Source organism: Callorhinchus milii, unplaced genomic scaffold (assembly GCF_018977255.1).
Source record: "Callorhinchus milii isolate IMCB2004 unplaced genomic scaffold, IMCB_Cmil_1.0 Scaffold4, whole genome shotgun sequence".
Lineage (NCBI taxonomy): Eukaryota > Metazoa > Chordata > Chondrichthyes > Chimaeriformes > Callorhinchidae > Callorhinchus > Callorhinchus milii.
The window spans coordinates 35,435,744-35,579,922 of NW_024704745.1; the positions used below are offsets into that span (position 1 = coordinate 35,435,744).

The following is a 144,179-nucleotide window of genomic DNA, read 5'->3' on the forward strand; positions in this document are numbered from 1 at the left end:
AATCTTTCCCTTGCAACCCCTAGTTTCCACAGATTGATCATTACACGAGCTCTACTCTGACTAAACATCACCTTGTTTAGCCAAACAGAACACTTTAAGCAGCATAGGGGTTGCATTCCTACGTCCCCTGGAATGCAAATCTCCTGTGCTTAAACAAATCATGCTGAATTTCCAGAACTACAGATGGAGATTAGAGTACAATTTATTTTGGTCCAGTTCTCTCCAGGCTTCAGTACCTTTCCATATGCTGTTGACCTTTGTTATGGTCAGCTGGTTGTCTGACACATCCAGAAACCCATCACCATGCTTCAATTATATCCAAACCAAACAGAGTTCCATGCATCCCAATTATACATGGAATTTCCAGATATTTTTATTGGAATAGAATATACACTCTCTCTCTGGAGGGACATATCCTGCTTACCTAATTCTGGATTAGGTAAGTATTAGGTGCAGGTTGGCAAGAGCCAAGGGATGGAAACCCCAGAGTGTGTTGGGGGTGCTGCTGGAGTCTAACCAACTAAAACTGCATAGCTTGCCATTGAGAGCACCCGTTAGGGCTTTGGCTTGCGGAGTTAACAAAAGCTGAGTGGTAAGAGTCTATACTCCAGTGACAGTCCTGCCCTCCCAAGTTCTATCAATGAGCGAGGCTGGCTGTGTTGTCATCAGCAGCGTTCTGGAGTCCTGCAGACCCACCTGGCTCAGGAACTGGACTACTGAGACTGGACTAACGAAACCACAGAGTGTGGGCTCGATTTTAATGTTCTGTTGCCAAAAATGTCACCTCAAAGGCAATTCAGCAAAAGACTTCACAGGTGTTTGAAGGAAATGACTTAATTAAAGAGATGGTTGGGTCTCTTTGCCATTTAGGTACACCACTTAGTATTGGTATAGTTTGGTATTAAATGCAAGCGATTTGTGCTAGCTATATTTTGAAAGCTATGTTCTGTGGCTGAACAGTTTGCATCTATGCAAATCTTCCCATAGGTCTACTATGCATCGGAAAACATATGGAAACACACATCTGTGAACAAGGTGTATTTGAAAGAGAAAATTCACTCAGCTGTGCTGAAACTTTATCTATCTGCTAGGGACACTACAGCCCTCTGGCCTCAATATCGATTTCAGCCACTTCAGCCACTTTGTCCCCTCCCACTCTTTCTGTTACCAGAAGAGTTATCTTCTATTATCATTACAATCATCACCCCAGACACTCTTTGTCTCTCTCTGGTGTGTTGCCTGTTCTGCACTATTAACACCTCTTCTCCCCAGTTTTGTTTCAACCCAACCCCCCCTTTTGTTTTACGCCACTATTACCTCTTTAACCTTTCAACTAACACATTCTCTCCTTTGTCTTCTTTTTTGTCTTCCTTGTCCTGCCCCCCCCATCTCAACTTATCCTTAAAAACCTCTCCCTTCCAACATGCCCCAGTTCTGACGAAGGGTCGTAGATGCAAAACGTTGACTCACTTTCCTTTCTCCATAGATGCTGCCTGACCTGCTGAGTTTTCCCAGCTCTCTCCCTTTTTGTTTCAAATTTCCAGCATCTGCAGTATTTTGTGTTTTGTTAAAGTCTAGCTGGAATCTACTACATTTAACATGCTAATTCTGAATTCTAACAGGCAATGATACTAAGTAGGAATGGACTTAAAAAAGGCCATTTCTAGATCACTGGTGACGAGTAAACTTAAGTAAACTGCACAGACACAGTAAACTTCTGCAAGATTTTTTGATTTGTAATAGTAGGATGAATGGTGCAAGTTTACTGAGCTAAAACAATTGTCTTTTGATGCATTTCCACTCGTGCTCTTTTACCTGAAGAATCTGAATCTCTTAAAGATAAGATCACACCCTGCTGACAGCTGAGAATGTCAAGTGAAGTCACATTCCAGTTCTCAGTGGGCTCAAGTCCACAGCATAAAATTGCCAATAAATTTGCTACCCAAATAGGAAATCATACTAAAAGAAACCATAAAGATAAAGTATAGGAAATGAAATGTCATGCCAGTACCATGCAGGAATCTCTCCTGAGATGCATTGTCAAGACAAAGTAGACAATGTCTGCCTTGGATATGCTCCATGTCAGACTGAACATTGAACAAATATGATGTTTTCGCAGAGTTCAATCTGGGAAAGTATTCAATTTCCCAGTTTAGAGTTTCCTGAAATAAAACATTTGCATACAAACCAATATGAAACAAATAAACTCAGAAGTCCCATGAAACAGCAATGAGAGACATCAAATTAACAAGACTTTAAAAACACAGCTACAAACACTGTGAAAAAATTGAGATAACTGAAAATATATTCCAATTTTTTGGATTAATAACCATTAGGAATGAATCTTATGCAATTCCAAAGTATAAGTGACCCAGAGGTCAAGCTGTCTAAGACCCATTTAGCCCTATTAAATTCTACGAAGGTTACAATGAACATAAAGGCAACAGGAACAATATCTTCATGCTGTCAACTGCAAGAGAGCCAAATTTGCACTTAATGTCCAGTAAAACACAAAATTACTTTCAGAATCTTTATAGAACTAACCACATTCACTTCATACTTAAATATTTGCTGCTCTGGTTTCTGAGGGATGCTGCTGTATTCTGGAACAATTTCACATATGTCAGTGGACTTTTATGGAATTTAATTCAGCTGAATTTAGCTGTTTGCAACTATCTATGTGCTAGATAGCATGGTGCTGCCTCATTTATTACAACCAGAAATATGAAGTTGTTTACAATTTTATATATTAAATGTAATCAATTAGAATATTTTCTGATCATGGCTCAATATAAGCATTACAGTGATATACAAAAACATTAGTGTGAGCTGTGTCCTGCTGACATTTTGTTTTGCTGTGAATCAGCACCACAAAACCTCTGAATTTGTTCTCACAAAGCTTCACTTTACCACAAACATTTTAAGCCTGTTTGTGGGCAATTTTCTAATGCTAAAAGGTTGTAATTTCCTAGCTACATTTGCTACAAAACATGCCAACGGTAATGGAGAATTGCTTTAATGTTATATACTGCTGCACATGGTTAGTTTATTTTGTTGTCTGTATCCTGAGGCAGTTGATGTAACAGATACATGTCTCAGCTGGCTCCAGAGTAAGGGGGGAAAAATATGGTTAGCACTAATGACCACCTTGTTTACAACATCTTTTAATGCACGATGAAAGGAAATATGGTTACACACCATTATATCGGTCTGAAAGCTTCTGTCATCCATAGAGTGTAAGGATACTACTTTCCTGCTGAGAGGGAAGATCATGAATTTGTATGCTAAGAAATAAATAACGACTGGTCATTATTCAAACCAAAGTTGATGTATTCGCTGTAACAGCTACAGACAGGTAGACTTCAGGCCGTTGTCAGCAAGCGAAATGCACAGGTTTTTGCTGCTAGCACAAAGTTGGATGCACCGGCATCTCTGTGGGTCCCGTCATTAGTTTGTTTTAAACAAATGACTGCAACAGACCTTGAGAATTTTAACTTTGAAATAGAATGTATTGCTTATTTTAGTCAATGATCTGGATTGGGAATCCACTGCAGAACATTCAACTAAATTTAACACTGAAATCTTTACAAGGAAGCTCTTTGAATACAATCATGTGATATGATAGGCAGCTCCAAAAATAAAGCTAATAAATCACAAGGGAGTTACAATTAATCTACAGTAGTTTTTTTTCATCGTGTGAATAAATAATAATAATCCTTGCATTTGATATAGCGCTTTTCACATCTTCTAGAAGTCTCAAAGAGCTTCACAATTTGTGGGTGAAATGTCTAGACATGCCTGGACATCTCATATTGTAATTATAATGCTAGCAGGCGTTTAGGTGGAATTTGTTTTCAACAAATCTATTTTTTTCCTTCTTCAAATACAACAACAAAACATCAAAACCAACATCACCTAAAATAGGGCAGTTATTCAGATTGGAATATTGTAAAGCACATAGCAAATATTCACTATACACAATAAACAACATCAAGAGTATTTCAATATACCAAAGCAGGCAATAAAATTAAGCCCAAGTTGAAAGTCTATAAAAATACATAATCACTACATGTCACAATAAATCCTGTGAAGGACTTTGAGTTGTCTTTCTGATGCGAAAGATGCCACATCAAATGCAAGGATTATTAAAGCAGAACCTCATACTGACAATATTCTGTACTAAATAGAACTAAAGGCAGGGGAGACTAAGATCTTCAATGGGCCAGAGGTAGGGGAAGCGGGTTAAGAAGTGAATAATATTTGTATCTAATATGAATGATATTTATCAGCTTCATACTTGTCTTCTCCAATGTTTTGTTCACAGACCTCTCCAGTTCTACCTTCCTTAAACTCCAGGTCATTAGAAAGTCCACACCCCAACATGTTCTCTTACTTGATCCCTTTGAAAACTCATCTAATAAAGTGCATATTCAAGCTACAAAAAGGAGATACATGATAGATGAAATTATATTTCAACTAGTGACTGTAGTTCAACTTGTGATTAATATGCACGACAGAGGAGAGGGAATGAATCACAAAATCAGTGATAGCTTGATCTCTGTCAGGTTCTTGAGCCAACTTGTCCATAGTTTCTTCATTATTGAGGTGGAAATTCAGGATTTCAGTTGTGTAATCATGCGGATGTGTGGCAAGTTCTATGTAAATCATTTCTATTGTTCTGGCAAATTATTGCTGCTTCCAATTTTGGATCAGCCAACAAGATTGCTTCTCATTTCTCATCCGTTTATTCAGCATTGTGTTTTAAGGTTCACGTCCCATGGAATGCCTGGAATGAGCTCTTCCACTCCATACAAAATAATATTGAATAAATAAATTCCCACTCTCTCCTGAGAAATAATAATCTTAACTTTAATAGGTTTTCTTTATTTTTGTTAAAAATAATCTGCTGAAGCTGTTTTGTAATTATGATTATTTCTGTGTTAATTTTTCGTCTCCACTGGTATTTTCACGACATTCTTGTTATAAACATTAATGAAAAGATATTGGGCTCATGTTCAGTAGATAAAGTACTGATGAATAAGACAGTTTAATTAAATTAGGATCTCACACGATTATTCTTCTAAATAATACCTTTAGGTCTCTTAACTTCCCCCTTGGTAATTTTTATACCATCCATTGAATAAATGTACATTGTGGATTCCTGTAACGCAGTAGTTAGAGCAATTGGCTCGCAAGCAAGAGGACCTGGGTTTGATTCCCGGGCAGGTTGAAGCCTTGGGCAAGTTTCCTTACTCCACACACCTCGATTCACCTGGCAGTAAATAGGAACCTTAGTCGATTGATGGATCGCTTTTCCAGAGATAATATTCCCTTCAATTTAAAAAAATAAATAAATTAGTAACTCAATCTACGACTGTTTATGGGACACTGCGGTGCGCATTTGGCTGCCGCATTTCGTCCACAAAATATGCAGTCAATTCACTTTACAGTATATTCTGTGAAGCACTTTGAGACACCTCAAAGACATGATAAGGCGCTATATCAAATGCAAGGATTATTATTATTATCCTCTTTTGCTTCATACTTGCATTCATTCGTATTGAACAGCATTTTGCTTGGTTCAGCCCATTTGTATCACATGTGGAGGTCTCTATCACCACAGATTCCAGTTTCTCCCCCTGGCTTCGAGTACAAACCTGCAAATGCAGGTAATCGCTCCTGAGGCATCTCACTCAATTGTTCCGTCCTCACTTTTCAACAAGCTATGCTTCCAAATTCTGTTTTTTTCACTTTAGCCAGTTACAAAGCCCCAACCAGGTCTTACCCTTGTAACCCAGTGACTGTTCATCAAGGCATCTCTCTTGTGTTATGTTTTGAAAGCCTAAGTGCATGGTGTCAATCATGTAACTTCTCACTGTCAACTGATGAACAAGCTTGTCAGAAACTAAAGACAGACAGATTTACAGAGGGTGTGTTTGGTTTTCTGTCAGATTTTCTGTCTGACTGTAAGTGACCAGCAGACCATGCAAATGATCAGTTGGCACGTAAAAGTAAACGTGTCCATGGCATTGAAATAACAGATCTATTCTCCTCTTGCACGACAGTTTCAGCAACGCAATAATGGGATCAATTTTAAATAATTTAAAAGAAATCCCGAAGGGAACTCCTTCTGGAAGTAGGTCATGCAGACTTGAGAGAACCCTGCTCCGAAAATAGACGGTAGAGTGGCATTCTCATATCTATCTCAACTACATTCTGATTTCTTAAATTCCATCAAGAAATACTACAAGAATTCACCTCAATGTATGCACAGTGATTGTCATTTGGATACAGAGCTTTGTATTTGTATTTTCCACCTTGGATTTGAATGTTAAATTATTTAAAATACTGATTTGTCTAGAATGTTACATTTGAGAAGCATCCCTCATTCTAACACTTTAGAGAAGCAAATAAAATAACACCCCCTTGTAAAGAATTTAAAAAAAATCAATTCCACAACATTTACTAAGGTTCAATCTGCATCAAAGTAAATAGAAAGCCCAGTTGAATGCTCAAAAGACTCCTGTAGTAGAAGAATGGTTGGACCCAGATTGCTCACCCCAATCAGAAGGGGACAGAACAGTTTTGGAGCAGTTTCTTCATATTTGTTGACAGCTTACTTAAATATTTTTAGGTCTGAATGCAACACTGTCAGTGGAGTCCTGTAGCTCAGTGGTTAGAGCACTCGCTTTGCAAGCGAAAGACCTGAGTTCAATTCCAGGCAGGGCGAAACCTTGGGCAAGTTTCCTTATTCCACACGCCTAATAATAATCCCTCCAAAACCAAAATCAATAATAAATTGGTCATTTTCAATCCACGACTGTTTGTGGGACATTGCTGTGCGCAATTGACTGCCGAGTTCGCCCACAAATATACAGTCAATTCACCTTACAGTGTGTTCTGTGAGGCGCTTTGGGACGTCCTCCTGACGTGAAAAGCGCTATATCAAATGTAAGGATTATTATATTATTATTATTAGGTTCTGTTAGCTTTAATTACATGTGAGAAAGCACTTCTTGTTCACACTAATGTTCATCAAATCTAAAAAAACTTAACTGAATTGTATTACACATGTAAATGTCACATAAGTGAGCCACGTTTAGTGGTACATAGTATGTTGTGTCAAGTCCTTCATGTCTCTCAGGTAAGACAAGTACTAATTGGTGATTAGCATCAAAATTCTAATCCACTGCCTCTTATTTCAGGAATACTTAAATGGCCTCAGTGCCCAAATCATAATTTCACCTTAAAATAATAAACTCTAGACAAATCAGTATTGGTTTCAGTTCTGAATGTTATAAGCCAGTGCTCAACTGTGACAATGCAGTGATTTTCTACAATAATATTTGCACTGTTAAAACATATTTATAGATTGTAAGCCCAGAAAGTTCTCCACAGTGTATGCATACAAAGGGATGTCTGGCTGTGAATTACAGAATTCTGACTCGGAGTTCAGCGAAGGAACCACCCAGGCTCTCTCCTGTGATTTGTGAAATCACCTGAACTTCTTGATTGGGTTACTCTCTTCCAAATCACTGATAAATATCCAATATTCTATGTGTAATCGATAGACTTACCTGTAGAACAATCCTCACCCCACCCCCAGACACACACATACCCAACAACAACTTCACGTTGGTAAGATGTCCCAGGGCGCTGGACAATCACGGGTTTTGGACCTGAGCTGGGAGTTGCTGGGTGAGTGGCTGGTAACCCAGCAGTTTATGGCAATTTGTAAGGCAGGTTGCCCCAGATTCAGAGCGTATTCACAGGCTCCTGGGAAGGTAAAAAATGCCCTTCAAAGAGAATACTATTTTGTACTCTGAAAATGGGTTATACGGTTAGATTTAAAAAAAGCAGCTTTTATTCAACTTGACCTTCTGAACACATTACAAAAATCACACAACGAGGAGCAAACCATTGGCCCCACTGAACCACAAACTGAGGCTAATAATTTCTTAAACTGACCACAATGGCTCATTAGTTTCGGGAGGTGGGGGATCAGTCGGATGTCTCACACATATGGAAACCCACTGCTATGGCATCTGAATTAGAGAGTGAGCGAATATGTAATTTAGGCACCTTTAGCTTCAACTATTGTTGCATGTGTAAAGGCAAGATAGTGTTGAATCTTGACACACCACTCACCGTCAAACTTCTTATGTCTTGAAACAAATGTTGTGCGCAGAAAATGACTAGTTTCTTCCACCATATTTTCAAACTCCAGCTTGCTCTGCTGGCTCAACTTGTCCTCCATTTCTGAGCTGCAGCACGTGTACCCTTGTGTGCATATTCGCAGATGTTCCCCTGTAAATATATAGAGGACGAGAGTTAGTACACCTATGTGGGTATCCATAAGACCAGCCTTCCAGTTATAATGCATTTGGCTTAGGTAAAGATAGAGCTTTGTATTGGGAATTGCATCTGTTAGTTTCGTTGGTGTGGATCGATCTACGTTGTATCCATCTCCCAGAGAACGTTCAATGTTTTAAAAATAAAAAGCAGCAACAATGGTTTCCCTTCAAGCTCACAATTAAACAGATTTCTGGTTCTGGAGGAAATGCAAGTATTAAAGGACACGTGAGCACCTTCTTTCCAAACTGAATATAGACAGCATGATTGAAAGAGATTACTAAATATCAGGTTTGGTTTTGCAGTCAAGTCTATTTTCTGCTAAAACAGTGTGAAGTACCCCAAAATATTCCAATAGTTCTCATTGAATCACCCTTGTTTGCATAATCTAAAATAAAACACAAACCATTTTCACGCAATAATGTTATTATTTTTTAAAATGCTAGAATCATCAGCCGTACTGGCAAACATTCTAGTTTAATTTAAATGTTGTATTTTATCTGATCTTTGAATTTGGTGAATATTTAATTGATGCAGGAGAGACATTAAGATGCTTTTTGAAAATGACAGATCCAACAGGAATGCCTAAGAAAACATCCTTTCAGCCTGCACTAGAAGGTCATTCAACAACAAACTGAACACAAACTAGATTGCCTGAAAATCCATTTTTCAGTTTGCTTGAATATGCATGTATGATACAAAAGACTGAACCAATAATGGTTGGGGTTAAAAGTAAACCTATATAATAAAACTGAGATTACATGCTGGAGAGAGAAATAACTAATGTTAAAAATAACTTTCAGTTCTGAATAAATGAGAACAATGGCATTGTGTCCAGTCTAGTAAAATCAAGAGTGTTCCAGGAAACTAACTAGCTTAACTATTGCCCTGTGTGATGTTCAAATCAATTTTCAGTTGAAATTATGCTGCACAATCATATCCAGTGCTAGTTCAGTACTCACACTGTTTTTTTATCATGAATATTTATTTTGAACACGCTATGAAACTCCAAGACAGGAGGAGAGAAGAGAAAAGTGTACATCTCCTTTGGATATCCATGCATTTCTCAATATTGGAGTTTTCTCAAATATACCACCTTTTTACTTTTCAAAGTCCCCAAAATATTCCTCGGAAATTTCCTTGTGCTTCAAAATACAATTTTTCATCACCCTTCCCCCATCCTCATGGTGTTCAAATCAAATGGTAGTTATTGAAAACTATTAGAAGTGGCAACAAAACCAACCTTTTCTCCGAAGTTGTGAAGCTTAGAAAGAACTGAAATGAGGAAATAGCAAGATCACCTAAAAAGTGGTCAAAGAAAGAAAACACCATTGGGTCAAAAATACAGCATTTCTGAATAATAATAATCCTTGCATTTGATATAGTGCTTTTCACTTTTCTAGTCATCTCAAAGCACTTCACAGAATATACTGTAAAGCGAATTGACTGTATATTTGTGGGCAAAACACGGCAGCCAATTGCGCACAGCAGTGTCCCACAAACAATTGTGGATTGAAGTGACAAATTTATTATTTTTTTTATTGAGGGATTATTACTAGCTGTGTGGAGTAAGGAAACTTGCCCAAGGTTTTGCCCTGCTGGGAATCGAACTCAGGTCTCTCACTTGCGAGGCGAGTGCTCTAACCACTGAGCTACAGGACTCTAGTGGGATTGTTTAATAAGGAATCAATTAGAAATTCTCAATGACCCATAAAAACTGTGCTCCAAAGGTAAATAGGGTCAGAATGGAGTTCCCACTGGTTGGCGTGATCTACGCTCAGTCACCATAAACAATAAACATTTGAAATTCCTTATTAAGGACTCCTGTTCAAATCACAAGCATTTTAGAGCCCTATGCATTTCATGGTCACTGCACAAGTAAAGCATTTTCAAGAAAATCCAGTTTAGCATTTCAGACAATTAAGCTACCTTAGCATGCCTCATCCTCAAACTTCTCACCAATTGTACAGTTTATACCCGAATGCAACCACAGAGTTAGCCCACAATAAAACAGCACAGATCTACAACTCTTAATTTCAGCTTCATTGAACACCGCATGAATAGTACATAACTAATGAACTACTCCAGGGCTTTGAAATCCACCTTGAGTGGTATGCAGAGAGGTAAGCAGCTGCTGTTTAAGCTCCAAACCTCCAACTACTCATCATTCACTGAATAGGAATTTGTGTCCAAGTGGTAACCAGGAGGATGGTGACAATGCTTTTATGCATTTCCTGTTATGTTGTGCTACCAACCAAGAGATTCACAAAGAGCACCTGGCACTTGCTATTCATGCAAGGACCTACTACACTGCTTGTCAGATGTCACCAACAACCACTGCTGTCCTGACAGCATGTCTGTCAGACATCGAGTCCTGGATGAGAGCTAACTTTCTTCAGTTGAACGTCAACAAAACCAAGGCTCTCCTGATTGGCTCCCGTCAGCGCCTCCACACCTCAGGCTCTGACAGCATCACCATCCGTGGTTGCACACTCCACCTTACTAAGCCAGTCCGGAACCTTGGGGTCTTGTTTGACCCTCAACTATCCTTTCTACCCCACATCTATACCATCACCCGCTCTGCCTTCCCCCAACTCCGCAACATCTCCCAGCTCCTCTATTGTCTCACACCACAGGCCGCCGAAACCCTCATACACGCTTTCATAACATTGAGGCTTGACTGTGCAAACTCCTTGCTTGTCGGCCTCCCCACCTCCTCCCTCCATAGGCTGCAGATCATCCAGAACTCAGCAGCCGGTGTCCTCTCCCGCACCAGGCTTGGTGCCCTATCACTCCATCCTCGCACGACTGTACTGGCTTCCCATCACACAGAGGATACAGTTCAAGATCCTGGTCCTCACCTTCAGAGACCTCCATGGCCTTGCTCTCCCCAAACTATGTGACCGCCTAACTCTCTACCATCCTGCCCACTCCCTCCACTCAGCGGGCTCCGGCCTGCTTCATGTCCCCTGCCTCGCAGGCCCCACCATAGGCGGGCGGGCCTTCTGCCACTCTGCCCCCACCCTCTGGAACTCCATCCTGCAGTCCTTCCACCTCGCCCCCTCCCTTGCCACCAAAACTCATCCCAAGACCCACCTTTTCGACCGGGCTTTCAATCACACTGGATCCACCCCGCCCTCCACCCTCCCCAATCTTGACCCCCAGCTCTGGTCCGAAGCACTGACGGTCCAGCGCCTTCGGACGTCCTCCCAACATAAAAGCTACGACACAAATGTAATTTTGTTGTTGTCAAATGACGAATTAGCGTTAATCTTCTGGGTCGGGTGGGGGTGCTGAAGAAGTGGGATCTTCTTGGGTTTTTGCTGGGCAACAGAACGTCAAAATCAGGCAGACCATCTGTTGTAGTCTCAGTAGTCTCGTTCCTGAGCTAGGTGGGTCTGCAATATTCCAAGGCATTTTGATTAGATCAGTCAGTTTGGCTAATTGGCAGGATTTGGAAAGACCAGTCAATGATGCAGGGATTCTTCCCACTCAGCTACTGCTAACCCTGCAAGGCAAATGGCCAACGGGTAATCCTATCAATAAGCAGCAGGAAGCTTACCAGACAGCGAGCAAAATGGCAAGCTTTTTGCAGTTTTGAAATATTGACAATTTAATAAGGCACTATATCAAATTCAAAGATTATTTACGTTTATACAAATGTCTTTTTTGGTATATTGAGTAGTCCAACTTAACCGCTTTAAGATCTCATGCTTGTACTTCTGCATGTTGGTATCACTCACAGTAAAAATAGCCTGCCTCCATCTGTAATGCAAATGTACCTCTACTGTCATGTACAGTGTAAGAATTAATAAAAAACAATTACTGAGAAAATTGAGAATCCGTATAATTCAGGAACCCACATCCCTTTCGTATGTAGGATGTTCCTTGCACATGGTTTTATTATTTTATTGAGAATCAAGGTGAATGACCAACGCCTGTAATGCAAGACATCACCATGGATGAAATCGTAGGAGAGAAAATGAAACTTTTATATTCTTTTTAAGATTCTTTAATGTAATCTAATATGCACAGAAACTCTTTTCTACATTAGTTTCCTGTTTCAACTGCTCAGATATCTTTTTGCTAGGTCTGGGTCAATATGCCTCTCTTGTTTACGTTCATAGATCACAGGTGCTATTGAAGAGGCAAAGTATTTGGGTTTTCAAACACAGATAATGCTGGAATTGAACTAACTAAAATCAAGTAATTCACCAAAATACAAGTTTCCTGCTGCCTCTTCAACTTGCACCACTCTAAATTTTACAGCATTGGTTCAAAGTTATTAGGAGCTGAGCGGAAGAATCCCATCCCAGGTTTATCCCTCCAAGTCCCATGGTGAGACTGGTCAGCAGTTCAATAATGTGTTGGCTTACTGCAGATCACCATGGCTCAGATTATAAAATGGAAAATTAAGAAGTGAACATTGCAAAACAATACAATGAGCTTACTGCAGTGAGGAGGAAGTTCAGAGGAAGAATAATCATGCCAGTATTAAAAATAGAGAAAGACAGAAAAGGTTGCAACAGAATGAAAACGTATATGCCCTACTGCTTGATTTTATTTTTAAAAATCAAAAGATTTATCAATAGTTAACATTTCAAAGTACTTTGGGGAAAATAGTGGCAAACTGCTTTGTCAACTTTAGAAATGGGTAAAGCATCAAAAAGCTGCTTTGACATGCCAACATTTGATTCTACAAACTTTCAAGCAAAGAGCAGCTTGAGGGGCAAAATAAATCTCAGCAGAACCACAATATCCCATGTAGAAGGTGTTACACACAGCGTGAATTGAAGTGTAGAGAAAAAATATGAAATATATTAAATAAAATTCTGACAAAAATTGTTATGTGCAAACAAATGCATGTATGGATTGAATACAAGGGATTAAGAATCCTATCAATGTCAAATTAGGTTTATAGATTTTTTCATTCAGGAAAAGGAGAAATCTAGCAGTGGTGGTTTGGGTGGAATGTATGTCAGGATCCTAGCAAAGATTCTGCAAGACTTGATGCAAACATTTAAGTTGAAGCTTTCTAATTTACCCAGGACTATTTTTCAGAACAGTTAATGGAAACCTGTGCAATGTTGCAATTATAAACCAATGATACTGAATAATATGAAGCTAGAAATGTACACATATGCAAACTTAAACATGGATACTGAACAGTTTATCCAACATGGCACTGACAACAGGTGCAATAAAATCCAAACTGGTCAGATAATTAACAAAAGTTTCTTAGATGTAATACCAAAAACTGTCACCCTTATCCTGCTATCCTCTACCGCTGCACAGAGTAGATAGTGTATCAGCATTTCATCCGATTAATTACCATAGTAAGAAGCTCAATGCACGCATAATAAATATTTCTACTGATGTTATAGCCTGGTTTAGTTAGTAAAATCATGAATAAATCATATTGATGAAGTCAGATGCAAGTCCAGGACATGTGAGCCTCACCATTCTAAGAAAGTTGAGTGAATCAGGAAAGGATACAAATTGGAAATTTGAACTACATGCAGTAACACCAAAGATGATTAATATAAAGTAGGGTAATCCACTGTAATGCAATGTTTTGGGTCAACACGTTTATGCACCATATTAAATTCATGAGATTTTCAAATTAAGAATGAATTTGAGAATTTCACAATTATGTATGATCTAAAATTTAACTGCAAAAATTATGTTAAGAAGGAAAACTTTGGTGTAATTTCAGTCCTCAGCTTTGTTCAAATAAGACACATCCACACTTATCTCTCTCTGAAGAACAGTTTTCCAGTCAAACAACTTTTATCCACAGTTTAATCGAATGCAACATGCAAACAACAAATTAATCAACTGGAAAATGTCTTATTAAAATCAAAATTAAGCTAGCACAATCAAGTTTCATGTTGAATATAAGTACAACACTTCAGCAACATTTGACAGGTTTTCCAAATGAAATAATTGGTAATTTTCAATGGTTGGGAAAAGCAAATCATAAGTTCAGTAAGTATGCACTTCCCACCCTCGGGTGTTCAGTCAGTATCCACTCCATCCCCAGGTAACCCATCTAAAACTAGGAATAAGTAGAATGCAAAGAGGAGCATCGGTCGACAGTGGATTGGGAGAGGCCAGGCACTGGACAAATTTTTAAAAAGCAGCTGATACTTTTTTGTGGGGCTGGGAGAGAGATTCTGGAAGCCTGAGTTTGGATGGGCCTTCTTCATCCAAACCAATCTTGTGATCTTAAGACTGTCCTTCTACAGTTTCCACATTTGCTCAGGTCACATGCTCTTTGTGGGCAAAAATGGGCAAAACTCTTTAATATTTAGTGAATTCTAGTGAGCTTTAATATAAATTGTAATAAACCTTTAAAAGTGTGCTTTGCTTTGTCCAATCATTATTTGAAGAATAGGCCCTTGTAACCATTAAAATGGGAAATCATATTCAGACCTTTTCAACAAAGTGCGGTTGAGTTTATACTGTTTTGCTATTAATTACATGCTAGTTTCAACAAATGGAACAGTTCTCCTCCAGTGCAATAAGCATTTCCCACATTGAATTCCTCAGCAAAACAAACGAGAAGAACATATTCCAAGTACTCCTGCTTCAGGCAATTACAAATATTTAAAGAGAATGATACTCAAGAGAGTAGATGTTTTTCAGATTTGGTTAACAATGGTAAATAAGTTTTAATTTTTTTTAAATTTTGGTATGAATAATTCTTTTCTCTAATTTTCTCCGCACTTGACATATGCCTCTCTGCTCCTTGTCTGGCCTCTTCCTTCTGGGGTATGGTTCCACGAGCCGGTAGAGGTTGCTGTGGAGGGACCAGAAACAAGAACCTTTACTTGTTTCCCTCTCCCTAATCCTGCGAAGGTCAGGGTTGAGTTGGCCTTTCCATTTAGCCCCAGCTGAGAACAGCAAACTCAATATGGACTGGAATTCAAACAGCATTCCCCTCGTCCATAAACTTCAGCTCTATTGACTACATCATTGGGGCAGCTTTAGTTTGAAATCGTATCCTTAATAATCTTACCAATCCCTTTAGATTCAGAAGGCCACAGTCACTTTCATCCATGAAGAGTAAAATTAAGAATACAAACAAATCTTGACACACACACATTTTCCCTCCATTAGCGTTGGTTCCTAGAGGGACAGAAGACATTTCATGTAAATCATTTGCCACCTAGGTTGTCCTATAAAAACAAGCCAAAGGCAAAAATTAAAGTAATAATTCATCCTGTCCGTCCTTGGTATAAATCATCATACTGAAGCGTCTTTTGTTCCCGATGCTTTCAGATCAAATAAAAAATGAATGCAATCTAAATACACTGATAATTGGTTAACAGTCTCTTCATTAAATGCTCCTATGGGAACATTCATTTACAGCAAGCCTCGACCTTGGTTTCCTTGGTAGGACTAACATAATAAGATACAGAATCAGAAGCAACCCTGAGCTCACAAGATCTGTGCAGCTGCTAAAGGAGAAAGCCTCTGGAGATAGTCTTAATGAGACGACTGAAAGGCTCTTCATTTCTGTGTAGCAGAGCTCAGCTCTATTTTTGCATCTCCATAATACTGAACAATAATACATTTCCACAATACTATGTGTGGGATGAAACCAGACATGACTGCCAGTCTCCCACCATGATAAGAGGCATTTTTATTTTATGGCACCTGGCACGGCATTTGGGGAGGCAAGAACATAATATTTATGTTTTAGGTTTTGTTAAAGTAACTGTCTATTTTAACTGAAATTTTAAAAAGGAAATATTTACCCTTTCCATTTATCTCTAAATGCTTCCTACAACTGAGACTTCAATTGGTGGTGTTTAAAGATCCATAGTAAGGGTAATGAACTGCTGTGATATGTCTAAAGATTGGATCCTTAGTCACTGGTGAAAAATAATAACTTGTATGACAGGCATGAACACACTGGTGCAAATAGGAACACAATTCTTATTAAGATTGCTAGATAGCTGTGAGACAAGTATTTCATGTCGCTTTTATTGACCTCAAAACTGTAATGCCCCTACATTAATGTCTATAACATGGAAGTTCAGAATTAAGATGTACATTCCTAATGTGATGCTGTCAGTTCACACCTCAGCGATCTAATTATTTTGCAGAAATACAATCAACATAAAGCATTAAATTAAGGTGTCGCGCTCAGAACAAGGGAAAAATCTCAAACAAAAAGAATCAGAAATGATCCCCATAATCTGCAATGATAAACCAACAGTTTCTATGACATTTGATTGTGACCATATATTTATAAAGGTCTATCTATATATCCTTGTGCATCATTGTGTTAGATATTTAAGAAATAGATAGGTAATGACCAATTATTTTCAAGAATAGTAGCAAATCTGCCACATGACTAGGTCTGCTATTTTAAGTGTGGGCTTGCTAAGCAGTTTGCAGCTGTGCATTTCTGCCTACCTGCTGCCTAAACCCTACCCACATGATAAAGTAACAAATATTATCTTTTCCTGTGGTGTCAGTCACTCAAACTAACCTGCAGGGAAATGAAACCAGCTGGGTTCGATCCCTCCAATCCCCATCAGATTATAAACATAAAAACAATAGTTTTTTAAAAATCTATATAATAAGCAAATATCAAACAAGGAGTAAAATTCGATATGACTGTTTTACAAATCAATCAGCCATGGATTATCACTTGAAAATCTTTTGGTGATTACATCTTAACCATATATCCTTCACTGCACGTCATCAGCAACATGGATAACTATTCCTCCAAATATAACAGCAGAAACATGGGCATGATTTTTAACCTGAAATTTAATGTCAGCATTTAGAAGCTCACTTTGCAATAATTTATACTGGCACCCAAGTCATTTGATGCAATTGCTGCCTTGTAATTATTTCCAGACATCCATTTATCTCTGTCAAAATTGCATCCATCAAAAGTAATATTTCTAATACAATCTATTTTAATCATGTTGTGTGACTTTCAACAACCATCTTCTGCAATGTTTGAGACCTCATAACCCCAAATCCCCACTCTGATAGGTTTGTGGGTTATTAAGGATTAATCCAGGGAATTATGCAAGCGACACCATATCAATTGGATTTTTCTGCAAAGCAGAAATGTTTGCTGTAATGGTAAAATACGAGCTCTCTAACTCATGCAATATTTCTGATGAAACCAATATATGTTAATATTGCAAATGACACATTATTTTTGAAATTTTGACGTACGAGTTAAGTATCTAAGACAGGGGAAGATATCAAGGACAAATTCTAGATATTTCCAGAAAAAAAATGAATTTAATGAGTCCTTTTCAAAGGACCCTCATTGGTACTTTGAATTCATAGTCTAGGCTGACACTCCAGTGGAGTGCTGGGGGAGTGATACATTGTCTGAGGTGCCGACCTTCAGATGAAAGATCTATAAAAACCTTTTATCAGTTACACTAAGCTTCAGTCTGTCTGTTCAACTAGACTTGAAATATCCCGACATAATTCAAATAGATCAGGGAGGTTCTCCTGATGTCCTGGCCAATAATCCCACAGTTAAATTTCAGTGCCTTGGGACAGCCTCCCAACGTGAAAGGCGCTATACAAATGTAATCTTGTTGATGTTGTTGGTTCCTCATGGTTGCTTGTGAGACATTACTGCACGCAAAATGTGCTGCTGATTTTGTATATATAAAACAGTTAATGCCTCTTACAGTGAATCATGTGAAGCATCAAATGCAAGGATTATTATCCATAGTGATCAGAAATATAGGTGGGTCACGTAAACTTTGACAAACACGAGTTATCCAATATTTTTGGCCAATATTCTTTCCTCATCCAAATTCACCAAAACAAACATTAAAATTTGTTACGCATTTCAATTGTTTTAAGCAGCTAGCAATCATGTGCCATGAAAGAGTTCAACAACAAGTCATTATTTTTTTCCTAATAGGAGCCTTGTATGAGGTGATAAGAGGGTGCACAACTAGCCGATTGAGAATTAGAGCTGGATTTATTATGTGCTAATACAATGAGGTTGTTCAAAATCTATTCAAAAAACCATGCAAGCTATATTTGTTCAAGGCAATTACAACCACTAATTCTGTGATGAATTAGTCGCAGTAGAGCCTAAAAAGTTTGCCTATAAATTAGGAACCTTGTGTAAACAGTTCACTGAACCAACATTTTTCCAATAATATGTACAGAGAAGTAATTGTGTTGAAGCAATTGTTGCCTTTCACCAACTGTTCTTAATAGACTGTTCATAGTAATACTTTAGATGGTTTAAATGTGACACAATCACATTGGAGCATCTCTGTCTTGACTGCACTTATTAGCTGTTTAGAAACACTGCTGAAAGACTGAGAAAGATTCAGTTTAATGCCATCTTCAGTACCTCCAGTTGGATTGTGCATTAACATGAGGCATTGATGATTTTCATGAAACCACTGAAGTTTCAGGAACTATAAGAACCACAGCTACCCATCTATTTATGATTTTATAAAGCCTCAACAATTTGTAGCAAAATTCTTTTCAGTAAGTTAAATTTTAATCAAAATAAAGTACTTCACCCCTTCCCCCGATTTCCTCTCTTTTAGGTGGATATTAGTACCCATTTCCTACTTCAGGCGTTCCAATGAACGGTTTGCTAATCTTCCAAATGTAGACATGAGCAAGTAGAGGTGAAATGTTGAGGCTAATTATCCATATTTAAGACTACTCTGAGCAATTCTTTAGAAAGCAGACCCCAAAAAAGGAAACAAATGCGAGGATTCTTTTTTAAAAATCAGTTTATGTCATTTTGTTGGTCAGCTTGAATAAAGAAATCCCTGCCTCGTTTGAGTCTCCAGTTCCAGACACAGATGTCTAGAAAACGTGAAAAGCGCTATATCAAATGCAAGGATTATTAACTTATAAAAATAGCATTTCTGATTGTCAATCGTGCAAAGCAGGCAGCATCCCTGGAGAAGAGAACTCACACCACAATTGACAATGCTCAAATAACACAAGGCTTACAAGGGCGAAAGCGTAAGGGAAGTTATGGATAAATAATCTATAGAGTCGCACAGGCATGCAGGGGCTTATTGGTTCCACATTACCAGTAGTTAAGGTTGGCAAAAATTTCATTTTTCATTCCCTGGGTCCCTTCCAGTCATACCCAATTGAAAGGTAACTAGTCTTATTATCATAATAATAATCCTTGCATTTGAAGGAGCATCTTATGTTGTCCAGATATCTTGATGCACTTCACAGGATATACTGTAAAGTGGTTTGACTGTATTTTGTAGGCAAAACACAACAGACAGTTGGGCTCAGCAGTGTCCCACAAACAGCCATAGAGTGAGTGACCAATACACTTATTTGTTTTTTGGGGGCCAGAAACACACTTCTCTTTTTGTGCGATGGGATCTTTAAAGTCCACTTGAATAGGCAGACGGGACTCTTCAAATGTATTTTAACAGGTCCCCTTTTAATGTCTCATCTGAATGACAGCATTTCTGATAATGCAACACCCCCCCAGCACTGCATTGATCAAGTGATCATCTATTCCCCCTAAACTCCTCACTGCGGGACGTGTCTCACCTTTATTTAGCAACTAACAAGAGGCAAATAATTAAAATCAGGAGCATTGGGGGCTCCAGACAGGTTATTACAACATTCCTGAAAACAGCCTTCCAGTATCTGCTTGCCATTTTGGCCTTTCACAACATAGAGTAACGCTGCTCTATGTAATCAAAATAAAACACAGGCTGATCAGTTAGTTCTTGAGATTTATTCGCAATATATTAGACATGGATGTGAAATTAACAGTATTGTTTAATTCCTAGTAGTGAAATTAATTTTCTTAAGCAATTCTGAATCTTACCTGCTGACTTCACAAGCATTCTGAACACCGTCATAACCAGCATATTGGAATCGGGCTTTGTACTGCTCCACACAATAAAGATGCCTTTTCAGCATCCCTTCACTCTGATAGACGTTTAGAATGAAACCTTACTTTTCTTATTAATTTCATGACTTAATATATTTTAGATTGCCCTTTTATACAACTCTTGAAATAGAGGAATGAAGCCACCTGCCTCCATTGGCATAACTGGCAGTAATCTTTCTGTGAAATGCTACCACCCCAAATTGCCAATTAAAACGACCAACAGGACTGCTTAGTAGAGTTTTGCTTCAAATCAATGTAGCATTCCTAGAAGGATCTGCACTTCAAACTCAATGAATTGAACATGCAATTTCCCCATCTACCAGCAGTGGAACTGACTTCAGTTTACTCAATCACTCCAGCTGATCACCGTTTCTTTTTATAGTTAACTGAAAATTGTTTGTGTTATGTAATAGAATGAGGGAACACCATGCTCAGTAAATATGAATCCCTTTTTATAGTGTAACTGAAGCAGTTTTATCATTTTTAAAGCATGTTTACATTTGACACTAACCAGACATGCAGGATGCAGAAGCAAATCCTTCTTCCGTCAATCCCCAAACAATGGCCAGAATATAGCAGAAGTCATCAGAGGATAGAAGCTGATACAGGATAGAGGCAGTAGATTTGAGATGAAGAACATGCTTCCACATACTTTGCATGTACAACAACAACAACAAGATTCCATTTATAGAGCGCCTTTCACGTCAGGAGGACGTCCCAAGGCGCTGTACAGTTGGGTCAGGACCCAAGCAACGGGGAAATGGTCAGGGTGAGGGAAGGGAACGAGGAGGGGGTAGAGAGTCGAGAGGGGAGCTGAAGGCACGTTCAAAGAGAAAGGTCTTGAGACCGGCCTTGAAGGAGGAAAGGGAGGAAGCAAGGCGAAGGCACTGGGGGATAGAGTTCCAGAGCCTAGGGGCTGAGAGGCTGAAGGCCCGGCCACCGATGGTAGGGCGATTGGGGCGGGGGATGTGGAGCAGACCGGAGCCAGAGGAACGGAGGGCACGGGCGGGTAGGTAGGGGGATAGTAGGTCAGAGAGGTAGGAGGGAGCAAGGCCGTGAATGGCCTTGTAGGTGAGAATGAGGATCTTGAAATCAATCCTCTGGGGGATGGGGAGCCAGTGGGTGGGAGTGATGTGGGAGCATGAGGTAGTGCCGTAGTCTGGTGATATTCCAGAGGTGATGGAAGTTGGTGCCAGTTGTGGTGCGGATATGAGGGTGAAAGGACAGCTCAGGGTCGAACAGAACACCGAGGTTCCTGACTGGCTTTAAGAGGTGGAGAGTGCAGCCTTGGATGCTGATGGTGTCAGCGCCTGATGTACTAAATGTAAACATATGTTTTGAAGTTCAAATGTAAACCTGGCACAAACAGAAATCCAAGGATGGTCAATCTGTGCTATTGAACGACTGGATAATCCAGGGCACCAGTGGTTCATGTGTCAATTTGCATATTCCTAAATTTGACTGATTTTGGCTGCAGAGATATGCATTCACCAGGAAAAGGAGCAGTACAAGCTCAGTTTCTCCCTCTCCCCACTCCATGCATTCACACAGCTAAGGTCAGTAATTATACTGACCAGTGGCAAAACAAGAAGAAAATCACTGGAACCTGCACGTGTTTGGGCATAGAATGAGGATAGGATCACACTCTGCAGCTGAATTGCTTGCCAACAAACCCACATTGGAAGAGACATCACAGGGTACAGAGTACCCAGGTAACAGTTCCCAACTAGAAATAATTTGGTAGAGAAATAAAGGCATCACACACACATTGATCTTTTCTTTACTTCCATAAAACAATCCAAAACCATTCTGCGATTTTTTTTGCTGATACCAGGAGTGTCTTCAAGGGCAGATATTTGAAAATACCAGCCTGAAATAATGCCACTGCGCCAAAGAGAAGCTTCCGTGGGGAAACAGTTTAAATATACAAGATTTATCTTCAGCTCCCCACAGCTCCTCACCCTTTAGATGTGCTATCTCTGAAAATCATTGTCAATAGATTATTACCTGCTTAGACAGCCGTCTTCACATAACCCTCACCTGAATTTAAGCAAATGCAATCCATTTACTATGGGCGACAGCTGGGGCTTCATAACTGTCATTTGTACAATCCCAGAGCACCTTACCCTTCAACAAGATAATCCTGGAATGTCATTTCAGCGTCAATTATTCAGTATAAAGCAGGTGCATTAAAAATGTATATGGACCACTTGTGAATTATTGTGAATTGTGAACACATGAAACATTACACTCACATTCTGAAAAGAATGGTATATGCATGCAAAATCCACATTGAAATCCCTCTTTGGTATTTGCTACTTTAATATACATTGAAAATTTTGCTTGGTGAAGTTATTCCGATTTGCTCAGATTGTGCATTCACAGCACTTATTCATTGTGGACAAGGACCATCAGTCTGTTCCTCATCCTTGACAGTAACACTTGTGGATACACAACAGTAACATCATAAGTGTGGCATGATGAGAAATTTTTCAATCGAGAACAATGAAAATTGTTGGACGTATTTGATACTGGTATAGACCACTTGGTTAAATATTCTATATGAAAAAGGGCGATTTGAAAAAGTCTTTGCATATAGTTTAAAAGTACAAATTGAAATTGCATCAAAAGTTTGCCTACAAAATATAGTCACTACAGTTTGCACTGACTACTATGAAACTCTTTGAGACATCCTCCTGATTTGAAAGGTACTATATCAATGTGTATTTTGGAAGGATGATATCAAATGCACCAAAGGACATTTTTAATCCACAATGATCTTGTAATCTTATGGCACTTCAAAGCAAATATTTCAAGAACAAATTTAAATTTGAACAGGTAACAGTTTGCCGAGCCCAGGTTGTTATGAAACAAAATTCAAATGCACATTTCTATTTCATGAAATCTAATATTCCAAATTATACTTTTGTCCTTGATTCCCCAATTCTAATGCCAGCTGGGCTTATTGATAGCACTCTCACTTCAGAGCCAGAAAGTTGTGAGTACAAGGCCCACAATTTGGAGTTAAGATCGACAAGACATACCACGGATAAACATTTCATCCGAAATGTCATCATAAAGCATCACTCACGTATTGGAGCTCAAAAATCCCAATGTGGGGCTTGAACACGCAACCTTCTGATTCAGAGGTGATACCAGTTGAGCCACACAGGCCTATTATGCCCTCATACCAATAAAGGTAGATAACAACTTGCAGAGTGGAGGGTTTGAAGAAAGCAAAGGAAGCTTTAGAATAAGTGAGCAAATGGTCTTGGTAAGAGCAAACTGTTCCAAGTCTCTGTACAAAGCTTCAGGACTCATGCTGCGTGCTCCTCGAAAATCTCCAGCAGTACTACTTCAACAGAGTGATGAAGTGTGATAGAGTCACTAATACAACAAACTCCAAAGAGAATTCTGTGCTTGGTTGGTGCGAAAAATACATTCAGCAGCACTTTTCCAATTTGTAAAGCAGGAAAGCGGGGTAGGGGGAGGGGTGAGAGTGAAATTGCCCCCAATGCATATTGAGGATTGTATGCATTTTACCTTTATGATTTGCACATGTATGCAAACAGGCATTTTGTTTAGTATTTCCCATTCACCAAAGATTTCTGTGTCATCAGACTTCAGGTTAGAAAGACACTTCAGTTTCTTTAACTTGAAAATGTTTTTTAAAAGCACATTTTAGAATGTGACTCAAATGAAATTAAACAGGATACGCGGGGCATCGGATTCAAAAATAAACTGATGCGTGACAATAGGTGCAAAAAGTATCCACAAGTTCAAATGGATTTCCTAGTGTCATTATAAGATTGTGTTTCAGTTCCTAATCACTGCCATGTGTTTATACTCAATGTAATATGGTTAATCATGCATTTTCACAGCAAGCAAATGCTACTAAAAAAACAATTGGCACTTACCACCACATTATGCTGAGCAAGACAGTCACATAATGGACAGAGTGGAATATTGCCTTTTTAAAAAAAACTGAATCAAAGAGAAGGATTGTGGTGTGAAACTTGCAATGTATATCATGTTAACCTATGGTGCTTTGTTCTTCCAAATCACTGATTGTGGCAATGAACTTAAGGTCATCAGGATCACAACCTTAACTAAACAGGAGCTGTGTGTCAGCCTGGCTCAGTTGTTAGCACTCTTGCCTCAGAGTCAGAAGATTGTGGGTTCAAGCCCCACATTTGGACCAAGAACCCATATAGTCTATGCCGATATTCCAATGTGGTGCTGCGAGTGTGCTACAATGTTGGAGGTGCCTTCCTTTGAATTAAATGTTCAAATTATATCTGCCTGTTCAGGTGGTAAAGTGGTTCATTCCACTATCTGGATATCAAATAAAGTGCTTTGAGAATCCTACAGAAATGTATGGTGCTGCATCAGATGTAAATAAACAAGCAAAGGAAGAGTAACACTGATATCCTACTAATCGGCACTCCCATGCCACATTGGGGAAGTCTAATGCATATGACAACCAGCTTCCAAGATGCAACTATTGACAAGTGTGCCAGCCCCTTATTTATCCTTACAGTTAACTTTTTTTAAAAAGATTGTGCATGCATAAAAATTTCAGTCTTTCAAAAAGCTCTATTTTAACAATTGAATGCTTAGCAGGTTACATTTTATGATTAACTGTAAAACAACAATGATGTACATGTTGAAATGCATCAAAACAGAAGGGCTCAACAGAATTGCAATTGTTTATGATGAGCCCTTCTTCACTCCAGCTTTGTTTTCTATTTGAGAGATTTCCTTGAAAAATCTTAGTAATTTCCTGCAGGGTTTTTCTGTGCAGCCTGTTTGCCAACACAACTTGGGATTTGGGGAGTATAATTAGCCACAGCTGGTGAGCTTCTTTTGGCGGCAGACATCCTATCAGCTAATAAATTTATCTTTGTCACTGCCTCACCTCAGGGAATGACCAACACTGAACCTCTGAGTAGCTCACTGGGTGTTGCCAGAAAGGTTACTGCACACATGTGCGTCCCATTAGTCATGGGACTACGTGCAATTCTATGGCAAGATGATAGCTCGTCACATGATGCCTATTCTGTACAGCCAGCCTGAGAGAGTCATCGTCCTGCACAAGGCCTCTGCTGGACATGTTCCATACTGACTGTAGATTAAACAAAATTCACGCCACTGCGAGATCTGTAACGTTAAGCCATCTGGTCAACTCCAGCAGTTACAGAGTATTCGGAAACTGGTTAGTGTAAACAAACTGTTCAGCAGTCACTCAACCCGCAGCCTGAACTCCTGAGGATGGCTTTCAAAAACAACATGAAATAAACAGACACACAGAAAATAATTGATCCAAAAATAATTCAAATAAAGGCACAATTCCTCTTGTCTGCAATGACAATAATTGTCTATTGGCTCAGAATGACCCCAATGGACAATTGTCATCTGAATGAGGAAAGAAAAAATTGCATTTAGATATTACAGCAGCAGACTGACAGCACACATGCACAAATTATTTATTTTTAAAAACTGAACTGAGCAAAGCTTCTGTATTCTTTGGTACACTGTAAATGGCAGCATCAGTTTTGGCTCAATCAGTAATACTCTCGCCTGGAGGTCAAAAAGATTGCTGGTTCAAGCACACCAGGAGTTGAGCCAATAATCAAGGCTGAAAAGCCAGTGCTACATTGTTCTCATCTTTTTTCTTTGGATGAGATATTAAACTGAGATCCATCGGTTTCTTCTTGTGGATGTCACAATTCCACAGTCACTAGTTCAAAGAACAGCAGGAAATTTTCCAGGTGTCCTGCTCAATATTCCTCCCTGCTTCAAATTGATAAATAAAACCAAAATAACACATTCATCTCATTATTGCTTGTGGATGTTGCTAGCATGGATAAACTGCCTTGTTTGCCTACACAACGTTCACAACACTTAAAAGTAATATGAAGTTTTTTATAGAAGTTTCAACATGCCTAATTTTTTTTAATAATTAACTTTGCATCAGATACAACGCCTTTCACATCAGGATGACACCTCAAGGCGCTTCAGATGTACTGTAAAATGTAGTGACTATTTTGTTGAATGCAGAAGGTAGAGGGAAGAGATTCTCTTAGAAGCAGGCTGGATAATTTTTTAAAAAAAACTCTTCCCCATCTATGCACAACTCATCTCCATTATAATGCAATGATCTGGATCTGACATCTCACATCCTTAAAGCAAAGCCAAAACATAGGTCTGAGTAGGGCTGTGAAGTTATCATTGAGGTTAACTCCTGAGGGTTGTGCATGTGCAGGAAGTGCCACTGATGGCACTTTCTTTGCAAAGTGATATCAGTGGCATTTTTGGCTGATGCACAACACAGAAGAAATCATGTGAGGGTTGATCCAACGACCCGGAAGTGACCTATTCTTAGCGTGAAAGCCAGTTTTAGTGTCAGAAGCCAGGTGTACTTCAGCTCTGGTATAACGCGAGCCCACAATAGACCCATACTAAAAGCAAAGCCGAACTCAACCAAGACCATTCTAACAGAATTGCTCTGTATCTGTTACAATGTTACAATTATTTCTTAAAACAGATATTCTGGGAGTATCATTTGAGCAATTACCTAGACAGAAGGCTTGTTATTTGGAGAATAACCACACAAGAGGAGATTACCTTGAAAATAAATACAAGGCATTTCGCATTTAATATGAATGAAATTCAAGTAATTTATGTGCATTATTGAATTACTGCCATAAAAATCACCTGAGATTTTAAAAAATGAATTCTCTGGAGTAATTTTATTCAGTGTTGAGTGTTTGTTAATATTGATAGGAGATGTCCAAGCAGATGACAATAGTCAGCATGCTTTACATGAGTTGTGCATCCTGTTCTTGGTTAGGAATTCACGACTGGGGCAAAAAACAATACTAAAATGGAAAAACAAAACTTCCCAAATATACATTTGCAAAACCACATTCTGTTCACATTCTATCCACTCCATTGATTGCTTATTAATGTCTATTTTCTTTCAATTCACCTTCTAATGATTTTACAATTCACAATTCTCATTTTAGTGAGATTGAAAATTGAAGATGCCAAAATAAAAAGCTAAAGTGTGTGAACAACAACAGAAATAAAAATTTAAAAGAGAAAGGGAAAAGGCATAAAAACAAAACAGAGCTAATGGGAAAGATGAAATGTGTAATAGTGGGATTACAAACAGATTAAATGTGAAGTCATTGAACAAATGTTGCAACAAGAAAGCAAAGGAAAAACAGTATCCAACTGAACTCATTCACCTTCTATGTGGTTTCAATATTATTGGCTGTACTGCCACAATTTTATCCACATGTTCCCATTGTGCAGATTTTTCAGACAATTCCTCCCCCCACCCACACTTCCATCCGACTTCAAAGCTTGCATGATGGGATAAAAAATGAAACTCAGACATTAATTCAATTTCAGATGAATCCATTGCTGTAACTCAATGCTGATGCAAAGGTACTGATCATGTACCCTGTCCGAAAACCAGAAAAGAGAAGCTTCTCCAAGCCTTGGTCGTGCAATGTTTTCAAGTCAGACTCTTGCTTGTGTCCATTGATAAAATGTTATTCCATGAAATGCTTCTGGTGTACAACGGTGGTAGTTAGTTTCTGGTAAATCACAAATCTTTCAAGGTTTCTAACTAAATCTCACAGAGTACAAGTAATAGCATACTCTCACCATGCTGAGAAATAAATTAGCTGGAGCCTACTTAAGTACAGCTCAACTAATTTTCCCAGCTCAATCATGCGTTCTAATATTCACGTGGCTATAATAAACTTAATATGTCTTTATTGTGGGAACTCAGGCAGGCTCACATGTTCAATGTCTTCCTGCTGGTGCAGTTCTAGTACACATTTTTGGATGCTAATCACCACATACCTTTCTCTCTTCTGATCCTGAGAGACCAACTCATTCCCTTTTTATTGGTATTGATTTGATAAAATTCAAAACTGTAATACGCCAACATCTATGTGAATTGTGAATATGAGAATACTCGTTAATCAAGCAACCGGACCCTGCATGAATGCATGTAACTTAATGTTCTATCCTCCAGCACTGAATGAAATGAAGGAGAGCAAAACCTATGAAGTTTGGTTCAAGTCTGCTGAAAACACTTCTAAAATTACAGATTATCGACAAGTAACACCCAGGGGGAAAAAAAAAATCTTCTGCTCGGTACCCATATTCCTGTATTACCAACTTCCCTGCTGAGCAGAAAAGCCTGAGACCATTTGTTCATGTTTCTTTTGGCAGCTCGCATGAAGCAGGAGGATTCCTGTATTCACTTTCCCTCTCCTCTTCTGAGTGATGCTTGACGCGACCAAGGTCAGGACCTGCATCTTTCTACTTGATGGGAATCAAAGCTCCAATGACCATCCTTAAAGTACAGCTTACTCCATTGAACTCCTTACAAGGATAATATTGCACACTGGAATGTCCATTGGACAGGAAGAATGAAGACATTGTTGGGGAAAAGCTTTGTGTGACTGCTCCATGCTTAGATGCATAAGGCAGAGTAAAATTTCCCCTAAACACCTAGAAACAACCATAACTGATATCATGATATAAAAGTGGGGAAGGACCGGATGAGAAAAAAACAAGTTTGCATTTATGTAGCATCCTTCACACAAGGTAGTGCTTTGGAGTGAGAGTACTATTTGTGCCTTTATGGCTTTGATGTTAGTGTGACTCAGGCGGTAGCGTTCTCACCTCTGAGACAGAAGGCTGTTGGTTGAAGTCCCAGGTCAGAGCTTTGAACTCACAGTCTAGGCTGACACTTCAATACAGTGCTGGAAGAGCACTGTATTACTGGAGATGCCATCCTTCAGATGAGACATTACACCAAGATCCCGTAAGCCCGTTTAGGTGGACATGAAAGATCTTATGGTAGTATTCAAAAAGAGAAGGGAGTTTCTCCCAATGTCCTTGCCAAGAATCCTTCAGATAAAATGGGTCATTTACTCTGTGGCTGCTTGTGGAACATTGCTGTGTGCAAATAGGCAGCCACCTGCAAAACATAATCATTAGCCTTCACAATGAATACTGTGAAGTGCTTTGAGGTATTACTCCTGACATGTAAAGCACTAATCAAATGCAAGGATTATTAATATTACCTTAGGAATTGTGGGGAAGTTGAAGAGGGTAGTTGGTCCTCACTTTTCGCAGAAATAAAAACTGAATCTGACTTTTGTATAACTATAATGCATTCAGCTGTATATATGAAAAATATATCCATTGTGCCTGTTCCATCAAAGGAAAAGGTCCTCTTAATCAGGAATCAGAGTTGGAACACTTTCAGTAATAAGTGCATCAAAGCTAATAGCACATAGACATTTTCCAGGGGTAATAATTTCTTCAAAAAAAATAACAAATTGGTCACTCGATCTTTGACTGTTTGTGGGACACCGCTGTGTGCAATTGGTTGCGCATTTCCCCCACAAAATACAGTCAATTCATTTTACAGTATATTCTGTGAAGCGCTTTGAGACGTCTCAAAGATGTGATAAGGCACTAAATCAAATGCAATAATTATTATTATTATTATCACACATCTTTCATGTGAAATATCGAAACTATAGTGAGGCAAACAGTTTGCCTGAATTCAACAAATACTCCAATGAAGTGCATCACATTATCAGAAGTGTCATCATTCAGATGAGACATTAAAAGTGATTCCACCTGCCTGTTCAACAACAACAAAATTACATTTATAGAGCGCCTTTCATGTCGGGAGGACGTCCCAAAGCGCTGAACAGTCAGATGTCAGGGCCCGAGCATGGGGGAGGATTGGTGTAGGGAAGGCAGAGAGGTGGGAGGGAGACCAAAGGTATGGTCGAAGAGAAGGATCTTGAGACCGGCCTTGAAGGAGGCAAGGGAGGAAGCGAGGCGAAGGGACCGTGGGATGGAGTTCCAGAGTATGGTGGCAGAGAGGCTGAAAGCCCGGCCTCCGATGGTAGGGCGGGTCTGGCGGGAGACATGGAGCAGGCCAGAGCCCGCTGAGCAGAGGGAGAGGGCAGGTTGGTAGGGACACTGTTAGTTCAGGTGAACATCAAAGATCCCATGGCATTATCAGTAACAGAAGGGGGTTTCTCCTGGCCAACAATTCTCCAAATAAAATTTATCATTCCATTCGTGGCTATGGTGGGACATTGCTGTGCACAAATTGTCTGCTGCGTTCATCTGCAACTATAATGACTGAAAAGTATACAAACTGAAGTGCTTTTTCATGTTAGACACCATATTGAATGCAGGGATTTTTTTTAATGACAAATGCAACTCCTAGCTGCAGAGCAGAACCTTATATTCAATTATGTCTTGGATATTCAAATCAAAAGGAATGAAGCACGTTTCAAGGCACTTCACAAGTTTGCACTATACCTGGGAAAATCCAATCATTAACAAATCTGAACACAGCACTGAAAAGCATTGTGGCCTTAGAGATATGACCTCAGGACAAATTGTTGAAACATTCAGCATGGAGCTCTGTTGAAGGGCTTTCAGAACAAGCTACTCCTCCAATTTTAAAGAATTTGGCATGTCTAAATCTTTGAAATACAGTGCCTGGATCAATAAGAGCTTGCATCTATATAGTGCCTTTTACATAAGAAGAACATTTTAAAGCACTTGACAAGTGTAGTAATGGTGCACACCAACCAAAAACAAATAACAGACTAAAGATGCTGGCCAAAAGTATGACCAAAAAATGTTTTGAAATCAGGCAGAGAGGAACAAGGCAAAATGGTTTTAGAAGACAGATCCAGAGTATAAGGGCATAATAATAAAGGCTGAAAGCTCAATCATTGATGGTGGAGTGAAGTGAAAGAAGCTAAACAAGAGGCACAGAAGGGTGAAGGCTACCGGCTGGAAGGTAGGATTAGACAAATTTACCAAATCAATAATAAATAATAGTAATTGCTGTCATACAATGACATTTTGTAGGCAAATGTGGCAGCCAATTTATAGCAAGTTCTCACTAAAGGTAATTAAGTTAATTGATTCAATTAAGTCCAATTCATCGAGAATTATTGACTTGGTCACTGGGAGGAACTCAAATCTCTTTTTGAATAGTGTCACGCGATGTTTATGGCTCCCTGAAAAGGCAGATGGCAATTAAATTTAACATTTCATCAAGAGGACAAGTTTTCTGATAATGCATTCTTCCCCCGGTATTGCACTGGAGTGTTAACCTCATCTGTGACCTCAAAGTCCTGAAGTAGAACTTCAACCCACAACCTGATGACCCAGGTCAGGGTGAAACAATTAAGGGATCTGTAAGACCAGAACAAAAAATTTGTTTTCTGAAGTTTAAGGGACCTAAAGAAGTTTGCCAAGAATGGGGGCCAAATGAGTGTTAAAGCTTTGCGTACATCTGCCTAAAACAATACAAAAAGAGTAAAGATATAAAGGAATAATGAAAAGAAAACTGGATTCAGTAGACCGTTCCAGTTGGAGGTCAGTCACTACACAGCACTTTGGACCAAAAGGCCTAGTTCTGTGTTGAAAATTTTAGGATTCTCTTCGATATGAGTGATTAAAACATAAGCACAAGGCAATAAGAAACCAAAGGATGAGTCAGAAAGACAGAAAGAAAAATGTGAAAATTTGTACCTGTTGTTCCCCAAATGAATCAGTAACCTATGCTGGATAAACTATGAAACTAACTCTAATACGCTTGATAATCCAATCTGTTGAGCATAGTCCTACTTCCCCCAAGATAGCAACGAAGATTTAACCTCCAACACAAAAGGTCTTCTGGCTTTCATCCTGCTGGAACTGCAATAGAGGAGGATTAGCACCTCGGGCTGGGTAGATCCTTAATGATTTGAATGCAGCAGGAAATGCTCAATGGGGATTTTTCTACTGTCCTCTCAACATGTTGTCTTTCAAGATACAAACCTCTTGCTGATCTTCACAAATGAAAATAATCCCTTGGCAGCTATTCCTAAAAGAGTTGGATGCACTTGTTATTTAAACCTGAATAGGCAGATAGTTGGCAAATTAAATTTAACATAAAGATATGTGAAGTGATTTACTTTGGTAACTAACCATATCTTGGATATTAGTAACTCAAGGGGGTCCAGTAATGTTGGTTTCGTGCTATAACATTCCTTCTAATTCTCTGTAAAATATTACCTTTTCAGTGTGAATAACTAGTCTTGTATCTGGTGTTCAGGATGAGTGTAAAGTATTTTCTAAATCTGAATATTCAATGATGAAAATAACTAGGGTTTGAACATCCTCTCCCAATACAAACTATTCCAATTTCTCTGCAGCACTCCTTCCAAAAACTGAAGATCACTTTTGAAATAGCAAGACAAAAACTGCATACCGTACTCCAGATGTATTCTTTTTAATATTTAATTAGCACTTTCAGCTGAAACCTTGCAAGCTTTGCAATAGATCTAAACCGAACAAACATAAACTTAAAAAGCATAGTGTGTGTGATTTTTGAAGAATCTTATTCCATACCTTGAATGCTAAATAACAAAAACAACTTGCATTTATATAGCACCCTTCATCCGGGGTAGCATCCCAGAGTGCTTTAAACAACAAAATTAACATGAGGAATATACTAGTGTTGGCATTTTCTTTGATTAATTCTTGGAATACTGTAACATTTTTAGCTGGAAAACTGAAAAAAAAATCTGCAATGGCCAGGTAGAATATCTTAATAAAACTAGACGATTGGGTCATCAATTTTGCAGCAAATTCAAATGAGGAAGACATGGCTTCCTTGTACAGAACAGGTCTGGCTTTGAACTCTACGCCAAACACCAAGACAGATTCACCCGTGTTCTTATAACTGACTACAGAACTCCCTGCAGGGAAGTGGAGAAAACAACAGATATTCGCTGGCATGCCACTGGATATAAAATTTATCAGGCAGAGGAATGAACTGAAAACATTAATGCCATAGCCTGCTTCTGTGCAAAAAAAGCTGCCTGTCTGTCAGCTTGTTTTATGGATTATGTTTACACCATAAAGGTAGGTATGAAAGCCTTCTTAATTCTGTAACAATTTTAAGCTAGTTGGTGCTATTGGAAGCCAGAAGCATTTTTCTATATAATGGTGCTCCAGAGGGCTATTTGTCATTTAATCCGAGAGTAAAGGTAGAAGAGCAGGCAGTGTCCTTGGATTTGAATTCATTGTTCAGATTTGCAGTTCTGTGACCTACTGGCACTCTTTGGAAGATAAGACAAATGTCAATGTACTGCTGCCTTACTGTTGATACGTGTCAATTTCTGCTTTATAGCTAACTACCACCGACAGCTTTCTTTCTGAACTGTGTCCAACCTTCTCATTATATTTCTTTAAATACATTCAGTGCCAGAGTTAAAGCTTGAACCTAATCCAGTGACATATTGTTACAATATACACTTTTCAAAGCTTTGCCTGAGGTATCTGTGAACTATAACAAAATAGTTACTCTTTCTGCAGCTGGATAAATTATTTAACATGAAATTGTTAAACAACATAAATGTATTCAAAGGTCTTTATCTCCTAACAAGTGTAATAAAAAAGAGAAAAAAGGGCTGTTCGTTGCCTCGGGTAAAGTCAGGCAACCACACTAAATCTATTTCTATAATCATAAATCAAGGAAATAGCAGTTTGCAAGAGGGAGAAAGGGCTTGCATCCCTGTTCCATTAAGGAAACATTGCCATATTTTGAGATCTTACCACCAATCTCCTTTCAAAATGAAGAGTGACAGGGAGAATATTTAAATTATTGACACTTTTGTGAGACAATCTAAAAAACCCGCCACTTAATGGTGATCTCCATTCAAATCATTTTTTTTCTTAATCTCTGCATCTCCTTCTTCCATTATGGGAGCATTAGTGAAGACAGTATGCCAGTAAAATATTGAATGTAATTATTCCCTGAACCGTCCAGGCTGACAGGCAAGTAGAGGCTCATACATAACATACATAAAGAATTCATGCAAATTTTTTCACCAGTTGCCATTCCTACATAAACAAACTCAAGCATAACTGAAATTCCTCATTATTAAATTTGTTTAGCATTTTGCAACACTAAAGATCAATTCCATCATTTAACCTTCAAACCATGCGCCACTGTACTAAAGTGGTTGTACTCTCCCTCTAAACCCATATACAATGTTTAAGACACTGCTACTGTTTCTTTTTGTGAGGCTTGCGATAATAACGCTTAACACGTATCCAACATGTGGCTAGCACTGCTTATACCTGCATTATTGTATGCTGCAAATGTACAGCAGAAGCATTGGTCCATAAGCACAGCACATGCTGACAACTTTACTGCTGGCTGAGGAAGTAACATGGAAGTTATGCTGAATGCTACCAGTTCTAACTCCAAATAAGGAGTGTAAAAACTGATCAATTCCATGGAGATCTCAATGTTATATTCTTTGTTTGAAGTTAGAACTGGCATTCCCATGGTCTCAATCAGCAAACAGAATTCAATATTCTCACCAGACTATTAGCAGCTGATCTGGAGAAGTGAACAGTATAGGATGAAGGACACATTGGTTAAAGGAGGTAAGTGAGGGAAGACAACTCCAGATCTCAAAAGATATAAATTAATACGAGGAACACGACAAATTGTAACCCAGTATTTCTGGTTACATTAAGTGAATTCTCTCAACATCAATCATTGAGAATCATATTGAGCTCAGAGCAAATGAGGATGGGAGCAGCAACTGGACCTCATCTATGGAAAAATGTTTGGGGAAGGAAGCTCTCAACTCAGTGGTTCCGTTTTTCCTTTCTGCCATTTCTGTGAGTGCAGAATTCTGCTCCACAGCAATTATTTTACAGTGAAAAGCATAAATCCTACTTCTCAAATGGCACAGTATCTAGAATGCAGTGTCTTAATACCAGCAGCATAGGCAGGGGTATAGGGAATGAAGTGTTTTGACCAGTACTAATTTGTTAATCAAAGTTTCTAAGATTTGCAATTAGTCTTCATTTTATCATCTTTCCATTTTCGCTAGCTATGAAATGGATCAGGGAGTTGAATCTGTCAATTAACCTGTCACAGCAAAACCTGACAAATGACAAGTGAAGAATGACACCAGTGATGATGGGAGGTCATGTCCATTCATCAAATACAAAGAACTGATCAATGAACGATGGGATTGCCTAGTCTGCACCATCAGTGTACAAGAGGAAAACCAGAGGAAATTAATAAGGACTGACTTGCAAGCTAATGCCATTTGTCACAGCTCAGCTAACTCTAAAGACTGAAAATATTGAAATCCTTAAGCAACAGGCCTGAAATCTTTAAGTTGCTGCAGTGAAGCTTCATAGGCAGCTACAAGATTGACAGGCAATTATTAAAGCACAAGTTCATAGCATTGTCCCATGTAAGACAAAAGTACATAGAGCTCTACTCGCATACAAAATTTGAGGGTTAAAGATTAAAGTAAGCAGTGCACAAAAGGCAACAATGCTGAGAAAACATAATAATATTGCACTTTAGGTTCAGATATGCTTTTTTAGTTTAATTGTTCCTTCCCCTCAATCATTTACTGTGTTACTTTGATTTCTGGGTCAGACGTCTTTTGAGGAAACAAATATACAATACACAAATTGATACGATGCAACAGTTGATTTTGTGAGCAGCTATGATGTTCAGCAACTCTCCTCTCTCTTAGAACTACCAGAGGGGAGGTTGGGGGGGTGGGATGCTGCAAAGAATATATCCTTCCTTTGAGTAAACAATTTTCTAATTCTTTTTCATTTTCTTTTTTCCTGGCCTAAAAGGCACTTAAAAACCCACCAAGTCTAGTCTCATCAGAAAAAAAAATATGCCACTGAAGTCTGATGGCTTCATCGCAAGTCAGCTTTCATCCAGCTGTATTGGACATTTTCCACGTGTGCCAAATGGTGTGGGAGTTCTATGTGTGCTGGTAACAATATTGACCCAGCCCCTTTCATGTTGTGTTCCAGCTGTTCTTTTGGAGCCAATAAAATGCAAAATTGCTTATTAGATTCTTCACTTTGGAGGATATGAAAGTAAAATTTCTGAAGATTCAATCAGATTAGTAGTTTGGTTCTCGACTTGTGCTCTGATCAGTACCAACTGATGTCAGGCCGACAGTAACCGCGGCCGACAGGAACCGGAACACAAGTTCATTTCATTTACAGTGAAATTAGTAATGACTTTGAATAAATCAAATTAGTCACTCTTTACTCTTTCCTTATTTCCCCCTCCACAACAGCCCCATTCCAGCAATTGAGTTCGAATGCAACTGCTGTACAATGGGGCATGCTGTAATGTTTTGTAATACACTGCATCATGTCATGAATTGAGGTGTATCATGGATTTCCAATTCTTCGTAGTTTTTAGGTTGTCTGGAATTATTGTAATAGGAAATGGAAAAATATGGTTTAAATTACAATGGTTCTGATGACCGATCATCTGACCTGCAAAGAAATGCTACAATAAGTAGAATTTAATTTGTCAGCACAGTAGATCTCTATTTTTAAACCTGTGGTACCAGTTTTATAGGTATAAGAGTATGTAAAATTCTGCCACTCTGAAAAAACCTCTCTTTCACAGGGAAATAAACTCAAAATGTGAATAGTAAATAGATTACCAGTGGTCATAAACATAAGAAGCTTTTCCCAAGACACCGAGCCAGAATAATTCCAGGGGGATGTTCTTCAGATGTCAAGATCCTAAAACCTCACTTGAAATCAATCCAAAAGAGATGACATGATCAGCCATTTCCTACCATGTGTTACAGTTCCCAAGGGTGAAAAAAAGAGGTTGCAGCAAATAAAATAACCTCCAGGGATAACATTTGAGTCACTGCCCTTTCGGATGTCTTTTAACCATCATCATTTAAATAATTACTTTCATCAGATTCTATTGATAAAAAGAAGCAGTTCTGGGCCAGATATTGTCCAATTCAACATCTGGCTCCTGATCGAGCTTCATAGTACATGATCTAAAAAACTAATTGAAAGATGAACTGCAATCAAGTTAAGGAGAAAAGTAAGCCTCAAAGATAGGAAACTTAGAAGATCGGCAGCAAATTTCGAGAAAAAGTAATAGAAGATTTATTACATTTGTTAAATTATATTCCTGCACACTGAAACCACAAATAAATCAAAGGTTCTATGCATTGGCAGGAGCTAATGAAGTCTGCCCATGAGAAATTGCTACACCAACCATGGTGCCGATGTGCAAGGCATATTGCTAAGATCAGTAATATTCACTTCATGCTCACAAATGCTCTCAGTGGCTTGGCATGTATTGAGAGAATACATAGTAATTAATACCCTCGACTGGTGAATTGATAAAGGGGAATAAATTCAGGAATTGTCACTGGAGCAAAGGTTAACATAGAGAGTTACAGAAACTTAAACTGCTTTTCGACAAATGGGTTTTGAAGATAAGACAATATTTAACGGGGATTTGGATAAGTATTTGAGGACAAAGCATTGATCAAAAAGGGTGTTGGGAAAGAGCAGATAATTGGAATGCATAGCTCCAATGGAGGAGTTAGCACCAGCATAGGTTCAATGACTTCTTCCATTTCTATAAATTTCTATCGGTCTAAACTACTGAGATACATAATCGTTGGCCGCTCATAAAGACAATCAAATTCTCTTTTAATGCTGTTCTATTCTCTGCCTCAAGAGGTATTTGTGACAAAGCATTCCATGTTCTGACAATCCTTTGCACTTAATTCTTCTACTCTTCCAATGACAATTCCAAGTTTTTTCCCTTTGTTATGATCTACCAAACAGAAAAAAACATTCAAAACCTTTGAGACTTTTGAAAATCTATATCAAGTTTCCCTCTTAACCCTCAGTTGCAATAAAAATACTCAATTTCTTAGCTCATCTTCAGCATCAATATAATCCCTTATGCCTGATATCATCAATTTGAACCTATGTCATACATTTTGCTTCCCTCCTCAACTTGCTCAACCTAGTGCATTGCATACTTTTGTATTCATTGCTGCTATTTATGGAACCCTGAATCTCATTTGGCTTTTCATAAGAATTTAAAAATAGACTCCCAACTTTATATACATCTATACTTCTAGATCCCTTAACTCTAAGACATTGTTAAGAATCTTATCAGTTAAGGAATATTTAAAAATTTGCTGCATCACATTTCACAAAATTAAATTGTATCGGTCACCCATCTCTCCACTCAGAGTCTTATTAATTCCTTTTGTTTATTACGTCTTTCCTCAAAGTTTTCCATACCACCAATTAGGCAAACTAAGAAAGCATTCTACTGTCTAATGCTAAAATAAATAACATTTAAATGGAAAACCATAAGGGATCTTTACACATACCTGGAAATTACTTGTTACAGGCTATGCATTGCTCATATCTTTATTTTTGTAATCCAGAGACCTTTGCTTCAAACTCCCGCACAAATTATTTGAGGACTGAGATTCAATGCAACAATTAACCACTTTCAAACATTTTATTAGGCGATGCTAAACATATGACTGCCTTTTAGTGCCTTTACCAATCAACAACAAAATACATTTGTATTGTGCCTTTCATATCAGGAGGCCGTCCCAAGGCATTGGACAGTCAGAGATCCACACCCGAACTGGTGGTTGGGATCAGGAGGGGTGGAGGGCGAGGAGGATAGGAGGGTGAAGGAAAGCACAGTCTAAGAGACTGGTCTTGAAGGAGGCGAGGGAGTGGGTGAAGAGGAGGGACTGTGGGATGGAGTTCCAGAGGGCGGGGGCACAGAGGCTGAAGGTCCGCCCGCCAATGCTGAGGTGGGCAAAGCGGATCAGTAGCATTTTGGTAACTTAAAATGATTTGATTTGACGTGAACAACCCTGGACACTGATTAAATCACTGTCTATATATTTATAAAATAGCTATATTGTGGCACAATCAAGCACTGAAAAAATAAATGTTTCAGAGCTGCAAAAGGCATTATTCAGTTGTTAAAAGTTGCTTCCCAGACAGTCTTATAGCAAGACATTAAACTACCATGCTAATGATGCTAACTTAACAGGCGTTCTTTCAAAGCAAGAGCCAACTCCTTAAATTAAAACAAGATGTTCTTCAGTGGCAAAAACCCAGTCTAATATGTTTTGAATTAGGTTCGACACTGCTCACAGCAGATAAGCTGACATTTTCATCGGCAGAACACTATTCTATGAATTTTCACGTGCAATGAGAGAAATATGAGCTGACTGGAGATCACCTCGCCGAACAAAATGCATAAATTTGTGTTGATGGAAGCCAATAACTATCCACACACTGGTAAAATAGACTTGAGAGACTGTACAAGACCACCAAAGAAACAAGCACCAAGAATTCTAGCCACAGAAAGTTACTCTATATTTCAATCGCAGCAAATATGATTAGTCAGACAGACGCAAGACATAGACACTTGAGATAAGCAGATTGAGAGATTGGAGCAAAAATACTCCAGGACAATGTAAGTATGCAATGCACTTTGTGCAACAATCTGCCCATTTTGTACAAGTATTGCAATGTTAAACAAGTGCAGCATTTCTAGGTGAAGGTACACAGGAACCAGATGCTGTCTAATCAGACTCTTGGTAATCTAGGCCTGGGATTCTTCTGATAATCAAATAAATTACAGCACAGGAGGAGGTCATTCGCTCCATTGAAACTATGTTGTTGTTCAACTGGAGCCAACTACTCTAATCTCAATTCTGTTCCCTCTCCATATTCTTTTTGTTGTTTGGTGATAGGTAACCAAGGTTTCTTGTGTAAATTTCAATCGATTGTAACAGCAACCAGCAGTTAAATCATTTTTTTCTAATTGCTCTTAATAATAATAATCCTTGCATTTGATATAGCCCCTAATCACATCTCTGAGACATCTCAAAGCACTTCTCAGAATATACTGTAAAATGAATTGACTGTATATTTTGTGGGCAAAACCTTACTATTAGATGAGCAGATGGAGTGGAGTACAATGGCATGACTGACAGTGCAACAATTGACATTATTAGACAAAATCTGCATTGCTAATATTGTAGAAAAATGACACCAAGATAGAATGCATGCTGACACAGGAACCCAGTGGTGTGATTTCAGAGAAGGGTACTCTTGGCTCTGGATGCGACTGAGCCCGATTCAAATCTCCCTCACTGAAGCAATTTAAGGAACATTTTGAATAAATTGGTGATTTAATATAAGTCAGAAATACTGTGAATGTAAATGGTTGTTAAACTGCACAAAACACCCTTTGTATCATCTGATTCTTAAAGTTCATGCCCCAATGCAGCAATTTTCTGGTTTATTTCAATTGCATACATTCAGTTCCATTGATTATAAACAGCACATGACTGCTGCAGCTGACTCGACCCAATTTAGGAGCTGATCTGAGTCAGTGGAACAGTAGACGGTTACACAAACCTTTCAAATCGCAGGAGCTCTTTACACTGTGCAACTTCATATTCATTCGAACTAATGGGACAAACATTAAGAAAAGCCAAACCATAATGATTATCCCCAAAACCATTCAGCTCTTTATTTCAATAGCTTTTAATTTCTCTCTCACTTTCCCTACTTACAGATGCTCATCCACCCTCTAAAAAGGAGAGCAGATGAATGGACTGGATTTATTTTTCTAGTTCCTCTTCCAATCCATTTCTGTCCATTAGGCAGGATGCAAGGATCCATGGGGACAGTGTTTTTTTTTGATGCATGTTCTCATTTTGTTACAGGGGCGATCGAGGCAGGAGGAATACTAAGGAAAGAGATCTGCCACGATTGCCACTCCTGATACACTGCCCAATGAGTCATGCTGTGAATTGAACGTGGATATATGTCAAGTGAGAACAGGATCAGCTGTGATACTACACAGCTGCCAACACTGTCCAAGATCATAGGTGAATGATAACTTGAATAAGGTACCACAAGGTGGACAACATCATTTGAACTGCACCCCACTGCTCACTGCAGATGAATTAATTAAGTGATAGAATTGTTTTTAAATAATTAATATTAACTTGTAATTAAATATCCTGCATTACTTCTAAAACTTCAAATCGCGTTAAGAATTTGAAACTGAGAAGGTAACCAGTGATTATATTAAAAATGGATGTGGTACATCAAATACAGGGAGATTTGATATTAAACAGATTGTGCCTGGGTCTTAAGCTGCAGATTCTATTTTTGTGAATATTTCAGTCTGAGAATCATGTTAACGTCAGATAAAAATTAAGTTGGCCTTTGCCAATGCTTTCTCAGCAGATTCACATATGGAGAGAAATTCCACCACACTTTACATTAACTATTTATGTAGGAATTTTAGGGCATTGAGTATTTGGCAAACAGCCCTAATTTTGAAACTGATTTTCGGTAAAACAGAAGGAAAAATCTGACAAAACCAATAGCATTTATATAGGGCCTATCATGTTGTAAGGACATCCCAAGAAACTGGACAGTCGAAGGTTTGCACCCAAGCTGGGGGTTGGATTCAGGAGGGGCGGGGGCCAAGAGGGTGGGGGTGGAATAGGAACATGACCAAATTGGGTATTATCTGTATTCACATGGAAAATAACCACATTCCTGTGGATGACATTGCTAAGAGGAAATATATAGATATCAAAAAGAGGACTGACTATAAAGCCCTGAGTAATGCCGCTCGTGATGGTGTGGGGCAGGAAGAGAGGCCGTTGGGAGATGAAAGCCACATGTCAGATATGAACTATTTGATCTCAACCTTTAATGAACTTAAATTCAGTACATTTCTTTCATCTTAAAAAAAATGTTTAGAAATGTAGCCTTAGGTCTTTCAATATAAAATCTTCTGAACACCCACCTGTTTTTCCTCTGTTCTTTGATAATTTCCAATGTCTACAATGCAAGCATTATATCACCCATCTTGTAAATGCCAGTGCAGTGTCAATTACTCTTGCTTGAACAACAGTCTCCATGACAGGATTAACAAACACTTTCAGTGCTGTTAACTGATTCTTGGTGAATTCTACAAGGTTTTGCTCTGATATTGTAGGCAGAATATCGATTTTTTTAAAGCAATAAACTCTCATAGAAGATCCACTTTTCAGTATTAGTTCATCAGAAAAAGATGTAAAACATATTTAAAGTGAAACAATGGATGAAAATGGAATAGTTTTTATTACTCAATCAAATCAGTTATGAAAAATCATATTTTTAACCTAATTTTCTTCATGTAGGAATCAATAAACAAATATTTCAAATTACACAAAGGCTTTGTTCTAGGTTGATAGAAGAGATAACAATTGAATTCAGATACATATACACTTGCTAAGAAGTGCGACACTCACATAATATTGTGAACTGAAAGTAAGAGCTCTAAGATATTGTACTGTTTCAACCAAATGCCTCGGAGGGGGTGTTGGGATCAAGGAGGGTGGAGAGCGGGGAGGGTTGGGTAGGAGGGTGGCCGAAGAGGAGGATTCTTGAGACATGCCTTGAAGGAGGCAAGGGAGGGGGTGAAGCAAAGGCAATGTGGGATGGAGTTCCAGAGGGTGGGGACTGAGAGGCTGAAGGCCTGACCACCGATGGTGGGGCGGGCCAGGTGGGGGACATGGAGCAGACCAGAGCCTGCTGAGCAGAGAGAACGGACAGGTCAATAAGAGGTTAGCACGTTGGAGAGATAGGAGGGGGCAAGGCCATAAAGGGCCTTGAACGTGAGGATGAGAATTTTGAACCTGATCCTCTGAGGGATGGAGAGCCAGCGGAGCCAGGCGAGGGCGGGTGTGATTGGGTCATGGAGCCGGGTGTGGGAGAGGACACAAGCTGCAGAGTTCTGGATGATCTGCAGATTGTGGAGGGAAAAGTTGGGAAGGCGGATAAGCATAGTTGGCATAGTCAAGCCCAAATCCTCAGATCAAAGATTTAATGGTAGGAATTCGGGGGAAAAAAAATGGTAGGAATTGGGAAAAACAGACAATTGTTTTCCGATTGCAGCACCATCCTATAATTCTATTGTCCCCATTGTAAATTCACATCATGCAAGTCACTCATGGCAAGATATACCCTCATGATTGTGCTCACCACATAGCATTAAATACATTCTTTCAATTACAACATTTTGATATAACGCCTTTCACTTCAGAACGCAGTCTCGAAGCATTGAAATGTTATTCCCTTTATAAAAAGGGGCAAAAGGATAAACCCGGGAACTACAGACCAGTCAGTCTAATGTAAGTAGTGGGGAAAATTCTAGAGACTATAATCCGGGACAAAATAAATTTTCACTTAGAAAAATATGGGTTTAATAAAGGACAGCCAACACAGGTTTGTTAAAGGCAAATCATGTCTAACAAACCTGATAGAGTTTTTTGATGAAGTAACGGAGAGAGTGGATTAAGGTAGTGCAGTTGATGTAGTATATATGAATTTTCAAAAGGTGTTTGATAAAGTACCGCATAAGAAACTTGTAAGGAAAAAGAAGCCCACAGTGTTAAAGGGACAGTGGTAGCAAGGATACAGAACTGGATGGGAGACAGAAAGCAGAGAGTGGTGGTGAACGGTTGTTTTTCTGACTGGAGGGAAGTGTGAGTGGTGTCCCCCAGGGGTCGGTATTGGGACCACTGCTGTTCTTGATCTATATAAATGACCTGGATTTGGGTATAGGGAGTACAATTTCCAAGTTTGCAGATGATACTAAGCTGGGAAAATTAGTAAACAGTGAGGAGGATAGTAACAGACTGCAAGAGGACATAGATAGACTGGTGAAATGGGCAGACATGTGGCAGATGAAGTTTAATGTGGATAAATGCGAAGTGATGCACTTTGGGAGGAAGAATGAGGAGAGGCAATATAAGCTGATGGTACAATCTTAAAGGGCATGAAGGAACAGAGAGACCTTGGGTTCATATAAGTAAATCTTTGAAGGTGGCAGGACACGTATATAAAGCTGTTTAAGAAAAAACATACGGGATATTAGGATACTTTATAAACAGGGGTATAGAATACAAAACTCAGGAAGTTATAATGAACATTTATAAAACACTGGTTAGGCCTCAGCTCGAGTACTGTGTTCAGTTCTGGGCCCCACACTTTAGGAAGAAGTGAAGGCATTGGAGAGGGTGCAAAGGAGAGTTACCAGGATGGTACCAGGAATGAGGGACTTCAGTTATCAGGAGAGGCTAGAGAAGCTAGGATTATTCTCCTTGGAGGAGAGATGGTTAAGATGAGACTTAATAGAAGTTATGAGGGGATTCAATAGGGTGAAGGAGAAACTATTTCCACTGGTGGGTGGGTCAGTAATCCGAGGACACTGACTTAGTTGTATAGCGCCATTCACATCCGGAGGATGTCCCAAGGCACTGGACAGTGTACAGCATTCCAGACCCGAGCAGGGTTTGGTGGGGGGTGACCGATGGCATGGTCAAAGAGGAGGGTTTTGAGGTGGGACTTGAAGGAGGCTAAGGAGGGGGCGAGGCGGAGTGACTGGGAAATGGAATTCCAGAGGTTGGGGGCAGAGTGGCTGAAGGCTCTCCTGCCAATGGTTGGGTAGGTGGGTCGGGGGACGTAGAGCAGGCCGGAGCCGGCTGAGCGGAGGGAGCAGGCGGGTCGGTAGGGGGTTAGGAGGTCGCAGAGATAGAGTGGGGTGAGGCCATGGAGGACTTTGTAGGTGAGGACCAGGATCTTGAACTGGATCCTCTGAAGGATAGGGAACCAATGGACTCGAGTGAGAATGGGGTCACAAAGTTTGGTGCGGGAGAGGACATGGGCTGCAGAGTTCAAACAGTGAGTTGTTTGGATCTGGAATGCATTGCCTGAAAGGGTGGTGAAAACCAATTCGATAACAACTTTTAAGAGAGAAGTAGATAATTATTTGGGGGAGGACAAGTTTGCAGGACTATGGGGAGAGAGCGGGGGAGTGGGATTGAATTTGATAGCTCTTTTTAAAAAGCCAGCACAGACACAATGGGCCGAATGGCTTCCTTCTGTGCTATATAATTCTATACATTAGAATATATAGCACAGAAACATGCCATTCAGCCCAACTGGTCTATACCGGTGTTTATGCTCCACATGAGCCTCCTCCTGCCCTTCCTCAACTTAGCATTCAAGCATAACCTTCTATTCCTTTCTCCCTCATGTACCTATTTAGCTTCCCCTTGAATACATCTTTGCTATTTGCCTCAACAATTCCTTGTGGTAGCATGTTCCACATATACACTACCTTTTTATGACTCTATGAAGCACTTCACAGTATTTACTGTGGAGTGTGGCAATTATTTTGTAGGTGAATAATTACACATGATCACATGCATTCCATAAATTATAACCATTATAAGTACAAGCCAAAGCTCTATGGGTAGGGTGTTCATTGCTGGACAAGCAGCAGGAAAGCTTGCCAGGCAGTGCTCAATTTCAAATTATGCCATGCTGGTTAGACTTCAGTAGTACCCAATTTACACTCTGGGGTCCCCAAACTTTGGCTTTTGCCAACCTACACTTAACAATTTCCAGAATTAAGTAAGTAGGATGCATCCCTCTAGGGAGAGAGTGCACATTCCATTTCAATGAACATCTCTAATTTCCATGTGTAGTTGGGATACATCAAACTGTTTGGTTTTGATACTCTTAAGCATGGTGATGGTTTTCCCCATGCATCAGACAGCTCCGGAGCCAAAAAATACACAACATTTTCATGCTTGTATCAGACTTATGCATTACTCAGAGTTGGCATTCTGCACAATGGAATAGAGCAGAAAATCACCAGGTCTTAATTTGACTGCTCTTGTTTGCACCATCACTTTCTTGGAAGAACTGGTTGACTTTCATCTGATAAGCATGTCGTGTAACGTTGTTTAAAGAACACAATTATCACACAGGTGGAGAATAGACCAGTTTGGTAAAAACTAAGACAAGAATCATCGAAACACAAGGTGATTATGGTTACAAAGAGGAAAAAAAAGTGGGGACAAACATAATATCCCACAAGTGTTTATGGTTTTGAAACCCAGTGAGAACCATGCACCCGGAAAGAACTTCCCATCCTGTAATCTTTACACACTGTTGCAATATATATATATATATATAACAATATTTGCAGCCTGCTATTCTGGGCTGATTGTTGCCATCTATTAAAATATTTCTAACTTCCCCTCAGTTCTTGCAGGGACAATCCCTAGTTTCTGCTCTTTCAGTGTAATGGAATGCTGTCATTGCATGACGTATTTATGATACGGTAGAATGGTGTATGATGCTGTGAAACACTTAAAATCCCTGTTGAGAGGATCTTTTTTCACCCACAAAATACAGTCCATTCACTTTACAGTATGTTTTGTGAAGTGCTTTGAAACATCTCGAAGACGTGATAAATCAAATGCAAGGATGATTAGTTATACAGAGGGCGATTAGAATTTGTGGAAGTATTTTTACAGTCACTTTAATGAGGCCCAATTTCCATTCCCACAGTTGGCATGACACACTGGCAGCCAGTTACCAGCAGGCATCACCAATTGTGACTAAATCACCACTTGAATCAGATCAAAAATATACTGCCAAATTTTCAAAAGCAGCATTTGTTACATGTAGTTATCAGTAAAAAGACCAGATTTTACGAAATGATGGAACTTCAACTCGTGCAAACTCCATGCTGAGTGAAAAGGTTTAGCCCAAAGCAAAGCAGCATTCTTCTTCATTTAACAACGTAGCACAGAGTGTCCTTCAGCTAATCTGAGATTTCCTCAGCCAGTCAGTAAATATTCCAAAGTCCTTGCAAGGGATCTCCGACACAAATCTATTACTGGAAAGTCAATGCAAATTGCTGAAGAAAAGAGATTTGTATGGGGAATTTAAATCTAGACTCAAAAATTGAGATCGATTGGCCTTTAGATTTACATCTTGGGAGCTCGGTGATGCATTTGAAGTGGTATCAGTCTGGCTTAGTTCGTTGCACTCACCTCCAATCCCAAAAGTTGTAGTTTCAATCTAGTTGTGAATTTTGAACTGAGTCTTTACTGGAACGCCAGTGTCCTTGCATGAAACATTAAACCAAGGCCTCGTCTGCCTGTTCAGACATATGTTAAAGACCCTATTCAAAAAGAAAATAGTGAGTTTCTCCTAGTGTTCAAACCAACAATTCCCCAGATTGGTCATTCAATGCAAGGCTGTTCGAAGGACACACTTGTGCACAATTTGGTTGTTGCATTCACTTACAAAGTAGTCACTAAACTTTACAGTACGATCCTGTGAAGTGCTTTGAGATGTATTCAGTGGCATGATAAAGTACTATAAAGCACTCAAATTTGAATGTATTTATGATGAATAATAAGCTTTTTACTCAGCTGTCAGCAAGACATTAAAGAAAACATTTCACATCAGACATTGTAATGAAACAGCAAATTTAGATATTGAAATAAAATGATCTTTTGATTTCTTTGCTGCCCACTCACCAACCTTTCAATTAACATATCATTACACTGTGTTAGGGGAAGGAGGTAGAAACCAACATGCAGCACCATTTATTAATACTGAGGAGTACCACATGTAATAAAAGTAAAGCTTTTGCCAAAGTAACTTGATTTTTAAGTGTGAATTTGAGTTAATGACTCTTCAAATGTTTAATAATAAATGTTTCATCCAAAAAATACAATCAAACATATACAATAGTGTATTCTGTGAAATGGTTTGAGACATTGACGACATGATAAGGGGCTCTATCAAATGCAAGGATTATTATTATGAACAGATGTAGTAAGGTCACATGGATTTGAATTTGGTACAGTTACAATCTCCAAGCTCCGGAACAGAAGCAGTTTTTGTATGGGAAGAAGGCCAGAGGATAATAATCCTTGCGTTTGATATAGCACTTTTCATGTCTTCTAGACGTCTCAAAGTACTTCACAGAATATACTGTAAAGTGAATTGACTGTATTTGTGGGTGAAACAAGATCCTCTCAAAAGGGAGGTTAAGTGCCTCACAGCATCATTATAACATTTTCATATATTGACTCTGAAATTAAAGAGAGATGCCATGGAAACAAGCTGCTGTCTGTTTTCCAGTGAATGTTCCAAATGCTTCTCTACTCATTGACAGTATTAACTGAGATCTAAAATGGAGGATTCCTCGGCTCTGGAACTCCATCCCCCAGTGCCTTCGCCTTGCTTCCTCCCTTTCCTCCTTCAAGGCCGGTCTCATGATCTTTCTCTTTGACCGTGCCTTCAGCTCCCCTCTCGACTCTCTACCCCCTCCTCGCTCCCTCCCTCCCCTCACCCTGACCATTTCCCCCCTGCTCGGGTCCTGACCCAACTGTACAGCGTCTTGGGACATCCTCCTGACGTGAAAGGCGCTCTATAAATGGAATCTTGTTGTTGTTGATCTCTGGAAAATTAACAGTACTATCATTTTTTTTCAAGCCAAGACAGATTTCCACTAAATTAAGGTTTATGTTTAGAGTTGAACTACAGAAAATGCCCAGTAGGCATAACTGATCAAATCTTTCATTTGTACCAAAATAAATTTTCATGGGTCTTAATAACAAATTCTAAGCTCAACTAAAACTGATGAAAATAAAATATCCATGAAACTGGTCTATTGTTGGAATCAAATGAATGCACAAGCTTGCCAAGAAATATTATGCTCGATTTAAGATTGCTAGCAACATAAATTCTATTAGCCAGTAATACAGAATGGCTTGTCCCATATCCCAGATATGTGCAGTGGCCTTACTGTACAGCACATGGTATAGTTTGATTGCTAGTCTTATAGCAAGTTAGCTGATTTCAGCTGAGACAGAGCTTGGACATTACATGCGCTATGTGGTGGAGGGGACAGGGAGGAAAAGGAGAGAAAACATTTTGATGGAATGATCTTCTGGGTAAATGACAGGCAAGGCCAGAACTGTGTTCACCAAAGACACACTGCATGTTTGAACAACAATCTAAATTCAGTCTAAATTAATTTCGGGGAAAAATACGCAGCTAGAGGAAACAAAAACATTTGATCATCACTTGAAAATCCAAGATAGTTATAGACCAGATTGGAAATTGGCACATGGGAAGTTCTAAACCTGACTGCCGTTGATACTAGGGCGATGTGTGTGTAGAAGTGCCATCATTGACTTTCACTGTAACCTGACCCGTTGGCCAGTGACCATATTTGTGATCAATGCAGGCAGTTCTCTGTGGCATAATTAAATGCTTTAACTCCTGGCCCAGGCAAAGTATTTCCACTTACAAGATGTATTCTCAGTCTTGGGTCAGTTTAGCAAGAAGCAACAATATGTGCATTTCATCAGTGGAACCAGAATCTTACTCCACAATCGCAAACATATGTTCTGGAACCCGTGTCCCAGAATACATCACCAAACCATCGGGTCTTTACATTTTGAACTGATTTTAAGAGATTCTGCTTCTGGTACAAAATCAACATTGTTGGTTTCTGGATTTTCCTGAAAAGATCCCTGTGAGATAGGATACAATGTTATTCGCTTTTATTGATCTGTTAAAAGATCAAGAGCAATCAAAAATATTTATACTGGACAACAAACCTTTGAGAGATCAAATTACATTATTCATCGGATCAGAGACTTTTAACCGTGCAGTCCAACTGATTAAAGGATCCTTTCTTACAACAACAAGATTACATTTGTATAGTGCCTTTCACGTCGGGAGGACGTCCCAAGGCGCTGGATAATGTTTCTTACTGCCCTGATAAATATTTTTCATGCAGTTTTCTTTCTTCGGTGAGCGAGAGTTAGGTGATTTTACAAATACCTGTTATTCAATATTATATTCAAAGTCTATCTTCATCCTATTGCAATCAAATTTATAATAATCAGTAGAAATCAATATGAGCTACCAGTTACCTAAATATCCTGTAGCTCAGTGGTTAGAGCACTCGCTTTGCAAGCGAGAGATCTGAGTTCAATTCCAGGCAGGGCAAAACCTTGGGCAAGTTTCCTTACTCCACACACCTAATAATAATCCCTCCAAAACCAAAAACAATAATAAATTGGTCATTTTCAATCTACGACTGTTTATGGGACATTGCTGTGCGCAATTGGCTGGTGCGTTCGCCCACAAATATACAGTCAATTCACTTTACAGTGTGTTCTGTGAAGCGCTTAGGGACGTCCTCCTGACGTGAAAAGCGCTATATCAAATGCAAGGATTATTATTATCCTCTGACTGCAATAATTCACAATACGATATACATTTTCCAATTCAGAAGATGTACAAAAGTCCGAGTCCAAGAGCTCTGTTATAGCCACTAACCATGCTCGACCAACAAACCAGAACTTCCAATTCCAAGGAAGCTGATGTAGATACAGCAGGACAAAATTAAAAGGCAAGTTATTCTTTCTAAAAACATTAGTAACGAACAGCATTCAGGCAAGCTGCATAGGAGCTTGCAACAAAGCATAATGCTCTGAGGAATCCAACATAATGCTCCTAGCAGGTGTAAAAGTACCAGAAGTGAATAAAACATGAAATATCTAAATAAAACATTGTGATTCTTCTTAAGTAAGGAATTACTGCTGAAAGAAGATGCTCAAAAGGATATTGAGATTGCATGCCTTTGAAGATTGAACTCGCTATGTGGATAACAAGGATCTGCTGGTAAATTAATCATGTAGAAAGCTAGATGGTAGCAGCTGGCAGGATTGGCCAGAACACAGGGATAAGCTTCAGGCCTCAGCTAATAATTTTGATTCTCGTTCTAATTTCTGTCTTTCTTTATGAGTACTTAGTTATTTATTCAGATACCTAATCAAGCAGCTCATTTCTGTGGTAGTCAGCAGGCAATTAATGTCAAGGACAGGAAGAGCCTAGGCCAAAGACTCTATAACATACAATTCAACAAAAAATTACTGCTACTTCCCCCAAAATTACATACCATTCAACAATTTAATAAGAAAATAAGCCTAGCTCAGTTGGTAGCACTCATCTCAAAGAGAAAATAGTACATTCAAGCCTCACACTGAGACTATGAACTCAGTCTAAATTGATACTCCAGAACAGAACTGGAGGAGCATTGCACACCTGGAGGTGCCATCCTGAGGATGAGACGTTAAGTACAAATCTACCTGCCTGCTCGGGTTGATATTAAAGATGGCATGGCACCAGTCAACAAGAGAAAATTACTTTCAGAGTCCTGGCGAACAATCCCTCAGATAAAATTGATCATTCACTGTTTGTGGGACATTGCTGTGCACAAATTGGCTGTCATGTTCACCTATAAAATACAGTCACCACACTTCACAGTACGTCCTGTGAAGAGCTTCGAGATATCCTCCTAATGTGAACGACTATATCAAATGATTATTAAAACAAAAATGTTCATCTTTATTGCAGATATTTACATCATTTAACAGATGGAAACAAAGTCACTGTATCTTGACAACAACAGCCAATGCTATTTTCATTTTGAGTGAAATTTGTGCAACAAAACAAAAAAAATCCATTGCACAGAGAAGACAAAAGATTGCATTATATAGGTATCAGAGGAAAGCCCAACTTGTTTGCACAAAAGGAGTGATGTTCAGCTGCATGAAAGCATCCATGCAAAAAAAAATGTCTGTTGATGCATAAGATCATACGTTTAAATTGACATGATACAATACAAAATTACATTTGTATTGCGCCTTTCATGTCAGGAGGACGACCCAAACCACTGGATGTGGTATATTAGACTGGTAACAGTGCATTACTGATATTCACAAGTGTGAAAGAGCACCAATGATGTAAGAAAGAACAAACTTGTAATTTTATTGTGTTGTATATCCCCAAACCTTCTCAAAGCAGCAATTATAATAATAATCCTTGCATTTGATATAATGCTTTTCACGTCTTCTAGACTTCTCAAAGCGCTTCACAGAATATACTGTAAAGTGAATTGACTGTATATTTGTGGGCGAAACACCGTAGCCAATTGCGAAGGACTCTAGAATCACATGCAGCAACAGCCTTTAATGTTTTGTTATTTCATTCAGAATTGGACAGAACAGTTGAATTTTTAATATTTTTGCCAATGGAAGGATTCCCATTTCTAAACTTCATGGGAGTATATTGCAATAATGTGTATTAAATACTTCACACATTCTAAATAATTAAAAAAAACATCTTATGTCTTTTTTATCCCTCACATTTTCTTTTTACCTTTGTGTTCTCCTCTACTTTCTTTCTATGTATGTTTCCCCTTGTATCCACAATTCATATTTGAGATGAGCCCCACTTGAAGAATACTTTTAACACTCAAAGATTACTTGACTGGATTTTTCCTGAAAACGCTAAAAATTCTCCAGCCAAATGAAAGCCTGGACTCCCATGGTCCAAGATGGCTGTGCATCCAAAGTAGCATCAGCCTTGCCCCAATTCATATCTCAACAGGGTTAACCCTGGACAGAATCAAATATCCAATATGAAAATATTCAGGAAAAAGTTCACTGATTGAATATTTTCCAATCCTTCTCAGACAAGACTATTCCATATCCTATTAATCTTTGATGTCCTCTCTGATTATAACAGCACTGGAATGAGTGAAGTAAGATTATCAAGTTCAGCTCCCTGATCCCCGAAACGGATCGATTTCAAAATCCTCACAATAGTTTTCAAATCCCTTCATGCCCTGGCATCTCCATACATCTCTGACCTGCTTACTCTCCAACCCACTACTCACTACCTCCAGCCTCCTTAATGCCTCTCGAAAACTCTGGAACACTCTTCCTGTATCTCTCCACCATGCTCTATCCTTATCTTCAGATCGAAGCTGAAGATCTTGCTCTTTGACCAGGCCGATGGTCAACGCCCCCTTCCCCAAGCTTCATGCTCTGCCACTGTCATGCACTCTAAGACACTACCCTGCATGAGAAGTGCTATATAAATAGACTTTAGGACATGATACTAGAAGTAACCCAGAAGGAAGTCTGATAAAGCTTGGTTGCCACCGGATTGGAATAATGTATAGTTATCATAAAGGGAAACAATGGTTTGTATCCTCTTCTACATCCAAAATGGGAGGAGCATTTTCGATTTCTACTTTTTAACTATAATTAATTCTATCTGAAGTGTGGTTTGCACATCAGATGATGAAAAACGAAAATGTTTTTTTAAAATTCATTATCCATTAGAATATGTTCAGTAGTTGAATTTTGTCAAATTATATCCTGTGCAACAAACGTCAGGTTACTGGTCAAAATGCTCTCAATGTACAGCACAATAAGGTTTCAAGATCTATCAGTTTGTTATATACTTGCAGACAAGTGGTTCAGCATCATGTATATATATATAATGAATTAGACACATTGACAGGTTGTGAAATGATCACCTTCCAGATCTAAAGAAAAAAATGTGCAATTGAAGATTTTTGGAAAAGATATGCAATACAATGCTTGTAGCATACAGGATAGAGTTGGTCACTTTTAGATTTAGATATGGATGTGTTTCACATTCGTATGCTTAACTGATTCTATGGGGGAGAAATTTACAGTATTTTTCAGTTAAGAATTGATCCCTATGATTGCTGCCCTGTTTTGCAAGATGATACAGACTATGGTTTTATACATATATTTCCATGTACAGTTGGAGCACAAAAACAGAGGGAATTTATATTCAGAGTTGGTAGCTTTTACACTCATTGATCGCTACATGGAACACAGATTTAATGTTGATTTATATTGCATAAATACATATCAAGGAGAATGGAATAGATGGGTTTGGGAGAGCGGATCAGGAGAGAAGAAAGCTCATGTGGAGTATACAATGAAATAAAAATTTACTTAAATAGTGCCTTCACACCAGGAGAACTCACAAGAAGTAATAGTACTTGCTTGCATTAACAAAAGCATAGACTAGTTGGACTGGGTGGCTGTTTCGATAATGTAATATTCTACAATTCAATTAAAACAATTATCTAGTGGTAGTGATGGTGGTGGGGGGAGGAGAGCAGAAAAAAAAAAAGGCAAGAAGGGCCGCCTTAAAACTAAGCTGGTTCCAAGGGGATATGCGTGACAACGGAAAGTCCAAATTGAGTCAATCATCTTCTGTGGTCTTGGAAGTCCAGTTCCTGAGCCAGGCGAGACTGCTAACCTCCAGGACACAGCCTGATGGTAACAGGTTTTGGTGAGGTAGACTGGTCAGTAAGAGTAGTGAAAGATGCTTCCCACTCAGCTCCTGTTAACCCTGCAAGCCAAAGCCCCATGGAGATGGTGATCCTATTTCTGTATGGGCCTACTGGCTTTCTGCCCCCAGCAACTGAAAATACTCTTACTAAATTTTAAATGAACAAAGTTCTATTCTTAATCCATGTTCAAAGCTTTGCCCATGTTATTGCATTTTCTTTCTTTCAATTTGCTCTTCTATTTAATTCAAGCCTTATATAAAATAAATCCATTTATCTTTAAAGGAACAGACATGCACAATTGATTTTCAGATTCACAAAATCAGTCTGACATCTAGCTATTTAAAATTGACAGAAATTTTATTTGGGAAGGAACACATTATTTCCAAGATGTAACCAGCGCAAATCAAACTGGTGTCTGACACATGCAGAAAGCCATCCCCAAATCAGAGTTCCATGCAGCATAACTATATATGGAAATTCTTGAGATATTTATTGGACTGGAATGCACAAACAAAAAAGTTAAAATTTAGAACAATTGAAAACAAAAATAGGTAAACTGGAAATGGGTAAATAGGAACAGGAATAGGGTGAATAGGAACAGGAGAAGGCCATTCAGTTGGGATGCATCAAAAGATCAGGAGCAAGCTGAAATAGTGGGGTAATCCTGCCACTGTATAAATCATTGGTGAGATGATACTTTGAGTACTGTGTACAGTTCTGGTTGCCGCAAAAAGGATATCAGAGAAATCGAGAAGGTACAGAAGAAAACAACCAAAATGATTGAAGGAATGGAAGGCCTGGATTATGAGGAGCAAGTGAATTGGCATGTTCATGCTGGAAAAGAGAAGATTGAGAGGCAACATGATTGCTATTTGTAAGATTCTAAATGGGGCAAGACAGTATAGATCAGGACAGGCTGCTTCAACTTGTTCAGAATAGTAAAACCAGAGAACACAGCCTGTGATTGAAGGGGGGTAAATTCAGAACTAATTTGTGCAAACAAGATTTCAGTGAGCGAATAGTGAACCTGTGGAACAGGCTCCCCAGGAGGATGGTTGAAGCAGTAAGTGTTGATTCTTTCAAACACAGATTAGATAGTTCACTTTTAGGGAATAACATTATGGGATATAATGCATAGGTAATTTGGGACACATGTGCATGCAACCACCAGGAAGATGGAAGGCAAACTAGATGGACCTTGGTCTTTTTTCATCTGGCATTTCTTATATTCAGTCCTTTGAACCTGTTCCACCAGTTTATTGGATTTGGTCAGATTTTTTAATCCCAATGAGCCAATCTTTTGCCTTATCTCTTCACAACTCTAACACCTAAAGTATCTGTTCATCTTCCTTTTAAACAACTTTATTGATTTGACTCCTACAGATTACTGAGGCAGAGCATTCACAATCCTCTGTATGAAGAAATGCTTCCTTGTCTTATAAAAATAATTCTTGCATTTGTTCAGATGTCTTGAAGCACTTCACAGGATATATTATCGTGGAGTCCTGTAGCTCAGTGGTTAGAGCACTCGCTTTGGAAGCGAGAGACCCGAGTTCAATTCCAGGCAGGGCGAAACCTTGGGCAAGTTTCCTTACTCCACACGCCTAATAATAATCCCTCCAAAAAACCCAAAAAAACAATAATAAATTGGTCATTTTCAATCTACGACTGTTTGTGGGACATTGCTGTGCGCAATTGGCTGCCGCGTTCGCCCACAAATATACAGTCAATTCACTTTACAGTATATTCTGTGAAGCGCTTTGGGACGTCCTCCCGACGTGAAAAGCAAGGATTAATTAATTAATTAATATTGTAAAGTGGATTGATTATTTTTATGGGCAAGCACGGCAGTCAATTTGCAGATAGCAATGTACCACTTACAGCCATGCAGTGAGTGACCAATTTTATTTGGGGGATTGTTGACCAGGACACCAAGAGAAACTCCCTTCTCTTTTTAAATAGTGCCATGGGATTTTTAATGTCCACCTGAACAGGAAGATGGTACCTCAGTTTAATGTTGCCTCCAAAATGAAACACACCTCCAGCACTGCATTGGAATGTCATCTTAGGTTATGTGATTACAAGTTCTGATGTAGGCCTTGAACTACAGCCTTCTGATTCGGAGGTGAAAGAGCTACCACTGGACCAGGCTGACACATCTTAGTTTTAATAGTCTTGCATCTTTGTGACAATAAAGTTAGCAGGGTTCATCTAATAGGATCACTTATACCTGACGAGTGATCCTCCTAATACCATTCTTGTACTTACAGAATAAATAATCTCACTGGTAAACTCAGTCTTTCTCTCTCTCTCTCTCTTGGCTTTTGAGCCTATTTTATCAACATGACTGTGGCCTTTGCTCAACAAATTTCCTTCCCATTTTCTCACAAGCATCAAATATCATTCTGCAAACTCATCACTGGGTTGGTCAAAATTCAGTTGTCTGTTCAATCTACGATCCATTTTCAAGTCATTGACATGTATCTAAGAGTTAATATTTACAGCAAACCACTTTGTAAAACTTTGATTTTATATGTATTTATCTCCAAGTCTTTCTGGGTACTTCTGTCTTTTTTGAAGAAGTATTCGATAAAAATATATTGATGTAATCTGCAAAATCCTAATTCCTATGGACCCATCATTCATCCACACATGCACTGGAACAAAAACAGCTGGAAATCTTCTCACACTGATAATTAATAAGCTTCAGGATCTAAAAAGATCCTTTGTTATGAAGTAGCAAACATGAATGATGCAGCCTCATACAATATATGACAACTTTCTGTCCTAAGACTCCTACTGGTGGAACATATTTATTGTTGCCAGTGATGACAGACCAAAGATTTTATGAAAGGAAATGTCAAAGGATTGAAAGGAACATTTAGAAATAGCGAGTCTTGATTGTTGGGAGAAAAATGCTTTGCTTCAGTTCCTACCACTTCACAATGCCCTTATGCAACAGATCTACCAAATCCATATCAGCAAGATGATGCAATGTGAACCAATTTATTTTGCTCAAGTACAGACTCATTATCTTTGCTATTGTGGAATTTAATTAATCCCAATCAATTGAGTTACAAGAGTCTGAAAATAGCAAAAAGCGTATTTGTTTGGGCACTCTTAATCTTCTATCTTCTCACAGAATCTGTTACCTTGATATGGTAGACTATTTTCAGGTCAGGCACTCAAGCAAAACAACTCTAAAAAGTGAGTCATTCGATACAAAACTATTTGAATTTACCTCAGAAAAGGCTGTATCCTGAAAATGCTTGGTGCGACTCCAGAGAATTTGGGTCAAGTGTTTTGGACCTGGACATCTTTGCCAACAATCAACTCCAACCTTTGACTTAAAACCCAGTTCAGGTCAAACACATTTGACTTTTGATCTAAGACAATTTAAGAAAATAGTTAATGTGAGTTCCTACATGCATTGCAAATTAAATCAATATCTTGGTTCCAGAAGGCCCTTGCAGAGGACATCTGCTTTGGAAGACATTTTGCGAAAAGATCAGAAGATGTGCCATGCATAGAAGAGTAAAATTTCCATTGACATCTCTTTGCAGTCTGGAATACGAATGTCTCTCAGGCTGCTTGCCTTCAAGTATGAGACTGCATCATTCATATGATTCTACAGTTAAAAAGATCAACAGCAAGAACAAGTAGACTAAAAATTCAGACCAGTTTGGTATGTGCACTTCCGGATTCAAATTGGATTCTGACAAACTGCAGGTCTTCTTTACCCTATTGAGTCCCTGTGAAGTGCTAAGAGTCTGTTCGAGGTTTGAATGGGTGTGAAGGAAGAATTAGAGAACTGATGCAAGAGGGGAAAAAAATCATTTAAATATCTAACAGCTAGCGTTATTCAGGGTCAAATTCACAACTTCCACTACTGAAATATTCTTGAAGTAATCTATAGTGCCACTCACACACAAAAAAAATTAAGGAATTTCTCTAATGAACATCAAGCACTTCAATGTTTGCGCACATGTGCAAAGCACAAATTAGATTGTGTACATATAGGATATTAGAGAAATCAAGAAGATACAGAAGAAAACAACCAAAATGATTGAAGGAATGGAAGGCCTGGATTATGAGGAGCAAGTGAATTGGCATGTTCATGCTGGAAAAGAGAAGATTGAGAGGCAACATGATTGCTATCTGTAAGATTCTAAATGGGGCAAGACAATATAGATCAGGACAGGCTGCTTCAACTTGTTCAGAATAGTAAAACCAGAGAACACAGCCTGTGATTGAAGGGGGGTAAATTCAGAACTAATTTATGCAAATTATATTTAAGAGCTCAGCAGAGAACAAATGATTGTCATGTCAATTAATGTGCCTGTGTGGGCCTAATTTGTCAAATTTAATAAAATCACATCCCCAGTTGTATTGTGGGGATAGAAAAGCATCTTTACTATTATTCTCAGTGATGCTTTGAGATTCTCTGGCAGCCGGGTCTCCCTGCATTGAGGCAAGATAACCAGGGATTAGCAATCAGTGGAATTCTCAATCTGAAACAAACCCAAATAGAGCAGATTAAGATTCAGACAAAGGTTAACCTAAATAGGAAATACATATACCTCCAAAGATGGGAAGGAATTTGCCAAGGGGAAGCTGAAAGAGATCTACAACAATAACTTGCACTTATATAGCGCCCTCCACCCAGGGTAGCATCTCAGAGTGCTCAACAGTGGCGGAACTTGACTCCGAACTGGGAGGAGGTGGGAAGGTGACTATAAGCATGGTCGAAGAGGAAAGTTTTCAATCGGGACTTGAAAGAGGGGAGAGAAGATGCAAGGTGGAGGGATTGAGGGAGTGTGTTCCAGAGTTTTGGGGCATAGTGGCTGAAAGCATGACATCCGACGGTGGGGTGGAGGGTGCGATAGACTATGCCACATTGACTGAAGTTTCCATGTGCTCAAATCTCAAGATTTCTAACAGAACTGTTTGAAAGAAAGTGAATCAAGGCAGCTCACCCTTAAAAATGGCAAGTATTCCTCCCCACCCTCCTCCATCCACTTCAGTAGAGCAACTTTTGCACCAACTATTTGGACTCTTTTGAAAGGGATGTTGCATCAAGACATTTCCTCATACAAGCATGCCAAACATTGCCACATGGTCTTGCGATCAAGTGAGGAAATCCTAGGCCTTGATTTCCTGGACAAGTGGGTGGGAGACAAACGACAAGGCCTTATTTTAAAAGACATACAATATTGAAAACAGATACTAAAAAGTGCTATTTTGAAAGCTAATACTCCCTATGGTGTAAAAATGTCAGAAAAAAATGACCTACACATCTGGTGAACTAGTTGAAAGCAGCACTTACAACTAAGATAAATCCATAAAAATAATAAATTCTAACTCCTTAACTATTTCCTATCGCCCCCATGAACCATAATCCACAAGAAACAAATCGCAGTTTTAGCTACAAATAATTTCTTGCTTGATTACTCAATGATCAAACAAATTAAAAAGGATTAAAAAAAATATTGTCCCAGGGTGAAATAAAGCAGTCAACAGCGAATTCAATATTGTCAAGTGCTATCACGTTCTCCACGGTTTGTTGTGCAGAAAATATTTGAACTATATGGGAGCTCCGTGCAATCATTTGTGAATAATTCCAACTGTTCTGTTAATAATACAAGGAATGAGAAGAAGGGATAGTTAGTCTCCGAGAGACAGCTTTGATTTTATCAACTTCTTCCACCACACAATTTCCAGGTTTGTTTCCACTTAATAATAATAATAATCCTTGCATTTGATGTAGCGCTTTTCACGTCGGGAGGACGTCCCAAAGCGCTTCACAGAATATACTGTAAAGTGAATTGACTGTATATTTGTGGGCGAACATGGCAGCCAATTGCGCACAGCAATGTCCCACAAACAGTCGTAGATTGAAAATGACCAATTTATTATTGTTTTGGGTTTTGGAGGGATTATTATTAGGCGTGTGGAGTAAATTTAACTTAACACGTTAAAGCGCATAACTATTGCAGACATCTAGCCACTACAACACTAATATGCCCAATTATAACATGTGACTAGCTGGTGAAGCCATAACTAAATACTCTTATGCTTTTAGTCTGAAAAAGAAAGTATTCCATTGATAAAAGCGCAGAATTAAAGCTTACTTATATATCCTTTGTGCTCAGTCAATTGCTGATGGCTTTCTCCCCAATACTACATTCGCAGAGGGCACAATTCTCCATCCACTCCTTAAACTTACTCTCACTGGGGAAATACTAGTCTGAGCCACTGCCTCCAATCAAGGAAACCATTTTAGATGAGTAGCAGACAACTGCAATGTGTTTCTTTCCCAACTGAACGAGTGAGAAAGTGGTAAAGAAATATTTACATAAAATGTAATTTGTTATTTTATGAGAAACGATAGGAGTCACAGCTCACGAAATGTCAAGCTGCAAGTTTGAATTATGAAAAGTCTCAACGATAATTTCTGAAGAAATAAAATGTCAGAACCCTTTAGCAGAAGAGGTACAAGCACAGGATTAAAATTGGATTTGCACCAAATTAATTAAAGGAAATGTCTTGCCTGAAGAGGCCCTTCAAGATTTAATGAATGTTACTCATTGGAGTGAATGTTGTAATGTGCAACACCAGATGTGGAGTGGCCTAAATTAGACTCCTGCTCTGTCCTGACAATGTGTGCAGCATTCTTCCAACACTTTGGTACTTGTACTAAAGTACTCAATAACCTTATTGCCCCCAAACCATTAAATACCACAATACTCAAATTGTAGTTTGTAACAGTGCAGAAAAGTGTAAATTATTTTTCCTTGAATTTCATGAAACTATTGTCTAAAATAATCTGACCTATATTAAGAAACTTTACTGTGAACATCAAGTATGTAAGTAGCCAAAAAGGTCAAAGCAAGTATTCCTTAAAAATCTTCAAGTAAGAAGCATAAACCATTGATTAAATTGTATTAACTAATTAAATGATACAGGTTTGTTCGCACATTATAATATGAACAGAGGCACATTTGTTAATTTGGCATTCGTGGTACACATTAAAATTGATTTATTTGTGATAAGATTGATAGTCAATTCATAATAATAATCCTTGCATTTGATGTAGCAACTTTTCACATCGAGACATCTCAAAGCGCTTCAGATTATGCTGTCAAGTGAATTGACTGTATCTTTTGTATTGGCGAAACTCAGCAGCCAATTGCCCACAACAGTGTAGTGAGCCGCTACGTTAAACAAAAAGGACCATTGTGAGGAAGCTGAACACTGAAATCAAGCTTCAGCTATTTAAAATAGTTTTTTCCTCAGATTGAAGTAATCAACCATCAAGTCTCACTTCTCATGCCACCCCTATGAAGCTGCTGCTATTTAGCCTCTGTAGCAGTGATCAACATCAGTGACACATAAGCAGTAAATCAGCAATCTTTTATAACATCACTCTGAACATATTACAAAATGCCCACAGGACTTGGAAAAAGATATCCTTAAAACAGTGGGTGTATGAACAATTTTGCCCACAGGAAAATCATACTCAAGGAGATTTAATTGTGGAAGACTCCTTTTGAAAAACAAGGAGATCATTACCCCATCTTGAAGCATCATCCTGCCAACCAAAGCACAGGAGAACAGTGATAAAATTACATTCGCCAAGACATTAAATCAGAGCTGCCTCCAGGGAGTTATGAAAGTAAACATGGTATACAAAGTGCTCAAGACAATTTGCTTCAGATTTTAGTCCTAAATACAGCTAGAAATAATGCAAGGAGTAAAATGTAGGCCATTCCATCATATATGCCATAAACTAGACCCAGAATGGAACACTCAGACTGTCAAATGGATTTGTTTGCCTCTTGCCCCTTCCCCCTGAGCAAATACAATAACCAATATCTCACTATGGTATTGAGACCAAGTTCCCATGATACAGACAAACCACTCTTTCACACGCACTTCACACAGGGATGTGGAGATAGATTTTTTTTAAAAAAAGGGCTTGTGGGTACTCTTGAATTTTTAAACCTCAGATTTCAGGCAGGCCTGAGGCTCTGAGCATGGTAAAGCACCAAACACACAATACGCCATTCAACCTCACAACCTTTTCTTCATATTGTGTCATCTGACTCACCATATCTCTCAGCAAAGGAAGACAAATTTGAACCATGAGGAAACATCTCCACTCATAAGATAACCACATCTGATTTTTTTCCCCCTTCAACACAATTTACTTATGTGAATTTGTACCAGATTTCAATGTAAATTCAAAGAGTTATTGCATAATCTGACATTGTACTATCCATCACTGAGCAACAGATTACATGAATCCCTGCTATCATTTATTCATTTCTAAATAAAACAATCATACTGGCAGAACACAGCCACCCATTGCATAAGGATTTATTCTACTGGTTATCCTCTATTCCTTCCTCCCACCCCCCTCCCAAATACATCGATAGGCAACAAGGGGCGTCTATCAATTATCCTCAAATCACCCATTTGATTAAAACGGTAAAAAAAATCTGGATTATTACAGAATCCACAACTTGTGTTAGAACCGGGAAAATATTGACATTGTTATTTGCAAAACAATACATTCTATATGGTAAAGTAAGCATTCAATAATTGAGACACTTTGCTTTTGTGGGAGGAAGGAGAAAAAGTCCCTTGCTTTGAGAAAGAGATGCTTCAGCGAGCTCTCTACGAATGCTCATCAAACTTCAGAAAGGCTTTAATGTTAATAAAAGCTTGGGTTAAAATGTTCAGTAATTCTAATAGAATGTGCTCTCATATTACTGCAATAATTTTTAAGTTAAATCTTTGGACTGAAAGAGGTTTTATATCACCTTAAGCAAACAGAGCTGGAATTATTGAATTTAGCTATTTTCAGAGTACAAACAGATTTTCATTCCTTAATATCTACAGACATGATATTCAATAACCTTATTCCGGTGAATATGTCAAAGGATCAAAACAAATACAGAACATTCCTTTATTAATAACACACTTGAAATACATTTATTTAGCTTTGTATATTTGTTATCAGTAATTCAAACAAATGGTCATCATAATCTGCAAGAGGTACTTGCATCAGGTAAGTGTCCATGAATTCTGAACTTTACCTGAAAATGTATTTGCTGCAGTCTTTTGGGAGTATAATCTGTTTATCTTCTCATTTGTACAGTACAAATAGAGTAAAAAACTCAGTATGTTAGAATTAATGAGCCTTAAAAAGTGCACTCAGCACACACCATATAGCATTATGTCTTCACAGAAAACAAATTTGGTTAACTAGGCAGAACTACTGGCTCATTACAATTCAGACACAACATGCCAATTCTGCCAACCTGGATACAAACTTACTGTTGTAGGGTGTTTGACGTTACAACTGCTGTCACAATCTCCTTGTTAATAGACAGTGGTGGATTAGCCAGGCATTGATATGTAATAGAAATTATCTTCCACCTGCCGAGCCCAGTTTGGCAATATAGAGATTTATTATGTGACTGATATGATGCAGCCACTTTCTACATCATCAGTCACATAAATATAATAATTATTCCATTCTCCACTCAGACAAATGGCCCCACACTGGAAGTGCTTTCAATTGTGCAATGATGGGCATTTGTAAGGATTGAAATCCACCCAGATCTACACTGAACCCTGCAGGTCCTAAAATACAGTTGAGTGCAAAATAACACAAGAAAAAGTTATGAGGCAAGACAAAACACTTCATCCAATAAGCAGAAATTGAGAAGTATTTTAAAGTGGGAGAGAAATTTAATCTTCAACATTTAATGGAGTCATAAAACAAAACATCTTCCACAATGGCTAATGCCACTCACAGCCTCAGATAATCAAAGTTTTGGCCCACGTGCTGAAGTCACTCTTCCTAACCTTGGAGTACTTTAAGGAGCATCATTAGCATTATAAAGCATTTACCTTGTGTACACACACTCAGACTCAATGACTTCACTCATAAAAACACAAATAATTACTCCTTCAGCAATGAGTATTGAATAGGAAATTTAAAATCATCTACTTACAGCTGTCTTCTGCCTCGTCCACTCCTTTGTCGCTTCCCGGCTGGACTATTCGAATGCCCTCCTCGCTGGTCTCGCCAGCTCCACCATACACAAAATTCAATAATCCAAAACTCCACTACCCGGATATTCACCCGCACAAAACTTTATGCTCCCATACACCGGACATTGACAGGCTCCACTGGCTCTCAATTACCAAACTGATTTCAAGATTATCTCACTCGATTTCAAATCCTTTCATTCCCTCACAATTCCCTAACTATCCAATCTGCTTACCCTCCACTCCACTTTCACAATCTTGCAATTTTTGCAGAAAACACAGCAAAGTTTTAAAATATTAGCTGAATTTCCACAAACATGGATATGAAATTGACCAGAACTGCACTCACTCCAACTGCAGGTCATTTAGCAGGTTCTTCACATCTTTCTCTTGTCTTAAATCCACCTGGTAACATGTGTGACCAACTTTCTCCTTGATTACTTGTTGGCCAGTACAAAGATTTCAGGTGAAAGGTATCAGCCAAATGATTTGTTATCAACAAAAAATCTGAATAGCAAGCAAAAATGTAATCATTGCAGTCAAATTAGTGGTTGAAACATATATGTATTGGAATTTCAGTTGCCAGTGATGGTGTGTCAATCACAGTAATTGATGAAATCTTAAGTCTGTAAAAAAAATCCAATTAAAACTAACATGCCCTTGCCCATCGTGACTCTATTTTTGTTCCAGTTGCTTCCAACAGGTCCTCCTCCTGTAGAAAAAATATCACTGAGAAAGACCTTGAAATGTCAAGTTGTTAATAGTGATGATAAACTTGATGGGAAACTAATAAATCTTCTGTGGAACTTCTTTTTAAAAAAAACTACTGCTCTTGAAATTTTATAAATGTAAACAAATAAAGGAGAAAAATAGGAAAACAATAATTGAAGATGTCTCACAAATCTTAACCAATTAGTCACCGAGAGCCCAGAAAGATTCAGGGGATTTGTGTTGGGAAGTTTATGAGAAAATTCAGAGACTTTCATTGATTCAATTTATGATCCAAATATCAGGCCTAAGCAGGTGGTCATGACTCTGCTTCAACGACAGCAAACAAGAGATGTTTCAGGCAGAGTAGTTTGTGGGCTTTACACCAGGTATTCTACTTACATTTTGGATGGTTACACAATGTTGATGTGCAGTTGCAGACGTTCCTGCGCTACTGGCAATAATCTGTCTTGATAATAATAATAATCCTTAATAATCCTTGCATTTGATATAGCGCTTTTCATGTCTTTCAGACGCCTCAAAGCGCTTCACAGAATATACTGTAAAGTGAATTGACTGTATATTTGTGTGTGAAACATGCTGTCTTAAGTGCTGTCAACTACTGTAGTCCTGCCCTTGGTGATCTTTCAGAGAACAGAATGTGTATACTGTTGAGGAAGATGACCTCTGACATGGAACATGCCACTCAGTACAGTGGTCTGAATTCCTTTGATTGAATCCAGGCCCAAGGCACTAGCTTCATCTGCAATCTACAATAACAATAATACAGGAGAGCTCATAATAAATCCAGAAAATCCCAAGCAGTGTTATAACAGACCATAATTTATCGGTCAGTGATTCTGCATTCACTGCACATGAATGCAAAAAGCCAACGGGAAGTGATGTTGGTGATGATCCAAAGGTCAATCATTTTTTAATGTATGAGAAGCCTGCCAGTGTTTTGAAGTGAGACAATACAACTAAGTGGTTTAAACTTCAGTCAGATAGTAAAAATTATGACACTATTCAATAAGAGAGAGTTTCTCCCAGTGTCCTTGCCAGCAATCTCCAGATTAATTACTCATTAACCTCGTGGCTGTTTTTGAAGTTTCCTGTATACAATGGTTGCCACATTTGGTTACAATGACACTGCACTTGTCAGAAATTGCTGTAAAGCACTTTGAGGCATTTTAACATAATAGGTGCTATAAAAATGCCAGTTCTATCTTTTTATGATCTTGTTCAGCAACTCTTTTCATCTGTTTGCTCCATTGTAGCTGATATTTAACAAGCTATAGTGCTAAATGTTTTAAATACTGTAAACGACACAAATATTAGCAAATTTCATGATAATTGTGCCGTGAGCACTGTGTTACATATTCTATTAAGGATTTGTTTTTTACATATCCACCTTTGTGTCTTATTCATCAGACAAACAGACTGGTCAACCATTAACATGGTCTTAGATTACTGCTGATCTTTGTGACTTTGCTGGTTTCTTGTTTCATCAGAACCAATCGAGCCTCCAACATATTTCCCCCACTTGGGTATATTCATATATAGTACAATTTTTATTAACCACCAACGGGTGAAGGACTGAACAAAGCTACTGGAATTCAAACCCACAAACGTCTGGTCCCAAATTCATTGTTTGATAGCTAACTGGGTGTTGAATGAATTCAACAGCATAATATCTTTATAGAGAAAGAGATTGTGGGGAGGATTAGGGTGAATCGTTTTTTAACCCTTATTGACTAGGTCATCTCTACACAATCCAGTTCTTTCTGCACCGTCTCACACTAATTCAGTTATTGCTGGTCTTTCATACCATGAGCTTGACACAGATTAAGAAAAACAATCCAACCTTATTTTAAATATACAATCACTTTTTTGCAAGGTGAAGGAAAAATAAGGTCACTGGGAAAAGGCCGATTCCAGATTGGTAAAGAAAGGTTATTTTCTTTTGAATAGAAGATAGATAGATGTGACTATTTTGACTTGTGATTTGCCTTAGTAGCTAATCTAGTTAAAAAAAAGCCTACTAAAATCTCATGAATAAGATTTACTGTGCTTTATACTGAGACCAAACATAAATACACACAAATGTGGGTGCAATCTTGTATTAACTTCTAAAGGCCATAGTGTCATATATGTACAGATACTTTAACACCAGAAAGCATATTTGGTCATTAATAGATGTCTGTGATGGTTTCTGAGATATTCTGTATGGTACAGAACTGTTGCAATTAGATGTGGCAGTACTGACAAATTACTATTGAAGGCACATCATCCTATAAACACTATGGAAACCAGTACCACTATACTCTCTCTATTAGGCACAGCCAAAGAAAGTCTCTAATTTGCCCACAAATCAGAAACAGTGAAGATAAGGGCGGAAAAGATATAATTACTTGAGAACAAACAGAAGGAAGAAAATAAGAGTAACTAGAAAAACAAAACTTCAGAGAAACCAATAGCTAAGGCCATTCCTCAAACCTAGTTTTACAGCCTCAGCCCACCAGCCGTGCTTATAAGATGAACTTCTGTGTGCTAACAAGCTTGTCTAATAGTGTTGCATTTTTTTTCAATTAGCCATTCATGTTTTATTTTCAATTTACAAAGACTATGCACAGTCCTGTGGACTGTCTAAGAGTTTGACTTTAATGGCCCTTGATCTGCTATCCAATAACTTAGGCTTTATTACTTTTACCAGAATTACTTCTCCTAAGGGGACCTCAATAATAAATTGCCTCATTTCTGTCACCTCCAGCTACCCTGAGCTTTAAGCGTCAACAGATGGAAAGCGGAAGGTTAAGTGAAGCTTACAGTTTTAACACTACAGTTATTATGAACTTCTATGGTTTTAATTTCTCTAAAGACTACTCCTATTTAATTCTGTACATTCCTGACACGTATTGCTTGTTATAGGGTGAGCAGTATGACGTGGGGACATTATGATAGACAAAACACCTTGAGATAATTTGTATGGATTGTCAATGAAACTTGACTTTTATTTCCATAAAGTTATGGTCTATTTCACCTGTGGAAATACAAGTTCCACTACACTGGCTCCTGTAGCATATTCTGCTTATAATAGTTGTTTTCTGACAATGAAATACTTTAATTATTAACTTCTATTTTAATGAGACTATTATAACCACAGATACAGTACTCCTACTCCTTATGATATGATTTGGCTTTTCCAGAAGCAACTGCCCAACTTCCTGAACGTGGCCTTAGAAACGTTACACATCAAATCATGCCCTTAAAAAGTTACACATATATCCGTAAGGCTGCTTCAAACACAAACACATTGTAGCAAATGTATCATGTAGCAAGTTAAATGTTTAGCTCTCTAATTTTTCAGATTCACCGCCAACAATCATCATGCAGAAAGAAGACCCACTCTAACTATTTAAGGTTTGTATCACAGGCCACCACATAAGAGATCACAAGAGAGGAGGTGAAGAAGGCTATCTTTAGAATATGAAACACTACTGGCTTTCTGTCAGAGCATCATTCTGTTTCTTAAATTAATTCTCTAACCCGGTCTTCCCTTTCCGGTAACCCATTTTACCTGGTGATTTCCGTCTATGTAAAGAAATGTTTCCTGCCTGTCTTTCTCAATCATTTGCCCTTCACAAACCTGAACCTGTGACCTTTTATCCTGCTGTCTTGGATATATGAAAGCAATGTTCTGGATTTTCTTTTCTGTCCCATTTAGCATCTTACATTAGGCAGCCTTATAAGGTCCCAGTATATTAATGCCAAAAAGCGCCTGGATACAGGCCAAGAGCAGCCAAAGAGAAATGATGCTCATAATACAGTAGTGGCATTGGCATTAAGAAGAATGCAAATAAGATTTTTATTTCCACAGTTTTCAAACCACCCAAGTGTTGTGAAAAAGCTCTCTTTTGTCAGCCTTTAATTTGAATATTGCATTAACTGTCGAGGGCTATTACAATGATTTTCACAGCACAAACAAATCTATGAAGCAACTTCAACAATGCAGCAAACAGTTCCGATTCCACTAGTCAAGCTGATGCCTACAAATATTGTACCCCCAAAAAACTCTAGGGATGAAATAACATTTACTTTACAATTGCACTTGTAGATTAAGTAAATAGGGCAAAATGGTAATGGAGTTGGTGAACTGGACGCTATCACTTCAGTCCTCTGCTTTAACAACTGAATAAAGTAATCTGGAGTAGCTACTAAGGGTTTATAACAACATAATCCTTGTCTTTGGAATTGCGTCTTCCACATTGGGAAGACTTCTCAAAGCACTTCACAGGATTTAATAATCCTTGCATTTGATATAGAGCCTTAGCACATCGTTGAGACATCTTAAAGCACTTCAAAAGATATTCTGTAAAGTGTAATGACTGTGTGGATTTTATGCACCACATTGTCCCACAAACAACAATGGTGGGTGTGATTAATTTTAGGGGAATTGTTGGCCAGGACAATGAGAGAAACTCCCTTCTCTTTTCAAATAGTGCCATGGGATCTTTAGCATCCATCTGGACAGGCAAATAGAGCCTCAGTTTAATTAATGTCTCATCCGAGGGACGGCACCTCTGACAATGTAACATATTCCCAGCATTGCACTGAAGCATCATCAGAGACGAAGAGTTTCAAATTCCAATGGGAGGCTTGAACACACAAACGTTTGACTCAAAGGTAAGAATACTGTCAACCGAGCCAGGGGGACACAATTTACTATGTGTATTTCTAAGCAAATGCAGCAGCCCAATCGTACAGTAATGTCCAACAAACAGTCATGAAACGCACGACCAATTTTATTTTGAGGGAATTGTTGCCAGTTATCCTGTATCTGGCTCATAAAACATTTGGAATTTGGAAAAGTTTAATAAATTATCTATGAAATCAGACTACAAGGCTGCATGGTATAATCTGAGCCCACTCAATATTTTGGGGGAGACAGCACTCATGAAGCATAATTATATCCAGAATGTAATTATTCAAAGTCAAATAGATTCAGTTAACCAGCTCAGAGAATAGTTCAGGTAACAGAGAATTGTGTAAGTGCTGATTGTTCAGTGGGATAGCCTATTGTTTTTCTATTCAGACAAGCCCAATTCTTTCCAAATCACAATTCACTGAAATCTTCAAATGTGGAAATCCCTAAGAAAAGATATCCAAAGTCAAGACACTTGTATGCAACTGTTATATAGGCAAATTCTTCCTGTACAAGATTCTCTCATGTAACCATTTCTTCTCAGTAATTTTTCAGTCAGCCTCTTCTAACACAAGACAGCTTATATGGAACTTTTAAATCTGCCTCAACCTATTACAAGTAACAGGCTTCTGATAAGAAGTATGTTTATATTTCAAACCTTAACCCAGATCACTTGATAAGTGTAAAAGAAGTAGTGAGAGAAGACCGCTTCATGTGAATTGAACTTGAATAGTGGAAGTTCACTTGGAGAAGTGTAAATGCCACAGGCAGGGAAGTTTCCACTGGAAAGATCTAGTCCAAAATATACTGGAATTGGGGTTAAGTGCTATGCATTAGATCAACAAGAAAATTGTTGCCTTTAAATTTGCGGAACAGAACAGCTATATCAGCATCAAATAAAATCAAGATTTGGGTGAGAAAAATGCATTCATCAAGACATTGACAGAATTTAATTCTACTGAGCATGTATATATGTGGATACAATTTCTACTTATTGGACTCTGACGTTTCATAATCCAGCCGAATAGACAATTTGCCTTGATGAATGTAGATGGGCCAACTGTCCATATTCTTTATTCTTATTTAACCATTTTGTAGGTCCAAGGACTGATTTTTAAAAATACTCTTCTATTATTTGCTTCAAAAGCCACCTCTCGGGCAAAAGCCTTGCTTTGGTTAGACTAATGCTGTCTTCTGTTCGTTGCTGCAAGCACAAACAGAAATAAAATTGTTTTATATATCTCAAGGGGCCACTACACGATCTATGAAAAAATACTCCATGCTACTTCTTCTTAGGTTTATTAAAAAAGACAGAAGATGGAAAAGGGACATTAAAACTATTTATAGTTTAATACAGAATGCCTTAACATTCTTTTATCCACTTTGTCCTATTAAGCAAAACTATGTAATATATGTGAAATGAATCAGTGTCTAAGAAGATGTTTGAATTCCCATTGATAACACTGTTTCCAATAAATGGCAAGTACTAAATCTGGCAAAGATGTACAAACAAATGGCAGTCATAGTCACAAAGTAGAAGTGACAATCAGCAAAGAAATTTTTGGATTGCAAATGCCACATTCTTAACCCCATTTGCATAAAAAGCCCTCAATTTGATTTATCAGAAAGACACACTATCAGATTGATAGTTAACTCTGGGTCAAAAGATTGTAAACAAACCCCACATCAGGACATGAGTTTCTGGTCTAGGTTGACATACCTGTGCAATTATCAGAGGTGTCGTCCTTCAGATGAGACATTAAACCAAGATCCCGCCAGCATGTTCAGGTGCATGCTAAATACACCATGACAATATTCAAAAAGAGAAAGGATATTCCCCTTGTGTCCTGGCCAACATTCCTCTAGCTCAGTTAATCGGTTGTTTTGTGGCTGTGCCTGAAACTTTACTGATGCACATGGTTTCCTACAACCATAGTGACTACACTTGAGAACAATTACCTGAGATAAAATTCTATAAAAATGAATGCCCTTTCTTTAAACAATTATATATTTAGTAGTTCTAAGTACTAGATATCAAAATTTACAGAAAGTGTTATTTCCTCCAGGAGGCCTAAGCAAATGTTGTTAATTATAGGATAATTAGTAAAAGTATTCAAGGCAAATCAGGTACCAGACTTCAAGGTCCAGATTAATCAATTACATGAATATTTATATTAGACACAAAAATGCATCACAAATGTGCAGCACTGCATTTTAAGTGATTAAAGATTAATACAGAAGAAAAATTAATCAGCCCCATATTGCTTGGATTTACAAAAGTTAATTATCAGTGATAATTCCCACACACTATTGAAATCACAGCACCTTTAAGCAAGTGACTGATAAATTTTGCACTTTTAACAATATTAATATTGTTTTAAGATGTACAAGACTGAAACTTGCTATAATGAGCTTAAAAAAGGGACATGTGATGCACTAATTATCACAGCCTGTGCTTCCTTACCATTTTATTCCATTTGAAGTCAGAAAATTTGATCTATTTAACTCAACCCAAATATTTTCAACTTTGCAGTGGCCACTGAGTGATACAGAGTGGTGGGTGACACTGAGATAAATCAAATAGAGACTGTATTTTGAGGCCTAATCAATTTAAATGGCATACTGGATTGGTTCAGAACATGGAATGACATGCCTCATGGTAGCTCAATGTATTCACAGTATCAGACTTAGCATTGAAGGGAAAGGTTGAGCAAAGGCTGAACTGCCGTGCAGGAAGGGAAAATTCGAGAGGCCCCTGGGCTGCCCGTGTAGCTGTGAGCAGCTTGATTGGAGAACGGAATAAGCAAAGCAGTAGGATCAGACCCTCCTCTCCCCAAATAAAACAAAATCCTCAAAACAACAAGAAAGCTGTGAAGCCAGTTGAAAAAAGACTATGGTTGTGTACATGGTGATCTTCATCCAAACGTCATCAACAAGAGCACAACACCAAGAGGCAGCTCATGAATAGAAAGAAAATGATAAAGGTACTTCTAAAAACATGCTAAAGTACCAACAAGTATAAATTGATCACTCAATCCATGACTGTTTGTGGGACATTGCTGTGTGCAATTGGCTGCTGCGTTTCACCCACAAAATATGCAATCAATTCACTTTATTGTATATTCTGTGAAGTGCTTTGAGACATCTTGAAGATGTGATAAGGCGCGATATCAAATGCAATGATTATTATTAAATATAACCTCTCAGCTTTACGTACTAAAAGTTACAAGAGCAGAATCTACACCAGGCACAAGCAATTTCAGCTTGCAAACAGAGTTGTGATGTTAAATGTTACAAGTTCTGTCCTCCCTCCAACTCACATCCTCTCAGACAAAACCCCCAAATGAAATCCACAATCACTCACTATTTGCACAAAAAACTATTCAAATAATTTATGAGAATGGTAGAATTCCACATGGGTGCTAAAGTTAATAAGGATTCTTTTAAGTTAATAAAAATAATGCTGATATTCAGATCTCTTCAGGGGGAAAAAAAAGTTCATAAAGGTTAAAAGAAAGCTAAGATTTGATACATGACCAGAAAATGTTCCATGAAGTCAAACTGTTGAGCTAAGCAGTTCATGTGCAGTCAGGGTGACTGAAGGAGGTGAGCTATTGCTCTTGGCACTGAATTATGAAGAAGTCTGTGTATCAAAGCCGTCTCTGAGGAATTATAGGACACTTGCAAAGAAAGTGTATTAATTATTGTTATGATATCTTGTAAGACCACATTTCATAAAACATTAACTGTACCACCATGTGTGAGTTGGAAAATGCAAGGATGTCTTTATTCACAAATGTTTATTTAGGAGACCACAGGTCCAGTATTTCATTCGTCTATACAGAAATTTATGATGCATATGCAAACCTTTTGATGTATATTTTATGAACACAGTATTCATAAAGTGCTCAGAAAGTATTAGAAAAATAAACAGCATTTTACAAAATCCTAATAAATAACAAAGAGGTGAAAAGTGAGCTAACAACTTCCCTGGGAAATTTCTGAATAGAAGTGTGACAAGAGTCTCAAACATTTTCAAGAATCTGCTGACTGACATATTCGGCGAGGAAACTCCCACCATAGCAGTTTACGCGTGGTCAATCAAACCAACATTATCAAATCTGAAGTACCATAATAATAACAATAAAGAGCAATCCTTCTATTTGATATTGTGCCTTAAGATGTCATCAAAACATCTCAAAGTGATTTACTATAGAGTGCAGCGACCATATATTGTGTAGGCGCACGTTCCAAATCAGTAGGTAAAACATGGATGACGCTGGTAGCACTTTGCTCTATCAACTGATAATTATTGCTGCCTACAGTAGGGCAAACTGCAACAAATATTAGTAATAAGAAGTGCATACTGTTGAAGTGGATGGATGAAAAATATGATATTTCCAAATAAATCCAATTTTTTTTAAATTTAAGTCATATTTTCCACCCTTATAGTTCTTGTTAACTGAAACTAATTTTGAAGTATACTTAAAAAAAATACATTTCAATCCATTTTTTTTCAGCATTGATGTCTTCTGTTAAACATATAGAATTGGAAAATACCATGAAGTCCAATTTGCCTTCACAGCTAAGCACCAAGTGGTCCCTCTTATAAGAATACAAATTTATACACTTTTTATTTTAATTCCCACTGAACTACCATTAACACCGGATGCCAAAGACCTAACAAGTAGTGATCTAACTGGAGAAGCAAGAGCAAACATTCTGTGACAAGCTGTGAAGTTTGAGCTGGTTGAACACCAGCAGTACTGCAACACACACCTTGGGGTGCCCAGGCCTTAACTCCTGTCAACCTGCATCTGATACTTCTAATAAATAGATGATCAGGGTATGATGCTCCAGAGAGAGTTTGTATTCCATTCCAGACACAGGAAAATGTCCATTTGCAGGTAGAATACACATGTGGAACTCACTCTGATTTGGATACTTGTAAACAAAGCAATGGATTTAAGTGACAGATACCTGGCTGACCAAAACAAATACTTGAATGATGGCATTTAATAATAATTATCCTTGCATTTGATATAGCATCTTATCACATTTTTGTGACATCGCAAAGCACTTCACAGAATATACTGTAAAGTGAACTGACTGTATATTTTGTGGGCGAAATGTGGCTGCCAATTGTGCACAGCAGTGTCACACAAACAATTGTGGATAGAGCGACCAATTTTTTTTAAAGGAATTATTACCCCCGGAAAAGTGATCCGGCAATCGACGAACAACCGGGTTCCTACTTACTACTTGGTAAACAGAGGCATGTGGAGTGAGGAAACTTGCCAAACATTTCTCCCGCCCAGGTCTCTTGCTTTGACACATTATTACTCACTGTTCACCAGAGTCAAGATGAAACAAAATATCAGATTATAAACTTTCATACAGTAGTAAATAAAAAACTGATTTCTCACTATTTTCTTTGCACCAAAGCTTGTGAGCTGATCTTAATTGAATCCCTTGGATAAATGTAAAACAGTGCGATCAATCTGTCGTGCACTTAAGGAATGCAGGATAGATTAAATCAATTTGACATTTACAAGTGAATTGAAACATATTCTGGGATCATTACAACATTAGAATACAATCTACAAGCTTTTAGAACACAAACCTGGTGTCATCTAACCATTACATCTTGATTTATCTCATCTTCTCTCTGACTTTTGGTGGTGTCTTGCACTGTGGACTTGGGGACACTGTGGTTTCCCAACGAAAATAATTGAAGTCTGAACCAGGAGACATTCAAATCTGAATCTTTAATGATACCGACATTGGGATTCTGGAGGGTGGGTGAGAGTGCTGGACCTTCTATGGCAATGGCAAGAAAGGATCTCCTTCCCACATCATTCAAACATTTGTTTTCCAATTTCAAACAAAGAACTACATCAGACTGGACCATTAATATTGCATGACAAAGGAAGGGGAAAAAGTGCCAACAATCACAATAATTTTTATTGAGTAACAGATATTACAACCGAGTCCATGACAATCCAGTGAGGTTGACAATGATTGCAAGTGAAGGGTAACTGGGTAGTCAGAAACTGGGAGGGAATAAAGGCTACATATAGGTGGTGGGTTACATATGGAAAATGACAGTAGAGAGAAATTGAAAGAGAAATAGGGGTGAAAAATGTGCAAGGGAGGAGCAATGGGAAGGGGTGTGGATGGATGGAAAAGAAGACATTAGATGGCTCCAGTGGGGAACTAGCACCAGTATAGTCATGATTGGCTGACTGGCCTCTTTCAGTGATCTAAACTTTCTATAGCATTGTAATCTGTGCATCATTATTATGGTTTATGTGCTGATGCAAGTACAGTAATATTTTCTTGCTCAGCTAAGAATGCCTTGCATAATGTTTCCCACCAATGTGTTTTTTTCCATTGATTCTCAATGAACGGTCCTGTTGACTGATTTCATTACAGTCAGGTTGAACATCAGAATACTGTTAACCTCCTCTCCTCCCTGCCCAAAGCTGGACAACAAAAGGGGACAATACAGAAACAATGACAGTTTAGTGTAAAATGCAAAACCTAACATAAAAAAAAGTATAGAATGCCATAAAATAAAAACAACTTTGTGTTGTGTAGGGGACGTAATAAAAATTAAAAATATGTTGGATTATATTTAAGCTGCACCACATTCTCAGGGTTCTTTTGAACACCAGAGTTTACAAGCTTAATAATAATAATAATCCTTGCATTTGATATAGCGCTTTACACGTTGGGAGGACGTCCCAAAGCGCTTCACAGAACACACTGTAAAGTGAATTGACTGTACATTTGTGGGCAAATGCAGCAGACAATTGCGCACAGCAATGTCCCACAAACAGTCGTAGATTGAAAATGACCAATTTATTATTGTTTTTGGTTTTAGAGGGATTATTATTAGGCGTGTGGAATAAGGAAACTTGCCCAAGGTTTCGCCCTGTCTGGAATTGAACTCAAGTCTCTCGCTTGCAAAGCGAGTGCTCTAACCACTGAGCTACAGGACTTATTATTATTATTATAAACACCAGAGTTTACAAGCTTATTTTCACTGCCCGCTGGATTTCACGAACTCCCTATTCCCCTGATGATCAAATTCAAGATACAAATTCTAACTTTTAAATGCCTCCACAACTTCTGTGATCTCCTGTAATTCCACTCACCACCCACTCCTTCTGCTCTGTTAAATTGGGCCCACTACTCAAATTCCTCTCCCATTCTTCCCTCTCTGGCTTTAAAACCCTTCTAAAAATCTTCTACTTTTGCACTTTCAGTCATCTCCCTCCAACTAGTTTCCAGCCTGCTCAGGCCCCCACTCCTGCCTCTTTTAAGCAGTTTCAGCCATTCATTGACCAACATGAAGGGCACAAGACGTTGTTTTATTTTTCACAAATCTCATTCAGTCTATCCTAGCTAGAGACTGGATAATAATAATGATCCTTGCACTTATTATAGTGCCTTATCACGTCATCAATATGTCTTTAAAAGCCTCAAGAATTTACTATGAAATGTAGGTGAATGCTGCAGCCAATTTGTGTATAGTAGCCATGTCCTACAACCAATCATGAAGTGAATGTGTATAGTAGCCATATCCAATTTTCTGGATACATTCTTCACATATACTTGGCTTGTGTTTTTCTGTTCTGACCTTCAAATACTACAGAAACATTGGCACTCTTCAACCAAGCAACACAAGTATCGGCTAATGCTGCATTAAGGCAGCTCTTGGGTCTATCATCACCTGATTGAACAAAATCAAGTTTTTGTGTATGTAAACATTTGCAGTAATCAGAATCCCAAAAAACTAACATATCTCACAGAAAAGCAACAAAGTCTTAGTCATAAAAATACGCCATGGGAGCGATACCATACAAACAAGGGCACAATTATAGGTACTTATTACTCATAGACTGGGGAAACTTTCCTGCTGCACTTTTCTGTTTGTAACTCTGACTGATTAAGTGCAAATGAATTAACATATAGGAAGTGGTTGATTTAAGATTGTAATCATAGTCAACATGCAGTAATAAAAAATTACCTTTCATCTATAATACTCAGCAGTTAAATTCATTATAAAAAGTTTTTTTAAAAAATCAGGGATATAGTCACAAGGAATTTCTACCATTTGAGGCAGAATTTAGTGATATAAACAAACCACCCACTTAGCACTGCCTGAATGAGGCAGTGAATGTGTCAACCAGAATTATCTTACAAGCATCGCTCTTAAACATTAAAACAGAGTATTCGTCAAGAGCTGTTCAGAAACTGTCTGTGAATAGCTGCTGCTATTAATGCTTTATCAACTTCAACTGCTGGCAAGCAGTTACCATAATTGCTCACTCCACCACCACCCCCACCAATCCCAGTAGACACAGACAGTACCCCTTTAAAGTAACAAGATTCCTTTCTGTCAGAGCAGAGCATGCTAATATAGAACTTTAGAAAATCAGTATAATGTCCAATTTAATATAACGTGGCCTTTATTTTTCCCCTGAGGCTCCTCACCTCTATTCAGCCATCTTAATCCAGAAGAGGAGATGAAGGGGAAGAGGGAAATCTACAGTGTTTTTCACTTCTCTACCATCCCCAATGTTGTTTTGTTTTGTTCTCAACCAAGTCCAGTCTGTGGCCCCCAAACCTACCCCTTCCCACTTTCGGTTAAATGTTTCAATAAAAAGCTAAAGATTAATTTGATGTGATATGTTGTCAGTGTCATAATAATGCCATTTATCAATGTATCATCAGAATTTCAATTCCTGCCCAAAATTTAGTCAGTCTATCAATTCTACTAAAGCCTCAGATGTCATCTTTGCAGCTCTACAGCACTGCTTCCTCATGAAGGTAGCTGGAATTTGACACATAACTGCATGATAGCATGGACAGCCTCATTTCACTGAGAGATTGAAAGGAGAAGGAAATGAAAAGTAGTTGGTTTTATTTATTTATTTATTTTAAACTGAGTGCAAATATACCCCAGTCATTCTGGAAGGCACTTTAGTTTGGTTGGCTCCGCTATCCCAGCAGCTCCTGCCACCCCCCTGGCGCCATCCCCCAGCCCACCAGACACATACACCAAGTGGAGCGATACACAAACTGGAGCGATACACACACAGCAAGTCATTCTAGCCCTTGGTATATGGGGAAAGGGGGTAGACTGCAAGTGGGCAAGAATGCGCAGCCACACTCTGCTCAGCACAGCCTCTTTCAAAATACAGTACTCACTCTGGCAGAGCAGCAGGACCACTGTTTCCCTTGATCTACAGCCACAAGAAATTACATCTATATAGTTTAAATTTTATAGATTTTTAGTTGCTGGATTGATTGCAACATTTCGGATTCTACGTCCAGAAATACCATGGGGAGCCAATGTAATTTGCATAACTAGTACAACACTGCACTGAGAATAAATGAAGAGCTGATTTAAATCAACCATGTTATAATATTTCCTGATCACAGACTCATCTCAATCTAGTTGACATTTGCAGCACTGCTACCTAAATCATAAACTGTCCACAACCACTAATACAAATACATTCTGTATAATTTCAAGTGCTCAATTCCAAATCCACACATTGCATATTGATGTTGATATTTGAGATATATGAACACAAAAGCTCATTGGCACATGAGTCAAGACAGTGCATGTGTCACGTGGCACACATCTGGCTACCGATACCAATACATAACTGGAAGTGACATAGTCCATTGCATTATAGGATTTAAAGATAATATTAATAATCCTTGTATTTGATATAGTGCCTTTCAAATCAGGAGGACTATTAAAAGCGCTTCACGGAATACACTTTAGAGTGACTGCGTTTTGTACCCTTACTGGTGAAGATAAAGTATTTTAATTCACTACTCAAGCCGAAGCCAATGTTCCAATTCACTACCTCTTGTAAAGAGTGCTATATTGATGCAAGTTGTTGTATCAGCTATTTGTAACTCCTGTTACAAATATCATATTTTAGACTCCAGCATATTTGAGCTAAATGTTCATTCATCCTCCTGAACAGGTTGACATAATTCTGAAAAAGGGCCAACATTTATGAAATAACACATGCGATCAATTGAAGAACTAAAAGCCTATAATTTCCTGACAAAGGAGAGAAAACAGTAACTTGATTACCTGCTTTCTGAGTTTGAGTAAATTATATTTGTCAAATTTCATATCAATCTTTCTCACATTATAGGAATATGTTTCATCATGAGGCTCTGCTGTGTAGTGGCTACTATGTTGGCAGACAATAAATATTAGGAGGAGGAACGGTACAAAAGCTGATGGATAATTCTCACATTAATCCATAAAAGCGGTTGTTGTGTCCAAATAGACAAATACCGCATAAGGTCAACAAAACCCCAATTTGACAACCTATTGTGCACTAATTTTCTCTATCCTGAAGCCAATTTTTTGGTATGGATAAATAATTAAGGAAAATATTTGTCTAATTTCATAATCAGTTTGGTAAAATATGTATTTGTTAAATCAATAACTAGTCAGGATTTACCAGTAAAATGCACATTCATGGCTTCCACTATGAAATTGGGCATTTATGCTAATCAACAGGCAAAAATCCACAGAGAGAAGCAACAAAGTGTCTTGTGGTCAGGATGTTTCACCTCAACATTATATAACAGTTCCTCTAAGTGTGATTGCCCAATTGCAGGGAATTGTGCCACATATCAATTCAAGAATGGCCTTTTAAAACGGATCTCCTCCAATAAATATCTCAATTGGTGGTGCTATTCAACTGGTATAATAGCTAATATAATGGTGTAACAGTTTTACTGTTCTCTTATATTATGAAATACAAATCAGCATTATCACTGCATTACAATGATAACTCGAGTCCAGCTTCCCACACTTCTCCCAGAGGTAACCAGACCATTTGAGTTACTGAAAGTAGATAAGCGGTTGATTTATCCTCCCAAAATTGAATCCTTCACAAAGGAGATAGTTCGGGGACAGAACAAATATATTCCCACAAAGAGGAAAGGTAGGGCATCCAAACCTCCCAGATGGGATGTATCCCAGGATACTGAGGGAAGTAAGGGTGGAAATAACAGAGGCTCTGGACACAATCTTTCAATCCTGCTTGGACACTGGCGTGGTGGCAGAGTACTGGAGAGTTGCAAATGTTACTCCCTTGTACAAAAAGGGGTAGAAGGATAAACTCGGGAACTACAGGCCAGTCAGTCTAACGTCAGTAGTGGGGAAACTTCTAAAGACTATAACCCGGCACAAAATAAATTTTCACTTAGAAAAATATGTGTTAACAAAGTAACCCATTTTAGGAGGAAAAATGAGGAGAGGCAATATAAGCTAGATGGTACATTCTTAAAGGGGGTGAAGGAACAGAGAGACCTCGGGGTTCATATAAGTAAATCTTTGAAGGTGGCAGAACAAGTAGATAAAGCTGTTAAAAAAAACATATGGGATACTAGGCTTTATAAATAGGGGCTCAGAATACAAAAGTCAACCAGTTATGATAAACCTTTATAAAACACTGGTTAGGCCTCAGCTAGAGTACTGCGTTCAGTTCTGGGTATCATACTTTAGGAAGGATGTCAAGGCATTGGAGAGGGTGCAAAGGAGATTTACCAGGATGATACCAGGAATGAGGGACTTCAGTTATCAGGAGAGGCTAGAAAAGCTAGGATTATTCTCCTTGGAGCAGAGAAGGTTAAGAGGAGACTTAATAGAAGTTTTCAAAATTATGAGGGGATTCGATAGGGTGAAAAGGAGAAATTATGGGTGGGTCAGTAACCTGAGGATACCCAGAGGGGAGGTGAGGAGAATTTTTTTCACACAGTGGGTTGTTCGGATCTGGAATTCATAGCCTAATAATTATTTTGGGGAGAACAAGTTTGCAGGGCTATGGGGAGAGAGCGGGGGAGTGGGATTCAATTGGATAGGTCTTTTCAAAGAGCCAACAGAGACACAATGGGTTGAATGGCCTCCTTCTGTACTGTATAATTCTATGATTCTGAAAGTGTACTTCTATTCTATTGCATAGTAAATTCAAATAGGAAACAAGACTGAACAATTTAGAAATTGGATAGGTTCCATTCCAAACATAGTCATCTGGGAACAGGCCCTTTAATCAGTGCAAACTGGATCCAGGCAATTCTAGTTGAGTCAACAACAAAGTATATTGTAGGAATATGATTCTTCTTTAATAATCTGAGCCAAAGGGTCTGCCTTCCCACTGAACTACAACAGGGACTAAAGTGCTGCATTTGTAATCTATACAAATATGCATTATTTGCAACTTCCAGATTTTTTCACATCGGGAGCATGTCCCAAGGGCTGAACAGTCGGGGATCAGGACCCGAGGTGGTGGGCAGGGTTGGGATGAGGGAGGGCAGAGATGTAGGAGGGTGGCTGAAGGCACGGTTGATAAGGAGGGTCTTGTGTCAAGCCTTGAAGGAGGCAAGGGAGGGAGGAAGCTGAAGGGATTGTGGGATGGAGTTCCAAAGGGTGGGTGCAGAGAGGCTGAAAACCCGGCCGCCAATGGTAGGGCAGGTGGGGCGGGAGACGTGGAGCAGGCCTGAGTCTGCTGAACGGAGGGACTGGACAGATTGATAGGGGGTTAAGCAGGTCAGTGAGGTAGGAGGGGGCAAGACCGTGGAGGGCCTTGAAGGTGGGGATGAGGATTTTGAATTCTATCCTCTGAGGGATGGGGAGTCAGTGGAGCCCAGCGAGGGTACCGGTGATGAGGTCATGGAGCCTGGTGAGGGAGAGGACATGAGCTGCAGAGTTCTGGATGATCTGCAGCTTGCAGAGGGAAGAGTTGGGCAGGCCAACAAAGAGCGAGTTTCCATAGTCGAGCCTTGAGGAGACAAATGCGTGTATGAGGGTTTCAGCGGCCTGAAGGGTGAGGCAATAGCGAAGTTGGGCAATGTTGCGGAGGTTGGGGAAGGCATAGTGGAGCATGGCATGGACATGGGGGAGGAAGGACAGTTGAGGGTTGAACAAGACACTCAGGTTCCTGACTGGATCACAATTTTGACCAGATGATACACCATTTCTTATGTAAGCAACAGAATGTGTTAGTAATAATCCATTCTCCCCCGAATAGTTTTGTACATTTCTCAACAGTATCAATATCTCCAGCATCCTGAATAAGATTGTACATTGCAATGCCTACAAACATTTTATTGGACTTTTCAAGTTTAGTGGAAAATCATTATGGCCAGTAGTGTAAGACAAGCCAAGTACCAAAATATTATACAATATACTGTTTCAAATTTTTATTAATGAAGAGGAACACGATTTTAATTTTGGCGTAGGTATTTTTAAACTCAGCTGAGTCAGAGTGTCCTCTAATCATTAACAAAAATACACAACAGGCACATAGTGCGACTTAGCACCTAACTAACTGCATTAAACATTAGAACATCTGCTCCTCAATTGACAAGCTCTAAAAAGCCTCACAATGAGAAAAAGCCTTGGAGGCCACTGTGAGCCAGCATGTGTTCATTTGTTTATGAAGCATGATTCGCATGTAGCAATTTAAATTGGTTTAATCATTTATACTCTGATAGCAAGCTGATAGAATCTCATTGGTATTGCTACACCAATGATGTGTCATTTTCATGGTAAAGATTCAATATTGCACTCTTACAGCAGTTTATCACCTCTCTGGGGAGGTGGTCAGAAACAAAGACAATGATGCACACCAGCTAAATGGAGGCAATCTCAGCCCTGTCTATCTCACTGAGATTCAGATATCTTACCACACCAATTTCCTGATGACACTGTATTACGTCGGCATTCCCCACAACAGGGAAGGTGATGGGGGGCACGAGGCCCACCTTGTAACTGCGCCCTGCAAAGGGCGTCAGAACCCCGAGGCCTTGGTCCCTCCATCAAAGTGGAGTGCGCTGAGGCAACCACCCCACCCCCTGCATCCCCCAGCCACAAGGGGCCGGGTCTGTGGCGTCCAAAACGGGAAAAAAACAGTTGCATTTTTCTTTGTCACAGGAATTGTTTCTTTGAGATGAAAGAACCAGAGAAGAGATGAGGAGACTTTTTTTTACACACAGAGAGTTGTTATGGTCTGGAATGCACTGCCTGGAAGGGCGGTAGAAACAACATTCAAAAGGGAATTGGACACTCGAGCGCAGATGGCAGAAATCCAGCCTCAATCCAGGCTTGAGCACCTCCACATCTACCACCTCTCCCTTTCACAGGCCAAAACTGACCTTTACTCCAAAGTCATCCTGGAGGCAAACAACATTCCAAAGATGCTGTTTTCCCCCGTCCATCACCTCCTCCGTGCATCCTCTCAAGCCCCCTCTATCCTCACATCAAACATCAAATGCGAAGAGGTTCTAGACTTCTTCGGCTCAAAGATTGAAAACATCCACTTAGCTGCATTGTCCCGCCCTACCCATGTCCCCTTCCACCCCACCCAGATCATCCACATCATCTTCTCCCTCCGCCACGGCTCCTGCCACTCCCCCCTCCTTACACTCATTTGCCCCCATTTCTCCCTCTTCCCTCTCAACCACAATCACCCAGATGAAGTTCATCACCTGCTGCCTTGACCCCTTCCCTATCCAGCTGCTGGTCACCCAACTCCCCCTTCTCTCCCTACTGCTGGCTGATACGGTCAACCAGTCTCTCTCCTCGGGCTCTGTTCCAATCCTCATGAAAAACGTTGTTATCACACCCCTCCTTCAAAGAAAAACACCCTTGATCCTTCTAATCTCTCACACTACCGTCCCATCTCCAACCTACCCTTCCTTGTCAAAGTCCTGGAACGCATTGTTGCAGTCAACTTCAGTCACACATCTCCTCCACTCCCTCCTCGAGACCCTGCAGTCTGGTTTTCGCCCTGCCCACAGCACAGAGACAGCATTTGTCAAAGTCACAAATGACATCTTCTCTATCTGTGATCAGGTCTCCCTCTGCCTCCTCGTCCTCCTGGATCTCTCTGCTGCGTTCAACATAGTCGACTACACCATCCTCCTCCACCGCCTCTCCTCTCTCATCCACCTTAGTTGAACCGCACTCGGATGGTTCGAGTCCTACTTAACCAACTGCCTTCAATTCATCTTGGCAAATGCTTTCTCCTCCTGCCTCCACCCAGTCACCTGTGGGGTTACCCCTGGGCTCCATCCTTGGCCCTCTTCTTTTCCTTATCTATATGCTCCCTCGGGCGATGTTATCCGCAGACACGGGGTGAACTTCCACATGTATGCAGATGACACACTTTGCCTCCTCCAATACCAAGTCCAGGTCCGCCAATATTCTATCAGCTTGTCTGGCAGACATCAAGGACTGGATGAATGTAAACTTCCTTCAGCTGAATTTGGACAAGACAGAAGCAATACTCTTTGGCTCCTATCAACATCTTCACTCTTGTGAATCTAAACTCTTCAACCTTCCTGGGCTCTCCCTTAGACTCACCGAACCAGTGCACAATCTAGGTGTCCAGTTCGACCTTCAGCTGTCCTCTCTCCCGCACATCCGGTCCCTGACCAGGACTACCTTCTTTCAACTCCGCCACATTGCCCGCCTCTGACCGTACCTTACCCCAAATGCAGCCTAAACCCTCAAGCATGCATTTGTCACCTCCCGCCTGGATTACTACAACGCACTCCTCACCGGTCTCCCCAGCTCCACTTTTCAGCTCAAAAATCCAGCTCATTCAAAATCTGCCACTGGCATACTTACCTGGACTAAACTCCGTACCCACATCTCACCAGTTCTGGCCAGGCTCCACTAGCTCCCCATCATCAAACGGATCCACTTCAAGATCCTCACACTCTTCAAATCCATTCACTCCCTGGCACCTCCCTACCTCTCCGACCTCTTCATTCCCCAATCCACCACCCGGCGCCTCTGCTCGGGCCTGCTGCTCATCCCTTGCACCCTCTGACCCACCATCGGAGGTTGCACTTTCAGCCACTACACCCCGAAACTATGGAACAATATCCCTCAATCCCTCCGCCTTGCCCACTCTCTCCCTTTTTTCAAGTCCTGCCTGAAGACCTTTCTCTTTGACCATGCAGCCACCTTCCCACCCCACCTGGAGTCAGGCTCCATCACTGTTAAGCACTCCTGCAAGTTGTTGTTGTAGCCTATTGCATACACCTGTACAACAATCTATTGCACAGGTGCAAGCCAACCTTAAAAATGTGATAATTCAGATTTTGCGTCCAAAGTTTAAAATGCCTAAACCGACTATTACCATTAAACAAAGTAAACATAATAAAAACAAGTAATGTTAATGATAAAACATAAAAGCAAGAAATTTCCCCCAAAAAAAACTTTAAAAAAAAGAATTTCACGGGAATCTACTTGTAATTATTAGTTCGTCCAAGTCTTTCTTAAAGGTGTTAACACAGCATTATGTGACTTATCCGGGAGTGTTTTTAATGTCACCATTCCTCTAAATTCCAATTTATATCTGTGGCAAAAAAGGTCATTGTATTAGTCTATAAGTTTTTTTTACTAATATGCAGCAAATGGAGGAGGATTTCAAATATAAAGCAGGGAGTGAAAATTAATTTCATTGTTTCTGTCCCTCCCACCAAACCATTATAAAATTTTATCTTGGCTTGTATGAGAAAATGAAAATAATGTTTAACAACCACCATACGTATCCTGAAATATTACACCAAGGGGACAATAAGGCAAAAAATTATAGTAAGATGGTATCATTGGCTACTCTTACAAAATGCTGGGGCATTCAATTTTGTCCAGTCTGAAGTCTATCTTCTCTGTGCTACTTTATGTGCAATAATATCTTTTATTGCTAAAGGTTCTGCCATGATCTAATAAAATAGCCAAACAGCCTCAATGGGCTACGTCCCCCATTCCTTAGACCTCCAGATATTGCAGGAGCCTAGCTTCTCAATGAGGAGAATCATGGTAGTTTTCCAGAAAGTGACAAGATAATGATCCTAAAAGAAAGTGCAGTTTTTTTAAAAAAGTAAACGGTGATAGTGAGCAAACTACCAGTGGAGACAGTGGAACAAAGCGCTATAAAGGGTTTTAAAAAGGAATCGGACAAGTTGCTGAAAACAAGGATCCAGGGTTATTGAGATGATGTGATAGATGTGCTAAAGGAATCTTTTGGGATATTGGATGGTTAGGATAGATAACCCAATTGTCTGCAAAGGTGACTAAAACTAAGACATCTTTGCTTATTCTTATTTTACATTTTTCTGAAAGCTATTTTGATAATGAATGTGTATTTAAGCATGTAGGGCTTCCAAACAGAACTCCTGGGATGTAAACATCTTTGACTCACTGAATTCCACTTTAAAACTATGTTAAGTGCCACTTAACATAAATTGAGGGCCCTTGTGTTATTCTCATCAAATTATACTTACATCATATACTTAAGAAATGAAGGGCTCTAGTGTACTGCAAAGGTCATATAAAGGTCAACAGAGGAATTATAAGCAGATAACATCAGATAATTTAAAAATAATTAGTAAGGTGTTCTCCAGGCACATTAATGAAAGAATAGCTAAAGGAAAGTTATGCTTGACCAACCTCATTAAGTTCTTTGAAGAAGTAACAGATAAACCGGGAAATGCAGTGGATGTGATGTATATGGACTTTCAGAAGACCTTTGATAAGGTAAGAGACTTGTGCCTAAAAGCTAATTTTTGCCCTGACTAAAGAATTACTTCCTGGTATCTTCCAGAAAATATTCTTTGCAATCCTCAACCTGTACCCCTCATTCTAAAGGATTGTTTTGCGGAAATTTACTGTCTCTGTCACATTGAAAATCCAGTATACCTTTATCAGATCCCTTCTGAGATATCTGTTTTCAAGGCTAAACAGCCTTAGGTTATCTGATTCTTGCTCAAAGTTCATTCCTCCAACACCGGAGATCATTCTCGTTGCTCTCCTTTGCACTGCACTGAAGGCAGCCTCCTTTATGCCACAACAACCAGAATTGTACCTGGTATTTCAGAATATGCATGACGGAATTATTAAGAACCTGAGGAAGTGACTCACACACTTGTTTGAGCTGTGTTTTGGCAACTATTTGTTCAGTGTAAAACATTTCAAGTACAGTGTAAAACCTTTACTGAAGTGTTGACATTTTATGGAAAGTGGATCCATGGTTTACAGTGTGGCCTTTATTTGTCGCTGTGTTTTTATAACATTTTATGTTTGGAGTACTGGAGCAAAATGTATACCAAATGGACTCATGCCATTAGAAAATACTGAAGATCATACAAGAGGTTTCCATTTATAAAGAATCCTTTCAGCTTGGCAATAAAATTGGGTAATGAGAATACACACATTTACAGTATTTAGATGTGTCCTGTTTCAGTTTCCCAGGATGCTACGGAGTTGTCCCACAAGGTTACTATCATAGAGTATCCTTGGAGCTGAATTAACTCCAGGGTGATATGCTTGGCAAAGGTATGTAGAAATTGAGTCAATCATCTGTGATGGTTCCAGTAGTCTGGTGCCTGAACCAGTACTCCAGAGCAATGTTGATGACAGACCAGCAAGCCTGGCTCATCAGTACGACTTAGAGAGGCAGACCAGCCACATGGAGCAGGATTTTGTACCGCTCAGCTCATAAAGCTAAAGCCCTAACATGTAGGAGGATCCTAATGGGGTTTCAGCCTTCATTAGATACCTTTTAGCATGGTGATGAGATTCTGCATGCATTAGACACTGCTGTTCAAAAATAAATGTGACAGAAGGACATCCTGACAACTGACCCCAAACGACACCAGCACAAATCAAGCATCTAAGCTTATTTGAATTGGTTCTAACAGGGGTTTATCAGTAAGGAAGAACTTCTATTTTCAAAGCACTTTATGACATCCAAACAAACCAAAGCACTTTACAAGTAATTGAAGTGAAATGTAGTGATTGTCAGCAAATATTCTGAGCACAGTAAACAGCCATTCTGAAAAGAGTAATTTAACTGGTACAATCAAACTAAACATAAATACGAGTTTTTTCCCCACAAAGCAATGAGTAGGGGGAGGGGTTGGTAGAGAAACAACAAAATTCAAGTGAATTACTGAAGTCCAGATTTGTTAACAGTTCTGCAGCTAAATAAACTCCTAACAATATGAGCAAAGAAAACAAAAATTGGTTGAATGTTTCCAGGTGACATCAAATCTGAACATCAACTCTTCCCCACCACAAACTGCAGATCATTCAGATCTCTGTAGCTTGTGTCCTCTGCCATACTGAGCTCTGTGAACTAATCACCTCCATCCTCGCCCGACTCCACTGGCTCCCCATCCCTCAGAGAATCGAGTTTAAAATCCTCGTCTTCACTTTTAAAGCCCTCCATAGTCCTGCTCCTCCCTACCTCTGTAATCAATTAACACCATATCAACCTGTCTGCTCTCTCCACTCGGCAAACACTGGCCTGCTTCATGTTTCCCGCTATGCCCGCCCACATTGGCGGTCAGGCCTTCAGCTTTTCTTCTCCTACCATCTGGAACTTCATTCTGGAATCCCTCCATCTCGCCCCTTTCTTGCTTCCTTCCAGGCCCGTTTCAAGACCTTTCTCTTTTATCGTGCCTTCGGCTACCCTCCCATTCCCCTACCGTCCAAACACCCAGCTCAGATGCAAACCCTTAACTGTCCAGAGCCTTGGGATGTCCTTCTGATCTGAAAGGCATTATATAAATGTAATTTATTGCCATCAGCTACAAAGGGTTGCCTTAAACTGGCATTTTGTGTCAAATATTGTTCACACTAAAGATATTACTTTTGTATGTCTTTTTATTTTGGACAGATTTATGTGCTGAAATAAATGTTTCCTCAAAATTTGTCCTTATTGATTAGATGTCTTCATATTTTGTAGACGACACGACAGATGTCAATGTACGGCAATAGAAAAACAACAGTACATGGTCCAGATAAGTTATTCTTTCAATGTGAAACGGTTTTACTCAGTACATTAACTGCAGGCTTCTCGTTCTTCTGGTTACTGAGTGTCTTGCATTAAGTACAAGCGATACAGTTATACTGTATATCAGCATTGCAACCAGCACAATAGAGCCTCCTTTTGGTCTGATGCAGAACGACAAGCCCTCAGTTGCACACTATGATACCATGCATAAATAGTTAAATAGTTAAATTCACACCATCACACTAGACTGAAGAATACTTAGATTCATAGTGGGACTCATTCTAGGTAAAATTTGCATTGAATTCAAAATACCTGTCTTGTTCAGTAATTTTTCTGCCATCATTTTTTTAACTTGCAAATTCCATTTCAATTCAATATTTTTTTCAGAGTTATCAAAATAAACTTCACAAAAGAGCCTTGGTTGACTGAATTTATCCAAATGACCTGATATACTGGTCACCAGATAAAACACATACCTGATCCTATTAAAGCCTGCATCCAAGCATATCATTTCCATAATCTAAATCAAACTCCATAATACAGAAATCCTGATCCTGTACATTTCAATGTACTGTACATCATGCAATTCATACATAAAATATGACTCAATTGTCTAGATGTTATTGTTCTGCACAATGCAAGGGAGCATTCTAAGAAATCTGATCACTTCTGTGTAAATTACCCTTATGTTGAGCTCTGTTTGAAATTTGAATAAATTAATTGCACTGCAGTACAAAAAGGTATGTAAATTTGTATACAACAGTTGGTACACATTTTAAAATTGGATGTTATTTCACATTATTAATTGTGCTTGCTTCGCCATTAGTCAAATAGGATACATTTCCCTGGAAACTGAATGCAGCAACAGAGTATTTACTAACAAATTACTGTTTGCAGATACAGGGATCTTGTTAGTGAACATTATAAATTCAAACAGATTACAGTTTTACATGTTGAGTGAAATTCAAAATAGCAACAATACCTTAGCTTTCATAAAATGTTAGTAATTAGTATTCTGCATTCCAAATGTTGATTTTCTTTTACCCGAAAAGATTCCTAAATAAATTTGTGTTTGATTTTCCAGCTTTACTACACAAGTATCCAGAGGCAACATTTAGGGAGTGGGTTAAGGAAATCGATTACATTTCACTTCTACTTAGTTCTGTCAAATAGAAAACCTGCATATACACATATATCTACCAATAAATATTTATATACTATATGTCCATACACATAAACACACAAGAGTATTTTAATTTCACCTTCCAATGTTGCCCCTGCTTTCTAAACTTGCTGACTTGTGTGAGAGTGCTGATCAACGGGAACACTGCAGCTGAGCTCAATTGTATTCTCACACACTCTTCATGATGATCAGGATCAGGAATTCAAAATACTTTTCCTCTCTTTGCCCAGGGTGCTGGGACACCCAAACTTGTACTCCAGTTGAGATCAGTTAATGCAGCATTGTTAGGCATTCAAATCTGGGATTACACAGTCTACACAATAATAGTCTTTGCATTTGATATAGCGTATTATCACGTCTTCGAGACATCTCAAAGAGCTTCACGGAATATACTGTAAAGTGAACTGACTATATTTTGTGGGCAGCCAATTGCACACAGGTGTGTGCCACAAAGAGTCGTGGATTGAGTGACCAATTCATTATTATTTTCATATTTTTATTGAAGGAATTATTACTCCTGGAAAAGCGATCCACCAATTGACTAACAACTGGATTCCTATTTATTGCGAGGTAAAAAATGTTTTACTGCTACATGGCTTGATTTTGCACAATGTAATGACTTGCTACAACAACTTGAACTTATTGCACACTTTTGAAGTCCTTTACCAAGTGAACTATTTGATAAGTCAGGAAACCCTACGTTAAACACTGCAGAATTCTCAGAAGCATTTCTCATAATGATTCAGGCTTGAAAAACAGAATAGCACCTTTGAACAAAGAAGTGGCACACTCTAGAAAAGGAAACAAAAACACTGCTGGATCTTAGTAAATCTGTTAATTAAATGCTGATAATTAAAGCTGGTGATAAATGATCAGCTTCTCATTTGCCACTAGGATGCCAGTACCTCACAGGCATAATTATACAGCACGGATTAGCACAACGAATCACAGTGGTTATCAGAACTGATTAAATACTCTTTCTTTATATTTTATTTTACTTTAATTACACAGGACCATTGTATGCAGAAAGGTTGAAAAGTGTTCAAAATCATGGAAAAAATGTTGAATAGCAGCTAAATACTAGTCTGCTGTGAGTGGGGACATAACTCAAAAGGAAACATTTGCAGCTCCAACAAGTGTGAACATTTTCTTATCAAATGCAATATTATTTTAGGCAAGATGCTTAGTGTTATGGACCTAAAGTAAATATTGTACAACAAGTAAGGTATGCAAAGGTATGTGGCAAGCTTAAATGAAATCAATAACAAACTACATCGTACCCTGTAACCATCTCAAAACTAAAATTAAATTGGCATCCCCACTTTTAAATCAGCCTGAGTATACAATGAACACTTGTTAGATAATTTTCAATACAGTCCTTGAAATTGACAAACACTGCTGTAAATATTAATTGTTTACTCTTAATACTCTATCCATTTTTCCCCTTAAGGCCAGTTCCTTACTTGGAATGCTTACAACAACACGTCTAAAAGAATCACAGTGGTAATATTTTCAGTACTGTTTCAATAGATGGAAAATGAAACCCAAAGGAAGAGGAAAGAACATTTAGAAAGATAACAATAATAATTCTGGCAATTGGCGTAGTGCCTTTCACATCGGGAGGATGGTTTAAAGCATTCCACAGGATTTACTGGGAAATTTAGTGACCGTGTAACGCGGCAGCCAATTTGTGCAAGGAATGTCCCACAAGTGAATGAGTAAGGGAATGGGGACTGTTTGGCTAAGATATAAAAGCAGTGAATACTATGTAACTTTAAGAACATTTATACCACGATAACTGGAAATTTCTACAGGGCTACAGAGGAATTCTCTATTCATTTATGTCTAATGACAACACTGGGATCTGATGAGAAAGAAATTGCAAAATGATGTATTAAGAGATCTTATCTGTTTTATCACTTTATTGCACCAATTTAGTAAGGGACATAACAGCTGCATGATATAAAGGCACATAAGTTGACATGATCTTATTAACTGAGTTTGCAATTACATATATTGGCATTTTATACACACATGTAATTCTTGAATTGCATTTTGATTTTATATAAATATTGTATAAACACAATCAAATCACAAATAGTTACTGATCGGAAATCTGAGGCCCAACAGCGTTTATATTTGTAATATATTTATAATATGTTTTCTATAATAAACGCAGTCACTACACTTTACAGTATCCTGTGAAACACTTTGAGACGCCCTCCCGATTTGACAGGCGCGATATCAAATAGAAGGATCACTATTATTATTATGATCAGGAAACCAAGCTCTCACCTGAGATCAGATCCTTATCTCATCCTGACATTGTTGAGACTACCTGTACGGTAGGGTGAGAATTTAAACTGCTACCCCAAAATATTTCAGCAACATAAAGTACAACTCTAAGATCTAAATCACTTTGTTTCTTAAGACGTCTGCACAGAGTAGACTGGAAATCCCAAGTGTACCATAACGCTTGTAGAATCTATCCTGAATCATTCTATCTTAAATAATTACATTATTCAGTCTTGGTTAAACAAAAGCTGTATTTAGATCCCTCAGCTCTGATCTGTTGGGTCCATTCTAAATCAGCAGCTCCAACACTAGACATCAGCTGTTGATAATTGCAACCCTGTTGCATGGTTCTGACATGATGCCAGTCGTTTAGAATGATGTGTCCCAGTAAATTGTGAACTTTAAACACATAAAAAGACACTCATTACATAATTACTACTGCTGACCCATATTGGTTGGATTTTATATGCATGTAGTGGCCCAAATCCCTCATGCACAGTGGAGATTTCCCCTTCCCTCCCCCACACAGTTCACATTTAAGAATGATTTAACAAAGTACACCTCCTGCAATAATAATAATTTGAGTGAAGCCTCCTTCCACTTCGACCTCGAAGCTTGCAAAACCTTTTATGAGTATTTTAATTCTCGTAGCACGTTTAGCACTGACTGGAATACTGTGGGCAACGACACAGGAGCAAGTCTGGTGTTTGCCATCTCATAAACAATTTTGCTGAATCTGATTCAATAACCTGCAAATGAGAAAGCAGTTGAAACAGTTTAATAAATCCTTTATCTGGTGCTCAGTATGTGGGGACCTGCTGTTGGATGGGCACAATTTAACATGTGCGGATACATCAAAGCAGAAGGTGGTACCCTTTGCCCACAGTGCCACTCACAGGGAAGATGAGTTGGAAGGGCAACACTGCTGTTCAAAACTATAGAAAAACAAACCAGAAAGGTGCAAAACCAAATCCGAAAACTCCACTAACGTGTTGTTTGATTTTATTTCATTCTGCACCACTGCACATATTTGATTCCATCCCGAATGGAGTTTCATTGTTTTTTTCTTTTTCACTGTTATTATTATTAGTATTATTATTAGTATTGAGAAAGAAAAAAGAGCTGAATGTGTATCACGAACAGCAACGACCAGCTCTTAAGTTTCAGCACCAGTCAGTGAATCAGTCAGTCAGTCAGTCAGTCTGTCTGTCTGTCTGTCAATCAGTCTGTCTGTCTGTCAATCAGTCTGTCTGTCTGTGTCTGTCTGTCTGTCTGTCAATCAGTCTGTCTGTGTCTGTCTGTCTGTCAATCAGTCTGTCTGTGTCTGTCTGTCTGTCTGTCTGTCTGTCTGTCTGTCTGTCTGTCTGTTTGTCAATCAGTCTGTCTGTGTCTGTATCTGTCTGTCTGTCTGTCAATCAGTCTGTCTGTGTCTGTATCTGTCTGTCTGTCAATCAGTCTGTCTGTGTCTGTATCTGTCTGTTTGTCAATCAGTCTGTCTGTATCTGTCTGTCTGTCTGTCTGTCAATCAGTCTGTCTGTGTCTGTATCTGTCTGTCTGTCTGTCTGTCTGTGTCTGTGTCTGTCTGTCTGTCAGGATGTCAGTAAGTTGGTCCCACGATCGCCTTGTCTATGGCCAACACAGAGTGAGTGAGTGAGTGAGTGAGTCCTTACCCGAGATCTCCTGGTACGGGATGTTGCTGAGGCTGAATCCTTTGGCACTGTACGCCTGTCTGACCTCAGAGCAGGTCCGAGCTTTCACATCAGCCACTCCCGAGCCCCGGGTGGCGGTCAAAGCCCACAGCACCGCCGAGAGAGCAGCCATCCAGGACATGGTGCTGTGTGCAGATGTGGTTCGGTGTCTGTGTTGAGTGCGAGAGCGAATCCACTTGGTTTGGTTTGGCCCCTGAGCCCCAAACCCCCCGCACAACTCCCCTTAAAGTCCTGTCAAACACTGCTGAGGAGGGGAGGGGGGAGGGGAGGGGATCTCTCCAGGTGACGATCGGCGATTCCACTTTATTTCCCCCCCGGGTGGTGGATCGGGAGAAAAATAAACGTATGCACCTCTGGGCAAACAGAGATCTGGGAACGGCTCTAATCCCCCCCTTCCCCTGGAAAACACACAGGGAACCGTCTCTCCTCCTCGCCGCTGCAGCCCGAGTGTTGCAGAGCTTATGGATCCTCTGTGTGTGTGTGTGTGATCTGTGAAGTTCACTCGGACAGACTGACACACAGAGAGAGAGAGAGAGAGAGAGAGCTCAGAGTAGGAGAGTCTGGAATAATAAAAACCCTCCGCCTCTGGATGCTCTCGGATCACAGGAACAGAGTCTGCAGCAAAGCCTGGACTGGAGTCCCGAGAATAAACTAACACCAAAGGTTTTAAAGCTTCAGCAGAATGTCGCCCTCCTCTCAGTCAAAGGGGCAGGAACCCATCCCCACCCCCATCCCCATCTCATTGCCCTTCGTACACCACCGTCAAGCAACTCTGTTTTGATGATGCTATAACATGCATTTAATAGGTGTTTTTTGCGATGGAAAAAAAAAGGGTTGACTGACTGATTCGTCCAGATGTAAGATACCGTTTCCAAACTTTGAGATGTGTTGCAAAGGAAGATTTAGTCGCAGGGAAAGGAGGCGATGGTGACTGGGGAAAGGCAGTATATGGAACAGCTGAGGGCAGACTGTCCCAATGTAGGTCTGTCTGCACATACATGGAATGCAATCGCCTTCTGTGCCTCTCACCTCACTCACTCTTCCCCCCCTTCACTCTCACTTACAGCTGGAATGATAACTATACATGAGCCACAATGCTGTAGTTGCACTCCATTGTAAACTGTCAGGTAAACCTTGGAAACTAGTCTCTAATTTGTGGGGATATGTGAAAGGATGCATAAATATAGAATCCTGCACACAATTGTATATGCCTGACTCTGACTTAACTCTAAGGTCTTTAAAACAGGAAGGAAAAAAAAAGCAAAAACACTGTGTGCAAGTAATTCAAGATTGTTTTTTGTTACCCGGCGCCTTGGGGCCTCCCGACGCGAAAGGCGCTACATAATGCAATTTGTTTTTGTTGTCGTGTACGTATGGGACATTTTCCTCCAAAATCCACTTCTCTAACAGGAAAAAAAATTGGATTGTGAATTAATGGAATGACCGGTTCTATTTTGGATCTTCACAGTGCAATAGATGAGATATCAAACTGAGATTAGCTGCCACATTTTTCTGTACACCATACTTGAAAGTAACTTCATTGTGCGAAACGTTTTTAAATATTTTGAGATGATCAAGTGCTTTATTAAATGCAAGTGTTACTTTTTTCATGTGTTTCTTGGTACAATAGTCCACAAAGACCTATTCAAAATACCTATGAGAGACATCTGTCCATGTTTTATTCTTCCTGTCCCAGAGTTTTTCCTCTCTGCCATCAACACAGTTGATGATACTGTGGAATGGTTCTATTGGTATTGACAGTTTTCTGGTAACTCGCTGAAGTGGCCATTCTTCATAAGTAGGTCAAGATGGTAACTATCAGTGAAGATTAGGTCTGGACAGTGAGTGGCAGTAGATAATTTGTTCATGGTCAGCATCACAACTGAGTCTTTTCCTGCCTTCACTTACAGTCAATGCATAGACTACACATGAATGGGTAACTAATTCATGATGATGTGACCTGATAATTTGCACAGCACGCCCAGCATTTTTTGCACTATATTTTCTAGCAAAGGATTACTGGATAGTGCTCATGAACTAGACAACCCCCCCCACCCCCCACCTCATAAGCCAGATGCAAAGACCATTTATAATATTTATTGCTCTCTGCTCACCACGCCACACCAGTATGATCCTGGTCTGTTTTACTCAGTACAACAGTGTGTTTGCCCTCTGACTCACCAAAGAATCATTGTTGATACCTGAGCATCTTCATGTTAACAGCTATAGTTTGTTTTCATAGGTGTCACTCAATCATCATAAAATTCATCTGAACTTATCATCTGCTATTCTTCAAGTTGTCTTTACCTGATATAGTAGAACCTCAATATAAGGCACTCGGTTGCAGACGGTTTGCCTGTAGTGGTTATTGACCTCAACATTTACCAAACAAAAATCAGAAATATGCACCGAAATCTTTCTGGCTCACTTCAAATCATTATGTAAATCTTCAAAATGGTGCTTGGTTCCCATGTGCTCAACAATGGTCAACCTCTGAGTCAAAAAGTCACCTGTAATGTCATTTCCTGTGCATAAGTTGGATTAGCACTTAATGGGCCCCAACTGCTACGGGATAATGAGGCTCTACTGTCTAACTATAGGGAAACACCACCGATTATGTTTTGGGTGTCTGACACATGCTGAAACCCATCATCATGCTTGAGAGTATCCAAACCAAGCTGAGATTTCCATGCATCCCACCAACACATGGAAATCCCAGAGATAGATCATTGGAATGGAATGCGCACTCTCTCCCTGGAGACTTAGTCTCAATCTTGAAAAGTTGGAGAAAAGATGAAAAAATTGGTAAATTAGTCATATCCAAAAGATAACACTTCCAATAATGAAACACTGTCTTAGCAATGCAGTAGAGTATTAGCAAGGTCTATGTGTACACCTTGAACCCACAAACTTCTGATTCAATGGGGGAAGACTTCTGCCAACTGACCAAGTTGATATATATAAGGCTAGATGACACTAAGGTGCGTAATGAAAATTTTAAGTATTATATATTTATTCATTTGATTGGTTCTTTGTTTTTGTGGGATATTGCTGACACAAATTAGCTGCTGAGTTTGTCTATATAACTATTCACAATATTGTATACAACCATTTTAAATATTTTTTTTTGATTGAGTCATTGATTTAGGTCCCATCTACATTGTGATTCAATTGGTTGTTCAGTTGATTGCTTAATATTAGCCATACACCAGAAGTATTTGACACTAACCATAACAATTTGTAAGGAATTCAATGAAAAGGCAATCGTTTCAATGGCTGAAGTCAATCAACAAATTCAGGAATTGCTGGGGGCAGCAGGTTTCTCCTTGCAATGCAAAACTGTTTATCTACACAGGGTTTGTCTGTCATTTTAGAACTGTCCTGATTTTAATGGAAATGCACACACAAATGTGGTGTAAGGAGATCTATATCCGAGGTTGTTCCATGTGGGAAGATCAAGAGCAAGTGATGTTCTCCAGAGACAAGATTCAGAGTTCATAAATTTACATGCTGATAAATAATGAAGTTACAACTCTTTCCTATTAGTGTTGCATACATGTAGACTCACCAGTTTTTTGACATCATTATTATAAATATGACAGAGAAGTGTGATATAGACAAGTCCAAAGAACATAACATACAATATAAATAAAAGTTTGGGAATTCCAAGCATAGAATCCTATGTGTGGTTACCAGATCTTGTTGGTGTTTTGAATGGCGTGAAGGTGCTGCTGGAATTGTTATATCACAGTGCCTATTTATTTTCAATTTGTGTTATAACTCACCCTGTGCTGAACCTGAAGCACTGTGGGTTAGATCATTGCTCTTTCATCTCCGCAGCAAAGATTGAATCCAGTCCAGAAACATGTTGAGATAGAAAACAACAGTGACTGCTGGACATGTTCTGTATCAGTCCTCAGTTATTTTGCTCCTCTTCCCCTCTATCCCTGCTCTTCCTTTCGTCTATTTTATTAGTTTATTTACAAGAACTGCTCATCACCATTTATTATTCCCTTACAGAGAGGTCAGATAAGCATTCAGTTTTCTTCCGTTTTCTCACCTTCTCTTTCAGGAAGTGATTCTTGCTGAGGTGCATTTTCTTGGTGAACCTATGGTGTATGGCTATTACACCAAGTGATCATTCTTCATCTATGAGCTGAGGCCGTGAATTCTGGTACACTATTCAACGATGGAAGGCACCTCGATTAAAACCCACCAAACTATCACATCTGTAATCGGTTACAACACAAATGGCTGGATGAGGGAATTATTTCCCCACACTGCAGATATAATCAGTCACATCATCAGGATGAATTGCCAAGCACAGGTCAGCAGGGGACACCAGTAAGAAAGCCACCCTGCACCCATCATGTGCGCCTCTGAGAGGGCGGTCATGGAGTGGCTTTGTTTATACAAGATCACATGAGAGGTACCGAGAAGGAAGGTCTTTATATCGTTTTGATTTCATCCTTTCAGAACATCCAAAGTAATTTGTTTCTTAAATTAGTCCAGTGTGCTGACTTCTGTTAACTTTCCTGGTAACATAATGACTATCCTCTATTTTAAGGAAATACTTCATGGTATACTTCACAATCTTTGAACCTTTGTTACTTCATTCTTTGGTCTTAGCAGATCTGAAAGTATTGTTCTGGGGATACTTTATCCTACTTAGCAAAGAATGATCACTTGTATAGATCTATAAGATGCCCTCTGAAACAAGGCTGAAAGCAGGATGCTAGATTATTGGTGCAGAGAGATCACAGAATGAGAAAAGAGAAAATGTCTTAATACATTTGTAAAAATCCAGGATTTTGACAAAACACTAAAGGATATTATTATTAGGAAACAAATGAATCAGTGTGTTATGAAGTTAAGGCTGTTGCTGCAGAAGGAACAGTCTATATTAATAACTGGAGGCTGATATATCAGGTACAAAATGAACATGGTTCATTGGACAATTTCAACAAAGTAGCTAAACTGAAAATTAGATTTTTTCTTCTACTGTGTCAATTTGAATATAATACCTCTCAACACCATGTGCACTTTTAGCAATTCCCACCATGATACATATTATAGTAATCCTTGCATTTGATATAGCGCTTTTCATGTCTTCTAGATTCTCAAAGCACTTCACAGAATATACTATAAAGTGAATTGACTGTATATTTGTGGGCAAAACATGGCAGCCAATTGTGCACAGCAGTGTCTTACAAACAGTTGTGGATTGAAGTGACCAATTTAGTATTGTTTTTTTTCTTGAGGGATTATTAATTGCTCTGAGACACTATCCTGCGTGAAGGACGCTAAATAAGTACCAGTTGTTGTTGTTGTATTATCAGGCATGTGGAGTAAGGAAACTTGACCAAGGTTTCGACCTGCCAAAACCAGGTCTCTCACTTGCGCGGCGAGTGCTCTAACTACTGAGATACAGGACTCCATAGTGCTTCAAGGTTAAAATTGTTCTTGAGAATCGAATCATGAATGCGCTCAAAACAATGAAGGAGGAGCAATAGATGCCAAGGTTGAGATGAAGCAATGCATATAGGGGGAGCAACGGAAATAATTATTATGTGACATGCTGCATTTTTCCCTCTGACAGTCAAATGAGTGAAGCAACAGCCCCCTGCGAGCACAGTATCGTACAGTTCAGAAAGTCTCAGTTTCAATAACTCTGAAAGCTGATCTCGATTGATGCAACAGTTTGGATACTAAAATTGGCCTCAGCATTCACATATGTGGATATCAGGTGAGAACAGTATCATGCTAAGCTGTGTGTCCCCACAATCAAATAGCCTGCCAAGACACATTCTGTTGACTAACACATGAATGGTTGGGGGTTGGCAAGTTGGGGACAAAAGGAATCACAAGCCTTCAGAAGAGGAAGAGAGTAAAGGAGATATAAATGATTCAAAAAAGAAGAAATATTACATACAATTTGTAGGTTTGGATCCACTTAGTCATGAGTAAGACCTAAGAACTTTGATCCAATTGAGCTCATAGCTTATAGAAGTATAAGATTGATTTATAGAATTTAAATATTGGAAAAAATAAAGATTTTATACTGAACGCAATGTCTTCATATCACAAGGTTTTAAAGCAATAAATGTCAGAGCTCGCTAGGTAATAAATGGTTCTCGTGGAGTTAATAAATGTGGTGAGAGAGGTGAGCTTTTGCTCTGTACCCTCATATGTCACCAACTGCTATGGATCTATGGACATAATAGAAGCGGGGGCATTCATACCATCTGGTCTCTGATTCTCTGAGTGAAAGAAAAATTTATGTTTCTTTGAATTATATTTGATGAGCATTTATTTTAAATGTAAACCTTTTGGCTATTAGTACATTTCTTCCCAGTAAAGTTGAAGTGTCTGCTACCATTCATTTAATTTAGTTAGTACGCTCTAGACATTCATTCATTTTCAGATTTTTATTATGTTTCTTCCTTTCTACTTCACCATACATCATTTGCCATCTGAGAAGGTGAGTAAGTTAACTGTTGCCCAGGCCTTTGTCAGTGAGCATTTGCGACCAAAGCTACACTAGAGTAGCCTGAAGTAACTACTTTCAGTGTTCTCCTCTAGTCACATGAAGGAGCAACCACCTGATTGGGAATTTGTTAGAGAAATCTTGGGCATAGGCTTATCTTCCTGCCACGGGGGCAGAATACCCGACAGATCACAAAACACTTTCTCTAACTTTAATTTTTTTGTACAGATTGAGGGTGTGACAGGTCCTCTCCAATATCTAGCCCGAGTAGCTATTTTTCATCTGTGAACACAGGCAGTGCATATCACTAAGATATGCACGCAACAGGAAGGGGGCACACGGAGGGTATTACAGCTTAATCCTGGGGGAGAGTGGGTGTATTGCTGGGAGAAATAACGCAAGTGACCTGGTTAATATTCGCACATGCAAGGTTTAGTTATTGGAAAGTGAACAGGTGCAGGAACCTTGGATAATTTTTCTTCTTGCTAAGTGAGGCCAAACCTAATTCCCATAATTTAAGGTCATGGACCAGAAACGTTGACTCACTTTCCTTTCTCCATAAATGCTGCCTGACCTGCTGAGTGTTCCCAGTGACTTCTGTTTTTGTTTCCTATAAGTTGCCCCTGGCTGAGATCAACAAACTCATTACTGAAAAATTATCCTTCCTGGTGTATAGTGGCTCACCATGAAGTGAATTAACCAGCTGTGACACTTGTGGAGCACATTTTACATTTGCATTTTAATTTGTGATGGTGCGTTAATGCTAACCCATGTTTGAATGCCTTTATCTAGAACAATCTTTTATTTTTTTACATAAAGCCATTGAAATGTAGGTTAACAAGCCTACCGTTTTGAAGTTTTACACTTGAAAAGCGAGGCATGTCCTCAGGTGGTATAGATTTTGATACTAAAACATCAATGTTTCTCTGCCAGAGGTTTGGTCAATTCTGAGAAGCTGGAGGGTACTGCCCTACAACTGATTTTCTCTGCAAATACTATAATAACAATAATAATAATCCTTGCATTTACCACAAGGCTGTGTGTATCTGCAGCTTAATACATTCATTGCAGCAGTATGTTATATATAAATGAAACTTCTATTTTTGTAGCACCTATAACATCAAAACATCTCAATGAACTGACCAGCTGTGACACTCATTGATACAGACTACAGTATAGTAATTAGTGTCACTTGCAGTCACTGTTCTTGTAAACATTTATGGCAGCTATTTCACACAGTACAAAGTCCTACAAATAGCCATGAGGTGGAGGGGATTGTCCAATGAATCTGGGAGAATTATTGACCAGGACACAGAGAGGAACTCACTTATCTTTTCAAATAGTGCCATGAGATCTTCAGGATTCACTTGAAGAACAGACAGAAAAACTTGGTTTAACATTTTATCCAAAGGTCAGCACCACTAATAATTTAGCTCATCTTCAGTGTTTAATTGGAATACCAGTCTAAACTTTCAGCTCATGTTCTGAAATGCGGTTTGAACCCAGAACCTTCTAATCCAGAGATGATAATGACGTGAACTGAGACAAACTGTCATGATAAGGTAAACTGAGCCAATTTCTTCTGTTCCTGACATTAGTCTAAACAAAGAGATGTACAGATTGATTATTTTCAAATAATAAGGACTGAAGGTTCACTGCATGATTGTGCCTCCAATAGAAAGGCAAAAGTACTTATGAGGAATATAACAAGTGGCTGGATCACTGTCTTCCAGACAGGGAAAACATTCAGGCAAATTGATGGGCTTCCTCCTGGTGCAATGACAATAGTTTCATTTAGATATCACCTTGACTTCAGGAGGAACTCTCAAAGTGCTTCACTGAGCTCAATGAGAGCCTGAGCTGGGGGTGGGGGGACCTGAAGAAAGTGGAGAGGTGGGAAAGGTGTCCGAAGCACAGTCATGGAAGGAAGGTCTTGAGGAGCCAAGGTGAAGGTACGTCAGGATGGAGTCCCAGAGAGCGGAGCCTGAAAGCTTGTCCACTAACCGTGGAGTCGATCAGGTGGTGGACATCAACCAAGCTGGTTTTAGCAGAGCAGAGGGAATGGCCAGATTGGTAAAGGTTGCAGGAGATTGCAGAGGTAGGGTGAGGGCGAGACACCACCATGAATTTCAAATAAATATATTGGTGTTTCTGCGGTGTGTAAATTGGAGAATAAAAGTATATAAACAATAGATCAGTGGAACAGATTTATCAGATAAATCTAATAATAATAATAATAATAATAATCCTTGCATTTGATATAGCGCTTTTCACGTCGGGAGGACGTCCCAAAGCGCTTCACAGAACACACTGTAAAGTGAATTGACTGTATATTTGTGGGCGAACGCGGCAGCCAATTGCGCACAGCAATGTCCCACAAACAGTCGTGGATTGAAAATGACCAATTTATTATTCTTTGGGTTTTTTGGAGGGATTATTATTAGGCTCTGTGTGGAGTAAGGAAACTTGCCCAAGGTTTCGCCTGGAATTGAACTCAGGTCTCTCACTTGCAAAGTGAGTGCTCTAACCACTGAGCTACAGGACTCCACTAATATATAGTGGAGACTAATATATAGTGGAAACTAATATATAGTTTCTATGAATCGGAATACTATGACTTACACATTTCACCCACAGAGATATTGTAGTACCAGAGTAAGTGATGGTTGACTATATTGCCACGTAAGCAATCTCTGTTACACCTCCCTTTGGTTTTCAGATGCAGAGTATTTTCTCAGCTGCATAAAGTGAATATCTTGTATCACTTACTCAGTAAATAAATCTTTAAAAATGTTGGTGTCAAGCCCTGCTTGAAACTTAGATTTCCCAAACCATTTTTATTGGAATGAATTCAGAGAATCATATTCTGCTTGCTCACCAAATTCTAAATGTTCACCTTCTTTAAGTTTGATATTACAAATCAAAATCCCATAGTGCCCAAAGCTTGCAAGCAGAATTCTGATTTATTAAACATGGAAGATTTTTAATGGGAAGCAATCTCATTAGAAATCTGGCCCATCCATGTGAATTTCCCTTTGAAAGTATACTGTATCGGAGCATAGTTCCCATGAGTTATGTGACAGACATCCAGAAGAAGTCTGTATTTGCATGACTCAGACTCCTTATTGACAATTCCCGTTAGAAGTTAATATTATTGGGATTAAGAATTTTTCACTTAATAATTCTACTGAGGTACTCACTTGCATACTCATTAATTTGATTTGGGGTTTTGACAAGGTAAATAGGGAGAAGATATTTCTACAAGGAGGGGAGTCAGTGACTAGGAGACGTAGTTATAGGATAGTTGCAAGAGTGAAAGGAGAGCACAGATAAAATGTTTTCACTCAGAAAGTTGTTGGAATGTGGAATTGCCCTGCCAAGTAAGGTGATAGAATCAAATCCACTGGGGTTACAAGAAGATAATGGATAGTTTTTGAAGCCTAGAGGTTTGAAGTGTAATAGGGATAAAGAGGGCAGAGGGATTGAATGAGATCCAATGCAGACTTGATGAGCCGAAAGGCCTCTTTCTGTGTCATACATTTCTATGGATTCTATAATTCACTTGAAGAAACATAAGGGAGGTTAATTTTTTTTTAATTCACGCTAAGAATGGTTAAGAATAAACAACAACACAATTACATTTGTAAAGCGCTTTTCACGTCGGGAGGACGTCCCGAGGTGCTGGTTAGATAGAGTTCTGGACCCAAGCTGGGGGTCGGGGAGGGTGGAGGGCAGTGGGGGAAGCAGGGAGATCGAAAGCATGGTTGAAGAGGAGGGTCTTGAGATAGGTCTTGAAAATGGCATAGGAGGAGGTGAGAAGTACTTACCATTGATGAATAGTGAAGCCAAACCCTAAACAGCTTTCGAAAGAGAAATATACAACTACTTGAGAGAAAAAAATTAAAGGGTACAAAGAAAAAAAGAATGGAATGGGCACAATGTGGTCGCACTAACATTGAGCTAAAAGACCTCTTCTGCACAATATTTTAAAAAATCTGAAAATATAAAAAGAACAAATATGCTACTAGCTATATCGTAATCCTAATAGATTGTCTGTGAGTTTAAAAAATGACAGGCTTAATTGAGACATTCTTTGAGAGAAAGTCATAACATTAGCATTATTCTTCAGCCTGCTGCCTTTCACTTGAGCATATTTCCTCTTATAATTGTAGCAAATTCACAGAATTCAATCAGCTGGTAAATAGTTCTTTAAAAATTTTTTTGCAAAAGTTCTGGTTTATGCATATTTTAAGACCAATCGTTGCATTTGGCATAGTACCTTTCATATCAGAAGAACATCTCAAAGCAAATCATAGGCTAACCTATAACACTTAATGACTCTGCATTTTTGGCAAATGTGATAGTCGATTTGCACATGGCAAGATCCCACAAACAGTCATGAAGTGATTGATCAATTTTATCTGGGAGACAGCTGGTGAGGAAACCAGGAGAAACTCCCTTCTCTTTTCAAGTAATGCCAAAGGATCCTTATTGTCCCCCTGAACAGGTAAACGGGACCTCCGTTTAGCATCTCATCTGAAGGACAACACCTCTGACATTGCAGTGCTCCACCAGCACAATACTGGAGTGTCATCTTAGACTTAGACTGGAGGTCCTAATGAGCTTGAACCCACAACCTTCTGATTTAGGTGATTGCTACCAACTGAGCCAGGTTGGCATACTGGCAAATTCCTTCTGGATCACTGTGAATGCTTTAAAGCACCTCAAAACCATGTTGCTTTTTAAAGAAAAAAACTATTCATTGCTTTCTAGCCTGAGTTAATCAAATACTAGAGACATTTGTGCTGCTTGCCATCATTGAGCAGTCAAGACGAGCAGATCTTAATTTGTGCAGAGAGGGAGCATTGCTGTATCTGAAGCTTTGAATTGGCTATTCATAGAGTTCCTGCTCCCCGTGCAGCCAATTGATCTCCTGGCATGTTTACATTGTATCACTTCCAAAAACGCACACACAGGATTGAGATTTTAATATCTGAAGATTATAAGGCAAAGGTTTATAAATCGTTGAGTGGCTAAGAAAGGACTTGCTAAATCCGATCTTTACTAAACATGATTTAGGAACTAAAAGTTTTGTGTGCAGTTAATAAGAGTATATATGAAATCTGCTGAAAAGATAAAATTTTGGATTAATATTTGTGGTATTTGAAGCTTACCATCCATATATATTAGCAGTTACAATACAGGTATCCGGAGCCATCCTGTTTTTTTTCATAATTGCAGTGAATTTGCTGAGGGGTATATAGAAGAAAACCTTTAATCAAACTCTCACTCTCAAATTGAAATTCTCAGCAGGAGGAAAGGGTGACTTTCAATAATAACAGAAATCTGGAACCAAGTATCCTGAGAGGATTGCTGATGGAAAATTACTTGCTGCTGGAAAACAGGAAAATCAATAGCCAACTAAAATAATTTGCTTTTTACTTGGGACTTGGTCAAATTGGCTGCAACAAACACATTACCCAAATCTGAAACACTGTACAGAGAATCTACCAGTTCCTCCATTCCCATAAGTATCAAGTGTTAGGTTCTCAACGAGTGAACTGAAACAACTGTTCCATTGTTTTGGAGATGCCGTCCCTAGGATGAAATGTTAAATTAAACAGAGTTCCGGTCAGCCTGTTCAGGTGAATGTTAAAAATCCTATGGTACGATTTGAAAAGAGAAGACAGCTTTTCCCAGTGTCCTGGCCAGCAATCTCCCAAATAAAATTGATCATTCATTTCATTGCTGATTGTGGGATATTCCAATTAGGCTATTGTGTTCACCCACAAAATACACAGATAATCCACTTTACATTAAATACGTGAAGGGTATTACATCAAACGCAAGGAACATCATTATTACTGGTCATATGTGACCTTTACACTGGATTATTTTGGTGAAAAATGCAATTAGGGTTATTTGACAATTATCATCTCGAAGGACTTTGCGCTCTTGGAGATGCTCCAGTCAGTGACTGTCCCGAGCGAATACCCGCTTTCTGAATTTAAAAACCATACCTATTGCAGCAGCTATTGAAGTAGTGGAAAGTATCTTTGATTTTACTGTCATGCAAATCTAAACATGTCAATGACAGTTTAGCGAGTAGTAGCTTAACTAAGCCTTATAGTGTTCCATACCTTCACAGTTAATTATGCTCAGTACACTGGGAAAAACATCAATAGCGCACAATTTGTGATGTGTAACCAACCCTAAATTTCCTGGATTAAATAACATTGAATAAATTTGCTAGGTCTGGGAAAGTGTGCCTGCCACCTGTGGAATGCTATAATAATAATAATCTTTGTATTTGATATAGAGCCTTATTACATCTGCGAGACGTCTCAATGAGCTCCGTGCTAGTGGGCATGAGGCTGTGGCTGATGTCAGGACAGCACTACAACAACAATTTGCATTAATATAGCAAACAGAGTGCATAAAGGCATTTCCCAGTACCTTAAAGGATACTGTGACCAAAATCACTGGTGGTTGCTAACAATCCAACATCTACAGACAAATCAGATACCACGATTTGGTGGAAATCACAAGATGGGCTCCCAGCTGACCCTAAGCTTATAGATATATAATTGCTTGAAATTCCCGTTTAATTTGTTTAGGGCCAGTATATATTTTTTTCCCTTTGGAATACAACTAATGACAGAGAATAATGTGGTCCAAATCCCTACAACTAAGTTAGTGAATCTCAAAACATTCAGAGAGTTACCAAAAGGGAAACATGTGGAAGGAATTATACAGTAAGCTCTTAATAACTCGACCCTGGCTAAATTTGTCATTACCACTTAAATCACCATGATGTCAATATCCCGGCTGCATTTATTTATGTATTTTTACATATGCCTAACTCGCCACTCCAGGTAACTTGTCACTGAGCACTTTTCCCTTGGAGTGACAAGTTATCAGGAATTTACTGTATCTTATGCTGCGGTCATGGTAGTTTGATGAAACTGTTGCAAATCCAATGTATCCACTAGGAGGAGTGCTAGCCAGACATCAGAAGTGTTTGGAGACAGTTCTTGTATATTTTTCACTTGGTGTTCAAATGAGTGTTAATTGGATCTATGGCTTATGCCTCACTAGATATACACAAATGCAAAGCATTATGGAACATTTTTTGAAAACCTTTTTTGGAAGCTCATATTTTGCAATGCAACATTAAAGTGTAACAGAATGGGAAATCCTTAATTTGAGGAGAAATGCCACCTGGGTCTAGACTTATTCTAATTATGTACCATTTTAGAGTGTCCAGAAATCGGCAAATTCTGAAACACAGCCTCAGAATTTAAGAATTAAGACTTAATTCAACAATTTCAGAAATTCTGGACACTAAAATGCTGCATATATAATAAATCTAGACCATGTGAAATTTCTCCCTATAAACAACAACTTGCATTTCTATAGTGTCCTTCACGCAGCAAGCGTTTCAAAACATTTCTTAGCTATGAATGTCTTGCAAAAAATGATGCAAAGAAAAGTTGAAACATTTTGGGGGTTAACAGTGGATATTGTCTACTTTGATATTATGGTACTGATATTACCTCCTCAGAACCAACGTAACAGAAGTTTAATAAATAATGATACTCCTGTGCCAATTAATTTTTTAAGTTATTTTATAATGAAAAGACAACCCTCATTTGTGCAGAGATAATGACCCTTTAAATGTGCATTATTATGTGAGATAATTTCCTCCCAATGGGGATTTGTCGCATTATTGAAGGTGACATCCTTCGGATGATACGTTAGGCCGAGGTCCTATCTGCCTATTCAAGTGGATGTTAAAGATTCCATGGCACTATTTGAAAAGAGAAGGGAGTTCCTCCCAGTGTCCTGGCCGACAAATCCCCAAATAAAATTAGTCACTTACTCCATGGCTGTTTGTGGTACATTGCTGTGTGTAAATTGGCTGCTGAGTTCACCCACAAAAAATCAGTCAATCCATTTTACAGTATATCCTGTGAAGCACATTAAGATGTCTTGACGATGTGATTAAATTTTTAATGCAAAACTGGAGAAGGCAAGGATTACTATTAGTATTATCATTATAATTATCATTATAAATTTTCTGGGGAACCCTTCAGCTAGTTATGATTTTATTTGAAACCAAAAGATTGGATAACTAAAGGCAATTGGATAACTATCCCAGCTGTAGGCAATTTGAAAGATTTTCCTCTACCGGAGAGTTAATAAGGATGAAAACATGCCATTGTTTTTATTAATACATTTGTTCACAAATTTTAATAATAGCTGTCGAGTGAATGTATGTACAACAACAATAATTTACAATTATATAGCACCTTTTCACATCAAGAGGATGTCTCAAAGCACTTCACATTGAACTCAGCAGTTGTGTGAACAGTATACTTAATTCTCCCTCACATCCCTAGCTCAGACTGTGAGTCTGAGCTAGGGATTTGAGGGAGAAGGTGCTGAATTTAAAGATGAAGTAGGTGGTTTGGGATTGGGTCAACATAAAACGTTAACTCTATTTAATTGGTAGTTTAGCCACTGATTCTTGTGTCTCTTGTTGACACAAGACACACTTAATTTAAACCAGAAATGTTTGTGGCTGTGTTCGTCACGCTGTATGTTTGTAAACCATTGATTTCTTTGAACTTGAATGAACACATGCATTTTATCACTGAAGACCATGTACTGTCAGGATTCAGCTTGAAGCAAGAAAGTTCCTTTAATAAATAATGATGCACATGAGGGCTTTGGTGCTTTTATGGTAGAATGTATCCGGTAGCATGGATTCCACTGTGATACTAAAGTAAAAAAAATTAAGCTAACAAAAAGCTAGCATATTTGCATGATAATCTCTGATCTGCTGAAACAATATCTTTAATGCAGAATTGGAGAAAACAATTTTCCCAGTGCCCTCTTTGTTAAAATGACTCAATATAACATATTAATGTGTTAACATATTTTCACCCAAAGGGTAGTGGATTGTCAGCAAAGGCTGTGGATGTTGGAACCATTCACATCTTTAAGACTTAGGTGGATAGATATGTGTTCAGAGGATTAAGGGATATGGGGCAAGGGTGGGTATTTGGACTTGAGGTACAGATCAGTCAAGATCTTATAGAATGGCGGAATGGCTTGAGGGACTGAATGGTCTACTCCTGTTTTTATGTTTCTATGTAATATATCAGCAGCAGGGATCATAAGTGCTTGAATGTTTACTTTCATTTTATAAGCAGCATATGGTATAAAAAAAATCATTTCAGTTTAAATAAAAAGTTACAAAATGTAATTCCTTCCACATATGTTATGTTATGTTATAGGTATGTTACCTACTCCCTGTCTCCAGGCTCCACATTTCTCTGCCAGCATAGCCAGCGTTTTATGTCTGGTTCATAACAGGGACAAGGAGTCAATGCCAGTCGCCTTATTCAGAGTTCTGGGAGAAATCATATAACTAGACAGGGTAAAACATTGAGAACCATGATGCATTGACATATCAAAAAGTGTAACAAGACAATGTTTTAATTATTGATTAGTCTGTGGGTATGACTCCTTCTCTCCCCCCTAACTATGATTGCAATGCATTGCACTGCCAGATCCTGGATGGAATGTCAACTGGATGGATGCCATCTTAACCAAACTAAAGCTGGTAGCTCACAAACTGCTAATTCAATGTGTGAGACGATATAATTCAGGCTCAACCCTGTGATGATGGGCATGGTCATACTCACAGAACAATCAATAATTAAGGTATTGACCTTAATTTTAATAATAATTTTAGAGACAAAGCTTTCATCAAAAAAAACTGAATTGGTGTCATTGGAGAGCAGAAGAATCAGGGAAATAGACAACAACAACAACAAGATTCCATATATAGAGCTCCTTTCACATCGGGAGGACGTCCCAAGGCGCTGGACAGTTGGGTCAGGACTCGAGCAGGGGGGAAATGGTCAGGGTGAGGGGAGGGAAGGGAGGGAGCGAGGAGGAGTTAGAGAGTCGAGAGGGGAGCTGAAGGCACAGTCAAAGAGAAAGGTCTTGAGACCGGCCTTGAAGGAGGAAACGGAGGAAGCAAGGCGATGGCACTGGGGATGGAGTTCCAGAGCCTAGGGGCTGAGAGACCGAAGGCCCGGCCACCGATGGTAGGCCGGTTGGGGCGGGGGATGTGGAGCAGACCGGAGCCAGAGGAACGGAGGGTACGGGCAGGTAGGTAGGGGGATAGTAGGTCAGAGAGGTAGGAGGGAGCAAGGCCGTGAATGGCCTTGTAGGTGAGGATGAGGATCTTGAATTCGATCCTCTGGGGGATGGGAAGCCAGTGGAGGTGAGCGAGGGTGGGAGTGATGTGGTCGCAAACACCAATAACATAGTGTGGAGCAAATGATTCTGAATCAGTAGTTGAAGAAGAGGCAATAAAGCTTCATTTGGCTAGTCATAAAAGATAATTAGCTAAATAAGATGAGGATCTATAAGATAAGTAAGGTTGGCTTCTTATCACAAGTAATCAAATTATAGGAAAAATAAGACATTCCATAATAAATTCAATGTATCACATAGAATCTGATCTAAAACATCTCGTTTTTTAATTCTATCTTACAAAATGATATTTTTTTTTAAAAAGTACTATTGACTTTCATGCAGTTTCAGTGTTTTCATGTTTGAAATGTGTATTTTCAAGGCCTAGGAAAAAAATTCACTGGCTAGTTTTGCACAAAAAGTTATTGAGTTTCATGCCAGAAACACTGCAGGACTAACAGGACATATTTAACAATTGTTTAATAGTGCTGAGGTTTTATGAAATATGCCTTGGTAAAGCATTTTATGAAATGCACAGTGGATTATGATCAACATCAGATGCTATTGGTTTAACTTCCCTGCAGATGATTGTGGCTGAAGCTTTGCTTGGCTAAAATGGAAGAATTGGGACCAGATAGATATTCAAGCACTTTACATACAGATGTCCTTAATCTACTGTGAAGGGACTGAGGCAAGGTAGTGAAAATTTACTTCTTGTAAATAAAGCAGGTAAGAACTGTGACAACGAGAGCAGCTTTTTTAATTTTTTTTTAATTATTCATAATGAAGATTAAGAGACCTGGCATTTCTTAAGCAAAAAATATCTCAAGAGCACTGATGATTTAAAGTACCAGGAGAGTATGTTCAGCCTTAACATCTGGAATGAAAGGATCCATGGAAAAATAAACCTATTAAATGCTGTTTGGTGGCCTGGAGTTGATTTGATAATTGCAAATTTCCATCATGAAGGGGAGAATGTTGAAGCTGTGCATGTTTATTGTTTTGTTTTGCATTACTGATCCATGGGATGTTTGAGAAAGAGCATATAAAGGAAGATAAATCTCAATCTCAAGGAATATAAATCTCACTTTTTAGTCATGTGATCATTCCATCTGTTCTTTGATACTCGGTGACAGGCTTTCGGCTTTCATCTCAAAGGGAAAGGTTAGCATTGAACATTGAGATCGTGCCTTTGGTCGGCTTCCCACCCCTCTGCCTTCCCTCACCCCTACACCACCCCTCCCCCATGCTCGGACCCCGACACCTGACTGTTCAGTGCTTTGGGACGTCCTCTCGATGTGAAAGGCGCTCTATAAATGTAATTTTTTTTTTGTTGTTGTTGAGTAATAGGTGACAGGAATATATGATCAACAAGATGGGAACGATTAAATAAATGGAGAGGCAAACATGCAAATGGGATAACAAAACAATTTGTATTAATATAGTGCCATTCATGCAGAGATATTGTGAAGGAAGTTCGGTTTGAAAGAAGTCAAACACTTCCAAAATGATTGATAGATGACATGCAGTTGATTTATGTCCAAGTTAAATAAAAAAGCAAAATTGGAAAATTGCCACGATGGACATTTTCTTTGTTCTCTTCTGGTAGACTATGTTCATTCTTATCTAATCCCTGATGTTCTATGATTTTATCTCTAATCTAATTGTACTTTGCTCCACTCTAAGCACAGGAACTGCTCTGTCAAACTACCAGGATTGATAATTGAAGGATGAGATCAACATTAAACACATGATATAATTTTTGCCATTCAATCATAATCTTCCAAACAAATCATTGCAGTACTTAGAGGTCTAGTGCAGACATTACAGTATTACTGTGATTTGTTTGGTACTTTACTGGCTTTTAAACTATTTTAACAATCACTTCCTCCATTAATACAATTACCTCCTGAACAAGTATCACAATTCTTAGATGAAATCTCATGACATATCAAATATGGAAACGGCACTATATATATATGTATACATGCCTATTGACAGTGAAAGACACTTACTTGCTAATCCAATTTGAGTATTCAAATTACACTTGACTGAATTAATATTATGGGTGAATGGAGAGGCAATCTAAACATTCTAGTCAAATTTTGTTTGTGTCTGGCTGAGCATTGACATTATGAACAAGTCACAGAAAAAAATCTACAGTTGCCCTGTTGCATGATAGAATGCAGGATATGAAGTGTTCATTGGGGATTTGATAGCACAGTGAGTTGGAGCACTGTCCTGTCACCTGCAAAACTCTTGTCAGAATCCAGCCAACCAAGTAATCTTTTCTACCCAGTTCCTCTGCCAATATGGCTAGTGCTCACACGGATGCACAGAAGGGAACTGTTGATCTTTAAATATGGGTATTTAAAGGATTGTTAATCTCTTCTGGTGTTAAAATTGAGAATAAAAAAAATCCTGGTAAACTTTGTAATATATTGCTTGTATAACAGGAAACAGAAAGCCAGCCCAAACCACCAATGCATGACCACTTTTTTCAATCAGGATAGACACAGAAACAGTGTCATTTCTTCTGTTGATGAAAAAGCACACAAATGAATCGAGCACTTCATGGTTGCCAACATTTTTGAAAACACTGAACATTCAGCAAGTCATGTTAACATTAATTTTGTAAATGGCAATTTGAGGTTGATTGGCAAGCACTAAGCAGAAAAATATATTAAAAATGTTGACTGTGTTATTGTCACATTTGCTGATTCACAGAAAGGGAGTTGCCACAGACAGTTAGTTGCCTTACGTTTTACACAGTAGCAGCATTATCTGTTCCATGAACAATTAATTAACGTAGCTTTTCTTTTTCAAACAGCAACAACAAAATTACATTTGTACAGTGCTTTTCACATCGGGAGGATGTCCCAAGTGGCCGAACAGACAGAGTTTCGGACCCAAGCTGGAGGGTGGAGGCCAGGGGTGAAAGCAGGGTAATCGAAAACATGGTCAAAGAGGAGGGTCTTTAGATGGGTCTTGAAGGAGGAAAGGAAGGGGACGAGGAGGAGGGACTGCGGGATATAGTTCCAGATGATGGGGGCAGAGTGGCAGAAGGCCGGCCCGCCAATTGTGGGGCGAGCGAGGTGGGGGACGTGAAGCAGGCTGGAGCTCGCTGAGCGGAGGGAGCGAGCAGAATGATAGGAGTTAGGAGGTCACAGAGGTAGGGGGGGTAAGACCATGGAGGGCTTTGCAGATGAGGACCAGGATCTTAAACTGTATCCTCTGTGTGATGGGAAACCAGAGGAGTCGGACGAGGATGGTAGTCATCGGGTCACAGAGCCTCGTGCGGGAGACCCCACAGGCTGCAGACTTCTGGATTATGTGCAGCCTATGGAGGGAGGAGTTTGGGAGGCCAACAAGCAAGGATTTTGCATAGTAAGCCTTGATGCAATGAAAGCGTGTATGAAGGTTTCGACGGCCTGTGATGTAAGACAGTGGCGGAACCGGGCAATGTTGCAGAGGTGGGGGAAGGCGGAGCAGGCGATGATACAGATGTGGGATAGCAAGGAAAGTTGAGGGTCAAACAAGACTGCAAGGTTCCGGACTGGCTTAGCAAGGTGGTTTGCAACCATAGATGGTGATGCTGTCAGCGCCTGAGGTGAGGAGGCGCTGACAGGAGGCAATCAGGAATGCCTCGGTCTTGTTGACGTTCAACTGAAGAAAGTTAGCTCTCATCCAGGACTTGATGTCTGACAGACACTCTGTCAGGACAGCAGTGGTCCTAGAGTCAAGGGTGGAGGCAGAGAGATAGAGTTGGGTGTCATCCGCATACGTGTGGAAGTTGACCCCATGTCTGCGGATGATGTGACCAAGAGGGAGCATATAGATATTGAAGAGGAGGGGACCAAGCCCTGAGGAATGTGGCATGAGTTAATGCGGGGGCTGGATGAGAAACCATTTGTGGAGATGATTTGGAGGTGGTGTGAGAGGTACGATTTGAACCAGTCAAGGACAGAGCCGTGAGGTGAGAGGAGAGGCGGTGGATGAGGATAGAGTGGTCGATGGTGTCGAAGGCAGCAGAGAGATCAAGGAGGACAAGGAGGCACAGGGAGCCCCGGTCACATATGGACAGAATGTAATTTGTCACTTAAGAACATAACAATATAAAAATTAGGAGCAGGAGTAGGTCATTCGGCCCCTCGAGCCTGCCCCGCTATTTGATAAGATCATGGCTGATCTTCAGACCTAACTCTAATTACCTGCCCTATCCCCATATCCCCTAATCCCTCTATTTTTTAAAAATCTATCACTCTCAGCCTTGAAGATGTTCAGGAGGTGGCTGGTGTACCATTGTGACTTACATGAATAGGAGACGGATTGGGGGAGATAAGGGAGAAGGTTGTAGAGAGAGGTTATTGGGGTCAGTGGAGACCTAGAAGGCTGCCAGAGAGTTCAACAACATCAGGGTTATTTGCACCAACCAAGTTTGTACTGTCCACTAGAGAAGTGACACCCCCTCCCAGTTAATTGGCCATCACAAGCAGTTTCAATCCCCAAAATTTTGACAAAATTGTTCACCCACGCAACCAGTCAACAATTTAGACATGGACAAAGACTAGAGTGGAGCAGAAATTCCAATGATGTGATACCACCCATCAGGATTATCACATCAAATGTCATGTTTTGTTCACTTAGCTTTATTTTCTCTATGGATCTAGGTGTATGTCTTACTTCTATCATCTTTTTAAAACTATAATAAAAAACAGGCTGCACAAGCAGCTTCCTGTCATTAAACATTGTTGTATGATGTATAAAGAAATTTTCCAAAGAGTGTTTTTATTTTGGTAGCAATTCCCATTGGGGAAGACAGCTGTCATCTTGTTCTTGTTTTCTATACCATTCAGATATTTTGACATTCTCTTTGTTCAGGCTTTAAACATGTTCAGAACATTGGATGGTTTTCATTTATTAGCTTTCAGGTATTTTAAATAAAGTACTCCTGGATTAGATTTTCACGTTTCTCTGCCAGGGTTTCTCAGCCACGTAGGCTGCATTGCTGGCCATCCTTTTTTTGCCAGAGGAAGCATTATTTCTAGACAAAGATCAAAGGTAATTCCTCTCCTCTCCATCACCAAATTTTGTAATAAACAGCACATTAAATAGGCTTTACAGATTTCATGGGATATATTTTGGAGGTTGATCGGTTTAAACATTGAAACCATAATTTTAACAGCCCAGAAATTCCCTCTAGGCTTGTAACGTCCTGTTACAATTACACTCGACAGCACATTATGTAGTGATGTCAGGGGCCAGCGTTTCAACCAATAACCACAGTTACCCAGCTGCCAGTTATTTCTTTCCAACAAGCTGATGGACACCATGAGTCACATTGACTCTGAATATTTGGCTGAAACCTGCAAGATATTTTGGTATTGGATACCATTATTCACAGAGTGGAAGCCCTTCTAATCAATTAAGTCATCACATGGTGGCTTGGTGCCCACATTTCTACAAGGGTACATTCGATGGGTCTCAGAATTGTGGCTATCCTAAAATGTTTTAAATATCAAGGCTGATTGGCTGCACTGTTAGTTGGCAGATGTTGGAAAGCAAATGTAAAACTATCATGATAATGGTATTTCAGATCTCTTGGATGCAGTATGTCTGTAAAACATTGGAGGGAATGATGCCAGAGTAACCCCATGGCACAAAGAACCGCTCTGTGGCATGAAAATTCATTCTGCAGTTATGTGTTCTGGTTCAAATTCTCAGATCTCAACAGATTTGCTCAATTGCACATTTAGTGAACCTGTACAACTGAGCTAAATGCATTAATTACTGTTAATCCAATTATACTGATATGTTTTATATATATTAAATCTGCAATATGATTGCTACATATAGAACAGTTTTAATCTGGAAAATGAATCTGAAAAAGGAATAAAATGCAATTTAGATCTGTTCATGGCATGGGTTAGTGGGATAGGAAAGAGCTGGGAAAGGGCACAAATGATCATTAGCAGCAAGAAAGCAGAAAAAAGAAGAAATGAAAGATGGGAGACTGAAGTTGGCGTGTCAATTTATCTATAATAATAATGCATTTGATATAGCTTTTTACATTGAGAGAACATCTGAAAGAGCTTCACAGGATATACTGATTGTATAGTTTTTAGTAATCAAATGTGAAGCGCTTTGAGACGTCTCAACAACGTGATAAGGTCCTATATCAAATGCAAGGATTACTATTATTAATAAATCTGTTCTTTTTCAAAATGCTGAATTTTGAAAGTGACTTGCTGAATCTAATTTAGAAATGTCCAGGCATGTTCTGGTCATCTCATATTTCTAATTTTAAAACTGTCCAATATTTTCAGAAGGCAGTTGCATAATATGGCTACTGAGTGGGCTATACCAATACTCACTGAGCTGGACTTTTACCAAGGCAAATCAAAAGATATTTTTCTCAATCACACAAATATTGTACTGTCTGATAAATCATGTTTATAGCGCCCTCCATGCAGGGTAGCATCTCAAAGCGCTTAACAGTGGTGAAGCCTGACTCTGAGCTGTTGGGAGGTTATGGGGGGAGGTGGCCAAAAAGTGAGTAACCAATTTTATTAGGAGGATCATGGAGTCCTGTAGCATATTGGTTGGGGCCTCACCTCATATGCAAGAGGACCTGGTTCGATTTCTGGGCAGTGAAAAACCTTAGGCAAGTTTCCTTATTCCACACGTCTGTTTACCTAGCAGTAAATAGGAACCAGTTGTTAGTTGATGGCAGGTTGTTTTCTGGGGATAATAATCCCGTCACAAAAAGATAATAATAATTTGGTCACTCAATCTATGACTGTTTGTGGGACACTGCTCTGTGCAATTGGCTGCCGCGTTTCGCCTACAAAATATACAGTCAATTCACTTTACAATATGTTCTGTTAATCACTTTGAGATGTTTCAACAATGTGATAAGGCGCTATATCAAATGCAAGGATAATAATTATTATTATAATTGTTGACCAGGACACCATGAGAAACTCTATTCACTTTTCAATTTGTGATATGAGATCTTTAATGTCCACCTGAACAAGCAGACAGATCCTCAGTTTAACATCTTATCCAAAGGGCAGTACCTCCAACCATGCACCTCATTGGAGTGTCTGCCTAGACTTGTGAGTTCAAAGTCATGATGTGGGGCTTGAATCCACAGGCTTCTTACTCAGAGGCCAGAGTGCTACCAAATGAGCCAGGCTGACACCTAATGCATGTTAGACAACCTTTTCTTCAGGTTAAAATTATTGTAAAGCATGGAGCCACCACTTCAGTCATTGGCTGTGCTGATGTCAGGGTGGCTGGCAATCTGTTTCTGCACACCATTCTCCACACAGCAAATTTTTGATCTTAACTGCACTGTGAAGCAGAAGTGCTGAAGAGATGCTTGGCAGACGAGGAAGAAAATTCAATCAACATAAAAAGTCAATTTAACATGTAAAATTATGCCCTAATTTATTACAGAGGATAAATTGATTAAAAACTAAACAACAAATGAAATATGAATCCAAATTCAAACAACTATTAATCTGTGATCTAGTAAATTGAAATGACTAATAGTTTTTTTAAAAAAATATATCAATATTAGCTGCAACACAGTCTTATTACTTAAAGTTTTACGTTATGGTTATTGAATCTTAACTGCTGTGGTCAAGCTATAATGGATCTTGCAACCAACACTTACTAAGACAATGCTGAATAGCAGATATTTTACCACATCATCCAGTCCTAATTAAGCATATATTTTGCTCAACCTGTTTAAATTAATTATGCCTTTCAATTGATAAGTGTGTTTGCTTGACACATAGACAGTGAAACTATTACATGCACTGCAGTATAAAACTAATACACGAAATCCATTGGAACTGTCCTTTTCAGAGATAGAAACAAAACCCTGGATGCAAGTCCTCTCCTTTCAAAACCTCCAGTTTCTTCACCCATTGTGTTCCACAATGGAACACAGCAAGAACATAGGGGAATATTACTGAAGTACATTTCCAAAGGTTGAAATTAAGTATGTAAGGCATAGGTTGCCGAGATCACCTCACCATGTAAACTATTTGTCTTTTTCGATAATTATACAATGAGCTTGAAATATGTGTGTAGTTACGTTTAAGCAGTTCCTTCAAAATTAGTTGTGAACATTCTAAAACGATTGCAGTTTAAATTGATCTAAGAGTTGCTAAATCTTTTAGACAGCCGAAATGAATTTACTGAGAGGTTGTAATATTCTGCATAATCTGTATACCAAAAAAAGGCAAAGTAAAAATTAGATTCTATACAAATACAATCCATTCTTTCTTACAGAATAGTGTCTGCAAATGTCAGGTGCGTGATTGATTTTTATTCTATGCTCTATAAGGGCTGAAAGGAGTCCAGTCTCCTCAACCCCACCATTAATAAAATCCAATTAATTCAAAACTGTATCCTCATTCGCACCAAACTCCATACCTCCATCACCCCAGTCCTTGCCAGGCTCTACTAGCTCCCTATTACAGAACGGATCGATTTTAAGATCCTCACACTCGTGTACAAATTATTTCATGCCCTGGCACTTCCCTACTTCTCCAACATTCTTACTTATACCTGTTAGATATCAAAAAAGGTCACCCAGCATTCCGTTTAGACAAAATCTGTTAAGCCAAACTTTATTAGTTCTATAAAGTTACACCATGGAGGGATTACAACAAAGCAATGCTACTGCGGGACGAGACGTTCAGCAGCTGAGGTTCCAATCTGTCTTGTCTGGTTATTCAAGCTTTTGATCTTCCATCAAGTCTTCACTTGTGTTGCTCCAATCTTTTTCTTGCCCCTCGTTCTTTGTTTTCCCTGTCTTTATACCCTCATTCCACTCCCTCTATACCTTCCACCAATCTCTTCGCAGTCATTTACAATCCGTTATTTTACATACCCTATCTTACACCATTCAATGGTTGGTGAATAGTTACCTGACCACATGTTACCGTGACCTCTCACCCATTTTAACCCCTTGTTGGTGTGCTAATTTTGCACACCTTATGCTGACAAAACTCAATGCCCTTATGCATAATCCAACACACCCCACTGCACTATTGTCGCCTTCACTCAGCCAGCTCCAGCCTCCTGCACATTCTTCTTTCCACAGTGGCTGTGCGTTCAGCAACAATGCCTCAAAATTATGGAATTTTTTCCTCAATCCCTCCACATTGTCTCCTCCTTCCCCATCTTCAGATCACCTGAAGATCCTCTTCTTTGACCATTTCTATAGTCACCTCTCCAGCTTCACATTACGTTTCACCACTCTGCTCTGAGATGTTATAATAAATGCAAGTTGTTGCTTTTGTTGTTATAATTATTAATATAACATGTGCAATATTCCTTAACAAATTCCTTAATTTAATCAACACCATTTAAGTTAATGAACACATGAAGAAGTACTGTAAATTTTTCCTCCATAAGGCAGAACAAGATATAGTGATCCTCCCACCAGCTCCTACATACCTATACATGCAAAGGACATGCATCAATTTCAAGTGAAGTGCTGAATTCCTATGAGATTTTGTTTCCCTTTACCTCTCCTAAAGGAATATATTCTTTATTGTGGTTCGTTGATTGCCACAAATCCTCTATTATCTCACTCAAGCAGTTATTCTTCGCATGACAGCCAAGGCTGATCCTGTTCTCATCTGACATTTACACACACACACTTTCCAGCAGAGCATACTGGATGGTGATCAGGATCTTGAACCCTGCCCAATTTTCTCTTCCTAAGCACAGGGGAGTTTAAACCATCATAGCATTCAGTTGCCCCAATTTAGATAAGATTATTTTGGCACACAGCAAGACTCCAACCAGTTACCTTCTAGTCTATAAGGCTTTATTCTGGACCAGGTGATGCATTTATCCACAAGATAATTGAGAATGTTATTCTGTTGAGTTTAAATGAATCAAACACATGAATGTTGTTTGCTGAAGGACAAAATCTACAATTTGAACTTTACAAATATCTCCTGTGGCATTTTTCCAATTCTACAGAGAGGGCAGGGAGAACAGATTGCTGGCAGTGAGTTACAACAAAAATGCTAGACCGAAGGAGTTAGTACCAAACAGTGTAATTACACAGATGAGCTTAGAGATGGGTAAACCAGTGGAATAAAGGCTCCAGCAGTTTAGAACTATAATTCCAATTTCAACCTGAGGACACTGCATCAAAATCATTTTCCTGTAATAACTATCATACTGTGAAGCTCGCTGGTGAAAACAGTTGTACTCCATTTTGTACGTTTCTTCCATGGTGGCGGGTGTCATGGTAACCATGTGAAGGCAGTGAGTTCCTGCAGTAGATGCATAAGGATAAAAGTTGATGGATGGATATGTATGCACTGCAGGTTTTTTAATTGCCAATTATAACTCTACATCAGAAAACAGCCATCATATAGAAGTATATATACGATCAATTAAATTGTTCTTTCCATTTAAAATTTGCCAATTTTCTGATTTTCTCCTCCCCTTCTCCTAAAGGAGTATGGTTCAATACTACTAAAGGGAGTACAGTTCTATGGATATCCTCTAGATGTATATGAGTCAACCTTGACAGTACATCAGCCGGTTCTTCAATTGTGGGGGCATCACAGATGAACTGGATAATGTCTGCCATGATCCAGAGATCCCTGGTGGAAGGTGTAGTTGTCTCATGTCAGCAAATTGGTTTAATTGAATCATTCCATAGGTGGTATGTGGTACCGATAGCAAAGTACTGGAGGCAGCAACCAGAGAATACTTATAATTTAGTGGCTCTTATAATTTACAGTTTAATTACAGGTAGTGTGAAGCTGAAGCAATTTTTGCCAACATCCAGGAAGTCTTCTCCATGCTGCATCATAAAACTAAAATATACTGCGGATTTAGCCAGGTCATCACAAATTGTTTTGAACCAACACAAAGAGTAACATCTGATTTACGACACTGACTGTGAGGCCTTTGTTATCATTGTTAACATTTTCTACTTTAAAACAAATCATTAAATGTTCTTATATCTTCCAAGCATATGGAGAATCGAAAAGTTGGCATAAAATACGTGGAAAGGGAGTGAGGGTGACAGTGACTTCAGAGCTGAAGGTAAGTGACATATTTTCTTGCAGAACATTACCAAAATGTAACAGTGCCAGTATAATCTGACTAGCTCATTACAAAAGCCCACAAGACATCCCACATACGTGCTCTCTCATGTGCAAGTTACAAAGTCATGCTTGAGTTATGCTCAGTACATACTGTGAGTGATTTGCAAATCATCTCCCAAGGTTCTTCGGAATACATTCTCTATACATGCCAATGTTAAACATTAATCAAAGTCATTGAACTTTACAGCACAGAAGGCCATTTAACTAATTATATCTGTGCAGGCTCTTTGAAAGAGCAATCTGAATTCACTTTGTGGAGTCCTGTAGCTCAGTGGTTAGAGCACTCGCTTTGCAAGCGAGACACCTGGGTTCAATTCCAGGCAGAGGGCGAAACCTTGGGCAATTTTCCTTACTCCACACGCCTAATAATAATCCCTCCAAAACAAAACAGTATTAAATTGGTCATTTTCAATCCACGACTGTTTGTGGCACACTGCTGTGCGCAATTGGCTGTCATTTTTCGCCCACAAATATATGATGAACTCACTTTACAGTCTATTCTGTGAAGCGATTTGAGACGTTGAGAAGATGTGAAAAGCGCTATATCAAATGCAAGGATTATTATTATTATTACTTACATGAGACTAAACTATGAGACATTTCAATCCTATAGGTATTCTATGAAATACAAGGCTTATTATTATTTAATCCATTCAATTCATTAAATTCTTTGAGTGAAGAGTTAAGTGATTGGTTTAATGGTACACTATGTTCCTTGGGTTATTTGTTGGGTGGTTTGCATTCAAAATAATTCTCTTTTACTTGTTCCAATAATTAGAATTTGATGCAAGTGGTGTTGAAATATTTCAATAAAATGACATTCTGAATAATATCAAAATATATAGCATTTTATATTGTTTTGAGTTTGAAGTGGAGGTACATTGTTGAGCCAAATTTAATGAAGATCACAAATTAATACATTATGAGCATGATACCAGAACACCCTTGATTTAGAAGTTGGAAGTAGTATGGCTTAATTTGTAACAGAATAAAATTAGTGACCAATCTCTGACTATCTTCCTTGGTGGCAGCAGGGAAACAGAGGTAAGGTTGGGCTCTCTTTCTCTTGGGCAGAGTTTGCTGTGATGGAAGGTAAGAATTGAGTCGATCCTTTAAGATGGTCTCAGTCAACTTATACCTGCCTCAGGCAGTCCACTATAAGAGGGATCATTTATTGTGTTGCGAATGAAATGGATATCATATCAAATTTTCAAATTTATCATGCCATGTCTATTGGTAAAAAAAGCAAGTAATGAAGTGATTCCCTTCAAGAAATGAGAATTTCAGGACAAGCTAAAGCTGAGCTCCTATAAGCAGTGACAGCAAAGCTTTATACATTGTGAAAGTCTTGAAGTCCATCTCCAGATAGTATTGAATTAGTTTGCGAAACCATGTCACTGTGATTCTGGCACAAAGGCAGCACTGCAGAATTCCATTTCATAATACAACTATGGCACAGAATCCATGCAATAAACAAAAGTGGCACACTTAACATAAAAACGGCATAGCAAATTCCTTATAAGAGTCAACAATAGATCATTCCTTCTAACAGAAACAATAGTCATCAATGAAATACATGTACATCCAAGTCAGGTCAGAGATAGATAATGTGATCCAGAGCTTTTGTTCAAAAATCTTTGCCAGAGTGGTATTTTTGGGAATAGTGTACAACTAATTATGGAAGAATGTGGATATTGCACTTCTTATTCAACTATCTCAGGACATTGGATATGTTGGGGAAAGACTGGTATATCCCGTGTACGTATGTGTTAGAAAGAAATATTTGGTGTGCCATCGGTGCTAATTTCAGTTTATAGCTTTCTCTCACTCTTGTGCTCTCACTTTCGTCAACAATGATGTAATTTTCATGATGTATTTAAGAAAAATATGTTTTTTAATTTGCTTCGTAAGGTTAAGATCTGTGTTTCATCAGAATTCAACAGCCACAATTAACTTTTAAATACAAAAATTATACAGTGGCGATTGCTACAACTTTTGGGGGAAAATAATCTACATACCTTATACTAACTTCATTTATGGCTGCTCCCCCTCATTTATGGCCACTTCCCCTCCCCCCATTCAGCTTCTGATCTGAAGACAGCAGAAAATGATCTCAATCTCTGCAGAAATATGCATTGATGAAGAAACTTTGAAGGGTATAAGGATAAATTACATCAGAAGGCTATACAGACAGAATTGGTTTGAATGTTCAAAAGACAGGCAGTTAGGTACTTGGGAAGTATGGATATTAAAGTGCATGGGGAATTGGATTGAACCATCTGGCACGATCTACGAAAAAAAANGGTGGTGTGGGTTCAATGAGCTGAATAACCTCCTTACATTCCTACTCAAACTATACCTTTCGCATCTTTCAACAATTAGAATATGATGTCTGCCTCGGATATTAATCTTTTTTTCATAACCTTAGAAATGTGCTACATATTGCATAAATCTCCAAACAAGCACGTCTTAGCTGAAACGAAAATCACTTTAATAAGATCTAGGAGAGTAGCAAGCTGAAAGCTCATCTAAATGTAACAATCTAAAAGCTACTGGGATTCCATATTCTTCCACCAATCAAAAGGATTTACCATTATTCCCCTTTTTATTGGAATACAGCCATAATAATAATATTTTGACTTCATTAAAGAGGCAAGCTTTCTGGAAGCAGATTTGTCATTGCGGAATCAAGCAAATTATAAAGTGCAGATCATCAAATTCAAGAGCTTGGCCACAGAGTAAGTTTGCCCTGTTTCTGAATGCTATTGGATATCCCTCTTTTGAAGAATTCATCATCAACACAGCTTTGAATGTGAAAGCTTTGCAAGCTTTGAATGTGATCTATAAAATCCACTTTACTCAAAATAAAAACATTGGATTCCCTCACTGTATCTTTTGACTACAGATTGTATCAGAAATTAGGCATTTAGATCAAATCACATATGCCACCGTACGATGCCCTCTTTTTACACAAACTGGATGCCAATTTATATTCCATGATTATGGTCCCTATTCCCTTATCTTGAATTTTAAGGGACATTTCAAAAACAGGTTATTGGGGTATAAAATGTAAGTTGAATTAATAGCTTGTGGACTAACCATATTGAAAATATACAGGTAAAAAGAATTACAAGTGATGCCACAATATTAGTTAATTTCATTATTAGTCACCAAAATATATTTGAATAGAATTAATCTATGAGTTATTATCCAACCTGCATTTTAGATCCATCAAAATTTGCACAAGTTTACAGTGATAATTAGAAATCTTCTCTCAAACTCTCAATCTTACTCGACCATCTAATATATCTTATCTGATTGCAATGATTCCGAGTCGACTAAAACTGCTTAGAGTATACATATTTTTCTCAGTGGAGATATTTGTTATGTGGAAATTTTCCTTAATATACCACTCAGAGCTTTGGTTACTGGTACGTGGAATGCAATTTGAATGATTAGCAACATATTTGTTATTTCATTGCACATTATCTGTGAAGCCTGAAAACTTATCTGTGTGTCATTATTTTTTCTGATGCCTTTAAAGAAAATAAAGCAAAAAATGGTAAGTGTATCAAAGTGCATACAAATCCCAAATGGTTCATATGCTTTGCTGTGATTTTCCACTATATCACATTATTTTTTGTTTTGATAGACCACAATGTGACATATTTCAATTCACAACATAGCTATTATATCCTTACAAAAATATAAAATCTGACCCACTGTCTCTTCAAGATTGGGTGATGGACTTGAAGTTGGAAATAGTAGAAATGCTTATTTGGATGCAGTTTTGATTTGAGGTTATATAGTATTTCAGTCAGCCATGTGAAAATGAAAGTACATGGTTGAAATTATCTGAGACATGATAACTGATGTTCATTTTGAAAATGACTATCCTTTCCAAGCCCAGTTTCAAGGAATCTGGCAAATTGGTCATTTTGCAAATTTAAGATCTTGACTTCATCAGGGATTTTGGACAGAAACTAACCAGCTTCTCTCACAAATTTTATATGACATTTGGCAGTCACAGGTTCAGACATTGATTATGATTACCATTCATCATCAGGAATGCATTTACGGAAAATTCAACATCCATTTGCTGAAATAAATGGATTGAGGACTATGACAATTTAAGCAGTGTATGAGTTTCTAAAATCTTGAATCATCATTGAAAATATTCTTCAAGATATTTAAAAAGATAAGAAATGTTCTTATAAAAAACAATGCAACAACAACAACAAAATTACATTTATGGAGCGCCTTTCAAGTCAGGAGGTCATCCCAAGGTGCTGAGGTGAATCTCATAAACCTTGATATCCCAAGGTGAATCTCATAAACCTTGATATGAATTTGCAATATTTTTAAAAGAAATTCCTTAACAAGGACTCAGAGTCTCAAATAGATATTCTTCTTGTTGAGCCATTGCTCAATGAGCAGAACTGGGTCTGAGCTGTGGACAGAAGACTGGTGACACTGCATGTCTTGCTGAGATACGTTTCTCACCAGGAAGTCCCCAGGGATTTCCCGATACTTGCTACCCACCTAGGGAGGGCTAAACTTGTGCTTGTCAGATGTCAAACGACCAACTATTAACTAATCTCCTTGGCGGACGTGGTAAACCAGTTCTCCTTAGTGCTGAGCTGAGGCGAAAGTATGTGCTTGGTAATGGAATGCAGGAATTGAGTCAGCCCTCTCTGGCAGTCTTGGCAGTCCCATTCCTCAGCCAGTCGAATCTGCAGTACGCCATGGCACAGTTGATGCCACACTTGATAATTTTTAGAATTAGGTAAGCACGGTATGTCCCTCTGAGGAAAAAGAGCACATCTTATTTCAGACAAAAGGATATTTCCATGCATAGGAGGCATGAATATTATTATTATTATGAATATCTAGAACTTTCAATCTGATTCGGATATTCTTAAGGTTGGTGATGGGTGGATTTCTGCATGTGCCAGACACCCAGCAGATCAAAAAATAATAATTTTGTAGTAAACATTATGCTATCTCATTTTTTCATTTTTTTAAACAACTTTTGTGCATCTGACAGATTCTCTCAATCGCTGTTCTTCTGTGCTAAGAATTAAAATCCTTTATTACAGGGTGTAACAGAAACATCGTGGTATCCTGTAGTTTTGTGGTTAGAGCACTCGCCTTGTAAGCGAGAGGACCTGGGTTCAATTTCCGGACAAGGCGAAACATTGGGCAAGTTTCCTTACTCTACTTGTTTTTGTTTACCTAGCAGTAAGTGGGAACCCAGTTGTTAGTCGATTGCTGGATCTCTTTTCTGGGGATAATAATCCCTTCAAATCTAAAATTAATTTTAAAAAATATTAATTTGGTCACACAATCCATGACTGTTTGTGGGACACAGTTGTGTGCAATTGGCTGCTGCATTTTGCCCATAAAATATAGTCAATTCACTTTAGAGTATATTCTGTGAAGAGCTTTGAGACATTTCTAAAACATCTCAAGTGCAAGGATTATTATCATATTATTATTGTTGTGCCTTGATTCCATTGATTATTCTGAACTCCTGCTCTCCATTACAGGAAAAGGTCTGGAAGCCATTATGAAATCACATTATCTTACTTTTTCTACAAATTAGGAATTTATGGTACAGAATAAGGCCCATCGTGTCTGTACCAGAAAAATCAAGGCCACAACCAAAATGTATTTTGGGGGGAGGAGAATTTGTCATAAATGAAAAGTTTTCACAGATAGTAGCACTGGAGCTGGTGCCAGAAAATGGCAGCCTGAAAAGAATAATTTCAGTGGGCATCTTTTTCCCAAAAATGTTCAACCTTTTATTATTTCATTTTTAGTTCTTGCAATAGCCCTCTGATTTATAATGTGTTTGACAATCTGGTAGCTAAGTGGGTCTGTTGCATCTAAGTGCCTCAATGGTCCAATGGGAATTCTAGCCCTATTAATGCCACTTTTAAAGGACCTCAGGTTATTAATTGTGCAAGATGAATTGCTTTGATGTGTATCCAAATCTGAAGCAAATGCTTATCTGACAGCTTGATCTTTAAATCTAATCCTTTGGCTGGAATGTAGAAATGAGCTAAGAAATCAAACATCTCCAAACTTTGGCTGTTCACTCACTCTGATCACGCAAGAAATCTGGTTTATGAAACATTGATTGCAAACCTTTATCCAAAATGAAGATTTCATACTTCTCAAATAAGGTTAGGTGAGTGATATCACAATGGTAAACAAACTAGCATTTTGTTTGGTGGACCGTCTTAGTCTTATCTGCAAAACACAAAAAAAGTTCTGAAAAAATAATGGAATGGAACACGTAATAAAAAGATTTAATGGGTAAATAATATATTTGTTGATGGTAAATATGCAAAGTGTGAAGATATGATTTCTTTACCATTAAAAGGGGAATTGGATAAATACTGTACTTAACAGGGAAATAGAATTAAGATTCTATTAGGATTCTATTTGATTCTAGCTGACCGGGGAATATTTGTGGCAAGCACAAGTGTCAAAAGGTGGAAATGTGTTCAATTGTCCACCACTAATACCCTTCATACATCTGTATACCCACAATAAATATGAATTAAAATACATTTCTATTTTGGGTGAGACACATCATGATAACTACTCGTTTATCAATGTAATTTATAAAATGTAATTTGTTGTTATCATGGTAGGTAATGTCTGATAGCCTTAATATTTTGGCTGACTATTCTTTTATGTTCTTTTTGCTTTTGGTACCAATAATCTCTTGATAGTTATGTTTCAAATTCATAATTGAGCTTGGGGGAATTTGGCTGTATTGGATATACACTCTATCAGAGTCTAAATCGGAGTGATGGGATGTCATGATATGATCCATTGTGCTAACATATTCTTGCTGAGGGCACCTTAGTGGGTGAATTGCCTAGACACTTGACTGTCCATTGAATGAATGACTGAGTACTAGCCACAGTTGCTTAGATCTCCAGCATCAATGGGATTACACTTGCTGTGTGTTGTACAAAACTCACAAACTGTAGTTAGGGAAACACTTATCTGGAGTCCATTGGTGTCATATTTTCCAGTGATTACCTGCCTTTTATATCCACTAGAATTGGAAGTGTTTGTTGGGAAAACGACAGCATTCACAACACCCTCACTTGAAAAATATTATCTTGGGATGTGAAGTCCTGTTTCTCCAGGGAAAACCATGTATGTATGTGGCAAACCTCATGGATTTGGCTCAGAGACAATCTTTAGCCAAAGATCACAATAACACAAAATAATGTTACCAAAAAAAATCTGCTTGTGAGCAAATATTTGCACACCATGCCTACACTGTATACATTTTTTTTCACAATTCAAGACTTATCAGTTGAAGTTTTGTTTTCTCATGTACTTGATTGTTGTTAGATGATCATGCATAACACAGATTAATCAATGACAGGTTTCTTTTCAGTCCAACCCCCAAGATCTATCAATCAGATCTTGGGGTTGGACTGAAATTAAACATGCCAGTTGATTGGTTGTCATATTTCTGATAATCCACCCCTTCCCAAGGTGCCATTTTTCTTTTTGTATTGCTGATGAGTGTTTTTTTTCCAAAATTGGAAACATTGGTGCAATTTCGAATTTGGGGGAATCCAAGTGAACACTCAACAACAACAAAATAATTTGCATTTATTTAGCGCTCTACATGTGGGGTAGAGGGCGTAACCTTGGCGTAGTTTGACCCAAAGATTCTGTGTTGAAGAATCACAATAAAAATCGTTTTAACAGACCACAGTACTGTTAAAATTACTTTTGAACATTGTATAACAGAGCCAGATGTAGGACAAAGTTTCAACTTTTAACTCCTCCTCAAAAGAGCTTTCCCTTCTTCCACTGCATCATATTTTAAATGTCAGTTACTCTTTAAATGTTCCCTGCTTATAGTAACCTTCATGGTTTCTTACAATCTGACTCAAGTTACTCTAATCTGCATTGGAGTTTGGAAAAGCTTGTGTTGTATTCACTAAGAACTGGGAATCAATGTCCATACTCATTATACTTGTGAGACTTTCAGCCAGAAGAGACTTTCATTTCATCAGTCTGGATTTCATCCAAATCCAGGTCACTAGAGACAAAAAGATAGTGCTCTAACCCATGGTGTCACACAGTCATCCTCCCGTCTGTATCTTTGAAAGTGACAGCATATTATTTTTGACATCTCTGTAGACAGATGAAAGTGTGCCTGTTAAGTGGTACAGTACCTCAGTGGCACTCCAAAGCAAGGGTGCATGAAATTTGGCATTCTCCAGAATCCAAAAGTCCAGTATTATCATTTTACTAATTAACTGAGTTATTTGCGTTGCCACAGGGCAGTTCGTCACAAATTAAGACTTGCTATCAAGTGACTGTTGAATAATTGACTGACTTCTTCCTTTGAAGTATGTCATCTTAACTGGGGCCAGACAAAATTGATGTGAGTAACTACAGGATGAAAGTCATATTCACTCACGCTTAGCCAGTTTAGCCAGTCTGTGTCAAACTGATCCTTAGTGATTTCGAGTTGGTGGGAAATGCAGTGTGAAAAACAATGCGTCTGATATTCAGATAAAATATTAATCAATTTTGCTCTTGCAAATGCTCATTTAACTGGATGTGTATTTCCAGCATTTTTGCTTCTGTTTCAATAACAATGCAACTACATTGTTACCTGAAACCTCCAGTACAGATCACATAGTCTTATAATGCAAAACCTGGAGCCCATATGATTTGGACTTCCGCACTGAGTTTAGAAGTATTGACTGAGAATAATTTCACATGGTGAAAATGTTTTACCTTAGGAATTGGAAGACGTGATTATGTTTTTCCTTAGATAATCCTTTAAGGAAGCTAAACTGAACCATCAACCTCACTTTAAACAACGTGAAGAAAGCCCCTACAAACAGTAAAGTGAAACGATTGACACAAAGATAACCAAGGTGGCAAATGTTGATGCTACATTTGTGATCCACATTGTCCGAGCAACTTCCACATCAAGACAAGTAAGGCAACTGAATTCAGAATGAATCTATGCAAACATGTTACCAGTAGGATATTAGCTGAAGACTGTAAATCCTCTGCAGAGAACTTGTAACTGTGTAAATTTTCTATGTTTAACATTTTGAATCACATCAGGGTAAATATAACAGATAATTTGACGCCATTCAATATATCAATATGCATCAAATTACTGGTCAAGACTAGTCACGGAGATCCACATGTCTTACAACTAATATCTTTGTTTTGTTGTCAGAATTGGACTAAATTGAAAATCTTCATCTAAGCACTTACTGCACAATTTGCATTTATATGAAAGCTGGCAATGTTAAAATAATTGGGAACTGGAATAGCACCAAAATAGAGTTATCTGCAAATGAATTACATTCAGATAATGAAGTAAAATAAGAAACTGTATGGAACAATGGAAAAGTCTGCCACTGTATATATGTATATATAGGGGTCGGGGAGGGAGGGCTGATGAAATCATCAAAATGACCTAAAGCTAATTCTCTATACCGATCGATCATAAGATTTCTTATTTTTATGCAATTTTCTAAAATTTAGTTAATTGAAGAATCTATTTGGTTGGGAAGATTCCAAGAATAATGCGTATCCATTATGGAATCCATGGGATACGCATCTGGAAGGTCATAAACTGTTTGGGAGAGACCGTATCAGGAGAAGAGGAGGTGGTGTGGCATCATATATAAGCTCCATTATCGAGACACAAGTGAGAGACGAACGAGATGGACCTTGGTCTTTTTTTGTCTAGCATTTCTTATGTTCTGATGTTCTTATATGTAATAAACTTGAAATATTTTCTAATCTACATTTGTAAACAAGCAGCTATAGTGCCTGATAAGGGTAATCGGAGAAAAAAACGAAAGAGGATCGATATGCCAACTCTGTATGAACACAATTTCTGATAATTGAACACAAAGAAAATGCCAGTGCTTTATACTGTGTGCCAAGACAGCAGGACCAAAATCCCAATTCTTTAGATTCTGTGCCAACCCAATTCAGGCAAAATGTTTTTTTTGATTGTGTGCCAAATAAACGTTATGGTGTTTGAGCTCAGCGTGAGGGAGCATAATCAATTGAGTTAACAAAACACATGAAAATAACACACAACACAACCCGTTAAGATTATGCAGTAATACTACACAACAAAATAGACTCTGCCAACTCAATTTAATTAAATTCTAATGTCAAAGTCTGAATCAACTTATTTTCAGAATATACAATCACAAGGTTGGATGTTGAATCAACGTAAACAAACCTCAATTATTTCGAATTACTTTTGACACCATGTGATCATTTTGTTCAATACCTGAATTTTTAAAAAATATTTTACAGGAATTTAGCACTTTGAAGTTGTTTATTGAGTTTTAAAAAAATGCAGAAACACTGTACATTTTTTCTCATACTGTGTTGCACAATATCTCTGAATTCTATGTTTTAGTCATGGGTGTATCTGGTAACTCTAGCATCTAATAAATTGCCACACTTGCCATTTGTACATTTTGGACTAGAAGGGTTTACTCAACAGAATTTTCCATTTTTTTTAGATACAACGTTTGAACCTTTTAATGATATAATTATAACAATCCTTGCATTTTATATTGTTTCCTTCAGGTCAGGATTTTAATGTTCTTGGGGTCTTATCTCTATCAAGGAATCCTATTAGAAAATTAGACCCTTATTTTCTATTTCACAAATCTGAAGTGTTTTAAAAATAATTTCCTGGCATTTTTAATTTTAAACATTGATCCGATAGAATGTTTAGCGGATAATTTTAGAAATTTCCTTCCAATGTGTTGAGAGTGGAACAAATAATGAATATTATATTACATGTGGTTACAGCATTCAGTGAATACATGAATCTGTAATCTTTCTAGTTACAAACTCACAAAACTTGCCAAAGATCTACCAGAAGAAAGGCCTGTCTTACAAATGACCTTTGTCAGCTTGAAGTAAGCTTGAACATGCCACCTGTACAGTGTAAATTTGGCACATATTAAATAAAGAATTAGTTTGATCAAGACATATAATTTTCCTTTAAACAAGCATATTTACACATATCAACCAATTTAATATTTCTCAACTTCTAGTATCACAAAACAAATCGTACCAAATCTGATTGCTTAGAGTTCACATTTAAGAATTTGCAACAGAAGCATTTTAGTGAAAGCAATTAATGTTTCAAAAGTTAAAACCTCAGGTACCCTCCCAATCAATACAGGGTGTCAAGAAGTAGCATAAGAATATAGGTGTTTGAGCCATTCTTCACTGAATGCCAAAGGGAGTGGAAGAACAGGCAAAGACAAAATACTGTGCTGCCAAAATGAAGCCATTTTTAGTCAAATAACTATGTAAAATTTCACAGTTAAATTTGATGTTTGCTACATTGTTTCAAAGTAAAGAATAGCCAGTTTCTCTGAAAGCATTAATGTTTAAACAAATGCAAACCATCAGGAAGATGTTATTAATAAGAACTCAATAGTCAGGTTCATAATTATGTCCAAAATTAAAGACTGTACTTGAACCATGAATAATTTAAGAGCTAAAGCTTCTTGCAAACTTACAAAGGCTTCTGCATAGCTCCAAACTCTATTTTGGAGTTGGGTAGACGGAAAACAAACTTTATTTCAAAGATTTCACTGTCTGAAAATTAGTTTCAAAGGAGAGTTTTGGCTGTGAGAAAAACAGACTCTGAAGATTAATTAGTAGATACTTCTATGAGGCCAATGGGTTTTATATACAATTGCATCAAAACCAGGACTTGAATGTCATAGACAAATACAATTAGCACAGAGACCCAACTGTGAATGAATGTATAACCTTAGCTATGGTGCTTGAAGGGTGCAGAAGTAGATTTGAATATTGGGTCTCAGCAATCAGCAATAACTGAATTTACTTAACATCACAAGTCGAAATATGGAGGATTCTACATTATTATCTCCTAAAGGGCCATGTTTTAGTGACTAATCAGTTGGTTAATATATCTTACCTGAAATATATTTACTCATGCATACGAACCACAAAGAGGGAATTACATAAAACAATCACCAGAACATTAACTGACTGAAATGTAGTTTTGAGACTGTTGGTTAAAGCATACAAAGGACTAAAATTATATGTTATTAGCCAGAAATGTCTTATGAATGTTCTCTTCAATATTTAGTAACTATGAATTTCTGGTGGGTTTTCTTTTTAATGTTGGGAAGGGAATGCAATTTATTAAGGAATAAGATCATAGAGTATTCATATGTATTCTTTCCTTTTAAACTATAACACAAATGATTTTAAGTGCCATGTGAATGCCAACTGTCTGTGGTGTGCTCTAATACCCACTCCATTTGAGAACATGACAAATAATCTGGAAATAGAAAAAAAGGAAAATGAACAAAGGATTCAGAGAGCTCCAATTGAGAACCGGCAGAAAACTATTAAGAAACATCACAATTTTCACCAATTAACCTTGAAAATAATTGATCCATAGATAGAAATTCCATTCCTTCAGATAACTGAATAATTTCACTTATCCTTGAATTGTCAGCCTGACTCAGTTGATAGCACTCTTGTCTCTGATTTAAAAGATTGTGGGTTCAAGCCACACATCGGGATTTTGAACTCAGGCTGCAGCCTGATACTCCAGTGCAGTGATGAAAAAGCAATGAATTGTTGGAAGTGTTGTCCTAAGAATGAGATATTAAACAGATATCCCATTTGCCTGTTCATATGGACTTGAAAGATCCCACAGCATTATTCAAAAAAGGGAGTTTCTCCCAGTATCCTTACCACAATCCACAAAATAAAATTGGTCATTCACTGTCACTTCAATTAGCTGCTGCACTTGCCTACATCATATAGTCATTATACTTCACCATAATTCCTGTTAAGTGCATTGAGATCTCCTCTCGATGTGAAAGTTACTATATCAATTGCAAAATATATTTGAAACTCCTTTTCTTAAGGAGCTGTAGTCTGAGTTTTTCGATGTTAAATGTTTGTTACCATATTTAGAGTTCTTCCAATGAGGGTTTGGAATTCAGCATGGAGTGATCTGAATATACACTCCCATTGTTATGTAGGTCTCTCCAGGCTGTTAAGAGAGAAGAATGTATCATGTTGACCGTTGCATGAAACAAATGCATAATTGGTCATTAAGGAAATGATAATCTCAAAAGTGGAGTGTCACGGAAAATGCATGCAGACTAAGTCAGAAGCAAATGGAAACTGACATAACAACTACCTGGATACACAGATGGACACTCAATTATATGACTGTTACATTATCCTTACAAGATAAGAAGATGCAGATTGGATTGGACACTATTTCACAAGACAGCAAGGGAAGGAGGAATTTTGCATTCCCTCACTGCACTGCTAGGAAATTAGTATTTGTGGATTTGGGATTGCCTTACTCGTCTGCCAGGAAAATGGGTGTACGTTGACCAGCATACATTGAACATTCCCAAATTCATATTCCTTGGTCAGCAAGCCCTGTGCACTCCTCACTATACTGCCAGAAAAAAAAACGTATAATAATATAGAAACTAGATACTTTCCACTGCCATGAAAAGTACCATTACTATCTTGCTTGACATTTCCCAGTTTTGTAAAAAGAAATAAAAAGGAATGTATTTTCTTCAGTGCTGGGAACTGGATTCTTTTTGTAATATGCTGCTGTTGCTGTGGTGAGGAAAGGGTGTTGTTTTACGTTCCACATTCTTCTACTGCTCTACTTTTCCTAACCAAATTTTGCAACCTGAATCAGCCCTCACTAAAAATTTCAATTCTTTTGAAAAGATAATCTTGCACAATTCAAATTTATCATCTGATTCCCCCCACACCCACACTTTCTGTGTCAAGTCCAATTGTAGCACCCCCAGTACTATCACGATTTAGATCAGATAACTCAAGCCTAGGGATAAAGCCTGTTATCTTCAAGGTTTTGTGGTAGTAGTTTTAATAACCAAGTCATCAGATGGGTTTGGGGCATTCTTTTCACATGAAACACAACTTTGCATCATCTGACAAGTAAACAATTTATTGAGCTTTTTTGTACTTTTATTCAGAACATACAGAAAAGGACATCATCCAATACCAATACTTCTAATGCTATTTAGATTTTTTTTCCTCTTTTGTTTAGTTAGCCATGTATCCAATACACGTAGAAACTCATCACCATCCAAAAGAATATCAAATTCAAACTACTGAGAATTCCATATTATTTTCGGTTTGTCAAGATATTTTATTTAGAGTAAACCAGGTCCACATGCGCAAACCTATCACCATGCTAAAGAGTATCCAAACCAGACTAAGATGCTCTTTAGGTCCAAGTCCGATCTAGGCTTGCTCAACACCAACTCCTTAAACTACATCCTCACGTGAAGGGCTTTGGCAAATAGACAATGTAAAGCTGATTATCTCTAGGGTAATCAATGAAAGGTAAATATAGACCAGAGCCCTCCTTCCCTGCAGCCATGTCTCCTTTTTACCACAAATCCCACTACTTGTCAATATGTGACTATTGGGTTTGGTTTGCAGGGTTAACAGAGTCGAGTGAGTCGAATCTCTACCCACAGTAACTGGTCTGCCTCTCAAAATCCTAATAGGTCAGGCAAGCTTGTTGGTCATAAGTACTATAGACTCATCTGGCTTAGGAACTAAACTGAGACCATGGAAGACCATCTAATTTCTAACATTTCATTCCTAGGTGTGTCAGTTTGAAGCCAACTCAGTCGTAAAGAGAGCCTGCTTATTTTATCCCCAACAAGAAAAGTCAATGGTTGGTCATTAGAGATTTGACAAGTGCAGGTTTAAGTGGTTTGGTGGATACTAGATACCCCAAACTATTCATGGCCTCTATGGTGAGCAGCACAACTCAAATAGTACCACATGTTTAGATAGGAGGCACCAGCCTAAATGTTGAAATTATTTTTTAAAAATAGACTTCTGTTTATAACAGATATGCTTTATGTAAATAAAGTTATGGAGTACTGGAATAAGGGGATACCACACCCTGAACTTATGAGAGGTGTGTGATGTTCCTCCCAGGGAAGCTGTTAAAGAGGGACCTTCGTTTTCTTGTGCACATTTAATGATGTCCGTTCCATTCTCCAGGCCGATACTGACTGATCTGAACCCAATGTGCTGGGGGTCAGCAGAGAGATTCATGTGAAACAATATACAAGCACAATTTTTAACTAATATACAACAAAGTTCTTCAGATGAGACATTGAACTGAGGTCCTGTCTACCTGTTCAAATGCATGTTAAAGATCCCATGGCACTATTCGAAAAGAGAAGGGAGTTTCTTCCGGGACACAACAAATGCCTCCAAATAAAATTGGTCATTCACTCCATGGCTGTTTTGGGGACATTGCTGAGTGCAAAACTGGCTGCCACATTTCGCCCACAAAACACACAGTCAATGCACTTCACAGTATATTCTGTGAAGCACTTTGAGACATCTCAACAATGTGATAAGGCACTATACCAAATTTAAGGATTATTATTTTATTATTAAAGTCCCCAGCACTGATTCAGTATTGATAATAACCTTCAGAAGGCAAAGCTTCCATATTGTGCCATTTCTGAAACATGTCTTCACGTCTCTGAAATATGTCTTCCTGTGTTAAACCTTGTAGAATTTATAACCAATAAATTCATTTATTGGTTATAAAGTGCATTTGCAGTTCATACAAAATAATCTTTAATTTTTTGATAGGACAGTTTTTCATCTGGATGAGTTAAGATGATTATTTTTATTTGCAGCAATATTTTGCCCACAAATTTTTTTTTTAAGTTACATGTTACACTTTTCTCTTATTGTTAGGCAGTTAGATGTTTCCACTCTGCTCATCCAAAGTATTCAACTGACAGGAGACTCAGTTGCTGTTGGGAAAAGCAGAAAATATCAGGTTTTGTTTCCGCCTTTTTGTGTAGCATTCCATTTCCACTGAGCTGCTAAGCTGAGAAAGCCTGAAAGCTTGCTTGTATACCAAGCAGAGTTGAATACCAAACAGCACAATGATCTCAAAGCTGTGACAACACAACACACAGACCTTAATTTTAAGGGTTTTATCAAATCTAAAAGTTCAAGAAGCATTCCAATGGTTGACAATATTGCAGCATTTAGAAAAATAAAAGATTGTATAGTGTTAAGATGCAATATTCCATTTCACATTGTGCAGCAGTAGAATTCCTCACTCGTGCACTGTACACTCTTAGCTGGTCATCTATCCTAATTCTGTGATCTGACATTCCAAAAATAAGCAATAATGGATGCAGCTGTGCACTGACTGGCAGGCTGAATAGGTAAAACATGAAACTGAAGTCAAGGCTATTACTTTTCCAGGATATCCTCGATTTGGTAAGAGAGCGCACATGAAATTCATTATAATTCAGGCTAATGCTAAAACGTTTCCATTTGAGATAAACTGAACGTTTTCCCAGAAACAAATATCACATGCTGTTTAAAGCTCATTGGCATATCAACATGTGAATTAAATTGGAACATAACTTTGTTGTGATATCACATCCTGGCGTCCTCAGTGAAACTCCATTGCTCTCTAACAGTGACGGTCAATGAACTACTGACTACTCACTCAGGTTGCTGTGAACATAGAGCTGTGTGTTGAGTTGTAAGGTCACATCCTGCATCAATGGTTATGTGGTGATTTCTCAATCCACCCCCCACCCCCCCGCTGTCAACAACACCAAGTCAATGTTGAGCATGTTGTGATCTTTGGCAATTAACAAATCCACTCAAAATTTAGAAATTGGCAGCTTCTGTTTTGGAATGTTGCTCCTAACCTACTAATCATACCAGCAAACGAAACACACTCAAGTTGCCACATAGCTAATACCCTTAATCCTGATCCTAGTTAAAGCATTTTGTAATTGTGTCAGTGGGATGCATATTTTCCTCATGACAAGTTGCCACACGTCTGTGGTATTGAGAATGGTAATAAGTTGAAACAGATCATTTATCAAAAGGAAGAAGTGAAAATATCCTTATAGATCTCACTGAGGCTGCCTGAAGAGCAATGCTGTATTTTTCAGAATTCAGACATTTTAGATACTTATCATAGCTCAATGGTGCACACTTCTTAGTTGGTTTCCATCCTATTGACAAAGCCCCACTAATGCTGTAACTGCTATCTCAGATTGAGTTGGTTGTACCTACGAACTCTGATGTCAGATTATGCTGAGTTGGAAGGTCACAGGCTACATCAATGGCCCTGTGGGGATTTCTCAATTTTCCTCTTGCTGCCAACTACACCAAGCAAATATTGATATGTGATATTGGTTGGACAAATTGAACATGATAAGTAATTACTTATACCAAGTCTCTCTCACTTGGGTGACGTAAGGCATTTAGACCGGAAGTGGCAGGTCTACCAGGTTTCACAAAATACTACCTGGGAACCACACATGTACAGTGTAATTCAATACACTGTATCACCAATTTGAGAACTGGCTGAATGACTTATGTATACAACCACTGATCATTATCCAACCATTGCTGAACCTGGCAGGGAAGTAGAGATTCAGACGTCCAATCATTGGGTGAATAATTTATAATTATGCGCCCTGAGACACTATTGTCTTCTACAAACAGAAAAAAAATTCAGCATTCAGCTCAATTAAGTCTTTCCTCCATTGGGATACATGCTGAATAAACTGTGTTTGAGTTCATTTAATACTAACGTGAGACTGACAAGATAATGTTTTCACTACATTGCTGTGCTGACAAGAGTTAATTTTATCCTTTTACATTCAATCATATCTGATTTACTCTTTGTGCAATATATTTTTTGCAAAGCCTACATAATCTTGTTAAAATAAAATTTGGATATGGAATGAGCAAGTCTTTCATTAATCACCAAGTTAGTTAAGTTTTAAGTGCAAGTTGTTGTTGTTTGTTGGGAAGAAATACCACAGACATTTCCATTTGGAGTGGCACCAAGTTATCAAATTGTTATCCGGCCCAACAAGGCACAGTGTTTTAGTACCAAAATACAATTTCTACCCATTAAGTTGATGATTCATTTTGGATCGTTAGTTAAGAAAATTGCTAAAATAGTTTGCTGAAGCCTATATTTTATACACCTGCAACAACTTACACTGATATAGTATGTTTCACTTGGGTCGCAAAGGACTTCACAGAGGCAAGGGAGATCCCTCAGCAGAGGATAGGAATTTAAGGATGTTGATCACCCATTATCATTAGTCCATTTTTCTTTTTCTCATTTCATGGGAGTAAATATATATTCTGTCATAATTAGTTTCTATAATTGTAGCTTTCAGCACTTTGTATCCTGGATTTTTTTAATGATGGAGAAATTTAATTATAATTTCTTTTTATATGACTTTTCTGGTTATATTCATGGAACCTTAAAAAAATGTTAATTGTAATGTGAATTAAGACCAAGTCTTACCCTGTATGTCTGTTCTTCTTCAAATAAAGACATTTGGGCTTGAGGTTGCACAGATTTTGCAAGATATCTAACAGAAGATAAATGTCCTCTTGAAGTAATAATCCCACACATATTAGTTAAAACTGAAAGATGTTGAATAATGACTTCCTAAGACTCTACTTTCAAGAAAGTATCTAACTTTTTGTATAGATTGTGATAAAGCCTTCCTTTCAAAATACAGTACATCCATTCCCAAAAGTAAAATGAATAATAAACTGCATTAAGAGATTTTATAACATTTTCTCGAATGAGGTTGATTCCGGTACGTAGGGTTCCATTTTATAAGTAATGACCCACAAAGCTAAAGGTGAGAAATGTGATCCAAGCTTTAAAATGCTGAAAGTCGGAGATGATGCAGATACAAGAAAGCTATTTAACTTGGACAAAGCGGTGTAGAAATACACAACACAACATCATTTAAATGTACCTTGAGCGAGACTATAGATCAGGTTTTCTTCCCACAACCACTGCCAACTGCGAAAAACAATCTACATATGCAATTGTTTTAAAAAGATGGAATTGTGAGCTTTGGGCAACAAATTATTGCTCATGCAATTGCCCATGTCATACACCTGGGTCTCTAGGTCACAAAACCTTTTTGAATCTTTGCATAGGCTTTATAAATGGAATCTTGTTGTTGTTGTTGGATTCTGTGGTAAGTCAAATTACATTATTTTTACTTAACAGATTGCACATTTCACTGAAGCAATATAAAACTATATGACAGAATGAACAGCAAATATGAGTTAAAGAAGTAATTCAATCTTTCATCTTTGGTATCTATGGAGGTCACTTTTCTCCATAGATGCTGCCTGACCTGCTGAGTGTTCCCAGTGACTTCTGTTCTTGTTTTTTTAATTCAATCTTTCAGTTCTGCTGATGTTCATAAATGCTTGACTGAATACCACTGTGTGATTCCTTGCTGGCCATTGATTATCCTATATTTAACCATGTTCCATCAATGAGTAAATGACTAAAGTAACAAGATGCTGTTCCTTCTTTGAACCATTTCATTTTCTCAATCCTTCTGTTTACTTCAACATTACAAGAGAAACCCCCTTCGGGAAAATATCTTGGGATCCCTCTGAATTGAGAACAAATGCACTTTAACAAAGGCACAGTTTTTGTACTTTGTCTTCAGTTTCACAAGATTACAATCATGTAATGATTGAATGATCTTAAGCTACTGGTGCTAAATAGAAATAATGAACCGAATTGCGATTGAAGCGGAATGTTAACTTGTCACGTTTTCAGACTGTCTATTAAGAGTTAGACTGCGATTGTTAAGTTATTGATTAAAAGACAAGGTCACATGATCCACAACGGCTCAGTGTGATGCTGTACACTTGACACCCAATTGTCAATGGGAATAGAAGATTGCATTTCAAAGCTGAAAAGAGTATGGTTAATTTTATTCTGTATTTTAAACTTTTACAACTTTTAAAAATAGATAATATAACTTTCAGATGTGCATTTTTCTGTACTGTACAATGATATCTGAAAAATACAAACTATGATGTTATGCATTTTAAAATTAGATGAGGAGAAACTGGTCATTTGTCTACAGTTAAATAATGACAGGCAACACTGATAAAATACAATATACAACACACTTTTACACTTAAAATTATTCAAATGTTTCAATTCATGTTTGTTATCTTTTGCCAATTTTATGATATTTTTTCTTTTTCTGATCAGTTTTCCTGGATTTACTCCTCACTTTATCACAATAGAGAATCAATGTTAACTTTTCTGGGTATTGAACATCTGTTACCATTCATCATTTCATTCAGTGTAGTGAACTGGCAAAGGGTAGGACTTTAATTCATTGCAAACATTAAGATGAATGAGTTTCCAGAATTGCATTCCTGTCATGTCCAGTGTTTTTCCAGACTGTCCATCCCTTCTGCCATAAACACAGTCCACTCCATTAAGCCATTTGGGGCGTCAAAAAGTTTGGGTCATGACTTCAGATGGATAAACAATTTTCTTTACCAGCCAATCTTAACTTTAGTATTCGCCTTTACACTAAACACAGCTTGATTCATTCAGGAATATCCAGCACAGGATGTCCAAACAAAGCAGGTTGAAAGATTTCTAAGATCTATAATTTAGGGTTCAAATAAACAAGGCACGTCTGCAATGTATATATTAGCAGATACCAAGACAAAGAATACACAACTATCCAGAATTAATTGCACAGTGGTGTAGTGCCGCTTCCCCACCCTAACCCCAAATTAATTTGTTCTGGTATCATTATCATGAGAATAAAATGCATCATTGATAGCATTTTTATTAAGTAATCCTTAGTTTTACACACATATAGATATCATTTAACAAAGGGAATGCTTTACTAACTCAAGGTTCAGTTTCCACGCTTAGCATTAGATCTTAGAATTGGTGCATCACTATGATCGAAATGCTATGATTCCAATGATTGAAGTTTTACAAAAAAAACCTGGAAAATCCAATTCCAAAAACAGGTTCTGCCAATTTGGTTTTACATGAGAGATTGTCTTCTAAATTTTCATGCAAAAATAATCAGCTACTTTGGAAACATTTTCTGGAAACAAAGCTTCCAAATTGATGTGAAAACATCTTTGCTTCTGACAAAGATGAAAGATTAGTTGTCAGCACAATGGGAAGTTTCACCTAAACAGGAACTATGCCACTGCATGCTTAATAATGGTTAATTGTGGAGCAGAACATGCAAGCCTTACATATAAGTTCAATGTTGCAGAAAATGAATTTGGAACTCTGTGAAATAGCATATTCTATTTACATAATAGCATTAAGTTAATGGTTAGTCTTAATGGCTATAAAAGTAGCAATTTAAAACTGTCAGCACTTGGAACCACAACCATTTGCATAGCTCCTGTACTTTAATGATAGCAAGCACTAACACAACCACATATTCCAACATTCCCATTTACAGTTATAAAAGAAATAAATCTATGCAATAGGCAATAAAACAATGCATGATA

At 38.5% G+C, this 144,179-nt stretch overlaps 1 protein-coding gene and 1 non-coding gene across 2 annotated transcripts; one reads left to right on the forward strand and one right to left on the reverse strand.

The window, feature by feature from the left end:
* Positions 1-4,430: 4,430 nt before the first annotated feature.
* Positions 4,431-95,014, reverse strand: LOC103176936 (glypican-6-like). Its single transcript, XM_007890819.1, has 4 exons — positions 94,758-95,014; positions 8,149-8,307; positions 5,786-5,905; positions 4,431-4,435 (listed from the first exon to the last, which is right to left on the reverse strand). Exons 1-4 carry the CDS (start codon positions 94,915-94,917, stop codon positions 4,431-4,433), a joined length of 444 nt encoding a protein of 147 aa, XP_007889010.1. The 5' UTR covers positions 94,918-95,014.
* On the forward strand, positions 55,780-55,851 carry trnap-ugg. The gene has a single exon. It is a non-coding gene; the product is annotated as a tRNA-Pro (tRNA).
* Positions 95,015-144,179: the final 49,165 nt, after the last annotated feature.

Coding starts and splice junctions, on each gene's coding strand:
- LOC103176936 (XM_007890819.1), bottom strand. CDS start 94,917: ATGTCCTGGATGGCTGCTCTCTCGGCGGTGCTGTGGGCTTTGACCGCC. Junction 8,308..94,757: donor CCCGTACCAGGAGATCTCGG/GTAAGGACTCAC, acceptor ATATATTTACAG/GGGAACATCTGCGAATATGC. Junction 5,906..8,148: donor AAGACATAAGAAGTTTGACG/GTGAGTGGTGTG, acceptor GTCTGTCTTTAG/TTTCTGACAAGCTTGTTCAT.